Genomic DNA, 124,098 nt, shown 5'->3' on the forward strand with positions numbered 1-124,098 from the left:
TGAAATTTAATTCATCTTTTAATCATGCTCTTATTATGTTTATTATGGTTTTATGTTGGGAATCATGTTATTTGAATGGTCGACCTTCATTCACTTGCATATAATCAAAGATGTTCACATTTGTTATTTTTGTTATTTGTACTATCATTGTTCATCAAAAAAGGGGGGAAGTCTCAAGTATGAGTAAAGCAAAAGAAAAGACCCAGACTTCCAAAGGAAAAAAAACAAAAAAAACCCAAAACATTTATCCACCATTGTCTGTTGGTTTTTTTTTGTTTCCTTTTGTTTATATCATTTACATCATGTGTTCCAGTTCTATATGGTTTGATGGTTAATTTTGTGACCAATGTCTGCGTTTCGGGTTTTACTAGTAAGAAACCAAGTAAGAAATTGGTTCAGCACCCATCATGTCAGCAATTAAAAGTACAATTCAGGAAATCTTTTGCGAAAATGCAAAAACCCACAACTTAAAATCAAAAAGAATTTACCCTGACAGAGCTCTGGGTCAACAACTACGCCTGACTTTGCCTTATTTCAAGTGGTTCAGTGAGACAAAGACTATCTCTGGCCCTGACCCTGTATATACACGTTCAGTCCATCTTGGGGTGTTGTCTCCGGTGATTGATGGTTGCTTCACGGCCTCACAGTAAACTCTCTCGACCCTCACTCCGCTCGTGTTTCCATACATCTAAATTCTGTACGTGCTTGACGTCTTTTCTCAGCCGCCTCCTTAGTTTCTCTCGTTCCTTTGTTTTCATTCATTGCTGTTTGTTGCTGTAAGCGTGTTGTGACGGAGCAGCTTTGTCAGTCCATCACCGAGACCTCCTGCGTGCTCTCTATTTTCCCCTCCTGCTCAGTGGCTGCAGGCAGACGCACGCTCAAATGCACACACACACACACACACACACGCACACACACACACACACACTTTGACAACTAGTCCGGTTAGTCCACACTGTTCTGCTGGCATAACTGAGGGTGCATACTCGGTTGTCTGACTTTTCCCCGTGCATACATATGAGAATCACACCCAACACATGAAACTCACCGCAGCCAGCAAGACGCGTCTAGCAGCTGGCCAAGCAGAACGCGCATGTTCCAAACAGGGGCAGTTTATTTATGCATATGCTTTCACGTGGTTTGTGTCAGACGTTTGGAAATTATATTTACGATAATTTTTTTTTCTAGGAGAAATGGCCTCACAAAAAACAAATGTATGGAAATAGTACACTTTCATAATAAATGAAAAGATTGAAATTGTGTTTAATTCTAAAATGGAATGTGATACCCTGTGATTTGTTCAAGGGAGGGGAAAAGGGAAATTTAAGGGAAGCCATATTGTATTATTTGAGAGTGTGTGTGATGGTGGCAGACAACTGAAAACCGTGAGTTGGAGAACTAATTTGTGAGCTATTTGTTTTTCTGTTTTTTGAAAGCTGACCCAGTTGTTTTTGTGGAACATCCAGTTTTCTCTGTACATTTTGTAAATGACCTCTTTGCTACAATTTTTCAGTTTTTGTAAATAGCCACTGAGATCACTGCACTTTTTGGGAGAAGTTTATAGAGGGTTTTCACGGCGCGTCATCAGAACCGGAAGCCGCCATGTTGGAGATACTCACTGCTCAGCAGAGAGCGGTACCGAAGGCGATTCTGCAGCGTTTCCTTGAAAAATTGTGAATTACAGTCGTGTTTTGGATTGTACGAATCGTTCCGATCAACCCACACAGAACGTTCAGAACGTTCCCTTAAGAAGCTATTTCTCTCTCGCTCACACACACACACGTACACTCATCAAAATGTTTAAATACGTCACATTCTCATAAAAGGTGCAAATGTCGCCGATTACTTGGTATAACAGTTCCCTGACCCATCCGCACACCATCTGGTTATACGCCTTCGAACTCCGGTGACAGTTCAGATCCTCTGTGGTGGATGGAATAGGCAAAAAAACAGGTAATTGACGATATCAGGATACGTCACCGACGGCAGACTGTCCGCGTTGTTGTACACCCACGACGACGGAGCCAACTCGTACAGGTCTGCACCACCAATAAAGGTCAACTTTTCCAAGTGTCGCGCATTTTCGTGTTCATTAAGTCCCTCTCTGTATGTCCTATCTCTCCCAACTCGTTTCGACGAGCCTTTCTGTGTTTTTTAGCAATTTTCCATTGCACTCCATTCACAGTCTATGGGGAGAGTATCTCCAACATGGTGGCCTCCGGGTTTGATGACGCGGTGATGACGTGCCGTGAAAACCCTCTATAGTTCCTGTCCATCTTTGTGTTTATATTATTGAATTAATAAATTGATAAATTATTCTCGTTCTCTCTAGTCTTTTGTAAACCTGCATCAATTCGGCTTTCTGGGTTCCACATCGTTGACGAGCCATGACAGACATGTCTCTTAGGAGCATGTGCCAGGGCGCGATAAATGCAATCGTTGCCAAATTGATCAGAGCAGATTAGAGAAGTAACCGTACATTGTTTTTGTTTCATTATTCAAAAAATAAAACTCTCAGCTCCAATGCATACAAAATGTGTCCATTACTGTAATTCAGCGTTTGCATTGTTCGTCGGATCGTGAAGTGACAGCTGATACAGAAACCATCGTTCCTCCCATCCTTCATTGATTTGGATAAGAGGAAGAATGTCTTTTAATCCTGGGTGGCTTACCCCCATGTGCGACTGGTCCAGTGATCATCCTGGGATCCCACTTCTGACACCAAGTTTGTAATGGATTTTTCTGACTACAATAAATACCAAAAAAAGTGAATTGTCTTTTACGAATATTTGTTGAAAAAAAAATTGCAAAGTGAGTGAGAATGCAAGTTATGAGTTGACAGTATGAAGTTGACTGTTCTCTCTCTCTCTCTCCGGGGAATTCTCAGTGAGCATACACTTTAATCCACTGGATAGGAGGGTTAGAAACAACATTGAAGATAACAAACAAGAATATTGCAACAACCTTGAGCATCTGTGGGACGCTTGTTCCGCACTCAGAGTGCCCGAGACTGTATGGTACAACCAAAAACAAATCTGTACGTTTTGCTACTTGCTGCTTTGTACTTTCCATGAGCGTGTGCTGACAGACGTGTGATCAGAATTAACATGCTTAGGTTCTTCTCTGCTCGGTTCCAAGCACCACCAGTCCAGGCCTGCTGCCACTCAGCGAGCATTAATAAAGAAGCAATTCAATACATTTTGAAATACATTTATAAACAATTACCAACAGAATGTTTCCCTTCTCTCTGGGTGGGGAATGAATTCCTGCCTCAAGTTGACTGGTTTGAAATCTTGTCTCCAGTCCACACTGTTGTGTGTAAGAGAGAGCTGAGCCAAAGGCAAAGCTCTCTATTGACCGATCAATCTTCATCCCGACCTTCACTTCTGGATATGAACTTGATGAAAGGGCGAGATCCCAGATGAAAGCTGAAATTAGTTTTCTCTGACAGGTGACGGGCATCTCAGTTAGAGATAAGGTCAGGAGCTCTGTCACTCAGGAGAGACGTGTTTAAAGTGACCAGTTGAGGTGATCTGGGCATCTCATGAGGATGCCCCCTGGGCGCCTCCCTTTGAAGGTGTTTCAGGCATGGCCAGCTGGAAGGAGAACGAGGGGTGTCGGGATCCCCTAGTCAGTGCTGCAGGATGTTGCCTGGGAGAAGTGTGTTTGGAGCAACCTTTTGAATATGCTGCCCCTGCCACCCGGCTGCAGATAAGTGATGATGGATGGATGGATGTTTCCCTTACAGCTAAATTGAAACCATGCAACAGCATTTGTTCACTTGTAGTTCATTATGCGCTTGGTCAACCTTTCTTATTTGTTCATTTATTCATTTTTTTAAATCCAAAGTGGCGCGCAGACACCTTTTAAGCTCAAAGTGATCCAAAATTACTGACACACTTTCCATGAGTGACCCTGCCCTGAAACTCTTTGTAATCATATCTAAAATATATGATAAGATAGTTGAAGTGTGATTGTAAAATTATTAAACAAAAGAAAAAATCAAAAAATCTAAATTCAAATATCTTTCAAATGTCTACTCATTTTACTATCATTTATAAATCAATGTAATTCTACATTTGTGCCTGTGCACGTATACTTATGGGTGTGTGCTTGACAGCGTATCATGTGGGACTCACACTTCAAGCATGTACAAAGGTGAACACGCCCTTAAACAGATAACTGAGTAGAAACCGACCTGCCTGACAAAAGAGCACTCCAAGCCCAAAGGTGAGGCGTGACCACAGCTTCTGTTATGGATATTCACGCCACAACTGGGAAAGTTTACCTGCAATCCCACAAAGATAAGAATGTGAGTGTTTTTCCTCTTTCTTGTCATTGACAGTTAGCCTTGTTTAAGTGCTGATCATGAATTCAGTATTAACTCTGGCTTACTATTGAACATTTTGTGATATTTAGAACATCATGAAGCTGCAGGGCTTTAGTTTCGCTTATTGTTTCATGATCCAGGAAACATGTTTTTGGTTACAAGGGAAAAAACATAGACAGAAAATGCTGAGACTCGAAGCCAACAAGTTGGAACAGATCTCATTCCAGAGACAATTACACACTTGGACTTCCAATGCTGTCTCTCTCTGTCTCACACACACATGCACACAACTGCTCTTTTTTCAACTCTATGTTGAAAAGAACAAGAGGAAAAAGAATAGACAAAAAATATGTTCAGGAGAAAAAAGGCAAGAGGATCTTTGTTTAATTGTGTTGTTTTAAACAGTTCTGTGGTTGTCTCTGGAAGTAGTCTCACATTCCTGCCACAGTTTCAGAGTTATCTTCAGTTTTCTGGGACTGCTCTATGACGCTCGCCAATTTCCCAGTTATCAATTAAATCAAATACCAATTATCAACACCATGGTTATGATCCTGCCATGCATATGTGTGTATTATTACATTTAAGATGGCAGTAAATGGCAGCACACACCACTTTAAGATCATGCAACTGTAGTTACTCGATATTATTTCCCTCTTGACACAGCATGATCAGAAAAACAAGACAAAGATATCAACGTAGATCTTAGCCCCTCACATTCTAACCCATCTGCAGCTCAATAAATGAAGTCATTATTAGTAATGTATATCTGTTTATACTTTGTTTTAAATATATGAAAATTGTGTGCATAAATTCTATTGGTGGGCATACAAGCCATTGTAACTATACTGTATGTAAACTAGTCCATAAACATTTGAATATTTGAATGAGCTTTGATTATATGACTCTCAGCTTTTGGTAACTTCAAATCAAGGAGTATTTTGTGTACTAACCTGGTGTCATCAAGTGTCAAAGCTATGATATGACTATGACAAATGCATTTCCAGTTTTATGCAAGTATAGAAACTAAAATACATTAGCTAAGCATATTTTTTATTAGTATATATATATATATATATATATATATATATATATATATATATATATATATATATATATATATTTTAAAGTCAGTCATCTGTTTGCTCAAGAATTGTTATTTCAGACTGTCATAAGATACATGTAAGATGTTAGTTTTTTTTCATTGGAATAGTCACTTTGGCTTGTAATGACTGTCTTGTATTACAAAAAAAAAAAAAAAAAAAAAAAAAACATCCGTGACCTTTGACAGCGATTGTTCCACCACTCAAAAAAAATTTTTTTTTTTCCACAAAAACTGACAATCAAATCTGAATATTTTTTTAAAGCCCTGGTGACATGAGACTGACTTCTTGTAGTTTAGCAAATAATTGGTCATTATGATTAATACAGTACATGCTTTGATGTAGCTCAGAGGTGGGCAATCCGGTCCTCAAAGGGCCGGGGTGGTGCAGGTTTTTGTTCCAACCAAACAAGCTCACACAGTTTAACCAATCAAGGGGCAGCTAAAAAAAATGGGCTTGAGGGTTGTAATCAAACTAACCAGAATTGTATTCGACAGTAGAACATTCTCTGAGGTACAGATTTGCTCACAATATGTCAAAACTTTCCCATCTCAATTTAAGATTTCAAACGAGACTAAACGTGACCATGATAACACACAAGGGAGAGTTATCACAACATGACAATGAACCACTCACTTCAACTTTCAGAATCACATGTAAAAACAGGCCACAGGTCAGGCCTGCGAGGTCAGACTTGGGTTCATCACCTTATCTCCTGGAACGGTCTTCCTATTAGGTTCTCCAAACAATCGGTACCTTTTGGCCACTCTGGCAAATTCCCAGCTGAAGGTGGATACTGGGATTGTAAAGCCAGAGGGGCTGTCATGCATTTTGAAGTACAACTCTATCCCGCTCCATTTGTATCAGGAAGTGAAAAAGCACAGCCAAAACCTACTCAAGAGAAGTTTATCTTCAGTTATCTGAGAAAATTTTGTTATATCTCATGTTGGACTCGGTCAGGTTAATGACAACAGCCTGTAGTGAACTGTAAACCACTTCGCTTCATTCTTTCTGGCTGCTGTGGACATCCCACCAAGCGCGGATGTTCACAAAGCACAGCATGTGCTCATGGACCAGGTTCTGCATGTGGAGCGAACTTTCCCGGACCCCCCAGCTTTCACCAGTTGTTAAGTCATAACTCCTTTTATTGACTTCTTCGTGCACCTCCAATAATGACTCAATCATACTCAATAGAACAGTGCACTCACATGGTACATACAGCTTATACATTCCACTACATTGTCCCGTCAGACTTGATGATGGTGAAGTTGTCCAGGTTGACTCGTCAAGCTAGGTCTCAGATAGAGCGATTATGCAGATTTCTGAAAGCTCTTTCCAATCGGCACCCGGCATGTAACTAGTCTGTTTTGTGACGGAGCGAGCAGATGTTTGACCGGACGGTGAAAGGGAGATTTGGATGACAGGGATGCTTCCTCATTCTGCAGCGAATATTTTCAAAATGAATAAAATTATCTCTGTTATTCAGGTATGCTTCAAAATATTACATATGTTGACTTTTTGCTTTACAAAACATACTAATAAAATGTCAAAAATCCATCAATTTAATTTTTTATTATTTTTAATACATTTATGATTTTTTAAATTTAATTTAATTTAATTATTTTGTTAAATATTGATGTTACATAATTGCTGCAATTATTTGATCTTTATTAATGTACGCATAACGGCATTTATGAGTGTCATTTTGAGAATCATTTTGTTCATTGTACATGAGATAATGGGACTTAGTTGTAAAACAAGCTACAGTGTTGTGTGTGTTATTGGCATGGAGAGCCAAGAAGGTGTGAAAGCCCAGGACGCAGGAGAGATTGGAGCCAGAAGTGAGACAATCACCTTCATACAATATACATCATCATATAAATTTGTCACTGAAGACCAAATGTGTGCAGTGCCACCTTTGTGCTGATTACTACATTGGTTGTGCTGGAAATACACCTCCCATGTATCTCCGCGCGTCCGTCTGACCTTGGACCCGCCAACAAGTTAGTGTCTGCTCAGGCCTCCAGTGTCTGCTTCACTCCCGCCATTTTGCTGTACCTGCAACTTCACCTTCTTACGCACACTCAACCACACACTCTTCACTCAGCATTCCTCCATCTGTAAATAACTTCTTTATACAAGCAATTCCAACAATATTAATATTGTATAATAAATGCACAATTCCTAATCGTTGTCGTCAAGCGCTTTGAAGCTTGCATCACCACTCACAATATTTCAAGTGGTCCTCGCTGCAGAACCAATGGGTGGTGTCCCACCAGATCCAAACCCACCCCTTAGGTACAACCCTGCCTCCAGTTTCAATCTCACTGAGCTGTGCCACTTACAATTTTCACAGAGAGCGTAACTGCAGAGTAGTTTACAATTTCCATCAGAAGCTGAGTGGAGCTGTTTGTTCACCATTCGGTCATGCGAGAATGGCCAGACCATGAGATAAGTAGTGCATTTAGACAGACCAGCAACTATACTATATAGCACCTGTTGAATGAGACAGATTCATATTCAGCCACACCATTGGGGGCAGAGTGATATGTTGTGATATGAGTTCATGTAAAGCACTGGTTAAATGCTGATGCTGCATTGTTGTAGTAAATAAAATAAATATAACTGAGCAAAGCTTGTGGACAAACATCACGTTGTATTTCTTGTGAATGTGCAAAGGGAAGTACGTCATTGACGTTCACGGCAATCGATTATGAATAATAAAAATGTATGGGCACAAGACAGACACACAGGTGGCTCTAATAAAAACGGTTGGTCCTTGTGTTAAAAGTACAATTATAACTGTGATCATGAACTACAGTGTAATATTCCTGCTGCTCTCACAGAAAAATGTGAATAACATCTACACCTAATGTGTTAATGTGAAAATTTCCCAGACTCACATCACTTTCCACAGACTGATGTCCTGTCTAAACAATCCTCTCCACTCAAACTTGAAGTGGGGTCAAATGGAATAATTGCCAATTTGATGAAGTGCAGTAGCGGGGCAATTACCCTCAGAAGACGAAGTGGAGCTGCTTTGTGGGGTTGAACCTGGGAGCGGGGTTGGATCGGGGGCGGGGTAGGACCTGGTGGTTCTGCTGTACCTAGAATCAGTGGTTGATCTGAACAGCATTAATGCTTGATATTACAGATCTGCCTCTGCCAACAAGTAGGGCCTGAGTCAAGTCTGTTCTTCATTGTTTCTTCATTTTTTTTTTTTTTTTGGTAGGACTTTTGATTGAATGAATGTCTGATGATGATGATGACAGTGATGAAGTTATTCTATTATGTTTAAGTCCATTTTTTGTGTTGCCTCATGATGAATCTGTATTGCTTGTATTTAATCAGTTGACATTAATGCGTTTCTCTGTTTCCTCAGAAATGGAAACCAATGTCCTTGTCTCTATTTTCTAGCAGCAGTGGAGCAGGCCGGTTGGAGATCCAGGACATGGGAGGTAGTGCCCACCTATTTATATTGTTTTTCAAGATTAGACTCCTTAATTTTCATGGTCGTTGTTCATACTAAACAAGCAGTAAGAATTGCATGCAATTCAAACATGCTGTTATTATGAGAATTTAGAGGAGTGAATGAGTGCCATGGCCCATCATCATTTTTCTATCCATGGGACAGATCGAGACAGACTTTAAAGGTTGTCAGTGAAATCGTAGTCGATTCTATGTCATACATGCTCTGCCCTCATATTGGCTTTGCTATTGGTTTAACCACTCCGAGGATCCGCCTCGTGCCTGAGAATTGATTGGCTTAACTCTCCGCCCAGATAGGCTCCACCTCTCCCAATAAATCCCCCTGTTCGGCACCATTTGTCTCCTTTTGTCACTCTGTTGAATTGTTTATATTTCGTGTTGGATTATCACCATCAGGTGCTATGGAAGCTACTTGTGTAACATGCCAAGCTTTTTTGGAGGAGAGAGACACCCACGACAGCTACTTCAGTTGTTTGGGGGCGCAGCATGTTTTGGAGTTTAACTCGTGTGCTGCGTGTGTCAACCTCCCCGTGGAAGAAGAAGAAGCGAAAGTGGGAGGCGCTCCGCTCTTGGTTCGGCGGCCTGGTCGATCAGGCCCAGCCGTTGGAACCTGAGCCCAAGGGCAAAAGCAACGGCATGTAGCCCAAGATGAAGCCCTGGGATACATACGACGAATGCAATGATCGCCAGGTCTTCGTGGAAAAAGACCCCAAGCTTCTTTTGCTGATGTCTCCGGGCCAGCTCAGGGGCTTATCCGAGAGGACGAGGCAAGTGGGGGTGAGGATGAGGACAAGGCTGATCCTCCGTTGAGACGCTTCCGCTGGATAATATGCCGGAGTGCTTTGCGTTGCCGTTAGAGCGTTTGGGACTGGCCCCTTTGCAGAACTTCCAACCCCCCGAAGAGGACGACATATCTTGCTCAGTGCACGAGATTAAGACAAGGCCGAAGAGGAGGCCTTCAACCACGTGCCCCAAAATGGCGTTAACATCAAGACTAAGGTCCTGCTAAGGTGGAGGGAGTCGATTGGAGGAAGGATCTTCCTCCATAAGGCAACTCGCTGGCTCTGTGTCTGGCGCCAACTACTTCCCTTTGGGTAACGGGGAAGCAGGTTCTGCCAGACGAGCACTGCGCGATCCAAGTGACAGCTTCTTCCGCTTCTTCTCTTCTCTCCTGTCGCAGGCCTTCATTAAATATGGCGGTCGGGGGCGTGCGCTGTCACATATGTCAGCACGGAATATGTGGCTTGGCTTGTCGGGGTTGGGGAATAAGCCCAGCATGCAGATCCAGTATCTGGGGATCTAGCGCATTGCAAGATTGCTTGATCAGATATCGAATGTCAGAGACACCCCTCGATTGAGAGCCGGCGATGTCATGTCACTGCTGGGGCTCATGTCAGCAGCGCATCCAGTAATGAAATTGGGTCTACTGAATATGAGAAGGATGCAGCTGTCTCCTCGAATTATAACAGCTTGGAACCGGTTGCAGATCTGTTCGCTATAGAAGCGAATGCAAAGCTTGCCCTCTGGTTCTCCTTGAGGGCGTCGGACTGGGGGTGGATGCTCTGGCACATCCTTGCTGGCCAAGGGGGCTCCTATGCGCTTTTCCCCCGTTGCGTCTAATGATCTCGCTGCTGCAGCGAATAAGGGACCAGTGCTCGTGATTTGAGATGGTGAGTTTTTGACAACTGGTGCAGAGACAAAGGACTGGTTGCAGTGTCTTGTCCCTTGTCTGGGGTTCAGCGTCTACACTCGGAGTGTTGGCGGCTACTATCACTGTGGGCCATGAGGATTTTGGTAGATTTTCAGCCAGGACTCACCCATTTGTGAAACATTTTTTACATGGAGCTTGCAGCATCAGACCAGTCGCGAGGGCTGTGGTTCTGCGCTGGAGTCTGCAAGTGGTCCTGGAAGGACTGTGTGGGTCATCTTTTGAGCCTTTGGACTCGACTCGCATTGACATGCTGTCATATAAAACGGCACTTCTTTTGGCCTTGGTGTATGCCAAAAGAGTTGGGGACTTGGCGGCTTTGTCAATCAACCTGGCATGTTTGTCGTTTGGGGATGATGGAGATTCTGTCACGCTCCGTCCGAACCCGTCTGATATCCTGTCTTTTAGGTCACGAGTAATCTCTTTGAGAGCTTTTTCCTCGCCTCCACATCAGGATGCGCAGGTGGCTCATTTGCACCTGCTCTGGCTGGTGAGGGAGACTATTCGTGTGTTTTGGTGGTCAGTCGCCTGGGAGGGCGGTGACCACACAGCACTTGGCGCATTGCATCTGTGCAGCCATCTCTGCAGCATAAGAGACCACAGCCAATCAATTCTCAGGCACAAGGCAGAGCCTCGGAGTGGTTAAACCAATAGTGAAGCCTGTTAGAGCGCAGAGCACGTATTCATAGAACGGAATTATTTCTTCAGTGAACTCAAATCTGCAGACAGTAATGACATACTGTATTACATTAACGTCACTTACATTTATTTGCAGGAAATATTTGGTAGAAGTTAGTAGAAGTTCCCTCTTCTCCTCTGCTCCTCATCAGGAGTAAGTTTAGAAAAGTCTTCAGTAGCAGCTGTGTTTGTCCGTTGACTCTGTCATATAATTTCATTATTCATGTTTTTGTTAAGAGTTTATTCATACATCCGTACGTTCTCCCTCCACACATCCTCCTCCGCCATAGAGTCGGTGTGAAAGTATCAGAGTACTGTACAGCGATGTTGCTAGTCAGTTGTACTAAAAACACCACGCACACAATTAAAAGCTGCTTTAATTAATGAGTACAATGGAGGCTAATTACATTTTATTCTATGAAGTGACTGATGTGGACAGGCAGAACAACACCACACTTGCTTGTAATTCAGTTATATCAGCGTCAATATGTTTCAAACTTCTTTTTGGTTTCACATCTTTTGTTTGTTTGTTGGTGGCAATCAAACACTTGGGTGAGGTGAAACAGTTTTTTCTTTCATTGACATTAACATTGGCTCTGTGTGTGTTCCCTTGACATGGTGAATCGTGTAATCTGGCTTCCATTCATGTAAGCAAGCTGTTTGCGGATCAACTTTGACTCTTTGACCTGAAAGCGAAAACTCTTGCAGATCAGACTTTTGCAGATCAGAGTTTCATAACCTGCGCGTCTAGTTTTCTCACAGGTTTTTGTGTAACAGGCACCATGACATCGCCATTGAGTTCACTTACCTGCCGTAAATGAGTAAGTTGACCTCATGAGTGGCTGTGCCGTCGCTCAGAAGACTGAGCCCACTGCTGTCGGGTCGCACATCTAGAGCAGTGACCCTCAAGCTTTTTGCTCCAAGGACGGGTTTATTGTCAGACAATATTCTGACGGACTAGCTTTTTAAGGTGCGTTGTGGATAAAAGAACAAATAACCTATGACATCATTGACATAGAAATAATAATACACAAGGACAGTGGAATCGCACCATGACTCTTTTATACCGCTATGAAGAGTCACCCTCCAAGCATAGTATAACTGAATTGGCACATGAGGTGGCTGAGCTGAACACCAGAGAAAAAGTGGGAACACACATGGATGAAAACAGCACATTTGAGCTCTTAAAGTTCAATAAAATGTCTGTAGTTTATGGGTCTGACAATGACGAGGCACAATCTTGGCGAAAGCTTGTTTGTCTAATCAGAACTACGCTTGGTTGCTAAATGACCCACAGACCAGAACCGGTTCGCGGCCTGGTGGTTGGGGACCTCTGGTCTTAATGCTTGTCATATGAAGAACTACACAGCCAGATTCTGTGATTTATTGCTGTTCAATATGAAACCTAACGTAATCGCAGAGAAAATGAAAATATATTTGTGTCAAAATCCGGTTTACTGCTGCTTTAACTCCATTACTGTCCCAAACAGTCATTTTGTCATTGCTTTCTGAACTCTGAAAGGTGTTGCATTTGTGTTTCAGGTGTTACAGGTTGGAGTGCAGGAGCAGATCGTCTAGGAGGTTTAAGGAAGCATCACCTGGCCACTTCAGATAGGAAGCTGAAAGTCATCCTACTGTCTGACATACTCAATGTTGTGAAACTCCCTCGGAATGCAGAGGCTTGTCCAATGGTTAGATTTACTTTTTTCTTGCTCTCCTAGCTGGTGGAGGTTATGTTCATGTGCAATGGTCTTTAACTCCCCTGATAAGTGTGCATTTTTTCAGATAAATAGTGGTGGTGCAGCCCATCCTACAATCTTTATAACTTCTAGTCTGCGTGCTTTTATCAATGCACTTTGAAAAAAAATGAAATAAGAGCAAAGAAAGGACTTGTTGAAAATGTGTGCATTTATTTATTTACTTATTTTAACTGTAATTGTTAACTTTGAAAAAATAGTCATTTTCAGTAGTGCCATTACCGTGTAAACGTAATCTCAGGCTACGTAGGTGTTTTGTCTGATAAAATTTCAGAATAACAAAATACGAAGACAATAAACACATTTTGTGTAGTGCTGCTCTTCAGAATAAGCAATGATGTAATTAAATGATGTAATTAAATTTTGACCATTGATGTTAAATTCATGTAACAGTTCCTCATTCAGCAATACCACTGAATATGATGTTGCAGTTGGAGAAGTGCACCACTAAACAGCCACATTTATCATTTGTAACTATCAATGCATACAGTGTTTGTGTGAATGGTCCATATTGACGAAAGCATGTTTTTAGGACAACATGTATGCGTTCTGTGTTGAGACAAAAGAGAGAACGATGGTGTTTTCCGCTCCAAAGGACAAGTGTGTGCAGTGGGTGAAGCAGCTGTCACAGCACAACTTGGAGGCAAGTATTATGTGGAAGATTTTGTGACAGGAATCCTGACTGTGTGTCTACCTCAGAGAGGTGCCGCTGATCAGATTGTCATTGAGGAGAACCAAATCTACGCCTCAGCTGATGAAGGTAATCTTCCGCTGTCCCACTTTAAATGCTTACTGAGGATTTTCTTCATATCTTGTCATGGCTGGTTGTGCCGTAGCCTTTATAGAATGTGTAGGTTAAAAAAAAAAATTAACATAATACATAAAAAAATGAAAATTGATGATTTAAAATTATAGTTGGAAGATAAGCAGAAATCCAAAGCAGAAGATGAGATACAGCAAGGCGCAGACCCCAGACAGGCTTACAAAAACAATGACAAACTCAACACTTAAATGCTGAATGATAATAGCAGGTGAACCATGGGTCCGTGTCAGACAGCATTTTACTCAAAACTAAACTATAGGTTTTCCTGGAACAAATGGGAAATTTCATTTTTTTACACATCAGTGGCACTCTGCGACCGATCACCTTCTCATCAGAATGCACAATGCTCTGTAGTCTGCCATTGTCCCTGGAGGTGGCACTGCTGTACCATACAGTGATACAGAAAGTGAGGATGGACTCAATGACAGCTGTGTAGAACACCACCAGCATCTTTGTCAGAAGTCGTAGTTTCCGTAGCTGCCGCAAGAAGAACATTCTGTGCAACATTCCCTTCTTGATGAGGGACCTGATGGTCGGCTCCCATTTGACGTCCTTGGTGATGATGGTTCCCAGGAAGCAGAAGGAGTCTGCAACGGAAATGGGTGAACCAGCCATCATGAGAGGGGACGGAGGAGCTGTGACTCTCCTGAAGTCCATGATCATCTCCACTGTCTTCTGGACGTTCAGCTCCAGGTTGTTGTGGTTGCACCAGGACAGCAGACGGTCCACCTCCCTCCTCTAAGCCGACTATCTATGATCCTAGCTTTCTTTGGAACAGGAATAATAATGGAGGATTTAAAGAGGGCTGGAACATGACAGGACTCCATGGATGCATTGAAGATGCCTGTTGCTGACTGAGTCCAGCATGGGTGAACCACAGTTCAAGATTCCATTGGCATTAGGAAACAGATCATACTATAAACTAAACTGTTGCACATCTTTGTAATGAAATATATTCCCCAACACATGCAGCAGGGTGGAAACAGGATTTAATTCAAGGATAAACTGAAGTCGTAACAGCACTAAATCACTCTAGTAGAGGGAGTCCAAGTCCGTCAAAAAAAACAAAAAAAAAAAACAATACTGGAGGGTGAATTAAACAAAGTGTGCAGGGAACAGACAGACAGCAAAAACAAAAGGAGACCAGTCAGAAATGCACAAACTCAAAGTGCTTTGTCATACCAGGACAAAGAAATCTAACGAAATGACGCCGGTTGGCATCTGGCCAGCGTTTAAGAAGAGAGGAAGTGGGATCAGGTGTGAGAGTGGGGAAAATGGGGGACGCCTCAATCCTGGAAGGCAAAGGAGAGAAACAACAAGAGCAGGAGGGCTTGTGACAATATCAATTATTATTTGGACGTCGGAATAAAGCAGGACGCTGGACCTGAGAAACCTGAATGTAACTTCAGTTCTATGTGCTTACAACAGAAAAAAATTACTTGTCTCATCTCTCTGAGTCCACATTGTCTGATGTGACTACAATCTTGTGCTACGTTGTTCTTAGTTTTTCGGAATGTTATCTCTTTCAGCAGTAGCACTAGTTCGGAATGCACTTTGGGGTAGTAATCCTACAATCCAAGTTAAAATGCTTGTGAAGTGCAGGTATATGCGAGACAATACTTTTCTAATTTTAGTCTTTCTCTGTCTTAATGTTTCTCAACAAAATTCTTCCTTTTAGATTTTATTTAATTTTATCTTGTCCGTTATTGAAACATCATATTTTACATATTTTCATGCAATTGTTGCAATTATTATTTTTTTATTTGGCTCTTCAATACTAACTTATGTGATTGCAATACCTTGAGCCTTGTAGCCCATAATTTTGATTTTGGTCAATGCCTGGGATCCCCCTGTTGTAAGGTTTTGACCGTGTGATTGTGTGCAGACCATATCTCACTATATGAACTGTTCCTTAATCGACCCAAAACACTGGAGAAAATTTAATTCAATTGTTGGTCTTTGTTTCAACCCCAGATTTCCGGGTGGTGGTGCAGCAGACAGAAGCAGCGGTGAATTGTGAGCTGAAGGGGTCTTACTGGTTGCAGGTAGGGGAGAAGGAATTGTTGCTGAAAGACCTTCAGAAGAACATCATTTGGGAGTGGCCGTATGAATGGCTGAGAAGATATGGAAAAGACAAGGTAGAGTCCAAATGAAAAGCTTAATGAATTGACACAAATAATGTGAGCTGGAAATGATTTCAGTTATAAGCTTGGCATTATGAAGACTGTATCGCAATCATTTAGAAAGAACTTAACGAATATGTTTTCATGTCTTTCCCCGCAGCTTGCATTAACCATTGAAGCAGGTCGTCGGTGTAACAGCGGTCCAGGAACCTTCAACTTTGAGACCCCAGAGGCAGCTAAGATCTTCTCTTTAATGAAAAACACCATTAAACAGAGGTCTTCATCTGCGATATCAGGAACCCAAAAGACGGAAGATGAAACACAGACAGCCTCGACCAGACATGGTCATTCACCATTACCCAGAACATCAGAAAACACTAGTCTGACTTCATTTCTGGAAAACAAGCTTGGAACTACAGTAAAGCTATCTGATGCTTCAGAGCATAAAACTGACTCGGTCAGTCCTTCCTCAGTGCAGCCCGCACCGATCACCCTCATGCCCCTCCCCAAGGTGCCCACACAGAAGAGCCCTGTTGTGGCTACGGAGCCATCAGATGCAGTTTATGCTGATCCACTTGAGTGTCTTCAACCCACACCCAAAGGCACAGAAGCCCTCTATGTTGATCCTGCCAGTGTTCTTCCTGTTCAACCGCCAGGTTCCAGAATAGCAGCAGTACCCACTTTGCACTCCTCAAATCTCGCTGTCCCAATGAGTCCTGCGGAGTCTGTCTACTCTGAGGTATTTGACAAAATTACTCCTCTGGACTCAACAAATGTGAGGCAATGTCTGAAAAATATCCAAGAAGGAGACCCCATTTATGCAGAGGTCCACAGTGAGAAGGTGAAGGAGTCTGCCACAAAAAAGACAAAACCAGATGAATTTTCTCACCTCTACGCTCGAGTGTGCAAACCCAGCGCAACTTCTGGAGAATCTAGACCAAACGATGATGGGCCCTCTGTGTGTGCTGCAGCCAAATGTGAGTCGGATCAAATCCTTGATGATGTGATATATGAAAATTTGGGGGTTATCTAATAATCTGGATCAAAACTAAATGTTGCTCCATGTATTAAGCAGTGTAAAAGACACAATTATGGTTCCAATAATCTCAATTGTTGTTTTTCAGTGTCTTACTTTTTGTATGCTTTTTTGTCATTTCCCATCAGAGGTTGCCACAGCAACCAAGCTTGCTCCCACTTCATGTATCTTATTAATCCTCGTCTGACCACCCCTGTCCTGATCTTGTCCTCCTAGACCACATCCATGCATGTCCTGAGTTGACTCACTGTACTTTTTTTTCCCCGGTAATTCCATCTCTAACATTCTTCATCTGACACGTTTCCTGTCTCTCCTTTCCACATGTCCCAACCACCAAGTCTGGCACACTGATTTCTAATCCTGTCCTCAGTTTCTCTCTCGCCCTCTCTTTTAGCTACAGATCACATATATCATTCAGCGCCTACATTATACAAGCTCTCATTTAATTATTTTTATCCACATCTGCTGCAGTTACTATACTCTCAATAGAGAACATGCGCAACATGAGTCTATCGGCCTGTATGGGGTGTATGAAAAGTCCCATGGAAAAGCTCCCAAATGACTGCAAGCACATTGTGACACTAGAAAATACATTTTGATAAACATTTCTAAGAAGGAGCTGACAGACAGTCTGGTGGGGTGAAACGCCATGGCCCTTGAGTTAGAAGACTACGGACCACTGAGTGTTAGAGAGATGACTTGTATTTGTGTATCTTTGGAAAACCAGCAGTAGGTGTCTTTGTCCTGAATCATCAACTTGATGTATGGACCTGCTAGCTAAAGACTCTCCTTGTTTTCTGTTAATGAATTTAATACCTTTTTATACATCTTGTTCTTTTTAATTTTGCATGTTAAAGCTGAAATAAAAATAAAACAAACTGGAGGGGACTTGACATTCGTATCAGGAAGCTTGATCTCAGCCAGCTTTGCAGCTAAAACTGTTGGAGAATAAATTCATACATTTCATTAGCAACCTGTGCAACACTTAAGCTAAAGTATGATCTGTTTCCTAACACCAATGGAATGATGAACTGTGGTTCACCCATGCTGGACTCCTGGTCTCCTTTTGAAGAAAACATCTATCATTTGTAACGTCAGGTCATGATGGCCCAGCCAAGCATCCTGGATTCTGGGAAATCATATAGCGTTTCCAATGATCGGACACTAATACGGTCTAGTGTTCGTGTGTAATATTGTGAGTTGGATTCGAGGAACGCCCTCGGTTGTGTATTGGATGTGTATGTGGATGTCCTGTTGTGTAATGGATTTGAGGTATGTATCTGCCCTTCGATTTCTTTGACGCTGACCATTGACAACTAGATGCTGATGTTGATTTGGAATAAACTGTGTATTGCTTCCCACAACGTCTGTGGTTCTTCGTGTTTCCGTTCTCTCCTGCTCAATGCCCTGAGATCAATGGAACCCGCTGGCTGGACAACAAAACCATGCAGAACTAGAAAAGCACTCAAAGAGCAACAAAGTATCCTTCAAGAAAAGAAAAATCCTGGAACCAAATGACCATCAAGTGACAAAGATCTCCCAATGGTTGCAGGTTCTCTCATGTTCAAAAATAGGTATGCGTTTCAACACCTGCTCTGGCTCACGCGGTTTGTCCTGCACATGAACTGTTGTTGCTCCCAGAGTGGACTGCGCTACATTATGATCGCGCCCCTCTGCTTGTCATGATGTTAGTTTGATGCATATCTCTGCTGCAGGTATGTGCTACAGCTCACATGCATCCGCCACCAATTTCCCTTGTAATTTTGACTCAGAAAGTCCCTGAGCATTCATTTGGACCACTGTGAGCAACTGGTTGATGTCGGCTGAGGTGACTGCTGTATCAGTGAATTAAAAACAGATAATTTAGCATTGTGCATTACTCACTTTTAGGAATGGAAAATGTAATAAATTTAAAAATAACAAAAAGTAGAAATACATGCCTTTCGATTGTCTTTGGATTTTTGACTGTAGATTAAGTAAATATGTGTTAAACTGAATGAAAATTTAATATATCCTATACATGTATGTAGAATCGTTACATACAATAAGTAAACTGACTCTGTTACATCTTGTCATTGAAGTGCCATTACAGTATTGAAGGCCCTGCATATCAGAGAACTTTTTGCAATTTCCTTTTTTTTTTTTTTACAAATATTTATTCTTTGTCATATTGATTGGTAATGATCATGAATTCGTTTTTTGTGAGACTGTCCACTTGAGGCCACTGCATTCTGTGACCGCTGGTCATGGAACTTAAATACAAACTGCTTCAGGAAATCACCACCTGTTCAGGGTTCTGCTAGAGGCAGGAATACATCGTGGACAGGTCAATGCAGGGTTGGAACTAAAATGAACACGAAATAAGTTTCTTTCACTTATTACACTGTTACTTTTTTCTCAATTTTCTCAAGTGCACTTGAATGCAACAGTTTTCAGTCAGTTATTTGACACAAAAAACGTATTTCTTCACCTGACTAGCAGCTAGTGCAGGGGCCGGCAAGCCACATACGGGGAAATAAATGATAATGGTCCACCGGATGCATATCTCGTTGGTGTACAAGTTGATCAGCCGCGAGTCAACAAGCTTGTAAATGCAATAAGTTTACTCCATCACACAAGTCGCCACAATGCACATGTCATTCCCACACATAGACAACAAACGTACGGTGACGAGCTAACTACACAACAGAAAGGGGAACGGCAATGTGCTTCAGGAACATCTGAAACAATAATGAGACAGGCAACACACAATCTCCCAATAACCAATCAACCTGACAATTTTCTCACATCAAACTACACTCCCATAATCCTTTGAACCATAGGGAGTCCGGTTCGCCACAGTATTTGTCTCAAAAACAAACATCATGGCTTCTTATTAAGTGAAAATGTTTTACTTCTCTCTTCAGACCTTGTGCAATTTCTGTGATGAATGACGTTTCAGCAGCCAGATTTGACAGCTGGCATGCGCAGAAAGGCCAGCAGCAGCAAAACTGCTGAATTTTTATTTATTTTTTTATTTATATTTTCGTTTGTTTTGTATTGTAATTGTAGATGTAAAGATTATTGTGATCTCGAAGAAAATAAATAAATAAATAAATAACACACACATATATATATATATATATATATATATATATATATATATATATATATATATATATATATATATATATATATATATATATATATATATATATATATATATATATATATATATATATATGCGTCACAGTCTCTGACAGCCCGAGACTTCCAACCCCAGTTAAGCCATATATGGAGAAGTCTAACAAAGAAAAATAGAACATTTAACAATGCCTGGGCAGATTCATGTGCATTTACCTCTGACAAGAGTGGGTTACCAGTATGCCTAATTGGGGTGGTAAAAAAAACTGGCCGTCAATAAAAGGTCAAATGTAAGACATTTCCAAAATAAACTCACAGTCTTAGCTGAAAAATGAGGGAGAAAAAAGCTGTTTTGGAACTGATATGGAAACACTGATCTGAGAAAAAAATCAATTGAAAAAGTGAAGTCTGCAAAGACTGCAAATTCATCTACCAATGCAAGTCTGGAAATAATCAGACATGGGAAGCCGTTCACAGACGGAGAAGATATGAAAGAGGCATTCATTATTTTTTCACAACACCTATTCACAGACTTCAAAAACAAGACAGAAATTATGTAGAAAATCAGAGAGAGATGCCTCTGTCTGCGAAGACTGTCAAAGACAGAACCATAAAAATATCACAAAACAGCAAATTAAAAACATCAATCTAGCTGCAGCATACTGGATGGTCTGTGATGATTCCAAAAGACAAAAGTGACATTGAACAAATGGTGCTTATCTGCCAATATATGAACTCTGACCACAGGAAGAAATGGTGGAGCTGATACGACTAAAAGGCCAGACACGGCAGAGGACATCTGGCTACTGATGGGGCACTGAGTATGAGTGGAGCCCACAGGAGCTTAGTGGCAGTACTGCAGAAGTCCCTGGATAGAAAGCTTCCCCCTGAATTCACAGAGGTAATGAATGTTGTCATTCAGATTGTCAATAAAATAATGGCAAAAGATTCAAATCACTGTCAGTTCCGTTCGTCACTGGATGAGGTAGAGATCACATTACTCTGATCTCCGATTTTGATGATTTTTGATGGCGCCAACGGAGGCTGGCCTGGAATTATCGTGTGTTATTTTGCTTGTTTTTATGTTTTGATGGTGCATCTGCATGTTCTTACACATTGAATAAGTTGATGAATAACAGGGCTATTACTCCATCTCACTTATTACCTGCATTTTTGGTGTTTCATAGTTAGTCCACCTTTTGGCTGGACGGAAGAGCTTGAGGAGGAAAAGGAAATGTGCAGGTGTGCTCACTCTCTTTCATACACGCTACATCCCGGGATATTCCTTTTTAATGTCAGCTCACTCAGTAATAAGATGGATGAACTGCATGGATGAACTGCAAAGACGAACACAGTCACTGACAAGCCATCCCCTCCCCCTCCCTCTCTTGACATCATAGAGCAGGTCGTGTTCACTCAGTTCAGGAAGCTGAATCTTCGGACAAACCTGTGTTTGAAACATAGAATGCCATCCCCAACACCGACAAAAACATGAAGAATATGAAATTGGAGTCCTGTTGATCTTCCGATCAACAAACGCATGTGAACAGCTATTATCCGCCATGAACTATGTTAAAAACAAACACTGCTCACACCTCACAGACGGCAGACCTGCGTTAAGATGAAAGTGACTTCCTACAGACCTGATTTGCAGAAGCTGTTCGCAGAGGTTCAGGAGCAGAAGTCCTATTGGGTTCAGGAGCAGAAGTCCCATTAACCAGGTAAAATATATATTCAGGCAGTTATTTTGCCAATATTTATTTTCATTCTTCAGTGACATATTATTTTTTTTCCATTGAATTTTTAAATTCATTTTTTTAATTCATTTGACCTTCAACTCTGTCATTTAATTTTTTTTGTAACAGTTCAAAATGTGTTTATTTAATAAATAAAATTAGATTTTCTGAAACATGTCAAAAAGTACTCCTAGTGTTTTCTGTGGAAACCGGATCAAAATAGCTCTTTGAGTGTTAAAGGTTGCCCCTGGTCTAGTGTGACACTAGTGTGACAGAATGACACAAAACCGTTTGATCATTGCAAGTATATCTGCATCAAAAACTGTAACCAACCACAGAACTACTTACTTGGCTCATAAGTTCTAGTCCTGCCCAACAGCATGTGTACAGTATGCTAACTTACTTGATGGATGCCACAATATAAGAATGTGAGTATTTGCCAGGACATTCAACTGGCGACTCTGTCTTGGACTATCCAACATGAAGGATCGCGACCATAGCTCTTCCTAGTGCTTCCTTGTCCAATGGTTCTTTGTTTGCACCAACTTTTACCGCTTCATAAACTCCAGACTTTTTTTGTCCTACTGGAGTCATAGTGGTACTGATGTCATCGCTCGGCGCTCCCACCCATTGCCAGAACCGATATTGTAGCATTCCTGGATCCTGTACTGACAGGGTGCAGCTGCCGATTGCGCCCACACTCTCATGATATAGAAACACAGGACGTGTCCTGACACTTCGTTCACTTGTTCTTCCACCTTTTTGCATCATTGTCTCTTCAGCATTGGGTCATTCGGCGAGTGATCTCAACAGTAAATGTCGACAGTAATGTCTATTAAATTGATGTTTATTTTTATCCTGCTGCAGGTCGATAGAAAGCATCAAATAGAATGTTTAATATCACCATCAGGGGGTGATACTGAAGAAATGCAAGTGGTCAGTCTCTGAGGGGAAGGAAGTCTCAAGATAATCACAAGATATATTAATCATACGATCGAATTTACCTATTTCAGGTGCCCAAGACTGCTGAACAGCATTTTCCTAGAACGAACACTTTTATTCATGGTTCATGTGCAGCTGTGTGTAAATCTGTGTTGGCTCTTTTTTGTGTGTGTTTTGTGTTATTGTCAGTCAGCCCATAGCGATCGATCTCCCACTCCTGAACCCAAACTGTTGATCATGCGGTGGATTTTTTTTTTTCTGAAGATGTATCTAGTCCTCGTTAAAGCAGATTTTCACCAACTTTAATCAAAACTGGGACCAGAAGTGAGGATGCTGGTACCAGTTTTTGTGACTCAATGGGGATGTTGTGATTCAGTACTCAGGCAGTGAATTCAGTTTATCTGGACAGACAGGTAGGCCAAATCTCTGGTGCAATGGGTCATCATTTCAAAGAGAATGTGATGCGGTGGTAGAACCACGACAGCAAGAAATGTATGGTTACCAATAATGTAGTTTTATCATTCGCAGGTCTGTCAATCTGTCAAAACAAAGGTTGGCCATCCATTCAAGCCTGTCCACTACAAGTCCAACCATCCCATCCACATCGATTGAAAATAAGAGCTTGTGTCAGCACAAGGATCTCAAAGAGGGACTGATTGCATGGTTGGCTGGCTCCTTTCCTCCGTATGTTGATGGGACAAGGATTGTGCTTGCTCAACAGGGCAACCTGTGATTCAAGTAACGCAAGAATAGGTAGCATTTTCTCTGAGTTTTTTGCAGTACAGGGGTTGATTTTAAAGATGTTTTCATGGTAAAATATTAATTTATACAATAGCTGGAGGAGTCATTTTTGTAATTTGTGGCACAACTCTGAATTTATAGAAGGTGACACACTACCCTCAGTTCAGAGAGCTGATTCAAGTCTGATAAACAAAAAAGAACACACAATGGTCATTATTAACATGTACACAAGTGTAGTTCATTTTATTTATATATGCAAGCAAGTTAATGTTTTTACAAATAAAAAGCCACTGTATGTCCAATCTGTTGGGACACATATGTACAAAACGGTGTCAAGATTAAAACCTGATACTTGATAGAAAATGTCAATAACACTACAGGGTAACAAAAGAGCCAAAAGTCCTTCTAAAGTCCAAACTGGCTGACCAGATGGAATGTCCAGGTCTGAGACATGCCATGTTTTGCTTTTTGGAAACCTGCTCTTATATTGCAGTTCTATTCTGGCACATATTGTCTTTAAGTAACATGCCAAATGACCAGATGGCAAGATTCTGCATCATCCAAACTCCGTCTTTTTTACTAACTTAGTACAGATCTGTAATGAGTGATGACATGTTGCAAGAGTTGTGGAGTCATGTTCAGCCTTGGTCAGCAAGTGGACAAACAAGCAGGACTCAGTAGATTCACAGGGAGTGTTACTTGAAACAAAGAAACCAGCAGTTACAGAAGTAAGTAACTCAGATCCTCTTCCTGTATAATCTTGATCTCCACATCCTCTCTCAGGATAATTATATGTGCCCCACTCTAATGTGGTGAATGATGTTCAAATACCATGGCAAATAGCCTCACCTCACTGAAACATTACCAAGCTCAATTGGTCAGACCAGGTCTCACAAGTCAGACATTTGTCGCCCAGTACAATGTATTTGTATCATCCTTCGTTTTGTGAAACTTTGGGCTTAACTTGGTGAACTCAGAGAGGGCACATGGAAGAGGATGTGAGCAGTGATGGGTGCAGGAGTAGGGGAGGCGAAAGTAATACACCATATCTGCAAATCTGTTTTATTAGGATAAACAATAAAGAACACTTTGATCAAATCATTTTAGATTCATGCACTTGTATGCCAAAGATGGTTAATCAGATTTCTTACTTGTGAATTTGTCAAACTGGTGGTAGACAACTGAGCAAACATGCCAGCGTAGCAACATTATAAGCAACAGGAAGAGCAATACTGCACACAAAAGTGATGAACAAAACATAAACAGCAGAACAGTGCCAGTGGAAAATATATATTTTTTTGTGTTTTTTTCATCTTTTGAAGGATGAGCATTGAATGCATAACCATGCCACAAACAACAACTAGTCTTTTTTTTAAGTTCTAGTACGAGATTTCATTTTCTTAATATGAATTCAGTAATTTTCATCAATGTTGTTTCAGTTTATAATCAATGTTGCGAGATTATACACAGATTCAGCCACCATGGAGATCAATGCACTTACACACCAAAAATAAGAGAAAGAGAGAGCTCACAATTGTCATTGAGTGCACAAACTGTTTTTCTTTCTTTTTTATCAGAGGTTTAAACACTGACGTGACATCCATTGTCAGGCAATGAAATGATAGAATACTGTCATTACTTAATAACTAGAACCTTAAAATACTGACTATAGACAGCCAAGCCCCTCAACCAGAGTCTGGAAGAATTCACGTCCATGTTTCAGAGCCACTGAGATGACACTACAGTGTTTTAGGAGCTTATTGAAGAGCTGTCCAGCGACCATGGTCATTTCATGGTCAGTGTTGTCCGTCTGATATTTCTGCAACAGAGCATGAGACGTGTGGTTCCACCGGACTCTGGTTCACATTAACCATGGGCTGCTCTCCTCACCCATTTAACATACAGTATATGTATATCTTTGTACAGAGCAGATATAGGTACAGTGTTCACTGGCCACAAAATAAGAAAAGAAAACCTGTTTTTTTTTTCTTTATATTAATGATTTCACATTTAAAAGTTTCATAGATTAAAAGTTAATAAAATAGTGGAATGTAATTGGTGAAAGGAAGTATGGCTCAGAGTGATGATACTGGGTATGTTTATGATGTGTGTGTACTTGTGTGTGTGTGTGAAAGAGAGAGCGAGAGAGAATTTGTGAGCTAACAAGTCCTCAGCATTCTTCATTTGTACCTGATTTTCCAAAATGATCATCAACATCATCATCTCTTCATGATCTCTACTGGCTGATAGAGAGTGACTTTGCTCTAGAGCAACACAGCAGGCCCCTGTCAGTTTCTGCGGTCAAGCCAAAAAGAGATGTTCAACACCTGTGACAGTTTGAGTCCCAGATTTCTTCATTAACAGCTTTATTGAGCTAGCGTTCTTAGAATATGTTAAAAATAGAGTATTGTTTTTTCCTCACAGTATCATGTTTATTGCAATGATGACATTTATATGCCTTTATATATCAAAGCTGAGGCCAATTGATCAACCATCTAAAAGGTTTAGTAAAAGTTTACTGCAGTATATAAAAGCATTTGAAAAAAATTAAAAAAAAAAAAAAACAACACTGATCATCTACATGAAATGTTTAAACTGGCCTATTATAGTGGAAGGTTGTGCTGATTTGACAGCATTGCACCATCACTCCACAAGAAAGACAACCAAAAGATGTAAACATTTTTGTGGCCCTTCAAAGTAACTTTCAGGATTCACCAACTCTGCAGCTTTCACCATTCACAGTTCCCCAACCATCACGTACGATCACTTCACAATTCAATCTGGTCACATGAGGTAAATAACTAATAGATGAAAAGTATGTGCAAGTGTATGCTTGTGTGTTTCCAAAAGTGATAACCCCCCATCCCATCATACAAGAGACCGCTGATGCTAAAATTATACATGAACAATACAATGAGAAAAAAACATTTTTAAAAGACTGCAGTATCTGAGGGAAATCCATACAGTCCAACAAATGAGTAGGGTGAAGAGAAAGATACTCCGCAGCCTTGTTTCATTAGCTTCCATCACAGCCAGTTGAAAAAAACACCAATGAATTATTCAGAATGTCGAAAGACTCACATATGCCAGTGTACACGATGGACGATTTCACATGGCAATATTTTGCTCGTCCAATTACTGTAATTTAATGGTATTTGGACTCCCATATCCTGCCAGAGTGGCATGCACAGTTGATGTCACAGTTATTCCAACTAGGCACCAAACTGAGGAGGACAGAAGGACGGGTGGAGAGGAGAAGTTAGCAAAGCTACACGTTTGCACCCATTTGTATGTACGAACTTCCTCTGGGACCATAATTCTTCACAGTACCAACCATCACAAAGTGGTGAAACAACACGACACAGCATGACACCACCATACAACACTGCCTGCACAACACTGACCATTCAGTCACATCGATGCGGGTGGATTGCAGTGTGAAGAAGTGTTTTTGTTTTTTTGTGTGTTTTTTCATTGTTATTATTATTGTTGTTAGGATGTGTGTGTGTGTGTGTGTGTGTGATGTGTGTAAACTTAACAGGGTGGAACGAGGTATGGGAACGAGGGATAGTGAAGGCAGTGACTCCTGTGGGAAACAAAGACACTGCTATTGCCTGCTAAAGATGGTTAGCTCTTGTTTGCCTAGCTAACGGTTTATGCAAACAATTGTTCAATAGTGCAAGCTGGTTGCACGATAACAAATGTCCTTTGTGATCATCATCAGAGTTTTTGGTTGACCTTTGGTTGTCCTGGTTCCGTCATGCACATGATTACCATTAACTTTCCTTGGAGCTTTAACATCTGCCATTAAAATAAAGTGATCTGTGATAAATATCGAAACCTCCGAAAAGAGGGTCATTACACCAATGAGTCAATTTTTTCAACAGATAAAAATAACTGTTAGCCTGGCACACCTGAGTGAACGCTCCTTAGCTGACAACTGTGCGATATCGGTATCGGTTTTCCTCATTTCTGTCTCTGCCCGCTTATGTCTATGGTATAGATGTCAGTGAGTATGCCTCGGCTATCCTTGTGCTTATGTCAGGCGGTGTATGTAAGTTTGTGTGTTTGTGTCTTCTGTGTGTCCGACAAGTGAAGTGTGTGTTGTTTCGTGTGAAGAGTGTTTATGTGTAAGCATTGAGGCGTTCTTTGGAGCGAGTGGAGTGGATGTCATGCAGCTCCTGCTCCTCCTTTGACTTTATGTCTTCGTATTTTTGCATCCGGCTGGCGTCCTTCAGGTAGCCCCAGTTAGCAGCCAGAGCCATCAGAAAGTGAACCTGAAAGGAGAGTTGGCAGTTATAGGTTACAAGTTAGTTTACAGTTACAATATATATATATAATGGTATAAGAATAGTTGCCACAAGAAGTCACATTTTTCAAATTGAACAAATTTGGTATATTACTGAATCAAATGATAGAACCATACATACATTTTTGTGTGAAATCACAAAGGTGGCTACATTCAAGTTTTTAATATAAACTTACATACAAACGGATTACGTGATCATGAGGTCGAGTGAGATGTGAGCTAAGAGAAACTCAGGTCCTGAAGCACTAAGCATTGCTGTCCATTTGATTGACTGATTGATTGTGAGATCAATATTTAGAAAACAGCTTTTCTAAATATTTAACAACAACCTACAATGTGTGGGTTCATTTATCATGTGCCTCTAAAATAATGTGCCTCTAAAATATAAATATTAATATTAAATGTGTCAGCCCACACATCACAGATGCGTTGGACTCTGCAGAAGACGTCTGTGGCGGTGGACAGTCTCGGATCAAACCAGCTCTTTTTGTCATAAAACCACCTCAGATATGTGACTGCTTCATATGCTGAAGTGAAATGAATGGACCGAACACTTGCAATTTACATCCATTTTTAAGGCCCATTTCCTCCTCTGGTCTACATACTACAAGTCAGCCTAAATGCCTTTCCAGTTGTAATTTTGCACCATATATATATATATATATATATATATATATATATATATATATATATATATATATATATATATATATATATATATATATATATATAGTATGGAAAAGTTTAATGAAGTTTAACGTTTAATTATTGGAACACAAAATTTCTTTGGTGAGCTCAGTGACCCTTGACCTACATACGCAGGTGAAGCCAATCATGAGAAAGGGTATTTAAGGTGGCCAGTTGCAAGTTGTTCTCCTCTTTGCATCTTCTCTGAAGAGTGGCAACATGGGAGCCTCAAAACAACTGTCAAATGACCTGAAAACAAAGATTGTTCAACATCATGGTTTAGGGGAAGGATACAAAAAGCTATCTCAGAGATTTCAGCTGTCAGTTTCCACTGTGAGAAACATAGTGAGGAAATGGAAGAGCACAGGCACAGTTCTAGTTAAGGCCTGGAGTGGCAGGCCAAGAAAGATCTCAGATAAGCAGAGGCGAAGGATGGTGAGAACAGTCAAACTCAACCCACAGACCAGCTCCAAAGACCTACAACATGATCTTGCTGAAGATGGTGTCACTGTGTGGCCAGTGCAGGTCCTGGCAATCTTAAAGTTGAAGGTCTCATGGATTCCGGTCAGTATCAGCAGATACTTACGAACAATGTTCAAGAATCAGTGACAAAGTTGAAGTTGCTGGATACTTCTACAAGACAACGACTCTAAACACAGCTCCAATTCTACTAAGGCATTCATGCAGAGGAACAAGTACAACGTTCTGGAATTGTTTCGATAAGCTTCTGCAATGTCACAAGATTTATTTCAATCCAGTGTTGCATTAATTTTTCACCAAGATCTTGCATTGATGATGGTAGAGTCTGACAGCTGCGCAAAGCCTTCTCCAGCACATCCCAAAGATTCTCAATGGGGTTCAGGTCTGGACTCTGTGGTGGCCAACCCATGTGTGAAAATGATGGCTCAATCTCCCCGAACCAGTCTTTCACAATTTGAGCCCAATGTATCCTGGCATTGTCATCTTGGAATATGCCCATGCCATCAGGGAAGAAAAAATCCATTGATGGAATAACCTGGTCATTCAGTATATTCAGGTAGTCAGCTGACCTCATTCTTTGAGCACATAATGTTGCTGAACCTAGACCTGACCAACTGCAGCAAAATATACAGTATATGTTGTTTCTACTGACTTGTTTCTACTATAAAAGATTTTTTTTGTCATTAACCCATTTTAACAATGAGGCTGACTCTTATTTTTGGCAGTGATGCAATGCATCTCACCATGGCGATCACAGCTGCTCCGGCTCCAGCTAGAGCGCACACAAACAGATGGAAGGTCAGGTCCAACTGCAACACACAAAAAAACATCACATGACCATGTGGCTCTTTTTTGGAGAGAAAAAAATAGCTGACATATAATGATAAACCTGCTGAGACTCACCTCATTGGATTCACACATCTTGAAGAACTTCTCGGATCCTGTACACACCTTTTTCTCCTCAGTGAAGGTCACAGCGCCTGGAGAGAGTCACGCAAGGAGCAGGTGAAGCAGGAGCCAAAATCAAATGGTACAATTATTATTATTCCATTGCACACCTTTAATGGATTTTACAGACACATTTGTTGGTCATAACATCGTCCAAGAGTTGACACATTCAGCATGTGTTTTGTGACACTTTCCTGTGTTCTCCTCTGCTTATCTTTGATTAGGAGTCAGGATGGCAGTTGCCTCTGAAATCAGGTCTCATTGTAAAGCACCTTGGTCAGCACACTGCTGTGGAAATGTGCCATATATGCAGACAGCACCTCAACCTTCTAACATAACTTCTTTTTTGCCTCCCAGGCAGTTCTCAGGACCACCAGACTTGACTGAATTGTGCGTTCACGTGTGGGACCCTTCTAAAAAGACCAGTGGAATCCTTCTAAATCAGAGCCTTGATGAATCCGATGAGTCAAAGTGAAAAGACATTGAACACAAAATTCGCACAACACAAAATGTTCCACGTCAGCAGTTTGGATTGACATAACAAGAATGCACTTTGTTGTGGGTGTGAAAGATAGGTTGTTCCTGGACCCAACAGGTCAGATTCAAGAGAGTGTGTTTCAGTTGCTTTTCATTTTATCACACACTTTCCATGTAAGATCATCAATCTTGAGTATGTTGTAACTTCAGCAATAATAAAATAAAATATTTCAGACAGTTAGAATGCAACAGTTTGTATCAAAATTATCAACTTTCAGAGTTTCTGTATGCATCTGATATATTGATCATTTTCATCCAAAAACACACCAAAATACTAACCAGTGATTAAAGCAGCAGTTTTTGTGACTAATATCCCAAATGTATTAAAATGGATTTTGTTCTGTTTTTTTTTTTTTTTTTTTTGTTCTTATTCTTCAAACTGTTAAATCGTCTGACTTATGACCTGCTTGACTTACGTCTGCAGGCACCGCAGCACATAGCAGCATTTTACTCTCACACATCAATCTACCACTGCAGTAGTACCTATAACCTTTGCGTCGGCTATTTTGAATCGTATTCGACTTACGTCAAATCTGACTTATGACTGGTTAGTCGGAACCGATCCATGTCATAAGTCGGATGTTACTTGTAGATACTTCTGGACTGATGGTGGTCCGCACAGCACGATGAAAACCTGCTCAATCACAATCTGGGTGTTGGTTTTAAGAGGAAATTAAATGAATTCAACTGAAAAACAAATCATGTGACTGGTGTGAATCTCCATGATATCACAGACTATGCCAAGGATGGCATAAGCTCACACAGCACGCCGTCAGCGCTAGAGTCACCTGACGTGCTGTCCTGCAGGATTAATCTGCTCTCAAGTCACAATGACGCCAGCATGTGCATATTTTCCAAACTGAATGATAGAGCACAATTGTGATTAGGGCCTATTGAAGGAAGTTATAAATATAAGTAACCAAAAGGGTCAAAAAAGCATAATCGTGAATGGTGGCTTTCAATTTACAGCAGAAATGTCTTGTTCATGCACATTGATCATGTTCTGAAAGACTGTGCCATAAGCCATCAGTGGCAGGAAATCCCGCAGAGATGTCTGGCTCCTGTTTTGAGGTAGATGTTACCGGAGCACAGCGCATGATTTATATATCATCAAGAGAGCTCTAGCAGCTGTTCTCATGCAGTTGATTTTGCTTGTAAATCATCATAATAATGATTCTACGTCATATGTGCTTTGCCCTCTAACAGCATAATCCACATCGAGGCACTGACCCCGGCCTGAGACTTCGACGCCTACTTCCACATCCCCATCCTCCCGTGTCACAGAGGTTCGCGGTACGGGGAGACCACTTCCAGTTCAACCAGTTACCGTTTAGAGCTGTTTTGCACGCCATTGTCGCCACCTGGTCTGGGAGAGGAACAAATGACTATGCCAAGCTCGCCAGGACGTGAGTTTCTGGGATTCCAGAGCGCACCTTAGGGCCGGGGGCCCTATGGCTTGCGCCCAGTGATACGTGCATGTATTTATGGATACATGCCTCCTGGGCTGGGCCGGTGCCCTAGACGAGGACCGCATGGGAGGACTGTGGTCCAGTCCCACACTTCACATCAATCTGCTGGTGTTGTTGGTGGTGGAGAATGTACTTCTTCACTTTGCACCATGGCTAAACGGACATCATGTGATGGTGAGGTCAAACAACACTACAGCTGTAGCGTCTCCTGTCCATGAGAGCGGACAGAATATCTAGAGGGGGCGCTCTCGTGGATGAATGGGGGCCTCGCACCAGAGGTAACAGACGCGATCTGGCAGTGATTCGGGACTCCGGTGGTGGACATGTTCGTGTCCAAGGACAATACCAATGCTACCAGGCGCATCTTCGCAGATTGGTGTGGATCTAGAGATCTCACACCATCCAGTTGTCCTGCCTCTGGTGTGCTTTCCTGCCTCTAGGAGTTGCTGGCTAAAGGACGGCTACACTGAATGTGTTCGCAGCCATCTCGGTGGGACACTAGATCGTTTCTTACCCGATCATCAAGAGTTTTCTGCTGGATCAGGCCTCCTGTAAGGAACCAAGATGGCGTATGAGGCCAAAGGAGCTGAAGTTCCAGAGGGCCTCAGAGCACACTCCCCAAGGGCTAGCTCCTCTTCAGTGGCGCTGTTTGGTGGAGCTTCCATGGAGGACATATGCCGTGCAGCGTCCTGGTCATCGGCATCGATCTTCACTCAAGCCTAGTTGAGGTACATGGTGGCCACCTTGGTTGCTCATACTGTCCTTTCCAGAGGTGCATCTTCGACCTCGGCCGAGCCGGTAGGACGTCAATCACCTGATTCCTAAGGTTCCTGGTCCTTAGGCCGTGCTTGGAGGAAACTAATCCCTACGGCCTTAACTGTGTTTTTTTACTAATAGCGAAACACATATGACATAGAAATCCTGGTTACCTATAGTAACTGCAGTTCTATGAATATGTGCAGAACCCTCTAACTGGCAGCCCAGCAGGCCTGTCATTAGTGGCTGAGTTCCAAAAGGGGTCAAGCAGGGTAAGACGAGGAGTGTTATACACAGCAGGCGGTGCCTTCCTGAACGGGGCCAATCAATGGAAGTCTCAGGCCGAGGCCATTGCCTTGATGTGGATTAGCCAATAGCGAAGGCCGATTTACTCCACATCCCTGATCAGTGTGACACCTCTCAGCTCATGGACAGACGCATGGCTCTACCAAATGAAACTAAATCTAAACTAAAACATAATGAAATAAAATTGTGCTTTCTGATTTGTATTTCTCTCACTGTCTCTCTAAATGATTAATTGTTCTGACAGCTCACATCACCTGAAACAAAAGTCATCTTTCTGTACACTTAGAAAGTGTCTGTATGTCTGGAAGATGTGAAATATACTGAATTATGCACTGGTCCATTTGGTCATCATCACTTAATTATGCAATTTTCATAAACAAAGTGAAGTCCGTGAAGTGGTTTGCTTGTACTATTTTTATTGTATTATAAATACAAGTTTGGGATCTAATGCCTTTTATTTTAGTTTAAAATCTGATTCATAGATTAACTGAATGAATACTTGAATGAATAATCGTTGGTTGCAGTCCTAATTGTGTGATGTTGTGTCATTGTGTATTTATCTCCCAAACGTTATGTAAGTGAAGTGTGGCTTCATTTTCGTCAAGCATCCTCACTCATATGAATAAATTGTCATATTGCTACAGGCAGGTCAAGTGAATAGGCTGCTTCTCTGTGAAGAAGTAACTCAAGATTTAGGATCTTTCGAGACATTGACATGAAAGTTCTCCTCCACCTGAAAATGAGTTAAGTCGACACCTCCTGAAACTGTGTTTTCCTGCGTTGTCGCTACCAGCGACAGACACTGGTCATATTTGTTGTAAAGAGTAATTTAACATAGAATAATTTGAAGGTGTTGTCCTGCCCTCTATGTGTGTCTTTTTTAACTCAAAAATAAATAAAACAACAGGTTATGGGCCTAAAGCGTCACTGAAGAAAAAAGTTGATTTACTTGTTTTTTTTATTTACACAATACGGTGTGGTACTAGCAGCAGATGCTAAGCCTCACGCACGAACAGAATTTGACTGACGGAGAGAAAAAGCGTTTTTTGTCTTGTTGCTGAATGTCAGTGCTCCCCAGTAGTACCTGATAACATGCAGTCAGACCCCAAGAGAGGCGTGGAACACGATGAAGGGACATTTTGAGAGAGATACTGCAAATAAACTGTTCCTGAAGAAAAAAATACTTCAGATGTGAAATAAAGGAAGGTGGAAATTTAAATGATCATTTGAAGTGAAGGAAGGAACTGACTGACCAGTTTGGAGCTATAGGTGATGTTATTGAGGAGTAACATCAGATTATAACACTCCTGGGAGGTTTACTATCAACCGATGCTCCATTTGTCACTGTATTATAGGCAAAGATGGACAGTTTAACACTAGGTTGTTCAGCGAGCATTGATAAAGGAACAAGCTGATGATGGTGCTGCATCTGGTGGGGCATCAGCAATGTCAACGCAGGTCCATAGAGATGTGCAATCTCATTTAAAAGCACTTGGAACTGACAGACCCAGCTCATTCAGATGTTACAAATGTGGGAAAGAAGGCCATATAAAACGTGAAAGAAAATGAAAACCCACAAGGCCAAAAGCATGATGTGTGAAGATGATGACTCATCTGAGAGCACTTTTGTAGCTCAAGAGACAAACTTGGAGGAGATGTCACAACAGACAGAGTGGTTGATTGACTCTGGAGCATCTAAGCATATGACTTGTCACAAAGGACATCTTGAAGTATATCAGTTTCACCCTCAGTGAAAGCTAGTGGGACACATTCGATCCAAACGTAAGCTACAGCTGGTTTATACTGATGTCTGTGGTCCCATGCAGACAGAAGGCATAGGTGGTGCAAAATATTTTGTGACTTCAATTGATGACTGTTAAAGATGCTGCAAGGTATACTTCCTGAAACAGAAGAGTGAAGTTCCGTGCAAATTCAAAGAGTTTGAGAAGACCTTCTCAAATGAGTGTGGCCAGAGAGTCACAAGATTGAGAACAGATAATGGAGGGGAATACACATCGAGGGAATTTCAAGAATACTTGAAGGCTCATGATATCCACCTTGAGATGACTGTACCCCACATACTTTGGATGGAAACAGGAAAGTCAGGATGGAAATTGTTCAGAGAATCAAGTCACCATCCACACAGATGAAAGAACATCGGCTGACGAAATCACTGTCAGCACACCTGCCAGAGAAACAGGCAGAGTCAGAAAGCCTCCAAAGCGATATGCTTATGATGAGTTTGCTGACCTGGTCACCGCTGATCATTATGCTAATATGTGTTGTGTCACAGAGCCAACACATTGAAAGAAGCATTGGTGACTCCTAATGCTGAGAGGTGGTAGGAAGCAGCTGACTTGGAATGAGTCATTGCTGGAAAACATGACATGGGACTTGGTGGATTTACCGAAGGATCGAAAGGCAGTAGGATCAAGGTGGGTCTTCAAAAACTAGCATTACAATGATGTACGAGTTGATAGACATAAGTGCAGGCTTGTTGCTAAAGGCTACTCGCAGATGTATGGTACTGACGATAATGAAACTTTTCCACCTGTGGTACGGTTCGACACAGTTCATACATTGTTGACATTTGCTGTCCAAAACAGCCTACATGTACATCCGATGGATGTTGTAACTGTATTCCTAAATGGGCACCTGGGAGAGGAAATATACATGGAGCAACCACAGGCGTACGTTAAACAAAGACAAGAACGTCTAGCGGCAACTATGGCCTCCACATTTGGTCCGGCGGTCTGGCAACCCCCAGAAATAAAAAATCCTAAACCTGCCCCTCTCAAAGAGAGAACGGAATAATGGCAAAAAGATTAGGTAAGAGAAAAATGGATTCAGAATGCAGGGCATTTAACCTTCAGTGGACAAACGATTATTTTTTTTGTTCAACGCAAAGAAAAGGCTGTCTGTCTCATCTGTCAAGAGGCGGTGGCGGTATTCAAAGACTACAATCTGCGGCGACACTATGAATCTCGTCACAAAGACAGGTATAATAGCTTGCAAGGGCAAATGTGAGCAGACAAACTCTCAAAGCTAAAAAGTGGACTGTTAGCTCAGCTGAACCAGTCATCTGTTCGGGCCAGCTTCCGGTTTGCTCAACTGATAGCAAGCAGCAGTAAACCTTTCACTGATGGAGAGTTTGTCAAGAAATGCATGAACGCTGTCGCGGGGGAAGGTGTGTCCTAAGACAATAATGCCATGGGTCTATCAGCGAGTACAATCACCAGGTGCATTGAAGAAATCTGGGGTAATTTATATGCCCAGCTGCAGCAGAAGACGAAAGAATTTGAGAGATTTTTTTTTTCATTTGCACTGGATGAGAGCATGGACGTGCAGGACACCGCGCAGCTAGTTTGTGCAAACCTTAAGATGTGCGAGGAGCTGGCAGATGTCCAAAGTCTCAAAGGGACTACGACGGGGGAGGATGTTTTTGGCAAAGTGTACCAAACCATAGAAGAGTTGGACCTGAACTGGTCAAAGCTGGCCAGCATCACAACTGGCACCTAGCATGGTGGGCATGTCTCGGGGTCAAATAGGATGCACGGACCGGGAGATACCAGCAAGCACTGGTGAATTAGGCAGATTCTGTCATAAAGGTTGCGGTGTCATGCATAAACTTCATCAGAGCAAAGGGACTTAAACACAGGTCCCACGAATTCCTGTCTGAACTGAAATCTGCAGACAGATGCACAGTTTTGAGGTGTTTTTTTACGAGCTGCTACCTGAAATTAACGCATTTCTTCATTTACAAAACGGTGCCAGAGCTGATCGACCCAGAATGGCAACATGTATATCTGCGAGCAAACCTTTTCACGCATGAAACTGCTGAAAACTCAAATGAGATCAAGATTGGCAGATGAACATCTGTATCAGTATTTGAGACTGGCAGTGACGAGAATGGAACTTGACATTCAACTTCTCACCAGCCAGATGCAGGCCCACAGTTCACACTGATGCACATACAAAGGTAAGTTCACATTTCTGACTTAAATGAGTCATTCTGGGTATAAACAAATATAGTCATAATAATAGTTTTAAAACTTTGCACTGTTGTTTTTATATTGCTGTTTTATGAATTGTATTTATTATTATAGTGTGCATTTTGTGTGCACATTTCTTTTTTTTATTGGATGCAGGGACTTAAAAAATTTCACCATGCGTTGTACTCCATATAACTGTATGTGTGACGAATAAACCTCTTGAATCTTGAATCTTGAATAAAATCTACTGGGATAAAATCCCTCTCCACAACCATACTGGTGGTGGTACTGGTTGTACTGTGTAGGTGCTGTACAGTTCAGTTGCTTTGTGGTTTTCACTGGGAAGTTGATGAGAGAGAGAGAGAACTGCAAACAGCAATGTTTACAAGCCTACTGGAACCAACAAAAGGATTATAAGGAAGGAAGATAAGAACTTTGACTGCTCATATGAGTTATTCAAGTAAGAGATTCTGCTCTGGCCTATTAAGATTATGCACGGCACAACAGAAAGTGTATGTTCCATGGACTGTTTTTCTGTGAAGAACCCAGAGAGGGTTATTTTTTATTAATAATGTTATTATTTATTTACTTGTTCTGTGAAAAATCCAGAAAGGATTATTTGATTGTGCTTTCTGGAAAACAATAATTTTTTACATTTAGGCACTTAGTGCAATCGTCACACTTTTTCTGTTACAAACTGATCCCGGCCCCCGATCACAGAAGGGAAAAGTTATGTGGCCCTCTCAGGAAAAAGTTTGGGGACACCTGATCTAGTGTGTAAACTGAATAAGTCAATATATGGACTGAAGCAATCTCTTCGCCGCTGGAGCGAGGCTTTCACAGCATTCATGAAGGACATTGGCTTTACACAGCACACTTCAGTTCCATATGTGTTTGAAGATCTTGACAGCAGCTGGAGATACTAGCGGTGTTGATGATCTAATTTTGATCACAGAATCGAAGGAAAGCATGGATGAGCTGAAAGAAGTACTAAAGAAGCAATACAAGATGTCAGAATGTCCTATATTCTGGACATCTCTATTGTACAACTCAAAGTAAACAACAGTATACTTCTTCATCAGAAGCATTAAATTGAAACTATTTTCCAGTGTGGAATGAACAATGCAAATCCCATTTTGACACCTGCAGATGCAAATGTGAAGTTGAAAAAAAGATGGTGACGTCAGTAAATCAGTGAATCCGAGTACTTATCAGTCTATTGTAGGCAGTCTGCTGTGTGCTGCCAGACCCACGCGACCAGACATAGCACAAGCAGTGAGTGCGGTATCATAGTACAACGCAAATCCAAATGCTGCACATTTGACGGCTGTGAAAAGGATTCTTCGATACTTAGGGTACTGTGAATCTCGCCCTCAAGCATGAGAGGTCAGGGTCAGGAACTTTGATTGGATTTTCAGATGCCGATTGGGCTGGAGATCTGGACGACGGTCGTTCAACAACAGGGAACGATATTGGCTTCATCTGTGAATGTGTGCAGAATGGACAAATACAAGTCCAGTATTGTCCAGCAGTGGATATGACAGCAGATATCTTCACAAAGCCACTAACACGACACAGGTTTGAATATCTTCAAAGAACGATCGGACTTTGTAATGTTTAAGCATCTTTTAAGGTGCTTAATTCTGTTAATTTGTCGATGTGTAATTGACACAAGTTGGAGGTATATTACTGATTGCTAAAATTCCTCAAATGTTTTTTTTTGTTGTCAAGAATTTGAAGGTATTGTAGTGCCCTCTACTAGTGTCTCTCTCTCTCTCTCTATATATATATATATATGTGTGTGTGTGTGTGTGTGTGTGTGTATGCGGTGGCGGCCATCCTTACTGACAGTGCTGTCAATGTCACAAATCGCTCTGTAACAAATCACAAATCATTTTGCAGCACTGTGTGTTTTACACACACGTATGACACGTTTATTAAGATCACCAGATGTGAGAGAGTGAACTAACTAACTCACATCATGTGTTGATCACTGATCTGATCCAATGCAGACATGTGCTCCTTTGTCCACCTATGTTTCCACAGAGCTCCACAGAAGTCCAAGGTCTAGTCCCAGCACACTCTTTTTCATTGCCCACTGAATTTCAGTTCAACACCTGTCAGCAACTGACCCACATTTCACACAGCAGCAGCAGAAATTTTACATGCAGACAGGCCATCGTGCAGTACAACCAAGCTGACATCCAGATCCATGAGACGAAGGGGTAATTTTGTGTTTTATGTCTTTTCATGTTAATATTTGCTTGCTGTTGCTTTAAATTTAATCTGTATAACAAATTTGAATGTAATGTCAGTGTCTTTGTTAAATTGTCTCATGCCATCAAATACTGGTCACAGTACATAAGAATCAAAAATTGTTATAGCCAGTGATGTAAAGCAAAACAGGAAATGTTTGTATTGGCAAGAGATAGTCTAAAATGTAATTAAATAAAATAAGCAAAAATGAAGGTGCGAAGTTGAAAATCAACTTAGATTTACATCAAATATACCTTTTTTTAACTTGTGATGGTTGTTGTTGGATGCTGCATTCAAAATGCAGTGAATATTAGTCATAAAATTGGAAGGACTAAAACATCATCATAGGATGATCCAGGTATTTTGTCAGGAGTCTTTGGATTATCTAGTTTCTCCTCATCCACTGGCTGTTTCTCCAGAGCTGAACTCTTTAGAACCCACATTTATTAGGGAATTTGCAAATTAGCATGCACCATGAATACTCCCAAGCCATCCTTTGTCCACGTCTATGAATATATGTTTCAAGTCACATAGTGTGTCTTTGTTGGTGGATCTCTTCACTCTTGCAGTTGATGCAGTCGAATGACTTTACAGACAGCTGTTTAGTCTCCATGCGTATCCCGCCGATTGCTTGCAGTACTCCATGATTCTGTTTGTGAGTTGGCTCTTGTCACCAAAGTCAAAGTCAGCTTGATTGTCAAAAAACCACATAGAGGTTGTACATGGGATTTGAAACACTTTCTCTGTCCGTAGTGTGCATAGTGTGAATAGAGAATCTTTGAACGTGAATAAAACAATTAGTGCAATTATAAATACCAGAAAATGAGCAGCAGTGTCCTTATTGTGGCAACAGTGTCCTCAATCTATCAGAAGTATCCTTGTTTTACAGGGAGGGCAGGGTAGGGAGAGAGTTCAGCATCCTCACAGCTTGATGAATGAAGCTGTCCTTCAGTCAACTGGTCCTGGTCCGGAGGCTTCTCTGTCACTTCCCCGATGCCAGCAGATTGAAATAGAAGTTGGATGAGTGAGTGGGGTCACCTGCAATGCTAACAGCTTTCCGCGTGATACGAGTGTGGCAAATGTCCTGGAGGGAGGGGAGAGAGACACCTGTGATCCTCCCAGCTGCTCTTATTACTCGCTGTAACCCTTTGTGGCAGGACACGGTGCAGGCGCATGCAACGCAGAACGCTGCTCACTTTCTCTACAGTAGCACCATTGATGTTAAGGGGGTCGAGCCGTTGTGCCAGTCAACAATAATCTCCTTTGTACTTCTTGACGTTCAGGGTCGGGTTGTTGTCACTGCACCACTTATCCAGGCTGGTCAATTGACAATTGTTTCTGATGTGACCCAGCACAGTTATATCATCCACAAACTTGATGAAGAGAAGCAGTGATGCAGCTGAATGATAGTGTGCAATCATGGGTGAGCAGAGTGAAGAGGAGGGGGCTCAGAACACATCCTTGCGGGTCCCTGGTGTTCAGGGATCCTGGAGGTTCGCCAACCCGTACAGTTGCTAGCTGCCAGTTGCACATAGAGGTGTTGATGGTCTAATTTGAGTTGCTGAGGGTGATTGTACTGCTGAAACCGAACGTGCGATAGTCATGAAGGCAGGAGGGAGACGACTTCCTTTGAACAGGGATGATGGTGGAGGTCTTGAGGCATGTCTTGAAGATGTGAGGACATCTGTGAGTTCTGTAGCACAGTCCCTCAGGACTTGGCTAGGGATGTTACCAGGGCCAGGAGCTTTGCGTCTGTTAATTTTCCTGTGGAACCTCCTCACATTGTCTGGGGAAAGTTTGAGTGGTCATCTGGAGAGGGACGAGTCTTCAGTGCAGGCCTGGTGCTGTTATGTGCCTCAAAGCACCTCCATGCTATTGTTCCCCCTTTTGGGGAAATAGATGTGTTTATGTCCTTTGGGAAACAGTCTGTGGGTCTCCGTGGTTGAAATTGCCGGCTAGAAAAAGAAAGATGTGCAGTTTGCTGACATGCTGATATAATTGGTTTAGTGCCTCACTCCTGTTGTTGTTGCTGGAGCTGGGAGGGATGTTATCAGTGACTACTAGTACAGTGGTAAATTCCCTCGGCAGGTTGAACGGTCAGCACTGGATGATCATTGTCTCTAGCAGTGGTGAGCAGTTTCACAATAGCGTCCCAACACCAGATACTGTTGGTGTCAACAAAGAGACCTTTGTCGCAAGTCATACCTCCTTTGATGAGGGTTCTGTCAGCCTGATAGTGTGTTAGCTGGTCGAGTTTCACAGCACCGTCAGGTATGCTGTTGTTGAGCCATGTTTTCAGAACACTCTCTTGCTGGCTTCAAAGTAGTATGGAGTATATAATAATATGTGGTCCAGCTGGTCGTCCAGCAAGTGTACGTTAGACAGACTGATGGAAGGGATGGCAGGCTTGTGTGGGCGCCAAAGAATGCGTGAGAACAAGGGTGACGAGTCAGTGATGGGAAGGCAAAAGGGACCGGCGCATCTTGTCTGTAAAACTTCCAGGAGAGTTGTGCGACCTTGGGAGGCCAGTCGTATCTGGGAGCCGATGAGGATAACTTGTTATGGGTCAGGCTGATGCTGCAATTTTCCATCTGCCCTTGGAGCAGGTCAACGAGGATTCTGACCACGTGATCCACCAATCTCTACGCTATTTCCAACCAGTCCAAGTCATTTCAACACTCTTATGCTATATTCCCAGTTGCAGTTTTAATTTGCTGCATTCATGATCCGCTGAACAACTCCAGTCTCCCACACACAAAGATTTGCCATCTTTACCTATCAGACTCCACTTGAAGCCCCATTGCAACACAATGAGCACACACTATCTGTTGTCACCCCGGGATCTACTCACAGAGCATCATAAAAAAATAAAAACATATTGCTTTATATCTCTCTTTTAGTTGCTGACAAGGAATCTTGAACTCATTTATTTTGTCCACCCTATTAACGGAGTGCTTGGCATGCACTTTTTGAGAGTCACGTGTGTTACATGTAGGGCCGCCAAGACAATGTCGACAATCAAAATGTTGTCGTCATTTATTTATTGTAATTTTTTTTAAAAACATTTCCCAAAACTGCGATCCAAATGCCTTTTCTGCTTCTCAGTCCTTGACACACACTGCTCACACATAACATTGATTAATTACACACTCGTTAATTTTAAGCAGAAGTTAAATGTGTTCTTTATTGGCTGCAGATTACAGTAATGCAGCAATATAATTATGTTTGTGTCTGTGATCCGGCAATGCCTCCGGGTAAACAATCCGTGGACTCGACTTGCACTCATCTCTCTTGTACCACTGAAATCATGAGGACATTTAAACTTGAAGTCCTCAGAAATCTGACTCTAACATGCAGGGGATATTTTGTGTATGCCGTTTGCACATCATACAGGAGAGTATATGCGGCTTGTCTCCCACCCTGTCCGATGAACAGTGCAACCCCAAATGAAAATTGATGCGCTTATAACGTGACCATACACCTTCACCTGCATGGGAGGTTGGAGTGCTTTCTTTATCAATCTTTATTCAAACTCGTAGGCCATCAAGGTTTAGCCAATTTGCAAATAAATGTTGAGTTAAAGTATCTACAAAAGGAGATAATGCCACAAACCTGTGTTCCACGTTCACAATTATCACCCTAAAGATTTTGCGACAGCAGAGCAAGTTAGTTGCATGAGTAGGGGAATAACTGTTGCTGTTGCCGTTAATAGTGTTTCATAGTGTTTTGCCCACAATATTGGTTAAGAGAAAGTTTGATATTATGACAGCCCTACCAGCGTTCAACATTTAAGTTGCACCTACCAAACTGGCGCAGATCCAGACAGATGTTCGCTCCCTCCACCACGCTGGTGTTCTGGCACATGGTCCACACATTGAAGTAGATGAAAACAGGCAGGCTAGTGAAGGCTGTCACTCCAAGCCAGACTAAGAAGAACAGGTAAGCCAGGAACATCAGCTGCAAAAACACACAGCCACGAGGTCAACATCATATATTGCTTTCAATGACACAACACAATTCCCCGCACTTATAATAGGGTTAGGATGAGAATTGGGACTGGGCCAAAGACTTAAAAAAAGTAAAATACCAACGTGTGTGAGCACATGGATGTTTGCTCATGCAAACAGTGCTTTTACTGCGCTGTCTGACTCATATTCAAAGTACTGGTTTGACTACTCAGACAGCACCATTTCCAATTAACTAGTTTAAATGCTTTAAAAATGCCTCACAACTTGATGTGTACAACACAATTTCAATCAAATTCCAGTAAACAGTAAACTGAATGGTATTTTTATTAAGTCGTGTGCCTGTGTGTGTGTGCCTGCGTGTAGGAGAGAGAGCATAAGTGGGTCGGCAGTCGGAAGCTGGGTTTGTCTATGCGAGGATGTGAGAGAGAGAGAGAGATGGTATGCACATCTGTGAGTGAGTTTGTAAGCATATAAGCACCTTTCTGTGTATCGTTTTTGCTGTGTTAGCACGGAGAGTGATAGACAGGTTCAAGGTGTCACATTTTTGAAAGTAAATAGTGTTAAGATTAGTGCCATTGGTACAAATGTGTGATCAATGCAGTTGAATTTATCAATAATGTTTCAACACATCAAAAATAGTAATACTTAACAATGGACTTTATGGCTCCTGTGGAATTCCCTCACAGATTGTCAAGACAGTGTAATTTCAACCGCTGGTACCATAAAGAAAGAGACCCCATCTGACAACTATTATATTTGGTTTTGTTTTTCTTTGAAAATGAAGGCAGTGATAAAGGAGCTCGTGGAAATGAACGTTAAGGCATATACACTCTTTCCAGTGAAGCTGTGAGTTCCGTTCCAGGCAGCTCAATAGGCCCACTGGCACGTAACCAATGGATGATGAACAAGAGTGAGGAGGATTGATTGTTTGTCACATGATCTCAAACCGATTGAAGATGACAAATAATGGACAGTGAAGTGTAATGACAGTGAAGTGTTGCATGTCCAGGGCATGTTATCCTGCGAATGGTGGAAGTAATGTTGATGTTGGGTAATCAAATCCAGAGCGCCGTGCACGTCGGCCACTGCCAACTCTGGCTCACATATTCCTCATAAAATGGTCCTGCTACGGGCCCCCCTGACAGACTGCCTCTGCAATCCTTCAGTAGAAGAGTTTGCTGCGTGCCAGCCGACGCGAGCAAAGAGGTCTCAAGCAGCATTGGAGAAACCAATATGGAAGCCGAGGAGCCTGGACAAGTACATGACAAGCCAGAGCGTCGTGTGAGAAGGTTGGACAATTGGAGATGTCTAGGACAAGATGACAGAGGAGGAAGAAGGAAAGGAGGTTTTTTTGTGACAAGATTTAAAACAATGCAAAACTTTTTTTTAATCCAATTCTGGGTTGGCTGCTGGTTGGATGCAGACAGCAAATAATGCCAATTCACCCATAACACCCACGGAGAAACTAATTAAAGTAATAGGCCAGAAAAAAAGGAGGTTCTTAACAGCTCCAGTCAAAATCAACATTCTGCTTCAAAAGGTTGTATGCGAAGTTGGATTGTGTGATTCTGAGCAGAACCCGCTGACACTCGCTCGAAGGGTCGCTTTGGGAGGTCTTCTGGGCACTCTGATGAGCCAGCATGTGCAAAGTCAGACAATATATAAAATATAATAAGATTCTGACAAGGTTCTCCATAGTGGGGAGGAGGGAGCAACTAGACAACAGAGACGGACAACAATGGCAATTCTGAACTTTAATGTAAATGCTTTTTTAAACTGAAGAAGGGTATAATTTGTTTGTGTGAACAGTGGGATTGACTAAGTCTTTCACTGGCAAGTCAGCACTTGCAAGTCCATATGCCTCCTCACCACTGATTTGATCGGTTCTTCACACGGATAGTGTTGGTATCATTGCTTAGTGTTTATTTACGCTTGAATCCTGCCAGCAGCGAAACACAAATGGTTGCCACTCATCCCACATTTTTCAAACTTGCTTCACTTATTTTTGCTGACGCCCTTCATATCATCAGAATAAGAACAGGCTTACATGGTCCATGTCACGATTAGCACATAAGAATCAGCTGTATTGCCAATGTCAGTCAAATAGGAAAGTGCTTTGTTTCATCGAGCAATAATGAACAAAAATAAAATAAACAACAAGGGGCTGAGGGCAAAAAAACATTCTTGTGGTTCTGGTCTTGTCTGGAACTGATCTGGATTGACTGTAGCCTCCTGCTTGAGGGAAGAGGGACAAACAGTCCATGACCAGGGTGAGAAGGGTCGGCTCTGATCCCACCTGCACATCTCTGGATCCTGGAGACATACATGAAGAGGAACCGATCACCTTCTCAGGAGAATGCACAATGCGCTGTAGTCTGCCCTTGTCCCTGGAGGTGGCACTGCTGTACCACATAGTCATAGAGAGGGTGAGCATCGACTCAATGATGGCTGTGTAGGACTGCACCAGTATCTTAGTTGGAGTTAGCAGTTGGAGTTACCTCATCTGCCGCAAGAAAATATTTCTCCTGCTGGGCCTTTTTGATGCGGGAACTGATGGTCGGCTCCGGTTTCAGGTCCTTGTTGATGGTGGCTCCCAGGAAGAGGAAGAAGTCCACATTGGAAACGGGTGACTCAGCCATCATGAGGGGGGATGGAGGATCTCTTCTGAGGTCCCCGATCATCTTCACTGTCTTCTTGGCGTTCAGCTCCAGTTGTATTGGCTGCACCAGGACACCAGCCGATCCATCTCCCTCCTGTAAACCGTCTCATCTCCATCTGAGGTGCGCCCAATGATGGTGGTGTCATTCACAAACTTGTGACTGGAGGTGCAGCAGTTGGTGTACTGGGGGAAGAGCCATTGAGAAAGTACACAGCCCTGAGGAAACCCGATGTTGAGGGTCTGTGTGTCCAAGACAGTCGCATGCACTGGCTCCGGCTGGTCAGGAAGTACGTAATCCACCCCCACAGGGAATCAGGCATGTCGAGCTGACGGAGCTTGTCTTGAAGCGGAGGTTGGAGAATCATATTAAAACAGAGCTGATGTCATCCATGAACAGGATCCTGGCATATGTTCTTTGGGAGTGAAGAGCCTGGTTTACTGCAGATGTACAGATCTGCTGGCTCTGTAGGCAAACTGCATTGAGTCCAGGAGGGGAGCAGTGATAGATGTCAGGTGGGATAGAACCTCAAAGGACTTTATGACCTTAGACATCAGTGCCACTGGTCTGTAGTCATTCAGTCCTGCGATACTTGGTTTCTGAGGAACAGCAACAATCGTGGAGGCTTTAGAGAAGGCTGCAAATATGACAGGACACCAAGGATGCATTGAAGATGTCTGTGAACACTGGAGCCAGCTCAGTGGTGTAATGCTTCAGGATGGCAGGGGAAACTGTCCGGATCCACCGCTTTTCGAAGATTCAAGCTACCTGAACTGAGGCCTGAACACGGCCTGCGGATGGGGAGGACTGCGGGTGGCTCATCAGTGGCTGTGTTCTTCTTTGTTGCATCACTATAGCCCTTTGCTGTAAAGTGGAAGGTGATCCTTGAGAGTCCACACAGAGGTGTTGGGGCAAAATGGCACCTCGAAAAGACAGTAATTGTCGTTCAACAATTACAAAATGGCTGCTCGAGAAGACAGTAATTGTTGTTCAAGTCCTGTGCAAGAAAGAGGTTGTTCAGAGTGGGGGATGCACGTGGCCTGTAGTTTGTGACCACCTTGAGCCCTCTTCAGACTGCAGCCGAGTCACTGGTCAAGAACTGCTGCCTAAGTTGATCTGAATATACGGCCTTAGCTTTCTTCAGCTCCCTCTGAAACCATTGCTTCATCTCTTTGTAGCAGTTGCTATCCCTGCTCTTTCGAGCGGCCTTTTTTTCCCCATGAAGTCAATGCGTGCTGTACTTGGGCCAATCTGAAGGCCACATTAAGTTTGGAGGTCGACGACCTCTTTGCACTATACGCCTCAGCATACCATCTCCGTCAGTTTACCTGGCCCACCCACTTCATGGCTATGTTGCTGTTGTTCCCAAACTCTTCCTTTTTCTTATAATAAAGCTGAGAGTGTACCGCGGAATATTTAGGAGCAAGGAAATTTCACTACTGGATTTGTTGCACAGGTAGCATCCTATGAGTGTTCGCCTTTGGAATTCACTGAGCTCCTGAGAGCGGCCCATTCTTTCACAAATGTTTGTCAAAACAGTCTACAGGCCTAGGTGCTTGATTTTATACACCTGTGGCCAGGTGTTGATTAGGACACCTGATTCTGAACTTTTGGATGGGTGAGCAAATACTTACATGTATTGTCCCCGAAACATGGTGACACGTTAAAGGTCTGTGCTAACTTATGGATAATGGTTTGCTCATCATTTAAAGAAAATTGCTGTATGCTGCATCATTTTTTAAGAACCAAAAACTAAGCACTCTGTAGTTTTCTTAGTATTCTTAGTTGCATTAGAAATACTAGAAACTCATCCTTTTTAACAGGTCTATAGTTTTTTCTCAGTTTGGGGGTCTGTCTCTCTTTGTCTGTCTCACTGTTTCCCTGTTCTACTCATTGGTTCCAACCATGCAATGCTGTGGAAAAAAATCGAAACACACCCACAAATGTTGCTTAGATTGACGTAGTAGTGGAAAACAGTAACAACATCCCAAATTTTGAAACTTGGGTGACAAAAAGGTAAATATCCATTATCTCACTCCAGAATGAAAATAACTCTGATTGTCAGTGACATTTTTGGAGCGCATTTATTTAGCAGTGGTTCGTTTCAAGCCAACTATTGAACTGTGCTGTGATGCAAAGTTTGCTGAATCACTCTGTTTGTGTGTGAGAGGACAACATGCACCTGATGCATGAACCCCAAGTTTTGGCACATTTGCCAGTGAAAGTTGACTTCTGAGGACTGAAGCACAGAATTAACATTGGAATGTCCGGATGATTTCAATCGAACAAAAGAGAGGAGTGCATGTTGAGTCCGCAGAGTACATGTACATGTTTACACTGATGGAAGAGTCAACTTTACTGACGCAAAACCTCAGATAAACACAAAAGCCAACTATATTAGTACTGTGTCACTGTAATGGGCATATGTGTACATATACTGGTTAAATTAGGTATTGGGACAGTTTTGATTGCGAATGTAATGACAACCATTCTGTGTAGCCCCAAATCCACAGCCTGTGAGAGACTGTTCAATGCTTTTATTGACCGCTTAAATTAATCTCAGGCAGACATTTGGTAGATATTGACACCTCTGTAAATTCAGGCTACCTTTACCATGTTTATTTGCCTAATGCCTACATGCTGTGCCCACTATTATATTTACAGATGTGAATGACCTGTTATGGTTCTTGATGAAATAATGAAGCTGCACTTTGTCTAGTAAAAATATGACAAATTTTGCCTTAACTTGAGTGATATTATAATGAAGTATCAATACTCCACCATATTACAGAGTTGGACTGCATGTTCAAGTGACAGTCTAAATATCGGGAAAAATACTGAAGAGCAGTGACTCATTGAGTAAGCAGAAATGACTTTTAACTGAGAAAGATGGCAAGGTGGTGCTTGGAGGTCTAATGTGTTGCCACAGTGGGAGCAGGTCAAATTTCCATGAATACAAGTCAGCATAGATGACTGAACACAAGGTGGGTGATTGAAATGAAGCAGGTGAAGAATGATGCCTTGAATCCAGTCCAAGGGCCTGGCATACTAGATTCAAATGGGTGGTCTGTCTGGCAAGATAGTGCTAACATGTAGGTGAGGATAAGGTGACATATCTTAAAGGTGAAGCTTGAGCTCTAGGAAGGACTGACTTTGAATGAGGCTTAAAAAGAGAGTTGATTGCAGAAGAGACAGGTATGTCCAAAACTTTTGAGGGAAGACCATCCTCAATTAATACTATCTAAATCTCTTGAAAATTCTCAATGGGACCTTAATGAGAACAGTTGAAAATCAGTGAAATATGATGTGCTGCTATGAACTGCAGGCATGTGGTTTGTCTCCAACATTAAAGTCTAAAGACAACAGCAGTCATGGATTGCCAAGAAGTTGACCAGTGTACCACCAAAAAGAAAGAAACAAAACTTACAAAAGCAGTTAGGCAGCGTCCACAAGCAGAGATCTTAAACTCTCCGTATAGGTCTCGGATAGCACCAGTGGTGAAGAATCCCTCCACAAGCAACAGCACTCCAAACACAAAGAATCCAGCAGCCAGACCATAGATGATGTACTTCAGAATGTCAATGCTGTAGAGACAGATTACATTTTCCATTAGTGATAATAAGGGAATGAATGCTGTGTGAAAGGCAGACGGGTCAACCTCATTCTTTGTGATTTTCACATGTTTTAGAAATGGTTTTCTGAAAGTTTAACCAATCAGATATCTGAAGATTGTAATGAGTTGATCGACAGTCTGGTTCTGCGTGGTTAAGCAGACACAAGACTTGTATAACTGTGTGTGCTTGATTGGTTGGTACAAAAGCATGCCATGCGGGTGAACTGAAAATAGTGCCTATTTGATGCATTTGGAGAGAGACATGGACATCCAGCAACTTCTCCCCTCCAGAGTTCATTTGCGTCTTCCCATCCAGACACAGTTTTGGTTACTCTTTCAAGGTGAATTAATTCATCATGAATAATTACTTGTGCTATTGTGGGCTGAAGTATTTACATATACAGAAATCTGTTGCTGAACTACTTGGATTATATTTATTTGTTCAATCGAAATGTATGACTCTTAATGAACTATTAAAACTTAATGAATATCTGTTGTTGTTTTCTTACATTTTACTGATTGCCCACTAACAAGTCAATGTGATGTCCTTTTATCCAGTCCTCACATGTTTGAAGGATGACAAGGATGAAGAATTCATAATAACTAAGTTGCAATTGGGTTTGGTCGAAGTCATCGTTAGGTTTGGTCATTTGTTTTGAATGGTTAGGTTTAGGGCTCAGTGTCCTCACAGAGATTGAGGGACAAACGCGTGTGCGTGGCTGTTTTATTGTTGTTGTTTGTTTTGTTTTTTAATGGTGGTGAATAAACTAATACATCATAACTATAATTATTTCTCATATTGGCATAGTAACTGTGGATTCCATAGAATAAATCAATCTTTGCTCGTCCAGTCCATGGCACTTTTCACACATTTCCCAAATTGTCTTTCCAGTATACTATCTCACTTGAGTGTATATGAGGCAAGACATCTTGTCTTGGTCTTTAAAGTTGTACAATATGGGATGTAATCTCATTTCCAAGCATCAATCATGACTGTAGAGAAGGCAAAAGACAATTTGTGGAAGAGTCCCAGCACTACTCACATGGTGAAAACGTCCAAGGTGTCTCCTGGGGCTTTGATGATCTCAAAGTAGTTCTGCATAATGGTGACGGTTCCACTCAAGGCCTCATGGCCACAGCCACAGAACAGAGCCACACCCATGTACAGAAGGATGGTGGCGATGAGGGAGGCCCAGGGCAGACTGCCCACACATCTATCACAGCACTCCTTGCACCCTGGACAGACATGAAAATACATTTATTTCTGTTTTTTATGAGTAGCAATGACATTAATATCGCTAGTTATGTCACTTCAAGTTATAAATTGGTTGAAGGCTAGAGGCATCAACTGTTTCTTCCTCCACAGCATCTCAACCCCCCTACAGTATGTATCTTTTCGTGCAGCAATGTTATCAACAGTTTCTGTGGCAGAACCCTCCATTTTGTTTTTTGTGAAGTCGTATCAGTTGTCATAACATGCTCACTTTCCCTCCATGTTGCTTGAAAAATGGTTTATGAGCTTTTCTCTGTGTGACTCATCGTGCTGCTCAGGTTTAATTGACCAGCCTTGTTGCTACGACAACAGGGGTGTGGCATGGGCCTGCTGACCCACTTTGCCAGTAGCGTCGTCATGGCAACAGTGCAGCTCTGTAAGTGTTACAGGCACAGCAATGCACATTTTCACACACACATGCACATACACGCCAACGCACACACACATTTGCTTGTATGCTCTCATTTTGCCTACTCGAGATGACTGAAGTGTTTCACGACACAAAATGAGTCAGCGACGGAAGCAAAAGGAAAAACAAATGGCTGCTTTGCCCTGTAGAAAGGTACTGTTTTCCCTGGTGGACTGTACTTAATATTTTCCGCTCACTGTAGCTGCATACCACTTTGGCTTGTGTGTACTCAACGCTGGCTAAAATTAGTCTATTTTACACATAAAGAATTGAAGCAGCCTCAGCAAGGCAGCCTGCAGGCAGATGGGGCTGCAAGCTTTCAAATGTCTTATGGGCTGTGTGAAGGTGTTTTATAGAGGCCGTCATCCAACTTTGCATTCATACATGAGTATGGACATTTGTGGGGGTGGGCCATGTGTTTGGCATTGCTGTTCTGCATCCCTTGTCATTTATAATCCTCGTCATATTTCTGTATTTGGATGGCATGTGCAGGAAAGCCCCAGTGACCTGGTAAAAAGTAGGACAGAGTCCACATGAGGGTGTTTGCTTTGTTCACAGACCAAATGTTCACTCACGTGATTTGACAATGAATACTCATTTGAATTTATAACTCCATCATTGTCAACAAACAGGATTCTTGTCCTGAGTTGTGCTGCGCTGGATTAATCTAAATGCAGTGTGTATTTTAAAAGTGCCATAACGATCGTTGTAGAAAATGCATGTGTTATTGCACCTCCTTCGACTGACGTTTCATTTGTTCGGGATTTAAGAATTTGGGATGTATATAGAGCAAGCAGACTGACCTACTTTGGTGGGTTCTTCACATTTGACACAAATTTAGTACAAAGCAATTCAGCGTTTTCATATTTGATACTGAGCCTAAACTCATGTGTTCCATTATCTAACGACCAGATCACAGCAATGAGATCACTTAACTGAGGTTCAAGTTCTAAGAGATTGTTCGAGTCGAGTACACCAGATGGCGCTGCTAAGCAGCTATGGCGTGACTTAACTGTCCTACTGGGTGTTACGGTGCATTCTAATCTCAAAATACCAGGCACTGCAAAACCACATATTCTAAAATTCACATGTATATAATGATCAACATGTTGCTAAATGCTGAAGCGGTGATGAACACACACACACAGGCACCAAGACTCAGAGGTCTGTTTTAGAATAGAAAATGACAAGTGGAACCCACTGCAGCATTTAGAGTTGCAGTTGAGAATAACCTAGATTAATGCCTGCAGAACACATCATTGAACCAATGTAGGGGGATGGGAGGAACTCTCTCATCTGTTTCTTTTTTTCAAACATGGTGATGCTGATGGCAGTGACGCTGCGATCAAATAAAGAATACGAAAGAGGGAGAGACAGAGAGAGCACGGGCTGATGTTTTCAACAATTTCTAAAATGAGACAGTCTATCATGCTTCTATCAAGTTAAATGTACCTTTCCATATGAGAGCGAATGTGGCAAAATGAAACCATACACTGCCTTTCATCCAATCTACACTCACACATTGCCTCAAATAAACAGCATGCATATCCTCAATCACATTTGAGTAGTATACAGGAGTGACATTATGAAAATATATACTTTACATACATCCAAAAGCCTGAATTGATTAGCCAGTTTTTAAAGTGATTTCATTTTTTGGAAATAACAACGCACATCTATACAGGGCTGAGTGAGAGTGGAAAAGACCAGAAGAGTCAGTTTAAATTCCATTTGTTGGTAAAGTGACATGAAATTATTGAAACAGAATAAAGAGATATCCCATAAGTGCCCATTCTCTGATATCGGTTTCATGTCCCACACCTCTCCATCCTCTGCTGTGGACTTGCTAAGTCAACTTGTATTGATCTCCACTTCTCTCCTATAAGTTGCTATCTATTAGTGGTCAAAATAAGGAATTCTATCTGCCGTGACTCCATACAGTGCACTTGCAATAATTTTGGTGTGGGTTCTCATGGCTACCATTTGAGACTCTCGCAAATATACATACAGCTAGGACTTCTTTTCCTTTGTGTGCTAATGATGGCCATGTCCAAGTTTCACTTCAGGTCTCTTTTGTTTTGTGGGATCTGCTGGCATCTATCCCAGCGGTCATTGAGCAAGAGGCAGGAATACACCCTGGACAGGTCGCCAGTCCATCACAGGGCACACACACCATTCACATACATGCACAATTTTAAGGTCTCCAATTAACCGGGCGAGCCTAGCGTCTTTGGGTTGTGGAAGGAAACCAGAGTACAGTAAAACAGTAGTTTTTATAGACTGCCAAAATAGTCTCAAGATACTGCTTCACATGTAAATGACGGAATTTGTTAAATTCGTGCTTGGATAAATGAATAACAGATTAGGATAGCTTTTCTGACAGTCATACTCAAAAGTTTCAAATTATGTTGACGTCTGCCGACAGTTATACCTCAGTGAATCTTTAATATAATCCTCCGTAATCAATCTTACTAATACCTTTAATGTAACATCTTTCTCATTTTCATGACATAGTTCCAATAATTCCCAGGAGGAACTTCCCTGGCAGAGAAGTTTGCCATACCCTTTAAATCAACACCAGTGAACAAAAACACACTAACATACACTGAAATCAATCAATTTGTGAACTGTAAGTATTTATTTTTTAATAAATCCAGATGATTAAACAGATTCAATGACAGAAGTTAAGAAAGGACTCGGCAGGTTTGTAACATACAATTTTTTTAATGAAATGTGTCACTTTTTAGGTGTTTTGTGCTGATGTGTTTCTCTTGATGATTTGTGCTACAAGTAAAAACAATCAATATTTCATTCTCTGTAACTTCTCATGCCCTTGTAAATGTTTTACGTTATGAACATTATTAGTATTCATGTAGTATATATGTACATATTATTATTATTATTATTATTATTATTATTTATTAGAAATAATAATAATAATGGAGTGATCTGTAGGCAAAGGATAATGAATGGGAGTGCCGTATAAAGGGAGGCTTAAAAACAAAAGAACCTTGAGATATAAAAGAAGGGTCTCCATTTAAATCAGTGGATTCTCACTCAATTTAATGATGAAAATACAAGATGTGGCGGCAGTGTGATGTCGAGAAAATGGAGGGAAAAGCAGGCAAGAGTGACACAGATAGCTGAAGAAAGGGGGAGAAGCTTGTCCGAATACCTCATTCAGACAAGCGTAAAGCACCAACAATGGAAGCTAACAAAGAAAATCCCAATGGAGCCATCGATCCTTGCTTCATTATTCTCCTCTCTTTTGATTTTTTGGACTCTTTTAAATGTTTCTCCTAGCTCTGACTCAGTGTAATAACCCTTCGCCTTCCCTCTGCCACTCCCACCTTCTCCCTCCATCTATCTTTTTTCACTTGCATCTGTCCTTCCATCTGTCCATCTAACCTCCAAAACAACATCCTTCCCTCCCTCCTCAGTGCAAACATATAATTCTCGACCATCCATCAAGATTAGCTGAATAATCTGCAAAAAAGGCGATGCATATTCTAAATCACGGCCTTGTTTTTTTTGTTCATCTAGACCCATTGCTACATAATAAAAAAACAATTTTCTGCAGAAATCATGTTTTGAATAGCTACAGCTCATGGATGATGTGTTTTCTGTCCCCGCCAGAGGACACAAAGAACAGTCTAAATACTCAGAGATAGGCATGCACAGACGGACAGCACCACGACAGAATGGCATAGAGACTGAAGGGAGTGAATTTACCTTTCTGGCTTTGCGATTCATCCATGTTTTCCTCCATTGTGGCAGGTTACAGTCCCTTTGTCTTGAAGCCGTTTAAAGCCCCTCACCCGCTTTCCGCACAGCAAGTGAGTGTGTATGTGGGAGGCAGTGTGTGTGTGTGTGTGTGTGTGAGTGTGTTTTCTTCCCTCCCTGCAGATGATGGAGGCTTAGGGAAGTCCCTGTTTCAATGCTCTCTCTCCTTACACATAGCTTCTATGGCACCCCGATCCTCTTAAATTTGATCCATCTGAGTGAAATGATAGATAGATAGCTAGATAGCTAGATAGCTAGCTAGATAGCTAGATAGATAGACAGATAGATGGATAGACGGATAGATAGATAGATCATCTCATCTCTCCCAAGCCATTGGCTGAATTTGATAACATCTGTTGCTGTGATAAATGCTGTTTAAAGATTAATGAACCAGTCAATACCACTGTAATGTTCCTTTGTCAAACAGACACTGCAATTCATTACTGTTGTTAATTTCATTCTCAGAAGAAAAAGGCAACATACTGACCATATACATCATAATACATTTACTTTAATCTTTGATTTGCGATAATTCAAATCATATTACCTCATAAATTATTTCTGCAATCAACGAGCCATTTGCTAGCATTGCCACAACCTCAACAAATAAGGATAGAAGTATTCACTTCCAAAGGTTGCTAGTTAAAAATACGTGCCATACACCATTAATGGACTTGTTAAGGAGCATGTAATGTAGCAGTGTCTTGTCACATTACATAGTGCCCTACTGAACACATCAGTGTATGTCTATATAATAGACATAACTCTATGATCTGAAATATTTATATAGGAAATTGTGCAGAAGCCCTGCTTACACGGGAGTTGATTTCTTTTTCTACCTAACCACGCCCATACTGTTGTGATTGGTCAGGGGGATGCCTTCTGCCTGTGTCTGATGACAGCTGCCGTCAGGAACGCCTCCATTAAACTCCATCGAACAGCACTTTTCTAAGTTAATATCTTGAACAGCCAGAGCACAAGTTCGTCATCAGTCCAAACGACCAGGGGCGCACGGACCTGTCCATGTGTTTGGTGGTCTGGAGATGAACATACAGCTCTCTCTCTCTCTCCGTTTCTGTCTCTCACATACGTCTGCCTGTGATGACAGACACATCACTCAGGGGTTAATAAGACAGTGTGTTGTTCATACAGACAAGAAAACAAATTTCAATTAAATCATCATGTGAAAAAACTCACAATCATAGCCAATCACACTGGGTTTCACTCTACCTCATAACCTGTTGTTTGCCTTCGATATTGAGCATCAATATGATTCAATTCAAAATATATGCATGAGTCATTAAAATGGGATTTGGGGTTTAGTTACTCTTTATCTGTCCACAAACTAAGTTGAACATTTACGATTAATGTTAGACCTTCGATGTGGGCCCATGGCACCTGCAAAATGGACAAGCAAAACATTGCTGGATGAACCAGTTTTCGCCTCCTGGTCGCACACTTTGTGACAAAACTCAATAGGCAACAAAAAGAACGACTGCTTTTTCGTTTTCAATCGCTATAATGGTCCAGAACCCAATTTCACTGGCAATTCCACTCTCATTGTCATGATTCGCTTTTATTTTGCACCACTTCCTTTTTTGCCTCCTTCTCCTTCTCTGATTTGTTGGAGTTTCACCTTGGAATTGGCACACAGCTGCAACTGATCTACACATCATCATCCCACCCCTTCTTAAGCACCTTGGTTCCAGCAGTGAGTGCCAGATCGAATCAACTCGTATCTAGGTAATTGGCTTCCGCGTATACTTCTCTTTGTCCGCTCGCTCACTGTGTTTTCTGATCTCTTGGTTTATTCTCCCTGGTGCCTGAGTTAGTGTTGTTCTATTCCTTGGTTGCTTCCGATCTCCGCGTGTTTCATGTTTGCTCTGATTTTAGTTTAGTTATCTCGTGTGCTCGTTTGGACGACCACGTTTCTGAGATTGTTTTATCCCTGATCATCGTGTCTTGTACTTTCAGATTCCTCATTCGTGATCTCCCGGTTCGGTGACGCTTTTAGTTGGACTTATTTCCGTTTGTGTTCATCTTCCGGTTCGGTGACAACTTCTGTTTTTCGATCTCTTGTTTTGATTATTGTGAACTCTTTAAGATATCTTTTTTTGCTACTCTGTGAGTCTTCATTAAGGCATTTGGGTCCCGCTCCGCAAATCATATTTACTCATCGCTCGCCTGCTGGCACCTAGCTTGGGAGGCCGGCCATCGATTTGCCTTTCGATATGATCGAATTCTACTTGTTGCCTGGTCTTTTTTACGTTTTTCACATTTAAGCCCCACATTTATACAACGATGCAGTATTTGTAGTATTTAGATTTTTACGGGCAAACTTCCTACCTCGCCACAACAGCGCTACGAGTCTCACGTTTTATTTATTTTGTATGACCAGCACATGAATAGATATACCAGGGTGAACATAACATGTCAAAAGTCACATCTCTTGCAGTGGAACGTACTGGAAAAAAAAAAAAAAAGCCAATGTTATGGCTTCATTAAGTACTAGTATTGGTACCTAGTATCGGTACTCATGCATGTAGTTCATCGATGAGGTTTAACATATGTTGATATTATTCAATTGTTGTAATAACAAGAGTAAGCGCCTCCTTGAGAAGAGGGGGTCCTGTTGGGAGTGAAGTGCGTGCTATGGCCAATCGTACACGAAGACGGAGGCAATAGTGAGTTTCTGCACCCAACACATTCAAATTCAGTTGAATACTGAAATCAACCTGACTGTCATCTATTGTACCCTTAATAGTTTTTTTTTTTGTTTTTTTTCACAATGACAAAATACATAATGTATTTAAGGATTTTAAGTAGCTCTTTTTTTGTTATATTTACTCATGATGTCATATTCATTGGAACTGTTTCTATTTTCAGAGCCATGATCGAACATTTTTATGCTTGACTTTTGCATTTCTATTAACTGATCATTTTATCATCTTTTATTTTTGCCCCTGTTTTTCCTTTCCACTTTGACTGAACTTTATTGGAGAGATGTCAACATCCATGTCAATTGCATGTTCTTTTCTGCAACCTGGAGAGAAAGGGCCTTTTGAATCCTAATGATGAGATTCTCCACTCACACATTTGCTGTCTACTGGGCTTTTCTGCCTCAACTACAAAGGCAACTTGCCTTCATTTATGAACGTCTCCATTCTAACTTTGGACATCATTCAGAGGACTTGGTGATCCAGACTAGGTATGACCAAACAAATCAAGTATGAGCACATCACATCATGAGCCGTAATTTAAATCATGTTTAAAAAGGCAGAAATTGATTTGGGTATATGTTATGTATTCATAAAAATACCATATGATTTTTATTTCATTAGGAAGCCCTACTTTTTGTTATACATGAATACAGCAGCATTGATATGCGTGATTCAACCCGTGTATTCATTTGTGTTGTTGTAGTACTCTTGTTCATCGGAATAAAAGAGATGCAAAAGAGTATCTGGAAGTGGAGTTTGATTGTTCCCGTATTTAAGATAGAAACATAACAGGATTGGTGACGAGGTTACAAGAGTCCAAAGAGGGCTGAATGATGGAGAGTAGGGATTTAATGGACTTTATAAGTTGTCTTTTTCTTTGTTACTGCACCTGAAAGAAATGCGTGCATCAGAGACAAAGTTATCCTTCCACTGGTACTTGCGAGATGACGGTCATATGGATGTTTTTCATGGCACTCTGAAAGATTGGACGACACATTAGGAAAGAGTGGAACATTAATGTCTGGCAAACACAGTACATGAGAAAAGTTGCAGTCCTGCTCAGCGTCATGGGTGCAAAGATGTGTAACTTGTTGCGCAGCTTAATTGCTCCCATTAAACCAGCAGATAAAACGTTGTGCTGAGATAACTGAACCTCTGAGACGACATTTAAATCGACACCACCCCGTGATTTTTGATCAAACCTTTAGGGAGATATTATTTCAGTCATTCCATTTCCTTTTGGAATCACTTCCATTTGGGATCACAAGTGCTCCGGAAAATTTTCAACACTAAATGATAGAGCTGCTGAAGGATTTGGATGGAGTTGCTGTATACATGGATGACATCCTTGTATATTCTGAATCGGAGCACCAACATGAGGAGTTACTTCAGAAGACTCTCGACACTCTGAAGAGAGCAGGCCTAAAGCTGAACCACGAGAAAATTTCTACTTCGACAGCGAAAGCTTAACTACCTGGGACACTCCATTGACAAGGATGGAATGCATCTGGATAATGCAAAAGTACAAGATCAACTGAATGGGCAGGTATCTTGGGCAGGTATCTCCCTACCTGTCCGACATCACCAAACCCCAGAATGACTTGTTGACTGAGGTAACATGGACATGGGGCACTGCACAGACTGAAGCTTTCAAAAGGGTAAAACGGCTAATAATAAATTCTCCTGTCTTATCTTATTATTATGTAAACAAGCAAACGGTTGTAAGTGCTGACTCAAGTAGCTATGGGCTAGGGGGCGTCTTAATGCAAGAACACGACGGGCAGCTAAGACCTGTAGCTTATTGTTCTAGACCATTAACGGATGCTGAGAAGCGCTACGCTCAGTGTCTTGCTACAGTTTGGACATGTGAAAAGTTAAGCAGGTATCTATGACACACTCAGACTACAGACTGACTTCAAGCCACTTGTACCACTCAACTGCAAAGACTTGGACTGCGTGCCTATGAAGTGTCAGAGACTGCTAATACGTATGATGAGATACAATCCTGTGGCAGAGTTTATGGCAGTAATGCAAATGGTTGTTGCAAATACGCTCTCACAACATCCACAGACAGATCCGTAGCAGGAAATATCGGAGCTGACCAGTGAGTTGGAGGTGTATGAGAAAAACTACTTAGTAGTGTTTGACTATTTCTCCAGATACATTGAAATATTGCATCTGGGAAAAAAACATTTCCAACTTAAAGAACGTCTTTGCCAGATGGGGATGTCCAAATATATTAATAACTGACAATTTACAGGCCAATTGTTTGCAGCCTTTTTGAAAGCTTATGATTTTGACCACGTAACAACAAGCCCACATAATGCACAGGCTAATAGTGAGGCAAAGAGGGCTATGGAAACAGATGAACATATGAGACAGAGAGATCCATCACTAGTATTCTTGTCTTTGCAGGTAACTGGGGTGATGTTGGAAGATAAATCCGCACAACACTGTTGAAGCTAGACTGCAGCCAGCGTGGCCTGATCTTACGATGGTGAAGCAAAAGATGCACAAGCGAAGGAAAGGCAGAGCAGCATTCAGGAACGTTGCCATGAAATTAGATCATGAAAAGGGCTGGGTTAACCCTGCAACTCTCATTAAACAGCAGACAAAGGTGAACTCAGACGAAACCAATGTCACTTAAGACGATGATCAACCCACCAGACCAACCAGCAGAAGGACGAGACAGAAACTGTGACTGAGCAATCTATTGCAACAATGGAACATTGTACTTCAGCCAAATCAGAAAGTCCTAAGGTGTTGAGAAGCAGTGGAGAAATAAAACCTCCCGATAGATATGGGGAATATGTGTGAATAAATGTTGGTTAAAACTTAGTTAAATATGAAAGGGGAGACGTGTATTTTATTTGAAATGTTGGCAGACAAATGCTTGCAATACTGTATGCACCCATATTTTGTTTACATTTGAAGAAACACTGTTATCCTTCAAGGGAAGGGCAAAGGTACTATTTTCCCTGTAATAATTGGCGTAGGGATACGGTGACTAATGCAGAGTGAGATACGAGTGGAGGCACTTGTTCAATGTTGTTGAGCAGATGACAAGACTAAGCGTGTCATGTTTACTGAACTTGCCTGACCCAAATGCAGAATGGCTGAAAACTCACAGAGGACTCCTCGGACAAGCGAGGCTAACGGTTAATCAAGTTTTAATACAAATAAAACACAAACAAGGAGAACAGTCGCTGAGTAGAGGAAAGAGCAAGAGAGAGATAAAGGTGACAGAACGAGGAGATGAATGCAGAGCAAACAGAGAGATAAACAGGGTCACAAGTGAACGGAGCAGAGAGGAGCAGGAACACAAAGCGATCATCTGGCAGCACATGCTGGTTCTCCAGGGTAGAAATCTCTGCAGTAGCAATCAGTGGGATGAGGATGCCATGAGGCTGGAGGGAGTGAGAGAGCAAACAGGAAAACAAGGAACCGGAACACAGGAAGTGACAAAGTAAAAGCGGATCATCACAAAGAGGTCTGAGACCAATAAATCTCTGCTACTGATAAAACAAGGCATCTTCATTGTGCCTGCCAGTCACAACTGACTGGACCCTTATATTGCCAAGGTCCTGTGGGTTCCGACATGATCTGGATGCTTCATGTTTACGAGTATACGCATGATGAAGACTCCGGATCTTTTGCTGAAGTTTTCAATGCCTTGGATGATGCTGACAATACCAACGTTACAAGAAAGTAATAACATAGACAAAATGATGCATGGCTAGGTTACCTGACCCCAACGTTCCTTTTCTGGATGCACTGGACATCTACAACGGCACAGTACCAGTACCAGTACATGTTTTCAATGTTTTCAATTCACTGCACACAGTGTGTACATCAGGATTCAATAATTAAGCATAATTTAAATGTAATTAAAGTCATCTTTCCTCTGTAACCTTAACACACACACATAATATTATATCTAATACAAATGTTCTACAAATTTCAAGATTTTTTTGCTTCAGATTTCGAACGAAAATCCACGACGCGCTTTGTTATTGTGTATAACACAGCCTCTGTATGCAGACGTGTCCCGTTAGCTACATTTACTGACAGTTTTTTCTTCATATTGAGGTGTAAAACCTTTCCTGTCTCCGCACTGGACCGTGGTGTCACAGTGGAGGTGCTCGCTCTTGACACCTCCGAGGCTGGAACGCGCATTCCAGGGTTTGATGTCCTGTTGTCGGCTGGAGCTGGGACAGGGATGAGGCGAGTCTCGGAAAGAGCGTTTACTTGGTTCATGACTTAGTCACAGCCAAACTGCACAGAAGCGCACATTCAGAGCTGGACACGCACCGGGCACCTCTTCACTTCTGGAGAGACGTCACTCACTCGGCAACCCCTCCCACATGCAGTGGCCACACACATAGACGAACAGCACACCTGCAGCAGACACTCTACATTCATGCCTACAAAAGACTATTTTAAGGCTTGGAACGCATTATTTCTATTTCCATTAATTGTAATGGGAAAAAATCGATTCAGATTTCAAACAAATTGCTACTCGCACAGCCTTCTGGAACAGATTGTGGTCGAGAACCGAGGTACCACTGTATATTCCAACCTGTCCAAAATTTCAGCCGTTGGTTTTGTTTCCAGTTTGGTTTAGGACCCTACAAAGACACAGTAATAAGTATTTAATATCCTGTGAATGAGTTACTGTACATCATAAGTTTACCAAAACATAATTTCTTGACCCTGGTAAAATGAAACGTTTTTGAAAATAATAAAAAAGTTGATTTTTCATTTTATGGAGGAACATGAAATAGGTAAGAGATAATACTTGATCAGAACTAAGTTTTAGAGACAATTTTTTCAATGTACGTTCTCAAAAACCCTGTGACGAGACATGTCTCTTCAATGCAACTATGGTCATCCTCATCCTCACTATCAGGCACTGGCCAGATGACCCTTCCCAAGATAGTCTACAAGAAACAAAAACAGTCTTAAAGATAATAAATGTAAATTGTATATTGTAAATGTAAATTGTGTGAAGCCAATTATCTGTGAGTCCATTGTCTGCTCTGCAGATCATGGTATAAGGACCACAGTGAGGGCAGGATATTCTTTGATCATGTTGAGGACGCCACCATCTTTCAATCCCTTTTTTTGTTGTTTCATTTGGGTTCTGTGCCATTCAATGACCTAGAAAACATAATCAAAATATCATAACTACATTATACCTTTATATAGTTGTTGAAAATGAAATTAGACCAGTGAAACTATTTGTTTTACTCATACATGTAAATGTTTTCACACATTTTATTTTATTTTGAATTATTCACACCGCGTGCTGTAGGAGTTTCTCTGCCAGCCACCTCCGGTTTTCATCATTACTGGGAGGAAGGTCCAAGCTGCAGGTTGTTCACAGCACATCGTTCCTGTGAAATCTATCCCTTCTGACTATCAAGCTATAATTATAAGTAAATCAAAGTGACATCACTTTTACAGTCAATTCTTCTGTTTCAAACCCAGTAAACAGTACAGTACATAATGTTGACAAGTAACACTTATATAATATAATGTTGACAAGTAACACTTCAAGTAACACTTTCTGAAATACAGTCAATTACTGTTGCCTCGCAGGTAATGTGTCACGCTAGATTACCATATACTGTATATTTTGTGCTTTATTGCCGGCTCAGCTGCAGGCAATCTGTAAAGTCTGGACACGTGGGTAAGAATAGAATTTCAAACCTCAAATCTTCAATATGATTTCCATCATTTGCAAAGAAAATGTGGATGTGTTTTGCAATTGTTTTGTGAACTCCATGAAATAAAAATATCCAATCATCCTGTGTGTCCAGAATAGTTGTAAAACTTGGTATAAGGTTTATTAAAAGCTTGAATGTGGTGGGACCCAACTTTGTTTTGAAAGAATAATAAACTGTAAAATACACTGAATAAAAGGCACCAACCTGCCAGTGTAACAGCAAATGGACTGGCCCTGTCAACTCTTGACTTTTAGTAGAAACTTAACAGTAGCTCAAGTCCTCCAGCCGACTCTGGCTTGAGGTCAGCTTTCTTAAGTAATTGACTTGTCGGCTGCCTTGTGAACATCAGGCTCTGTTGTCCACTCTATGAAAATAAAGTTATCATGATGAACAATAGACAAAAGTTATAACTATCAATGTGAAATAAGAGCCCAAATATCAGTACATTTATGCATGAACTGTATACAGTTTTTGGCTGCTTGATGAACTATCACTGGTTGAGGTTCCAGCTCAGGCTCGTTCCTGGTGGGGTGCTCTCAGAACTTTCTCCAGCATTTGAATCTGAATCTGAAGCCTGTGGTGCTTTGTAGAGACATACTGATGTTACAGTTTTTGGCAGCAAATTTGTGTGCTAGAACCCTCATCATAGAAAGCCAATGCTGAAAAATAAGAAGCTCCTCAACAAATTATTACCAACATGTCAATTCACAGCTGGGCCCACTCCAAGTTCTGTGTTACACAAGAGTTCAGGAGGATATCTCCTGTGAACATGGAATCATGTCCAAGAACCTGGATAGAACCACTGTGCTGCCTATGTGCTTTAGTTGTGGAAAGTTCAACTGGTGGTGATAAGAGAACTCAGTTGCACTACAGTATCTATCTGAGAGGAGAGGAAAAAACATATTATGATCTATTTGAGGGTACATTTTAAACATGCCTGGATATATAGGACACTACAGCAGAGTTCTATTTATTTTTAGATATTTATAGCTTTTATAGCTGGGACTGACTTCAAGGATGCATTGAAGATGTCCGTGAACAATGGAGTCACTAAGCACAATAACATCCTATTCTCTTCTGTGTTACTACTATTGGTGACACCCATGGAGAGCAGCCTATTGAGTTCCTCTGACACAGCAGCTCGCACAGAGAAGGGAAGTTGCCTTGACTTTTGACGCACAGGAACAGCTGTTGGTACCACTTTAACTTTATGCATGAACCCTTTGGCGCATCCTAAGGTTGTAGAAGAGGCTGGCTGTGTGGTGAGAGAAGCCACTGCAGCTGTAGAGGGCTGCAAAGAAGGTGAAGCCGTTGGTGTGTGCACTGTGTTGTCCTCAATGCGCAGGCGAAGAGCTGATATTATGTCACGTCCCATAAGTGCAGTTCCTGAGTCCACTAAATAGAACTTTGCCACACCTTTACTGCCATCTAGGTGTACAGTTGCTCCCATGCATCCTAGCACGTTGACAGGGGTCTCTGAATATGTCACCAGTCAGACAGATGATGGTTGAAGAGGAGATGCTCTGAAATGTTCCTCATAAATGCATCTTGGCAGAACAGAAACAGTAGCACCCGTATCCACTGTCAGTTTCAAAGACGGAATTTTCTTGTCCGTTTCAATGTCCATTTTGCACTGTATTCTGTCAGGGGTATCTGTTCCGTCAACAAACAGCAATGTATATTCTGGCATGTCCACCTCTTTAACTGCCTGAGTTTGCTGTGACTGGCACACACGCGCAAAGTGTCCTTTTTTATTGCAACTTCTGCATGTTACTTTGACCGCTGGACAGTCCCGTGAATTGGCCATGTGTTTTTGAGAACCACAACGAAAGCATGCACGTGCTGATGAAGCGGAGGCAGGCTTATTTGCAGTTTTTGAAGTATAGTTCTGATGCAACTGTCTTGGCTTGCAAGTTGTATTTTGGGCCTTCACAACGTTGACAGTCACTTGGTGATCACCTGCCATAGTTTTAGCTTGCTCACTGGCAGACTCAACTTGAGTGGCTATTGTAATAGCATCATTCAATGTCAGTTTTTCTTTCAGTAACAGTTTCACTCTAATGTAAGGGTTAGCCACATGCTCCACCAGCTGATCTCTGATCATATCATCAGCATTGGAAAATTCACATGTTGCAGCCAGCTCTCTTAATGAAGCAATGTACTGGACTATTGACTCCTGCGGTCTCTGCACTCTCTTCCGTGTGACGTTCCATACGCTGTCCTTCAGAACCCAGACAAAGAAGTAGTGCTCGTTTCCTCTCCTCCGGCCACGCATCTCCTTGTGCACGGATAACCAGAAGGTAATTTTGGAACATCCTCACCCACGTCTTGAAAGGAATGGCTGGCTCCCCTGGGCACGGCAGGAAAAAATCCGGGAACGGCGCATTCACAGCCATCTTTCGTCACCAAAAATTATGCAGGTTCAACTCGTCAGCCAATTTGTTATGTGGATGAGTTCCAAGAAGAAGCAAACGAACGATGGTAACGTCCTTTATTAACTTTGCTAGCGTTACAATTCACCTGTTGCAATAACTTCTGATCAACTGCTTCTGCCAGTCTTTTTTTTTTCTACCACAGTGCCTCCTTGTGGCTACCATATAGCGTGTCATTATTGTGAACACAACAGGGGCCAAGTAGGAGTGGTCAGCGGCAACTAGGGAAGTGGCTGTCCTCTCTCTTGTGAACAGTTTTGGGCAAGTTACTATAAATTAGTGGCGTAGTTACAGTTACTCGTTACCTCGTTCAAAAGTAACTTTGTTACTTTGAGTTACTCATTACTATCAAAGTAACTAGTTACAAGCAAAAGTAACTTTTTCTAAAACTGTATATTATAGCGGCGCTCAAACATAATCATCTTGGAACAGTAGCAGCCATCGGGCTGTATCATTATTTGGGTGACCTGCTAAACTAGATAGTCAGGTAATGGGCCATCTATTGATCTATAAGCTCTAACCCACTTCAAGTGTAATAAGATTACAAAGTCTCCACTTAGTGACCTGAAGGTGGAATGGCAGGGGAACGAATGACAATATTGAAACTTTTGATGGACATATTTATTGTGATAATTTAGATTACAAACTATACTTTTAGCAGTGCAAAATAATCAACACTTTTTTTCAGATCACTCAGTAGTAGCAGGAACAAACAATAGTGCCAAATGCTGATGATCATCTCAACAGCAATACAACTGTACCGACTGGAAACATGAACTGCCGTGACAACAGCACACCAGTGAGAGGCAGCAAGTCAAGCTTCTGCTGTTTAGCTGCAGTGGCTTCTCCTGTGGCGTCAGACGAGTGAAACTTTGCAGCATCTGCTTCGAGCTCTTTTTCCACGAGCTTGGTCGACGCATATGCTTTCAGAAGATGTTTCGCCAGATTGAATATGCTCATTTTGGACGTGTTATCGAGCCTCCACATAGCTTGCCGCCAGTACAATATTCATCTGGTCTTTTACAGCTAAAATGGAAACATAATGAGAATATATCCACAATGGGAATCCCACACCTTTCATGCCCATTATGGACCATGCTATTTAAAGAGTTGTGAATGTGAAGTAACAAGTAACGAGCATGGTTAAATCACAGTAACGATAGAAGCGTTGCTAATTTTGGCAATTTCTCCAAGAGAGACATTGAGGAACATGACTGTAGAAGCAGCAGCAACACCAGATGAGTCTGGTTTGTTCATTGGTGACAATCTGAATGCTAGCTAAATATTAAAAAAAAACAAAACTCACAGTTTTCTATACAACTTCAGAGGAAGTTCAGTAATGTAACCACGCTATGTTGTCATAAACAAGGAGGAGGATGGAACTTCCTCCTGCCCCACCTGTTGCGGCTGCCTCATCTCCTCCACTCAAACATCTTCTAATGAAGTGCAGAAGAAGAGCAGACTGCAGCACATTGTGCGTTCTGCTGAGAAGGTGATCGGTTGCAGCCTGCCACCTCTCCAGGACCCAGAGACGTGCAGGACGGATCAGAGCCGACCCTTCTCACCCTGCTCACGGACTGTTTGTTCCTCTTCCCTCTGGCAGGAGGCTACGGTCCATCCAGACCAGAACCTCCCGTCATAGCAAAAGCTTCTTCCCCACAGCCGTCAGACTGTTGAATTTGTGATCAGCCTATTTATTATTTTACATAACGCACATTATTCCAAAGCACTTTCCTAGTTGGTGGGATCCCCACTGACCATGGCAATAAAGTTGATTCTGATTCTCCTCCCACAAATCCAGCTCAGTGTCGACACAAATAAAAGTCCACATAAATTTAAAATGTGCAAGTTATTTTATCAGGCAGCAACAGCTGACTGAAATTAAGACAACTTGGACCCATCATTTATTGCCTTTGTAGTCAAAGTCTCATTAAAGAAGTCGCACGCCGTCACCATTCCTCCCCCTCTCTTGACCCTCATCCCTCCAGGAAAGGTCCTTCCAAACATTGTACATAGTTCGCTTCAAGTGTGATTATGATTCTGGGTGCATTGAATGAGTATAAATAATAATAACCAATAATAAAACGACTTTTGCTCTGTTGATATAGGTGGGTGGCTCTTGAACAAGCACTTGTGGTGCAGTGATAAGTGTTTTTCCACAAAGGGTAAGCATCATCTGCGACAAAACATATGTGGTCTGTGGCTGTGGTCCGCTGGTGAGCTGCTGGAAGTAGACAATCAATTGGTGATAAATGAGTCTCCTGCAACAGAATATCTGCAAAATATAAAATATACATAGATATGTAAACATACATACATAAGTGATGATTTATACTATATATGATCCATACAACAGTATATTTATCTCACAAGAATAGTTTGCCCATAATGTATTTCACTGTTGGATACATTTTCTCCCCATGTGGCGCTCATTGACAAGACTCAGCGAAAAGCTATTGTTGTAAATCCATTCGTTTTCATGTACAAATTATTGACAATGACACTTATGTATCTCTAAAAATTACTGCATGCATACCACAAATGCGGCGGAGTTCAAGAATCGATGACTGTTCAGAAAGACTGAACAGACATCAAGACAGCATACTATGGAAATAATGATAATTTACTTATCATCATATTAATCAAGTTAACTTGAGCTATTGAATAAACTGCTTTGTAATGCTAACAGATTATAATAATAGATTGAATCCAACAGACAGGATTCATCAGCATCGCGGCAAACCAAGGGGAGTTGACACAAGACCTGGAATCTGGCACCATGGCAACCCAGACCTCAAGAAACCAGAAACAATCAGGGGAGACTACACCCCATGATGAACTTAAATGTGTTATTATGGGTCAGGGCCAGAGATAGTCTTTGTCAGTCTACACCACTTGAGCTAATGCTAAAGTCTGGTGTAGCTGTGGACCCAGAGATCTGCATACGTATTCAACTCCTCTGTCAGGGAATAAATAGTTTTTGATTTTAACTTGTTGGTCGTCATTCTCACAAGTAAACGGACGCACGGATGATACTTTGGAGGTGAGTCGTCCAACGGTACATAATTACACAATGACTTGTTTACTAATGCAATGATTCCTTCCTCAAAGATACAAGACTGGAGACCTGTGAATGGTTAACGTCAAAACTTACTATCCAGCTGGGGGTTTGCCTGAGTGGCCATGTACCAAAATCATTGCCGGAGACTAGTTGATGAACCCAAGGCTGACCTCGCAGGCCTGACTTGTGAGTCACCCCCAGTGTCACATGTTTCAGAAGGAACTAGAGTGAGATCTGTATGTGAAATTTTAAATGTGTTTAAATGTATACTTCTCCAACTTCTGCCAAGAACCCATCCCATTAGACAGTCAGGCATGCAAGATGTCATTTTTACATGTGATTCTGAACATTTAAGTGAACAGTTGTTGCCACACTGTGATTACTCTCCCTGGTCTGTTAGCATGGTCATGTTCAGTCTTGTTTGAAATCTTAAATTGAGATGAGCAGGTTTTGACAGATTGTGAACAATGAGAGGGAGCCAAGTGGACAGGTGAACTTACAGGATGTAGAGATAAAAATGGTAGAGGATTTTAAGTACTTACACTCAACTGTCCAGGGCGATGGAGGGTTCAACAAAGCGGTGAAGAAGCGGGTGCAGGCAGGATGGAATAATTGGAGTGTCAGGTGTGATGTGTGACAAAAGGTTGTCGGCAAGGATGAAAGGGAAGGTGTACAAAACAGGCCAGCAATGTTGTATGGTTTGGAATCAGTGGCACTGAGGAAAAGACAGGAGGTAGAGCTGAGATGAAGCAGAGATGAAGATGCTGAGGTTCTCTCTAGGAGTGAGCAGGATAGATAGGATCAAGAAGCAGTATATCAGAGGGACAGCACATGTCAGGTGTTTAGGAGAGAAAGTCAGAGAGGCTAGATGGAGATGGTTTGGACATGTACAGAGGAGAGATAGCCCATACATTGGTAGGAAGATGTTGAGGTTGGAACTGCCAGGCAAAAGGTGGACAGGAAGGCCAAAGAGGAGAATTATGGATGTGTTGAAGAAGGACATGAGGTTTGTAGGTTTGAGAGAAGAGGAAGCAGAGGACAGGGTGAGATGGAGGAAGATGATCCACTGTGGCGACCCCTGAGGGGTTGCCGGTGTTTCCATTATTTTGTCCAATCCCTGTATGTATCTATCAGAGTCTAGACTACAACCAATGATAATATGAACACAATTATCTTCGGAAAGACAAGGTAAATGCGACATCCTTGGGTGCAAGTTTGATATGTTTCCAGTCTGGGTTGGTCTCCACCAGGGTTGTGCTTTGTCTCCCATCCTGCTTTTGGTTTCCATGGACAGGATTTCGAGGTGCAGTACTGGTGGGGAGGATTTGCACTTTGGTGGCCTGAGGATCCAAACACTGCTATTTGCAGATAACTGGCTTCTCATGGCTTCATCACAATGTGACCTTCTAGTCTCGGAGGTTTTCATCTGAGTGTGAAGCAGCTGGGGTTAGCACCTCAAATTCCAAGGCCATAGTTCTCAACCAGAAAAGGATTGATAACTCTCTCCGGGTGAGGAATGAGTTCCTGCCTCAAGTGGAGAAGTTTAAGTATTTTTTGGTCTTGTTCTCAGGTGGGGGATTAAGTGAGTTGGAGATTAAAAAGCACACGATGGCCAAGAAGCAGAAAGCACTCGATGGTGAAATAGAAAACAGAAAATTGGAGTATAAAAACACTCACCTGAGGAAAGACCGAATAACCTGTAGAAAAGGAAATGTACAGTGGAGAACAACAAAGGAAGCGGTGGAATATAACACACATGCGTCAAACCTGAATATATAAAAACACCAAGAAAAATCATGACAGAGAACTTTACCAAGGAATGTAATGCAACCATCTGGCACAGCAGTCTGAAACCAGGTGGTTGAAGTAGGAATGTGGATTGGGGGATTAGTCCAAGCTGCGTGCCTGAAACAGTGCGACAAAACACAAGATAGGAAACTAGAACAAACCAGGTAACAATCAAAATCAAAATCAATCAAAAAAAGCACAGGCGCAGAATATGACACAAATAGCTGGGCTGCATGCAAGCTCAGAGGAGATAGCATGGAAATTTTTTTTTGAGATCTGTATAACGTTATTTCATGATACTGAAGTTTTTTTTCATGATAGTATCACACTATTCCGTGATATTGGGTGCGCTCCAGTACCACCTGAATAATTGGCTCAATATTGGGACCACCTGGCCACTGTAAAGTGATTTGTTACACACCAAGTGACGTCTTCTGCACTCGCCTGTAAGTAACATCTATTTTCCTGATGTTCATGAAGATGTCTTCCAACTTACAGCAGAAGGTTTATACATATAGATAGTTTTGTTAAGCATTCCAGAGAGATGTTCACTCTCGCTTAGTTGAAAATGAGTAATGAGTAAAAGAGTATATTGTGACCATAAGTGGCGGTCTTTGAACAGAATACTTCCAAAATAGAATAAAATAAGTGAAATGAGGCCAGAGTCAATTTTGACTACCGTAATGTTTGGGATGTTCATTGATGCAATAGTACAGTAGACTTACATCACGCTTGTCATTTGTGTATATAAGCTCTGTAAACAAATACATTGGTCACATGCATCTGATCATGAATCTTAAAATGTAGAAGACATTGAATTAGGTCATATGTAAATAAACCTTGACAAGTTAGAAACTAGACCTTGACCAACTGCCAATCATTATAAATTTATTGCCCTTAATGTGTGACTTCTAAAGTTGTCACTGTTGTCAGATTATTTTATATAGATATATAGATGCACCCAAGTATCGTAAAATAACATAATGACATGAAATAATGTGATAAGTATCACAAAATAACTTGATAAGTATCACGAAATTATGTGGTGCTGATGCAAAAATATTTTTCCTTGATGGCAGCTCTGAACTTCCGTAGGGTTGTAAGGAGCCCTGGATATATTTGCTATCATTAGAGCTTTATTCCAGTGATTATTTATTATGAGAAAAAAAAAAACTCTTTAACTGTCAAGAAAAGATCCATGTGTGGGTCAAACTTATAAAGGGAGTCATTCATTCACAAATCAGATACTTGCAAACCATTTGCTACAATAATAACTACATGCAATGGCCTTTCTTGTCTCTATGTTTTTACGACAACACAGACTGTACGACTCTCATAGTCATAAAATCGAAACGTCTGAAATGCTCTAAAAACTGGCCAACAGTGACATCTAGTGGTATTTCTGTACTTAATTCACATTTACTTAAAAAAATACTTTTCTTATTTCGATGTTCGAAATATGGTATAATAAAAAAATGCATTATTCCAGCAATATTCCCCACCGAATGATATTCTCATTTAACACCGTTTAATATTAATTCAAATGATAATTATAATATTGATTTAACATTGTTATTTTCGAAAAAAAAAAGGTCCGTTAATAATTATCTATCAATGGCAATTATTAATGTATTGAAATAGTCGAACTGTGGTATATATATATATATATATATATATATATATATATATATATATATATATATATATATATATATATATATATATATATATGCGTTTTGTCCCTTTTCAGTTGCCATATGAACTTGGACAACGGAGATTGATTATGCGCATGCCCGGGCATGCGTGCTGATGTGTGGCTGGAGTTGTGACGTACTCGTATATGGTTGACGTGTTGTTGCGGATAGCAGCGGACTATTTGTTGATACTGCCCGACAGTGCACACGGGAAGCTGTACTTTGACGCTACTCCCTGCGCTTGCTTTTTCACGTCCATTCGAACATGTCTGAAGAGTGGGAGGAAATTAGGCGGCTGGCCGCTGACTTCCAGAAAGCACAGTTTGCTGACACAGCACAGAGGTAAGTGTGACTAGAAGTGAACGTTGTGAGTTGCTTAATGATCGATGGCAACACTAGCTGTCATGGAACTGTCACTATTAATCAAAGATACCGGCGGTTGAATGTGTGATACCCGGAGTCAATCCCGCACCCAGCCGGAGTGCTAGAATTTAATCTTGCTTTTACGGTAGCAGTCTCCAGCAGGTTCCTCGAAAACTTATAAAGACTGCATTGTGGATTTTAAAGCAACCAGACCCATGTGGCATTCTATCTTGTACTTTCAGAATGATAAGAAAATGTCACATGGCTCATAATTTATATTATACAGTATTATCATGCATTTCGTGGGCAGAGTTTTAGCTTGGCTGCAATCGAACCCATATGGACACACAGGAAGTTTCATGGCGTTCTATTGTGTACTCTCAGAATAAAAACCCTTTGTAAATGACCATATGAATCACAATTTGTATAGTGTACATCCTCTGTTTACTGCAGATACAATACACGATACAATGCCATGAAACCTTCCGTGTGTGTTCGTCAGGTAGTCTACTGTAAGTATGGCCTATCTGTTTAATTTGCAATTTAAAAATCCATAATGGTGCCTTTATTTTGAAGTTGACCCTGCTAAGGATGGCTTTACCATAAGTAGCAGCTTATAGGCACAAGATTGAATTGTGGCACTCCGGCTGGGTACGGGATTGACTGCACTCTTCTGAGGCACTTCCGTGTACTATTCTCTTGTCATTTTTACAGTTAATTCTGTATTGCTATTATTATCATTGCATTGTGACTTTCCTTAGATTTTGGTTGTAATCATGTGTCATTTCATTAGAGGGAGATCCTAATAAAATTTCAGATATGGTATAGGTTGACTGGTCTGCAGCAATGGCATCACTGGTGTATAATGGTTGGTTTGCATGCCAATTTTTGATGGAAGCAGCTGGTGAGAAAACAAAATCTGAAAAACCGGAAAGGCATGACTACGGTGAAGTTGGTTGGATTCTTGAAATTAGAATCGATACCCAGCCCTAATGTCAAGAGTCATGTGTTTCCACCTGGAGATTGTGAAGACTGATCAATCCATTCTGTATCATGAGTCATACATGCACACAGACAGACTCTGTCCTAATGCAGATACCCACATCTTATCTGATTATTATGGAAAGTTATCACCTGCTAGTTGTTATTTGTGATGCTGTTTCTTTAAATTTATTTGCAATATTAGAAATATTGCATACCTTTCTCCTTCTCATTACCTTTTGGTATTTTCAAGTGTTATAGACATCCTGTTTATTGATTGTTGATACATTCACTATGGAGGAACACTATTTAGGGTTCTAGACTTTTTTGTTTTCTAAATTTTTCTCAGTGTGGACTAGTACTATCCAAGCTAAGGTGAACATTTTGAAAGGTGTTCGCGAGCTGCACATCACAACATGCAGCCATTAGTTATAGTGTGTGCTATTTTTTGTTCCATGTTATCCCTGATCCCTCAGTTCTTCAGGTTGTTTGTGTGTTAAAAATTCATCAGCACTTTCTTTGTACATGTTTATTTCCAGCTACTTCATTTTAACATCTACCAACATTTTAAACCACTCTAATACACCCTTAAATGTTAATAGATGTTCATATGTATCATTGCACCCTTATAAAGCTCAACATGTGGAAATATGGGTATAGTTAAAGTTGTGAGTTACAATGTAACTCTTTGTTGAGCCCGTTCACATTGTGTAAAGAGGAAAAACTGAAAAACTCCTGGGTGAACAAAATATACTACTCTTCTTATCACGGTGGAAAGAAGATAGGAGTCTGTGTTCTGATGCATATACTGTATGTATAAAGACAATGAAGGGAGATTTGTTGTGGCACACGGTTTAATCGGTGGAACGCTTTCCTTCATGAGTGTATACGTGCCAAATGAGGATGCACCTGACTTAATTTATCTGGTCTTTTCTGTCATGGTTAAGCACAGCACTGGTATCTTACTAGTTGATGGGGACCTGAACTGTGTAATGTTGCAAATAGACAGACAACCGGTCTCCAGAATTGCAGTAGTATATATACTATATACTATATGTATATAGAGACAATATCTTACCAGAAACATCTCCTATAATGCACTGGGATTGTGCTAAAGCATATATCAGAGGTCGTTTTATTGCCTGGTCTAGTGCTAAAAAAATGCAAAAAACAAGCGCGACAAAGTTTTATGAATCACTCTACAACAACACGAACACTTGCACAAATGATAAATTACTGAAAGACTATTTAGAAAATATCAAATTAAACTAACTAACCAAGGAGATGGCAAACAAATTGGATGAGCCAATAAAAGAACAAGAAATACTGCAGGCAATTTCTTCATTAAAAAATAATTGCCCTGGTCCAGAGGGATTTATCAATGAGTTCAATAAAATATTTAAAGAGACATTAGTACCACTGCTTTTGGAGGCCTATCACTACGCATTACAATCTGGCACTATGGCCCCTTCATGGAACGAGGCAACCATAGTAGTCATCCATAATAAATTTATCAACAAAGTCATTCACCCAGACCAAACAGGTTTTATTACTGGGAGATTTTATGGTGACAGTATTATAAGACTACTAAACCTAAGGACTCATCCTACAGCAACAGAAAATCCAACTATGATACTGTCTCTTGATGACCCGAAAGCATTTGACCGAGTATCCTGGCAATACTTATTTCAAACTTTAAGAAAATTCAAATTTGGTCCCAAGTCCATTAAATGTATTGAAATTTTATATTCAAACCCACAGGCTGCCGTTCGAATAAATGGGACTCTGTCGGATCGATTTCCTCTCAAGCGAGGATGCAGGTGGAGGTGTCCACTTTCTCGGCTCCTCTTTGATATCTGTATTGGGCCATTGCCCCAGCAAATACGACAAGATGAAAATATAAGGGGGATGAAAATTAATCAAGAAGAACCTAAGCTATATGTGGATGATATTGTAATGTACATTGTGGAGCCAACTTTGACAGTTCCACACTTAAAAAAAATCTCATACATACAGTTGGCCTTTTCTCAGGTTATAAAGTCAGCAAAGATAAAACAATGGCAATGGATATAAGTGGAAAAATTCCACAAAACCTCAAAACTGAGTGAATTAAGATGGCCCCAAGATGGAATTAAGAATCTAGGGATACAGATCCCACCAACATTGGAAAAAAATAACAAACAAATCATAACAAATCAGTGGAGTACAGAATATCTCCAGAGACTTTGAACGATGGACATAACTTTCACTACCGTTAGTAGGTAGAATAGAAAGTATTCGTATGAGCGTACTTCCTAAACTCTTGTATCTTTTCAGATGCTTCCTGTCGATGTACCGAGATCCACTTTTGATAAGCTAAACAGATTGATTTCCAAATTCATATGGCAGGGGAGAAGACCACGAATAACACTTAAAACCCTACAGCTACCAAAAGCAAGAGGCGGCCTCAAAGTTCTAAACTTAAAATTTTACTTGGGCTGCTCAACTCAAACCTCTCACCACTTGGATCATGAATGACATGAGAACAAGATGGTTAGATATTGAACAAGACCAATGTAATCTACCATTGCAGGCCCTCCCTTTTTTGAATGTAGCTGCGAGGGAGACAACTCACATACCACTCTGAATATTTGGAAAAAAAAAGTAAAATTAAACTTTGGAATGGCAAAAATAATATCATCCATTACTAACATCGGATTAATTGGAAGTTCAACCATCACAAACTGACTCAAATTTTAGAAAATGGGCTGAGCAGGGACTGATGTACGTACACCAGGTTCATAAGCAGGGGAACTTTCATACCTTCAAACAGTTAAGTAATAAGCGTTCCGTCTTCCCAACACATATTTTTTTCGGTATTTACAACTGAGAAGCTTTATCTCAAATCATAAAGAATGGCCCAAAATTAGGGAACTCAACGTGGTGGAACGATTTATGGAAGATAAGGCCATTGGAAAACAAAATTAAATGGTCGAATTTACCAAATATTTTTGAACTTGGACTGCAACAATACCTCAAAGATTGAAGCAAGATGGGAGGTATAATTTTTTAAGATTTTTTCTGACACCAGATGTGGTTGCTAAAAAGACCTGTCGTAACACTTGCTGGAGAAATTGTGGAGCACACATCGGTAATCACACCCACATGTTTTGGACATGCCGGAAACTGTGCTCATTTTGGGAAAATGTTTTCAAGTTCCTGAATAGGTTGTTCGGTGAAGCTGTTGCAAAAGATTTTAAAACAGCAGTATTGAGAGTGATTCCTGTGGGAATTGAGGGAAGGGGAAACATCTACCTCTTGCAGACACTACTAACAGCTGCTGTGAAACGTATTACAATTAAGTGGCAGTCTTAAGTCTGCAATTTTTCACTGATGCCAAATCCCACTTTAAGAGGCTCTATCGGGTCGATACCCGATACCAGTATCTGCAACAGTGCATCCCTCATTTTAGCCACCCTAACCAGTGCATCTTGGTGTTTCTTCCATTTTCTAATTATTGCACACAATAGTTGACTCCTTCTCACCAAGCTGCTTGCCAATGGTCTTGTAGCCCATACCAGCCTTTTGCAGGTCTACAATCTTGTCACTGACATCCTTAGACAGCTCTTTGGTCTTGTCCATTGTGGAGTGGTTGGAATCACATTCATTGAGTCTGTGGACAGGTGTCTTTATAAGGGAACTGAGTACTTAATTAGGAGTGCTAATTAGGTAATAGGACTAATCTCTGTGGCTCCTGGCCACATGACTGGTCTGTGGAAGCCAGAATTGTTGCTGGTGGGTAGGGAGTGAAATTTATGCTGTACCTGACCATGACACTGCAATGCTGTCTCTGTTTCAAGTTCCTCTTCAACCCATGACAGATGCTTCTAGACCCTGTACTATTTTATTTTCATGTGACATGACTGCTGTCTATGATTTTGTTGTTTTATTGTCCTCAGTGTTGCAATTGTACTTTTACATGGTGTCTTTACTTCAGTGTGACAAACATTCAGTCACAATTGTGTTTTTGCAGTATTTATTTAAATGTGATCTTTACACTTGTTTACAGGTTGTCAGAGAGGAATTGCATTGAGATCATTACAATGCTTGTGAAAGACAAGAGGTTGAATGTGGTACACACTTTGGATGGAAAGGAATACATCACCACAGCCCAGATCGAGAGGGAGATCCGAGATGAGCTTTATGTCCATGGAGGTAAATTTCAATTGTATCACACTAGGGCTGTGCATCATCGTCATTATCCTGCCTGTGATTCGATTTACATCCTTATCGAATTTATCGTGAGATGCAGAATTGTCATTGTGGAGAGAATGGTGATAAAATCAAGCGCTCCTTGTCATTCATCATGCTGCTGAGACGCAGGAAGAGCGCTCAAATATGTATGTTTTATAATCTAAGGAGTGACTTCTTCTATTACGGAAAAATGACGAGAAAACTTGGAATATGACATCACAGCTTACAAATCAGAACCTCAGAAACATCTGAGTGTCCCAGCCAAGTGCCAGCTCAGCTCCAAATATTATCTCCTGACTCCACTGTTCTCTAAAGCCTGACCATACAGATTGGTGTTTCTAGTAAGAAACATTTAACCTACATAAAGAAGGTTAAATATAACTGTTAAATGATTATTTAAATGTTACACATTGTTTCATTGTAGTTCATCGTTCAATAAAGTTTGAAAGTGTAATGACAGGTAAATCTTAAGTCATTCAATAGTTGTTTGAATAATCGTGATTATGATACGAATCAAAATAATTTGCCATAATCGACCAGCCCTACATGATAATTTTCATTTGACATTACACTGTATGGCGCCCTGGTAGCACGTTATTGAAATAGTATTGCCTTTTTTTTTTACTTAAAACAGTAAATGTTAAAAGGCACATGGTGCTTTTTAATTAAAATTAAAAGCTACAAATACAACGGCACAACACCATTTACAAAATGTATGAATGGGAATAGCATGAAGAAGTCGACGTAACCTATTCCTGAGACTTGGGACTCTTTACTGAGTGGAGGGATAATGTGTGGAGCCCTAATCACACTCATGAAGAGAAAGCGTCACCTTCAGTTCACGTCTCTTGCGCGATGAGTAGGTGGGATTTACATTATTCAAAGACACTCCCTCAAGAAGAGGACCATATCCGACCTGCTGTCCTTCAGTTACCCTCCTCTGCCATGGACCCTTAGAAGGGTTAGACCTCGCTACCCGTTGAGTGGGTGGGGTTGTATGAAAATAGACACACCCACAAGAAGTAGAGGTTTCATTCTAGCGGCTGGAACATGGCTGAAACCTGGCTGCAAACATGCTGGGAGCCTGCTGGAGAGCTTTCCAACAGCTTGCTGTCAGCCAGCTCCGACTAGCTTGCCATTTGAAGTGGCTGCCACTATATTGTCAACTACAGAAGGAAATAGATTTTGTAAAGAATAATAATGCTATTTTCTTCACAGGTCGGATCAACCTGGCACAGCTCCAGCAGGTGTGTGTGTGCATGTGTACGCGTGTGCATGTGTGCGTGCTCAAGTCTGATCTCAATTGGGTTCTTCTAATGCATTGTTGTCTTGCCTACAGGTAATCAATGTGGACTGGGTCCATGTTGAGAGTCAAGCTGCTGAAATTGTCAAGACTGATAAAGTTCAGCTTGTGCTGGGGCAGCTAATTGACGAGTGAGTATCATTAATGATTTTGCTTTTACCTATGACAAATAAATAGAGAACTTCTGACTTCTTGTCAGAGTATCTCTACACACAGAAGAAGTGAAGGAAATTGGGCCTTTGAAAGAAGTTGGTGATGCCATTTCATCAAGCACATGTGATCAGTTACTGCTCGACAATGACATGCCTAGCTGTTCACAAGTGCTCAGGTCATTGAGATCCTGGGGTGCAGTATTGTGAGACTCTCCATGGCTGCTCTGATGAATTCCTTATTCCTATTTTTTTTTGTATTTAGTTCTTTATTTTTTCTTCTTTATCTTTATTTTTAGATTTTTTTAATGCCCTTCAGGTTTGGAGAAAACACCTGGCCCTTTATTTTGTTCTATGTGATGCATGCTCCATCCTCTGACGGGCTTTCTATTTGGTTTTGCTACTCATCTCATGCATGTGAACTGTTTCCATTGGCTGTCTGCCTAAGCATTGTCATCTTATGACTTTAATGACACATTGGATTCTGTCTACAAGTCTTGCAAGACTATACTCAAGCCTTTGACTACCATGACTCTAGCCATGTATGTATTAGGTGCAGTACATATGTTGAAACATGATTGTCATGCTCGCTTAGAGGAGGTTGCATGCGGTTCTATGGGGTTAGCTGTGATGGCTTTGACCCTGCAAAGTTTAGGAGCCACCATTCTCAATTGGGTGGACAGTTGAATGTTGTCTCTAAGAACTCGACCTCGATGAAGTAGAGGGGTTGTGTCTTGCTTTCAAGACAGAAAGAAAAGTGAAGACATTGAAGTTTAGCATATATTAAGCTTTGAAACTGTATCCATGCTTGGATGGAATTGTGGCAACATATTGTCAATATCTCAGCGTGTGTACTGACTTGACGTACCTGCATACATAATAGTTGCTTTCGTAGTGTAGGAACCTTTCAAATCTGGGTACCATTCGCGGATTAAACGGTTACAATACCCATTCGTTCAGCAGGAATCACGAACCAAATGGAATAGTTCTTGGATCCTTTTTTGCGCAGAGGCAGCAGAGAGAAAGTAATGTTTGCACTTTTTGTGCACTATTTGGTGTCGAGAGCTTTGAAAATGTGTCAGACTGATTTACTATGTATTGTCATCAGGTGCATGATCTGAAGACAATATATTTGAGATAAATTAATTTGAGACAATTTGAGACAATTAGATATCTAATCTGACATGATTTAAAGTTACGTCTACACAAACTAAACTAAACTTGCCATGTATTTCGTGTTTAATCCTTCACCGATCACCTTGAAATCTCTTTTGATTATAGCAGAGACAATCCGGCGATGAAGACAACAAAACACTGTGGCCTCATTGCTCACTATTAAAACATTTGCTGTGCATGTCTCAGTGATCCTGTAATGCGGCAGGGACGCCACTGGCTACCACATCCTCTATCTTATGCAAATTGCCACGCTGTGCAAAGACCGGTTCCTGGAATGAAATGGTCAAATTATTCCCTACAGTGCGAAAGCGTCTTATAAACAAATCTACCTGTGAAGTCTATTGATGTGTGTCTTTGTACCAGTGTCACAGTATGGCTTTTTCGTTGTGGCACCAGACCAAGTAATTTAGTCGTAAACATTTTATCAGCCACAGACCTGTATTTCATGTCTTTTAATTGTACCCAGCTCATATATGGATCGTCTTGCTGAGGAGGTGAATGACAGACTTCAGGAGGCTGGCTTGATCAGTGTCTCGGACCTATGCAAAATCCACGACTTACCGGGTGACTTCCTAACTCCGGTGATTTCCACTAGCCTTCTTATAATGTTTCTTTTGCATTTTGGCTGGACTAACTAAGTTTTTTAGGAGCTGGCTAAACGTCTTGGCCGTTTGATACAAGGAGAGCTGGACCAGTACAATAGAGGAATCATTTTCACACTTGCTTTTGTTGCTCGTCATACAGCCAGAATACTGGGACTCTTCTCTGCCATAACACGGTAATCACATTTAAATTGTGCTGTACCAGTTTTTACTCTTCTTATTATTCTTCCTACTATTAAATGATCTCCTCCACATATTGTGTTTATCTCCTTCTTCAGGCCAACACCCATCAGTGGCATCATCGCAGCATTTGGTTTCCAGGAACATCTCCTGTATTGTGAGACAATATATTTCTGTTCTTTATACACTGAATGTGTGACTCAATGACCAATATGATTGTGTATGGCAGCGGTCCTTGAGGAGTTAGTGAACACGGGACGCCTGAAAGGAACTGTGGTTGGAGGGCGCCAGGACAAAGCCATTTACGTTCCAGACATCTACTCTAAAACTCAAAGTGCTTGGATCGACTCTTTCCTCTTGCAGAATGGGTACTTGGGTAAGTGTTTTTTTGTAAGGAAATAATTGATTATTTAACTGATATAGAAAATGATGAAGACCCACCAACTTTTAAACAACTTTTAATATGCACACTATTGGACTAATTACCCAGTGTCACCACGTGTTTTTCCACTGCTGTGCGGATGATACTCAGATTTACTTACCCATGAAGAACTCTCAAGGCATGGCTAATGACCTGATGTCTTGATGATGTCAGTCATTCAGCTTAACCACTTACAGAAATATCAGTCTTTCCTTTGCCAAACTCTCCTATCTTCCGTGGTAGCGTCAGCCCCTGGTCCGAAAGCTTAACTCCCACTGCCCAAAGTGTCCTATTTGACTCCTCACCTTATTTTTTTAAATAAATCCTATTCAACTATGCAGTGAGGCTTCTAACCAACTCTTGACAGAGTAATCAGCACATCAATCCAGTGTTCACTTCTCGGCACTAGGTCCCTGTCTACTTAAGAATTGACATTAACATTTTATTGATAACTGTTAAAGCCTGTCTTAGCCTGGCCCAACTACATGTTAGAACTGCTCAACCCCAACAAGCCTGCCAGGACCCTCAGATCCTCAACCTTGAGTAAACAGTAATGATTTCAGGTACGATTTAACTCCATTGACATTAGAGTAAACAAACGTTTTTGTTTACAGTGCCAAGAGTGCACAATTTCTGCATTCTGGTTTACTTTGAGCATTTCTGGTCTCTGGTCTCGTCTGTAAAAGCCATCCTGGATAACTTGGGAGTTCAATGCCATGTCTAGAGAAGGTTGAGTCACGAATGCGTCACATAAACATGTTGAAAATGATGCCGGTGGAGAAGGTGCTTTGCACACTAGTTGACGAACTATCATGTCATGGTCAGAGCAGACAACTTTACTGCAGTAGCATATCTGAACCACCAGGGCTGGGTGAGGTCCCCAGCCTTTCACCGCGGGACAGCCCGCATTCTCCACTGGGCAGACAGGCATCTGCAGTCTCTGAGAGCCCGGCATGTTCCAGGCAGCTCGAATGTCAGGGCAGACAGGATGTCGAGAGGGGGAGCTCTCATGGACGTGTGGGAGCTCTCACAGGATATTATGGTGAAGATCTGGAGATCTTCACAGTGTGAGCGAATGTGAAATATCTCCTCTGGTTCTGGCGGGGCCTCGGAGTGAAGGCAACCAATAGTGAAGCCCATTAGAGGGCAGAGCATGTATGACATAGAACATTTAGGTAACTTAACATTTTGGCTTTCTCATTCACAACCTAAATAAATTAGGTTTTTATCTTCCTTGATTATACCTGGAATAGTTATCTGATCTCTACGATCTTTACATCTTACTTTAACTTTTGTGTTATGGCTAATAGTTAGGACTCCCACAGCAAAAGTTGCTTTGTTCATTTTATTTTTCTTTTTTTATTTCATTTTTCTCCACCAAACACGATGAGAATGACAATATGGTTGCTTCTACAGAGTTTGACGCCTTACTCCGGCTTGGCATTCCGGACCCCAGCAATTATATCAAAAAGCGGTTTAAGTCCAACAAGTTGCTATTTCTGCAATCTGCCTGTGTGGGCCAAACTCTGATGGACCAAGTTGAAGCATCAGTGGAGGAGGCAGTGAATTCGTCATTGTGGTCCGACATACAGGTGCCAATTTTGATTTGCGCAAAGTTCCATTGTTTAATACTCACTGTTGCTTCTGTTAGGCCATTCTACCCACTTGTATGTCTGTGGAGGACATGGAGATGCTTATCCAACAGGCCATGAGGAACGCTAATGTGCTGTCATCTGCCAGAATCCTGGGTGGCACTGTGGTTGTCAGTGAGAAGTTCATCCGCAGCCAGTGTCTGTCTTTGTTTGATGAGGCTATGCTGCAGAAAGCCAAGAAGGTATCGCTATTACTTCAGTTTGGTATTCTTTTTCAATATTTGTAACTGTCTTTGTTTATACAAGCTATTTTCTTTCTATATCCAGGATGTGAGTAAGCCAGTGTGTCTCATCACAGAGGACAACAATACACTGGTGCCCACACTTTCAGAATGTCAAACTGTGTCAACCAAAAAGAGAGACGTCGAGCGGAAGAAGAAAGCTACAGGTGTGATTGACGGGGGAGCCACAAGTGCACCTGACTTTTTTTTTTGCTCTTTCAGCAGAGTGTTTTATTCAAATGTACTACACTCTTTGAAGCAAACAGGTTTGCAGAACTACGCAAAAAAAATATCTCTGACCCTTTTAGTCAACAGTCATCAGGACGAGAGAACAAATGACCACATCAGAACACCTGCCCTTTTCACTACAGTCGCTGCCTGTTAAACTACCAACCAAAGTATTTTACTGACTCAGCTATACAACAGTCTTTGTTAATCACTCACTCTCTGAAGGTACATTTGCATCAGCCTTTTTTCGCTCATCTGTAGGAAACCAACAACCTCCTCTATGTAGCTCACAGCAGACTAAGCTCCATTTTTAAAGACAAGCCTTTAGACCAACACCATAATTGATGAGTATGAACCGTTATTAAGCGAGTCATTTGTTTATTAATAGTTAATATGTGTTCCCCAATCTAAAGTGTTACCATACTAACCATGTGTTGGGTTTCTATGCTTGAATGGCAAACCAATAAATGTAGTAGCTCTACACGTGCTGGATGTCCGTACGTCCAGTTTTTGATGAACAGGTGTGGAAATAATAATGACCTTGGTATTTGAATGAAAATGTGCTTCTTTTCAATTTAACAAAGTGTTCTCCTCTGAATTGACTATTTGACGCAGAGGCTAGCAGCAGTGTGAAAGCAGGAGGTGGAGGAAATGCCAGAGAGATCCGCATCCGTAAAACCAAGAAGAAGGGAAGGAAAGATGAGAACAGTGGTGACGATAAAGATTCTTCACAACAAAGTACATACCCAGACGAGCATTCTTGTTCTCTCCACATTGAAGTAAAAAACCTCTGTGTACTTGTGAAATTCACCCTAGTTCTCCTCTTCAGGTCATGCTACTGACTTCATGAGTATAGATGAGATCATCAATGTCCTGCAGGAGGGGGTGCCTGACTTCCCAGAAGAAATTCTTCATGAGCTGGCCGACTCTCTTGTGCAGTAATGTTGATCATTTCCAACTCAAGTCTACCTCTTGGTGAGTCAATTCTCAGAAAGGGGACTGTTTTACTCTTTGTGCAGGCCGTTGGCTAAAGTGTACCAAGAGGTTCTTCGGAGCGTGTTTGTGTCCTCAAGCAGCTCTCCATCTGGAACCAACAAAAAGACTATCAAGGAGATCCAGGAAGATATTGGAAACCTCCACATCAACATTAAGCTATTTGAGAAAGCAATCAAGTTCTTTCAAGGTACTGCACGATGTTGTGTGAGTGTGCGCGCGCGTCCAAGTTAGAGTAGGACTGCTCATCAAGGGATTTACCCCACAGACGACACCCAGGTACTCATCAGCAAGCACATCCTGAAAAGCGTGTGCACGGATGTCACAAACATCCTTGTCAACTTCCTGGCTGCTGACATGATGTTGTCAATGGAGAATACTGGTTCTATAACATCAGATGTAAGTACATCTCCTCTTGTGCTACAGCTTTTAATTCAATCCAATGCAACAGCCCTTCTGTAACTGAAACTTTGCAGGTCAGGATCAAGATTTTGGGGAAACTCCCAGAAGAGATCAAGGAGCCTCTTATCAAGCTACACAACAGTCTAAATGGAAAAGTAAGCATAAAGGTTTTCTTGTCTGGTATTGAACATAAATTCATATTTTAAAATGTACCTTGTTGTTTACAGGCTGTTGAAGAGTTTTTAACCAACCTAGAGGTTAGTGCAGAGGCATGTGGCTTCATGGTCAAGAAGGGAGACAAAAAAAAAGAGAGGTAGGGAAAATGTGGCGTCACAAAGTCATGGCACTTGCGCATGGCACCCTTCCACACCAGGGACTTCTCCAGTTCACATTGCATGAAGAAGGGTGTGTTCATTATCTAATGTCCTCTATGCGTGTTTGTTGCACCAAATAATGAAATAATTTATAATAGAACATTAAGTAAACTGTCTGACCCATGTCTCACATGCTTGCTCTTGATTTGATCACTTTCCTTGTTGTTTATGGTGGCAAGTATCAAGTGAGATCGTCCTGCAGCCTCCACCGTCATGTCACGTCAGAGTTCAAAAAGATTGAAAGTCTGCATTTAGATGACGTTTATACTGCAGGGCTTAATGGTCAATTCAAATTAGATTTTTTTGCGGGTTGTTCACATTTCCATTCAAATCTGACACTACAGCGTCTCACACAGCGAGTATGCTCGGTGTTTGTAAACTCGGCCACTCGTGGTGGAGCGTATCTTGCGATTTTAAAGCTGCTGCCCCTCCTGGTCCAGCACATCCTTAGTAAGAATAAGTTTATTTAAGTGTTGTACGAGTATACTTATATTAAAACTGAGAAAGTTTATGTTTGCTTTTGACGTACTACAAAATACTTAAATGTAGCTCGCTGAAGTACACTTACTTAATACTATACTAGTATTCTAGTTTTTGCTAAGGGCATGCGCAACCTATTTGTTTTGAAGGAGAATACATAGACACTTTTTCACCAAGGATGTACACTTCAAAGCTTGTATTTTCTCTGCGGACTGCATAAGCTCTGCCACTAACTGGACTACATTGGATTGTTCAGCCTGGAAGTCAATGAAAAACAAAGTTTATCCAGTAAAATTGCAATGTAAAAAGCTTCATGGAGGCTTAAATAAGTGGACCTTGCACTGAAGATTCACCATGACAACGGAACTGCCGGACTGGCACATGGACATGATGACACTTTTGCTTCAGACTTGACACCTCAGACCACCAGGAACATGATCAAATAGTGAATGTATGAGAGATGGGTCAGAATATCCAAATAAAAAAAGAGAATGTGCTGCTGTTTTGACACACATACTCATACAAGCACAATGCTTCCAGAGGACAATCTGTCAAAAGCTGCATCAACTGCAGCACTGTTGTATTTATGCCAGATAAGAGGGTTTAAGTACTCCAGTCCGAAGCGATAGTGGTAGATCTGTTTCATTGGCACACTGGCGCAGAGTTCATTCATAATGTCCATATGACGAGAGCTTTTATGCGTGTTTGTGAGCACCTACCCTTTTACAACTCTCTCACTTGTTGATGACGTGTAGGTCGGATGAATGCGAACCTGGTCGTTCATACTGCATACTGCTGTCATGTCAGATACATATCCATTTAATTTACACAAATGAAAGAGTCCGGGGTCAGATTTGAAGAAATCTGAGTTGCACTGTTCAACTTGGAATGGAAAAAATCAGGTACATTTTACGTGTGGGCAAATAAAAAAAAATGCTAATTGACTTGCAATGTGTAAATAGCCTTAGTGTGTTTGCTTTGAAAATTTACCTCATCCACTCTGCTGCTTATTGATTGACTCCTTGCATACACAATCCGCTGTACTCCAGATTGGCACGATATGCAGCGCCATAACATGGCTAGAAACACTGTCATTGACAACAATGGAAGTACACCAGCCACAATGTTGTAGCACTTGCTGGTGAGCGCAGTCTGTTCGTAACAGTCCCAGTTTTGAGTCTTGACCAGCTTTGGTTACAGGGAGTTAAAATAAATCCTAAGAAATATGTCCATGTTTGGGAAAACTAATGATGAGTTCCTATTAGGGATTCTCCGATCAGGATTTTTGCTGCAGATAGCAATCACCAGTACCAGTCACATGGATTGACAATGAATTTGTAATACAATGATGTGTACATGTGAATGAACCATAAAATCTTTTTTTTTTTTAATATCTTTTCAAGGAGGCAAAAAATAGAAAAACCTTGCAGCATGCAGCAACTAGTCTGTCAAAAGGACGACTCAAAAAGATTTAATTTGACGTGAGACGTCGCACTTTGGTGAATCTCTTGAGACTTTTCTGTGTCTGTGAAATATTTAGATACTGGCCGCTTGTGGTGGGTCTCTGAGACAGAGAGCACTGCATTAATGAAAGTTTCCGTGTTTTCAAACATTTCAGATTCCGGTGGTGAACGAACGCTGCACCCGACTCCAAAATGGAAACTGATTCTGTTGTTTCCGACCGACCTGGTCGTCTAGCTCAGTGAAATTAATCATTGTTTCTAGGGCAAATTGCTTAGCGTTGCAAATGTCACATTCGGCCCGGCGAGTGTTGCTAAGCGGTAGCCGCTCTACCAGCCTGCTGCTGAGGAACCAGCGCTGTCACTTGCACAAGCCTCTAACTCTGCGTTCTCTGTCAAGTGCTGGCGCTTTAAATAGTGTATATAATTTTGATGCGCTTCCCTGCACAGCATCTTCCCGTGCATGTGCTGCAGGATGCAAACTTAACATAACAGATTAAAAGAAGCTCCACGGCAGACATGCTGCCAAGTGAACAGCAGGGAGGGAGGAGGACACATCACAACCAGCGGGGCTTCATCAGAGCGCTGGCTGTCACACGTGATTGGTTGTTATGATCGGCAATGAAGGTAGTGATCGCCGTTCACCGATGACACTGCAATCGGTGAACGGTCAATTGGAGCATCCCTAGTTCCTTTTTTTAGTTTCAGCAAGGTATGTATGTTGAGTTGTCCAATGCAGCAGCAATACGTTGCGTTCGGATGGGAAAAGAAGGAGCGACATTGATCCTTCGGGTCCAAAGATGATCTTATTTATTAGCGAGACACACGCATCATTCTCACGGTGTGACCGCAGCTTGCCATAGCAGGTGACAACAAGAAAGGTTATTTTAGTTGACCATGACACAGTGGCGCTACACAGTGGTATGTTCATGTACAGCACCAAAACACTTTTCACATACAGAAACGGGGAACATTGTTGTTTAACTTAACACTCCCACTTGTTCACAGCTTCCTGCTTTCACACATGAACAGATAAACAAAAACTAATATGGACATCATTCAGTCTCCAAGAACAGCATGCTCAAAATTCTTCAACTTTAATTTACTCGTTGGTTTGGTCAGAATATCTGCAACCATCTCATTAGTTGGACAGTAAATTAAACTTACTTTCCCGTCATTTACAGTTGACCTGAAACGGTACTTTATATCTAGATGTTCAGCTCTCTGCCTGCTCACTGGGTTCTTTGCAAGAGCTATTGTTCCCTGGTTGTCTTCGTACACAACAGGCTCTTTGTACTTGAAGCTGTCCATCCAGCCATCCAGTTGGTTCTTCAAGTAGATACATTCCTGTATGGTTGAAGCCAATGCCACATACTCTGCCACATAGGGAGAGAGATCAACAGTAGGTTGCTTTTTGGTTTTCCATGAGACCAATGCACTACTACAACTGAGACTTACACAGTATCCTGTGGTACTTCGCCTGTCGCTGGTATCAGATGCCCAGTCAGTGTCACTGTCGGCCTGTATACACAAGTCTTCTGTTTGGGTCCTTTTGAAACAAAGACCTTTCTCAGATGTGCCATTGAGATATCTGAGAACATGTTTCACCGTAACCCACTCTTCCTCTGTCGGTTCGGCAAAGTGCTGAGATAGCCTGCTTACCACAAAACTTAAATCTGGTCTGGTAGCAGTTGATAGGTATATAAGGCTTCCAACAGCATCTTCAGTATATTCAAGCTTCTGCTCACATGGTCTCTCTCGGGTTCTACAGGTTACCATCTTGAAACGTTGCAAAAGCTTGTGAGTGTACTTTTCCTGAGTCATTTTTACACGTCCATTCAATTGGTCAAACTCAATACCCAAAAAATGCTTCAGTCTTCCTAGATTTTTCATTGTAAACTTCCCCGTAAGCATCTCTTTCACCTCTCTTAAAACCTTGTCATTACTGGCTGCCATGATCAAGTCATCAACCCATATGATAATGTTCATCTTCTTGCCTTCTGACTCTTTTGTATAAACACAATGATCAGCAGGTTTTTGTTTGAATCCATTCTCAGCCAAACAATCGTGCAACTCTGCAATTCTGGCCAGATTGTTTGAGACCATATAGTGACTTTTCTAGTTTGTTGTCATTTAATGACTGGACTTCTTCATCCATGGCTCTTCTCATTCTTTACTGTTAGCAGAGCTAATAGCCTCCTCATAGGTCTGTCGAACACCACATACAGCCCGGTAACAGTAGTCTACCATGTTACGTGCTGTATTGCAGTCTATTTCTTCACATACATAGTCCTTTAGGTGACTTGGTTTCTTCCTATCTCGAGTTGGATACCTCCTGTTCTCAGTTTCATCATTTCATTTTCATTCGGTCTCTGAACCGATCTTGAGCAACCACTCTGTTCACTTTGCTCATGAGCATCCTCTCTGCTCCTTTTAAGCTCTTGTGTGATCTCCCCTTTCTGAGTTTGTCTCATTTCCTGACAACACACATTTGTCTCTCTTACCTTTCTGTGTCTGCTTCTCAGCAGCTGCTTTGTTCACAGACTTAACCAGTCTGTGTTTTAGCACCTTGATTGTATCTTCATGATACACCAAATATGCTGGACTGTTTTTATCAAAACCCACAAAACATCCCTGATCACATCAGGAATCTAATTTTCCTTTTTCCTGCTTGTACGTATTGCAAACTGACCCAAACTTCTGCATCTTTGATAAGTCAGCCTTCTCTCCTGTCAGCAACTGGTAGGGGGCCTGTCCTGTTCTTCTGTTGAAACATCTGTTACGTATGACCGCTGCCATCTGTACAGCATAATGCCATTGTCCTTTTGAGAGCTTGCTTTCAACTAGCATGCATCTAGCCATCTCAAAGAGGGTGCGCCATCCCCTCTCCGCAGTCCCGTTCTGATGAGGGCAATATGGATAATTTCATTTGCCACCGCTTCTCTCCGCCTCCCGACTGTGACGCAAACAAGTTTTTCTTTTTCATTTTGGCGTCATCCCATATGTGTCTCTTCTATTTGATCTGAGACAAACTGAGACAAATGGGTAAATCTCATAATACTGTATAATGTTTGGTTATATTAATACATATAACTAACAACTTGCAAAATGTGTTTGATTCTACAAATTCAGGTTTGACACTACGATAGATTTGATTTCATAAGTTTAATGCAGTTCATCTTTGCTTTTCTTTTTGGGAGTGTTGCTTTTGCATTGCCTGTCTATCCTCCAAATAAGGAGACAGTGATTAAGATTTGGTGCTGTACATGATCTCAGAGGCAGGTGCGGAGACATCATGGGGCTGGTGCTCAGGCCAGAAATAAAGAGCACCCGACACAAATGAATAATAATGATTACTATTATTATTATTATCGTTGTTAGTAGAGTCTCTGAAATAATAATCATTTCATGTGGTTAATGTAACAAAATGTCCACATCTTTTCATCATCTGTTTTTGAAAACCTGAGGTGTATTTGTGCTGTGCTGCTGTACTGTATCATCGTCATCAAAGCACTTTGCCAAGGTTGGTAAGGTTACTCTCTTTTAAATGAAAAACATTTTACATTAAGTTCATTGGAAATATCAAACCAATAAGAAGGTTACTTAGTGTGCCTTTTAACAACCAAATAATATATTTGACAGTTCAAAGAGATCATAATGAAATGTATCAATACTTAGGTTGAAGGACTTGCACAAATCCCATGTAAACCTGTCTGGTGACTGACGTCGTAAGATCTCTGAGTGGCAAGAGGAGGTGTGTGAGGGGCAGCGCCCCAGCCTTGTGAGCACTGCAGCACATGTCCCTGTGAGCTTGTCATCATAAAAATAACTATAGTTTCTAAATAGAAATATTTTATGTCTATCGCAGCCCTCCGTATGTTACAGCGTGTGGTGGGGAAGCAAGGGTCATTTGCGGATGGGCCGCTCTGTCAGTAATCATCCAGGGCAATTTATCTAGGCATTGAAATCATTTCCAAATTGTTTCTTTGAGGTAATTCCAGAGAGTATTTTGTTAGCATTGACATGTACTTCGCCTTCCAGGCAGGCTCTGTTCTTGCACCGTCAAGCCCTCACTGAGCAGATGAAGGACACAGAGGATCCTGCTCTGGTGTTGCATCTGACCTGCGTCCTGCTGTTCCAGACCTATACACAATGCATGCTCCATGCTCCGGGTCGCTGTGTGCCACAGATCATCAGTGTGCTTGCTGGGCACATACCTCCAGTACGTTACTATTTTGGAAACTCAAGAAATAATACCATGTTTTTATGTGCGATTAATACACAGAGAACTATGCCACTGGAATTTTCACAGCTGACATTTTCTATATAAGTATTCCTATGACCTGTATCTCTTTTTGTTTGATTCTTGTTTTCATTTCTCTTCAAGCAGACACCTTTCTATTTGTTTTTGTGCAGGAAAGTCAACAACTACTAAGTACCTACCAGAGTCTGGTTGTGAAGCAGCTGGTCAGTAAGAAAAAGGAGGAAAGCAGAGCTGACGTCTCTTCTGCAGAACCAGATGAGGAGTCATCCAACGTGCGGATGCAGCTCCTGTGTCTTATGCCACAAATCAAAGACCTGGTTTTGTCTCCGAGGAAGACATCCAAAAGCGAGGGCTAAAATGTCCGACCTGACATATGCGAATACGGGAACCACTTCCACTCGCACCTAAACTCATAGTACTACTTGATGGTTCCTTTTATGTTGGCCTATCTCTAAGTCTTAGAAGAATGGTCAAAATGTGTCTTGATTTAAATGGACTGACAGCCTTATCAGGTCTCATCAGCCAGTTAGCAGCAGTCTAACATGAGCACATGGTTCACATAGAAAAACATAAAAACATTAAACAACCAGAGTCAGGAAAACCTGAAATGTCTTCTCAGTTGTAGTCATCCAGTGTTGTGATACAAGACCATAGAGGTATTCCATTTTAACGGTGGCATCCCCCTGGACCAGTTCGAATGTTGAAGATGTGCACTATTCTTTCAATAAATCTATTTTGCAAAGCAGCCCTTATTTGTCCTCATTGTAAATGTTTGACTACTGTACATTACTGGACAGGTTACAAGGCTTCACAGAATACTTTTCATCTGCATACTTTACACTAACAATTGCATGATGTACTTGCATACATACATATTAGCATAATAGACAAATCAAAGTTCTTTATTTCTGTGACAGCCAACCCAACAATAGTAGCAACATTTTTTGTTTTGTGATGGGCGCCCTTTTTTTCCTTGCTTGAGCAAGGGCGCCCCAAAATGTGTGCATGTGCTGTAATGGAACAACTCTGTTTTCCTTGACGTGCTGTTACACAGTACAGTTCAGCATGCCGTCTTCAGATCACAGTAGCCAAATTGATCTTTTTTTTGTTTTGTTTTTTTCCCTTTAAGTCACCTAAGAGTGTCTGCTTTAAAATGTCTGCTTTTGTGTCAGTTGTACTTATTATAGGAACACTTCTTCACTCTCCCTTTCAATCTCCACAAAATGTAAGAAGAAATATTGACTGAACTGTATGTGTAATGTAATTGAATGTTACAACGACATGGCCATGTTATTTAATGGGCATACAATGTGTCATGAAGGGTATTTAGAATGTGTTAGATTGAAATAAACAAACTTAAAACTAACTAGATATAATACTACACACTCAAGCGAATGGGGGGAAAGAAATTGGGTTATTAAAATTTGGATATCCTATTATTCCTCTTAAAGGATTATGAAAACTATTGGACACTGGATGTAGAATGAATTAATATGAATATTCATTTACCTATGTCAAGAATCTTGAATGGAGTACAACAAACGTCACATTTTTATGCATTAAGAAGACAATGTCTCAATGTTTACAAGTAAATATGCAAAAAGGTATAAACACACCAGTTTTTAGTTGTTGTTTCAAACAACGTCAGTTAAAAACTCAACTTAGCTACCTGCTCCCATTAATGCAAACCTACAAACATGATATTTGTGCAAACATTTTAATAACGCTCCAGGAATTCCAAAGGCCATGTTACAGAGGGGCAAAAAATAGTCAACAGCCTGATAGCAGCAGATAAATAGGAGAGCGATGAAAGATAAAAGTTGAAGCCCTTTAAATTTAACATGACATCCTGCCAAAAAGTACATTTTGACCCTTATCAATCATAAAGCAATGAAATGAAACAAATTAAAAACTAACTATAAAACCTTATTCCAGTAGTAAAATTGACTCAGGGAATCTGCAGGATATCCACAACTTCTGAGAGAGAGAAAAAGTAACAAGTCTTAAATGATGAATCTTGAGTTCCCTGGTGATGACGAAGAGGACAGGAGGGAAGACAGACTTTGATATTTTCTCTGCAGCAGCTCAAGCAGGTTGAGGGATTGGGACTTAACTTGTTCCAGCCTGGTTAATTGAATTGAAATCAATCACAATCTTAGCTCTCCTGGGTGTGAATTGCCTGCAACGAAAGAGCAAAATGACAACAGAATGGTGATTCGTGAGACGCACAGTGGAGACCAGGGGTCTCCGAAACCAAAGCTTCCCGCGATGTGACGTATCAAGCAGTGTCAGAGCAGTTACATAGTCAGGATCGTGGAAGAGGAGACTCTTCCAAACACTGCTTTCTCGAGCCATGTGCAAACAAAATACTTAAAATAAATAAATAGATAGATAGGTAATTAAATAATCAGCTTAGATCATTTCATTTAATTTCAATTAAAGCACTGACATGTCACATTTTCAATTCACGTAAATACAGCCAAGGCCACATTTAGTTTCATGGGTGAGCTCGTGAAAACAAGAATTGTAATCTTGGAAAATGCAGGTGTCACTGTGGAAGGACAAATCTGTGTATTCAGATAGATAAATGGCCTCATTCTTGGGGGATCTGACTAATAATATTTTCTTTTACATATTTATTTTTGCCATCTGATTTTAGAACATTAAAAATACTGCAGCACCAAAATAAAAAAGATGATTCCTGTTGGTATTATTACTAACGCACCTGTACTCAATTCCAGCCAGGTTAAGCAGTCTTCTTGAGGCAGTCATCTCTGGTGTGTCATGGTACTTATCCGACAAGTAAACCACCTCCTTTAGACCTTGATGGACGTAAACAGAGAATGAATAAAATGTATGATCATTTCTTTCACCCAAAGGTGGTTACGTTCTATGTTCAAATGATAGTGATATTATGTGATATTATAGTATGATAGATAGCAGTGGTCTGACACAATTACTTAAAAACAAAAAAGAAAAGTGACATGAGGAAAAGGTCAGGACTGCAAGAGAGAGAACTGCTTCTATGAGCCAGTTGCTGTCAAACATCCTGTAGACCAGTTGCTCGCCAAGGCAGCATTGGTAAATTACAGAGCAGCAATTGTTGAAGAACGGATTGATTTGTCTGTTTCAGCATTTTCAAAAAAATAAATGTTCGAAAATATCCAGAAATCAATTCAGCACACAGCAAGTACTATCAAGCTCAAACAATAAACTCAGACAAAATAAGGTGACTTGACTTGGACTGGCCATAACCTATGACTTGACTTGGTTTGGCTTGACTTGCTCCAGAAAAAAACTTGAGCCCTGAGACTAGCACGTGTGTGTCGATCCAGTGTCTGCTAAATTACCTGTTTCTCTTCCTTTTCTTTCCATTGAGAATCAACGTGAGAATCACGAAGCAACTGAATGGTTGAGCAGTATTGACAATCGAACCGGAATTATTAAAATCTTACACATGTCTGGTGTAGGAGTACAACAGTGTCACTTTCACAGGTGAGATGATTTAAGCAACTAACGGTTACACAGAAATCTAAAAAAGGTGCTAACAAAGATAATTGTGATTAGTTGACTCATTAAAAAGATAATGAATATATTAGTCTACAACAAAAATAATTGCTAGTTGGTAGCCCAAGTCGTCAATTAGTTGTCAATTCTCTAGTTAGCTCTTTGGGGCAGGCAGTCTTTGGCGTCGTGGGTCAGGCTCGGAACACTCATCCGGAAGGTGTGTGGTCAAGTTAGAGGTACATATGGTTAACAAAAAAAACCCCAGAAAAACTAATGTCATCATACGGCACACCTTGTTATATTGCTCTCTAATTTTTCTTGTTGTAATATTTTTATTTCTATGCCAGAGCTAGAATAAAAAAATAAAAAAAACTTTGACAATTGCACGTGTTTACAATTTTGTCCAGCACATTGAAGTCATGAACACACTCACCAGCCTGGATGATAAGTTTGGCACACTCGTTGCAGGGGAACAGTGCCACATACATGGTGCAGCCCTTCACATCAGCGCTGTTCTTGTTCATGATTGCATTGAGTTCTGCATGGCACACTGTGGAGAAAGCAAACCATTGTTTGTTTGGTCCCCTCCGCACATTTTTGGGGTTTGTCACTTGATAGTAAATTTATGTACCACCCTACACACTTCACTGACTTCTCTGCCACTGCTATCACCTTGTCTGTTTCTTCAGTTTCTGTTGTCAGCAGGCGACCACTGCCTCCCTTTGTCTCAGTTGAAAATTTCAAGTTCAATGGAATGTTTCATTCTCTGCACCTGGTTTCATGTCACAATTTTCACTTGGTGGAGTAGAGTGCTCCTATTCACTCAATCCAGCGAAAACTGCCACATGGCACGGCGGTACTTGGTGCATTTAAAGAGACCAATAAACCTGTTTGAGGAAGCAATAGCTCACGTATAAGTTATTTCATCAACATATATTTATTATTTGGCAACAGTTTACTCACTGAACAACTGAGTCACAGTAACTACTAGTGTCAGTGTCACTGCATAAATTTGGGCACCCCAATGGGAAACAAAACAATATTTAGTAGGGATGGGCAATATGGACATAAAAAAGTTTTAATTTCTGCGAAAACAATAATTACCAGGATAAATACATTATCATTATAATTTCACCCTCTATTCCATGTGTTGGACACAGAACAGTTTCTCTTGGAACCGTTTCATGATGAAATTTGTGGACTTATCTCCAACGTCACTATTTGTTAATGTTTATAATAGTTAACTAAGCGTAGAATGAGAAATTCAATGTTTCAGTCTGTCAGACACGAGCCTTTCATTTAAGGGTTAATTTGAGCCATCTGTCTGCTGTATCTCACATCGCTTAACAATTTACTTTAACTATGGACCCATCTGGACACATTTCCTAAATACTATTGAAGAAATATTAGAAATAATGTGAATAAATTATCATTTAGTCATATTCTATTATAAAAATCATTATACAAACTGTCAGTCCTTTTCACAATTCTTTCTCCAAAAATGGTTGTTTTCCATTGCCTTACTGAAGATTTCACTAGTACTTTGACAAAAATCAGAATTTGTTGACGGTCCCTAACTGATGCTGGGTAGTAGCATTAGCTCTGCGTATGAGAACGTGTTTGCAATCAGTGAACTCTCTTCCGGGACGCGCAGGAGGACACCGCTGACAATACCGGAGTGGATGTCCGTCCAACTATTTTCACCATGGTGTTTCGCGAGGCGCCAGCATGTGTTGATATAAACCAAGGCAGACACCCGCATCAGGAAACCGACTGGGACCACTCCATCTAATAAAATAAACACGGATCCAGAGACTCAAGAGTCGACCAGTGTCATTATCAAAGGTTCCCTGTATTAAAAATAAGTTGACTTGATCATTTATTCAGGTCCAAATGCTGCGAGTGTGCTGCGTATTTAGCGAATTTATCATGAGATGCAAAATTGTCATTGTGGAGGCAACAGAAAATAATCGAGAAGCACTGACATTAGTGTGAGATTTGGGACATGAGTAACTCATTAGGCTGTGTCTTGCTATACGATACATATCCCTATCCAGGAGTGGTGACATGAAACATTGTGACATATTGCCATAATGTAAGTTCAGCAATATATTTTAATAAGAACCATGGGGCAAGGGGGGAACTCAGGTAATGCTGGACCATATTATGTGCACGAAAACAACTTTATACTTATGACATCAGTCCACTTAGATTTCCTGTTGAATTTTGCACGGATTAACACGTCGCAAATGCAGCAGCATATCCAAGTATTTATGTGTTAATATTGATCTAGCCAGCTTAAAATGCCAAGACAGTATCACACAGTCACACGGTAAAGTAGCAGCAAAAAGTCTGATCCAATAGTGCGCAATCAAGTATAACAATATCTGAGAGTATCAATATATTCTTAGACCCCTATACAGTGTTGTATCCATAGTGGAGACTCGTAGAGTGCCTATGTGGAGAATGAAATTAACAGTGACACCGCTATACAGCACAGTGCCAGGTACATTATCAGTTAGATATCAGTTAGGAAGATGAACAAAGACCTTGGTCAAAACCCATGACAAACCTAGTTGTGTAACAAGGGATGCACCGATCTGATCCTGGTATCGGGTATCAACCCCGATACTGCCACTTAAGGTAGTATTGGGCATGGGTGAAAAATTGCCGATCCGGAGCCAATCATGGCAGTCCTCGCGGACTTGAATGAACGAATGGATGTCCGCAGCAACTGCGTGCGCGTGTGTGTGCAATCGATTATGAAAAAGATATTCAATATCTTTCTTCTGATCCTGGTATCGACCCGATCCAGCCCCACAAAGTAGGATCGGGTCAGCACAAGCTCAGTGGAGTGGAAGTATTTCAATTTATGCAAAGATAATGTTTCGAGGGGAGGGAGTGACGCCACGAAATTTAATACCACCGACTTAATACCGGAGTCAAGCCTGCACCAAAACGAAACTCCGCAATTCCACAATGCGCGTGTAATGCGAGTATTACGGTAATGCCAAAACAAAGCTGATGTGAAAGTAAAAGGCAAGGAAATATTACTTATTGTTTTTGAGAATCCAACTAATTGGTCCCGTGAAAGACACCCAGGAAGTTAGAACTCAATTTCATGTCTCATTTCAAAGTAAAAGCCTTTTGAAAATCCTGCTAATTTAATATGGATGTGTACATATTTATAATGATATTTTGGAGAATTCCTTAGGTTGACCAATATTCCACTGGTCTAGCTCTGGAACTAGAGCATTTCTGGAAGCCACCCAGGAAGTTTGAAGTCAATCCCATGTGTCATTTCAAAATGAAGGCCTTTTGAAAATGATGCATTTTGGATGTGGGTGTGTGTCCATAGATATTGATATTGTGAAAAATCCCTTAGGTTGACCACTATTCCACTGGTCGAGACTTGAACTTGAGCATCTCTCGAAGCCACCCAGGAAGTTTGAGGAAATCAATGCATTTCAGTGAGCATTCACTGTTCAGCTAATTGATTTTTGTTCAATGCAGGGAAATCTTAACTTTTCCCCAAATTGTCAATTTTATTTTTTGTGATGACATACAGAGCTTGAGATTCTCAGGGTTGTTTGCACTATGGTTCCTTATTTATTTATTTTGAAGCGTTTTCAAGGGTTGTTTGTTTTAACCAAAATTCTGGTAAATGTTTGAAAAATTAATTGTTTAAATAAATACCAACGTTGGATTTCTATGCATTGTCATTTTTGCCTTTAACTCGAAGCATGACCAGTCCCATTATAAGGCACAAGGTTAATATTTGGTATCAGATCGGTATTGGTCGATTCTCAAAGCCCAAGTATCGGTATCGTAGCGGGACCATAAAAGTGGGATCGGTGCATCCCTATGTATAACAATATAAATTCAAACATACAGTTGTTTCCACTGTGGTTTGAGAGCCACGATATCAAGCGTGACTGTAAAAAGAAAGAGAATCTTACCATAAGGGTATTTCGTGTCCAGCCTGTCACTGGCTCTTCGTGCCCATGGCAGTTCATCATCATCACAGCCATTAGGCATGCCATTGTAGCCAATGCCCACTATCTTATTGTCTTGGTTCACAATACATGCTCCAACCTAGAGGAAAAAGTGACATACAAACTTATGAAGTTTAGCATTGCAGGGGCAGAAGAGACTCCCCCCACCTCCATTCCATGTAATCATTTCAATAACATTTTATAAATACACATTTTTTTTTGTACATTGCCAACACCATTTTTTTTCACCTTTCCTTTCTCTCAGCCTTCTCTAAATAATATTATCATGTTCTAATATAAAACAATATTTTCTTTTTCCATTTAATTGTCAAACCTTTCATAATTTAGTCTATTATTCTTCCCACTGCTACCGGTTTTAATTCTTCCCCGATTCTTCTCACCTCATCAACCATCCATAAAACCCAGTGTAAATTCATACACGATATCTCACTTTCGTGATTCTGGCTTTCTATAGTTAAATATCAGGACATCATAAAGCTATTATTAAATATGGGTGGAGGCAAAATTTGATTTGGTGAATGGCATTAATACTTTTCAAACTTTGTTGCACCTTCTAAAATTCCCTCTCTTTAATATCATAAAACATCCAGTTTTTTCACAACCTGTTACTTTTCTTAAGTTGTCTTTTAAAATGACTTTCCACATTCGATGTTTTTGGATTTTCAAAGTGTTTTGTCATTTTATTTTCCTTAAAATCCTCACAATCATGATCTAAGGTTTATTTTGTAATTCCAAAACTTTTCTGTCCTACATAAAGTCTCTTATTATCTATCTGTCAGAGTTGAAGATGGTTTTCATTGGAAGTGACTGGGAAGGAGAAGTCTCAAAATGAGTATATCACAGGGACAGTTCAGACACACAGACAAGTTTGGATACCAAAAATTTAGTGGTAGATAAAAAAAATAGAAAATGTTTTGATAGCTCTGATTCCATGACTTAGAAAAAAAAACTAATTTCAATTGAAACACAAAACGTTTGTAAACAATAAAAGCAAAAATCTATTACTACTATTTTACATTTAAAGAGCAACTTTCAAGTATAATATCAAACAGCTCTCTGTCAACTGTTCTTGGTTCAGGCATCACAGGATTAATTTCTGTTCCAGATCAGACAGCAAGACTCATTGCCGTTTCTCAGATGCTAAATCCACAGAGCTTTTTGAACTCTAAATGAGGGTTACTCAAGTTCCCTTGTCATTTGTGCAACACCGTAAACCGATCAAGAAGTCTTTGATTTGACTTCTTTAAAAAGTGAACTGCTCTAATTTAGCAACAAACAACTGACTTAACTTGCTTTGTAAAAAAACAAGCTGAAAACATCTCTTTGTACAACAATAACAGTTTATTAAGACAAGTAATAGCTAACACAGATGAACTCACTCAGCTGTTGCCACAGCAACACTTTCAGATGCAGGGGTCTCCTGGGCATTTATTTTACTAAACTGACCATGACTCATAAAGAAGGAAAAAAAACAGATAAACATACAGTCGGATCAGCTATGTATCTGTTATGTACGTGAACCACGAGAATTTTGATCCCTGTTAAGCTATTTCGCTCACATTCGGCAAGAGCAGTGTGCCGTGCAGCGAACTGAACCCATCCCAGCGCAGCTTGCTGCAAGGCACTAGGGAGCGTCCCCCCGACAACCAGACGCTCTACTAGATAAAAGCCTGCTATTGATACTAATTGACCATTGACCACCAAAAAAATCGAGTGCTCATAGACCAGGGGTGTCTAACTGAATCACAACAGGGCCACAGTTGGTGCGGGGTTTTGTTCCAACCCTGCAGGCACATATAGGTTAGGCAATCAGGTGTCAGTAGACACAAACAGCACCAGGACTGGTTTGATACCCGTGTCATCGACACCAGAGAAAGAGAAAGAGAGGGACGGAGGGAGAGAGAGAGGAAAGAGAGAAACGCACCTGTGAGCTTGGGTCTTTGCTCCTTTGTGCCGAAAGAAACGCCACTGCCATAAAGTATTCAGGCCACTGAAGATAATCTTCTCGTTTTTTGGTGGTGAAACTAAAGAGAGACAGTAATTAATATCATCAAACATAAATGTAACAAGTCTGGAACAATGGCCAGTCATGTTCTGTGAGGTGACACTGTGCAAGGAGCTTACAAGAGCTAAAAGGCGATCTAAACAGGCTGGAAAAGGTGTTAAATTAAACTCCAACAACAAAGCCACCAATGAATAATAGGTGAAACACATGCCATATGTATAATTTAGGGAGTGAAACGGGGAACTAATGTAAATCGCGTTGATTGTGGATCTGACGACAGTCCAAATATATCGGCATTGAAGCCAGTTTGGCGGCTCATTTGATGAAGAGCCGCATGAAAGTGGGTAAAGAGCCACATGTGGCTCCAGGCCTGCTCTAGACCGACCAGGTAAATCCAAACTAGTAGCGAAGGTGAACTAGGAACATCAGGAGGACAAAACTGTCAGAGGGGTTTTCAACTCACACCTCCAGGAAGCTTTCTCCTGCATCCCTGTGGAGGTTGGGGACATGGAGCACGAGTGGTCAGTGTTCAAAGCCGCCATGGCTAAAGCTTCAGTGGTGATCTGCGGCATGAAGATCATCGGTGCCTCAAGGGGCGGTAACCCAAGGACATCTTGGTTGGACACCAGACGTCAGGGAAACCAGCCAACTGAAGAAGGAGTCTTATCGAGACCTTGTGTGTAGGGGCACTCCTGAAGCAGTGGCATGGTACTGGTTTGCCCGAAGGGCTGCTGCTTCAACTGTTGCTAAGGCTAAACAGTGGGTGTGGGAGGAGTTTGGAGATTCCATGGAGGAAGACTTTTGGACAGCACCAAGGCGCTTCTGGAGAACAGTCTCGCATCTCAGAAGGGGGAGACAGCAAAATATCCAAGCTGTTTATAATAAGGATGGAACGCTGTTGACTTCAAATGAGAATGGAATTATTACATGTACGTTTTATTATTATTTTGACGAGGGGAGCGAGGCACCTGTTGTCGCTGAAAGCGCGGCCAGGTGTGCCTGGCGGCAGACAAGCAAGGGTGGATGCACTGGCCCATGAACCACAATGAGACAATTGAACACTGCAATAGCGGGAGGGAAAATGTGGAACTCTAACAAAGGAAATCTGCACAACATGAAAGTTCTCATTGGAAATGGATCTGACTCAGATGTTGCTAGATTACTCAGGGGCCCTTAAAGATTAAAAGTAACTGAAGGTTAGAAACACAAAAATGACTATAACAAATAAAATAAATAAAATCACACACACAAGTTTGTTTTCCTATCTTCTTCTACCGTCATTGACATACATTGATAATGCTTTCCCCAGCCTCTCCCCCTAAATGGCTAAACTTAACCTTTACTCTTAACCAAACTAAAACCCAATTATAATAACCTAGGTATATATGTAGTTTTAACCCTCGGAATGAGACTTGACGAAGTGAGGACCAACCAAAATGTCCTCACTTTGCAAAAATGTCCTCACTCTGTGGGTTAAAATGCATACAGTGGGGACTTCCGGTGACGCCATGTTGGAATAAGTCGATTGAAAGTTGTGCTCTGACTCAATAAACAAACAAACTCCCAACAAATAGCGAAATAAGAAGAAACTCATACTGGAACAATGGCATCCTCAGTGAGAGGTAAGAAAGGTGACAATGTAAAGGAAAAGCAACCATATACTACAGAGGGCGAAGCTCATGTCAACACGACGGAGCTAAAAAGACTAGCAGAGTTAACTAGTCTCTGTAAAGAAAATGCCGAAGGACACAGCCAAACCAAACAAACACTGACCACATTGGAAGCGAGCTTACAAGAGCTAAAAGGCAATCTAAACAGGCTGTAAAAAAGAGCCATGGAGACGGACTGACGAGTCAGCGAGTTGGAGGACACGGAAAAAATAGATGAAGGGCTTTAAGGTACCTGTTGCGGAGAGAAGCGGACCTGACCGCACAATGTGAGGACTTCCAGAACAGGTCGAGACGCAACAACTTACGCATATATCAGGTACCCGAAGGGTAAGGAACTGATCACATCAACGATCCAAAACTTGAAAGGAATTCATATACAAATAGAAAGAGCCCACAGATCGCTGACGTCCAAACCGAGGGGACCGGACGCAACTCCAAGATCTATCATCGTTAAGTTCCTGGACTGCTCTGTTAAAGGCGTAATAATCAAACAAGCATGGAGCCAAACAAGAATCCTCTTTCAAAACAACATAATATATATGGATCATGATTATTCACCAGAAATACAGGCGAAGCGAGAGGAAGTGTGGAACGTCATCAGACAGCTGAAAGAGAAAAATATCTCTGCTCGGTGCATCTTCCCTGCTCAGCTGAAAATGAAAACAGACACTGGAGAAAAAAACTTTCCTGACACTTGTGGATGCCCTACCAACCCTTCGTGAACTCAACATTCGGGTTTCGAGTGGATGAAAGGGAACGGATGAAGAGAGAACTGCCTGGTGGAAGAAGGAGTGGGGCCGGACCCCGGAGGGGAAATGACCCAGCGGCATTGGCAAGCGCGGACATGAAGGCGTGGTTTTACAGAGACATTGAAATGTGAACTGATGTGAGTTTCATTATTTTTGTTGAATGCTCATATGCGAATACATAACAATTGGGAGGATATTTGAGTTACATGTTGGTCAGATCACTTACAATAAGCAGTGAGAGCAATACTCGCACGACTAGCAGTGAAGCTCCTGCACACAGGACTGCGGCTACACACTAAGTGTGATTCCCACATCTGCCCTAGTTTCATCGGGAAACTGGTTTGTGAGAGTTTATTATCAAACGGTGAACCCTTACAGCCAGTCGGGTTTCTTGAAATGTTATATGTACATAGTTTAGCTGTTTGTTTTTCCCATGGGATGTGTTTGTAACCACAACTGTTAAACTGGCTCCTTGTAGATCATCATTACCGGTTATTATACAACCTAGGAAATAAAGTTAATGGTTGAATTAAAATTTGTGAGTTATAATGTAAAGGGATTAAACAGTCCCATCAAACGGAAGAAAATTCTGAATCAGCTTAAATGCATGCAGTGCTCTGTTGCAATGATTCAGGAAACACACATGAATAAAACAGAACATTTTAAATTATATATACAAGAAATTAAGGATAATAAAAAAGAAGAACACAAAATATCGTTATTTGCAGATGATGTATTGCTATTTGTAGAGAACCCAAGTGCATCAATCCCAGCAATACTCCAGAATTTAAAGGAATACAGTGTGGTCTCAGGTTATAAGGTAAACACAAATACATCAGAGGCCATGATGATAACTGGAAAATGGCCATCTCATTTGAATGAGATGGTGGATTTCAGAAGGACAAATATAGGTTCTGGGTTTGGCAGAAGAAGAGACTACAATTAGATTTAAAATCTTAATGTACAACAAAGATAAAGGTGGTCTTGGTTTACCCAATCTTAGATTATATTATTGGGCAGCACAGCTATGTGCATTGGTAATATGGGTGAATAGAGATCTAGAGACAAGGTGGTTGTCTATTGAAGAAAATTCACTACCAAATTATGAACTACGTATTCTACCATTTTTGAGCAAATGATGTCAAAAGAAAATAAAAATACAGAATCAATGGGTGAAACACACAGTGAAAATATGGAACCTAATTCTAAAACAAATAAGGGGAACAACGTCAATGTCACGAGTCATGTCCATATCAGGAAATAGTGAATTTATACCATCAATGCAAGACCAGGCATTTAAAAAGAATGGACACAGCGAAATCTAAAAATCATTGACCAGTTATTTAATGGAAATGTATTGAAATCATTTCAACAACTTCAAAATAAGTACACTCTCCCTCAGGCGGACTTTGACAAATATCTACAGATTAAGCATTACATCACAAAACACAAAGATTGGGAAAACATAAGTAAAGAACCACCTAATTTTGAGAAATACATTATTAACATAATAGAAAATCAATCAGTTTCAATCAGAAAATTGTATCAAACTTATATAAAGGACTAATAATGGATACCACTGATAACATATCTATCTACATATCAAACAACTGTGGGAACTCGAGCTTAATATTATAATCAATGATGAAACATGGGAATATGTGTGCTCAGGGTGTCACAGGGGGATTGGTAGCCAGTTATGGAAGGAGTTCGACTGGAAGACAAAGTTACGGTTCTTTAAATCACCACTTGCCACCACGGGTTAAAATCAAGAAAAATTGGAGAAATTGTGATATGCCTGGAGACCACACTCATATTTTCTGGGAATGTCCAGTGGTGAAACCATTTTGGGAAGACATTAAAACTGAAATGGTGAAAATTATAGATCAAGATATTCCTATGAACGCATCATTAGTTATATTGGAAGTAATACCTCAAAACTTGTTTAGAAAAAAATCAAAGATATCTATTACATATTTTTTAATGACAGCAAAAAAGTTAATCACTTTAAACTGGAAGAAACCCGGACCACCATCTATTAAAAATTGGAAAAAGAAATTGAGAGATGTATACTGTGTGGAAAAATTAACAGCATACCTGTACTTCAAAGAGCCCTTGACTTCACTGTTATTTCGTTTGCATTGGTTAATGGGGTGATTTAATGAATGTGAATGTGTGGACATTTGTCACAAGGTTCAATGTTCTGTGTCTCAAGGGAATCTGTTTTGTATTTATTTTTATTTTTGTTCTCTTTATATAGCTATTTCTATATATACATTTTTTATTAGGCAATTAAAATGTATAATTGATTGGTATGTGTAATGGTCAATGTAATTTCCTGTCAAATACTACGAATGGCAATAAAGTTTTAAAAAAAAAAGCATACAGTGTCTCACAACGATAGAAGTACAAGAACACACACACATGCTCGCGCGCACACATGTTCTTCTGTCTTCCTATCTTGTCATTGACATACATTAACATAATGCTTTCCCAAACCTCTCACTCTAAACCTAACCATCTAAAAGAAATGGCTTAACTTAACCTTTACGCTTAACCAAACTAAAACCCAATTATAATAACCAAGCTATTTTGTAGTTTTAACACTCAAACTGAGGCTTGACAAAGTGAGGACTGGCCAAAATGTCCTCACTTTGCAAAAATGCCCTCACTCCGTTGGTTAAAAACTCAAAGAACTCATAGGTTTTCACAATGATAAAAGTACAAGAACACACGCGCACACACACACACTTGACTGTAACACTGAACTGATTAACAGAAAGAAAGAAAAGAAAAAGGACCTGACAGTAACACACGACTCAAGATAAGGACACAAGTTCACACACAACCACATTTCTTCTTCCAGCCTCAGTCTGTTTAATGTAACAAGAAATAACTGACTGAATTGTAAGTCATATAACAATATGCGTGTTCTTTGAGTAAAGCTGTTGTTGGTCCGGAAATGTGAGATTTTTCTAACGACTGTTTGAAATGCAAATGTAGTTGGACTGCAAGCTAGACTCACACAGATGTAAAATCGTGATCACATCGGAATCACGATCTTACAAAAAAAAAAACGTGATGATGATACTTTTGCCATCATCGCCCACCCTGACTTGGAGGGTATACGTTGATCTGTAACTGATTTTTTTTTCCTAACATTGAGCTCATCAGAATATCTGGTACGGTGACCTTCAAACGATATTGTAGACGCACATAGATGCGAAATGAAGGCCCACTTATGCATAGATGACCACGGAAGATGTACATCTCGAAAGCGCACGGCGGTAGGCGTTTCTGGTCAGTCTGACCGCGACCTGTGAGCTCAGGTAAAACACTCACCCCGAGAGCTGCAGAATCGAACATTCGTCGGGTAACTAATATCAAATGTCCATTGAGCCATCGTAGAAACATGACATTATCACTGTATTAGTTTACACGAGTCACTGTCACGATGCTCATACATACAAGCACGGTGGAGGCAACCAGGAGACACAGACTTAAAATTCTCGCTTGGTTTCACGACTCGATTCCTACCTCTTATCAGCATCTGCCATCCTGAATCCCACTCGCTGTTGTGGTGTTGTATTTGGAAACTCAATTCACTGAACTGGGAAGAATTTGGCGCCAATAACAGAAGTCATAATCGCACGTCACAAGTTGCGAAGATTCGTTGGATCAATTTTCCCCGGCGTAAAGCCTGACAGGCTACGACATCAATTTCTAGTTAATACAGGAAGGATGAAACAAGCCGTTCTGCCCATAATAATCAAGTTACATGATTAGAATGCAACCTTTCAAGACATTGTTTGATTATATGTTTTTGTTTGTCTCAAATTTGAGGAAAACAACAATGACAGCTAGATAACTGATTTAAATGTTTGAAATACTTTTAAAAAAGGGAGCTACAATAAAAACAAGGTAATTCTAGTGTTTTATTTATTGATAAAAGTCATACCAACTACTAACTCTACCAACTGTCTGATTTTCAGAACGTTTAAAACTGCCAACTAGCTTCTGATTATTATGCTAAAATACAATAACGTACTACGGGGTAAAATATGGGTAAATTAACCAACATAAAGCTGTAAATGCGTGTAAAAATAAAATATGAGTGACTTTGGTTGTTCTATGTTTCAAGCGTTCGTGTGTGTAACGCAGCAACACGCTCATGCGCAGATTACAATGTCCGGACCAAGATGGCGTCGCTGTAAGCACGGCCCTCCAAACATCAACGGAGAGTTCCTGTGTTTGCGTGCCTTTAAAAACGAGAATGAATCAAACTATCCTCACACCTCAGCATACTTTTAATAAAGACTTATGGACTTCAGTGGGTCCAGCAACGCGCAAGACATTAACTAGACTGGTGAAAAGAAAATGAAGGAATGAAGCCGCCTATGCTACCGGTTAAGCGTATACATGTATGTGGGCGTGAGTACCCTGTAGAGCACAGTTTTCCCAGATTATTTACTGACAGGTGTCGCCACCAGATACATGTCTAACATCGCCACCTCATGTGCCATCTCGGTCACTGCTCTCCGGTTTAGTGCTTAAACGAGCCTATTCTATTGGCAGTAGAAATCACGTGCTCTTTACGTAATAGGACACGTCACGGTATTGCTTGGTGGGAAGTCGTCTGACGACAGGAGGGTGAAAAACATGACAATGCGCATAAGACTTCAATAATATGACATTAATCGGTCTACCTTGGTATTAGTTTGCTCACAGGTGACATGATGATTGTTTTCTACGGCTGTCGATAGCGATCGTCGTGTGCCGTCCAGGTTTTCTGAGGATTTATAAAACTCAGGTAAGTTACTCGATTATACAACCTCGTTAACTTAGTACAATATAACACAGTGGTGCTTTAAATACTGAGCAAAACCCATATATGTCATTCGTAGTAATTCACCAAGCAAAAACTAGGTGTATTAATCGACGGTTGTTTGGCTCAAATGCGAGATTACAGGTCCATCTACCTTGCTGAAAAATGTCAACATCGACGTGACAGAATTTCTTCTACAATAAACAATTCCATTGAAAAAATCTATACTCTCCGAGTAGAAACGATTTAAACCACTAGGACATGATGTTTGACGTGCATAAAAGCCCTGGTCAGAGCATGTTTACGATCAAAAGTGCAGAAATTTCATGGTTACCTCTAGAAAGATATCGTCTATCTATGGTCTAATATCGTCTATTTATTTTTTTTTTAACGTGTAAGTTATGGTGAGTAGGATTACCATTGTAATTCCTTGTAATTTATTGCTTCTTTAACCACCACTTATTAAAACGTTCATGTTTCAAAAACGCCTAAGAGTATTTAAGTGTCAGCACCACACCTCAGGAACTATGCATAAATATGCTGTATGAAAAAAAACAAAAGTCATGGTCTACAAACTTGGTTCCGTTGAATTACTAACCTAGTTCTAAGTGAATCCAGTTTAGAGTGGTTTCAAGTTGGCCTGCAACTGCCGACTATTCTGATAGTTGACTACTCACCTATTACCTGACCCACTAGTTGTCAAATGACGTGTAACATTCTGACACGTCTGATTGCTGTGTTAAATATTTGAAATTTAATTGCATAAAACCTGGATGTTCACGCTCAAATCAAGCTGTTGATTTTCAGTGTGTGCGTGATTTAATGTCGAAATTAAAAATGAACCACAACGCAGAAAGTTTTGAGGTTAAATTTGTGTGAGTGAGTGACAGCACTCTGCAGTGTCAGTAAGCAGCCATGCTCCGCTCTGGACAAAGGAAGACACAGTTGTTGGATTTAATGTACATTCTATAACAGTGGTTCAACCAAGTGTGGAACTTAGCTCAACCCTCGGCTGCATCTGTGACATTATTACAGTGTTCCTAGAGGTCTATGATTTTGAATAGCTGCTTTGTTAGTCCATGCTATCAGTAAACATACAGGATTTACAGCCCAGACATTGAAGGATTATTCCTATTGGAAGGTGATGCTTTTTTAAGAAATCAGGTAACATCTCTACTGAAATATTTTGGCATCGTCCAATTATTATGGATCTTGGACCATGATAAAAGTAGAGCATTGTTGGGTTGTTGATGGTTGGTGTGTGTACATATAATTAAAGAAATGTGTATCCGTATTGTGGTTCTCTTTCCTTTTCCGCCCCCAAGACCACTTGACCAAGAAGACAAATAGAAACTGGCAAACACACTCTAAATTAAAACAATCAAAACAATTTGAAAGACAAAAAGTCAAAAAGAAGTAAAAATTAAAACTATTGAAAAATCCCTAACTATTATCATCTCAAGGCCAGATTTATTTTGTTACATTTAATTTAGTTTTGTTTCATTTTATTTTATAAACTGTCCTGTCCTGTCCAGTGACTGTCCTGTCACTGCCAAGTATAATAACTTTGGTATTAGGTTTAATAGCTCTCTCTAGTGGATATAATTAATCACTACTATAATTATTACAACTACTACTATTAATGATAATTACAAAAACGAACAAAAAACACATTTTTTTTACATGTAGGAACTCATGGGAACGTTGTCTTGATTAGGTTAACCAATGTGATATTTGTTCGATGTTAGGGAAGCAATGTTCCTGATTATTTAGTTATTCTTTTTTGCACTTTTGATGCACATGGTTCTCCTATAATTACCTTTTTTTCAAACAGATGGGTCAAGCTCTGTGGAGATTGCCTCCCAGACAGCAGCAGCACCTTCAAGAAGAGCTGGTAGACTGTTTGGCTGAGAGTGGACAACCAAAGCAAGGTTTGCCTTGTATAATTTGTATCATTTGAATTATAGGATTACATGCCTTGGGTGACCAGCTCCTGTACTGTACCTACTAGCTGACATTTGGCCATTCTGCTACAGAGAGTGAACAAAAAGAAAGCAGATGCCGGTTGTTAGATGACATAGATTGTCTCATCGCAATATCAAGAATTTTTAAGAGGAAAATTTCAGTCCAGAATGTATTCAGGCTTGGTGCCCTTGTCTTTCATTTGTCATGAAGTGGACTGATGTCAGCATATATTCAACATGTATGTGCACATGTGGGATCTATGTACTATACACATTAGCTGGATCAAACTGTGGCGTGCATAAAAAGATGTTTTGCTCATCCAACATTTTCCTTTCTTTCACAGTTTGAGCCGAGATTTGAAATAGGAGTGTCCTGATTGGAAGTATTTAGAGAAGTGTGTTCTGGCATGATAAGATGTTTTGCTGAGCGTTTCTGAGGAAAAAACAATGTTATCTTTGATAATGTCTTTGAAATAGACAATAATACCCTTCTCATACCCTTCTCATGTCGCTGCCATGTTATGGCAAAGCTGAGCCCAACAGTACTGGAAGTTATATGTTGTTTTATGTTTGATCTTTATAACTCTGTATATAAGTCCTTATATTTCCTTCTACCCTTTTAGATAGATTTTTATTGTCTATCTTAAAGGTCAGTTTAGGTAAATCAATGTCATTGTCATTAAAAAGGAACAGCTTGCTTAATTGTTCAGTAAATTTATAGCCAGAGTTCACCAAGTGTACTAAATAAGGACAAAGCTGGAGGAGGATAAGTAATGGGTCAGAGATATACAGTATAATCACAGGTTGTCAGCATACGGCAACACAGGTTCTATACCAATGTTGAAGACCATAGGGCTCAGAGAGCATCCCTTAGGGGTTCCTATGCCAAGCACAAGCTGTGTGGATTGCTGCGGTAGTGCAAATGCAGGCTGTCTGTCGCAAACACAATGGTTTAATCATCAATATAAAATCATGTTCAAAACAGAATCGTTCTCAAGATGCAAATAACTGCACCCCACGTGGGCAGAGGCCTTTTCAGCGTCTAAAGAGACGACATCTTCTGGGGCCGCTCCAGGGCTTCAGTATAAAATATTCAACAACCTTCTGATGTTGAAGTAAGAGTTCTTGCCTCTACTGAACCCAGTCTGATCAGTAGATATTATAGGAAGACCATTTTCTAGTGGACTTTAGCTAGTACTTGAGCATCTATGTAGGACTGCAATAACAAACCAATATGATCGATAAAAATCAATCATTGAAAGTGCTGGCAACAAATTTTGTTACCATTTTGTTGTATTGTGCAATTATGATGCTGAAAAGTCGGGTTCTGCGGTGTGCGCAGTGTGGAGGCTGAGGAAAAAAATGCTGCAGATACATATATATATATATATATATATATATATATATATATATATATATATATTCAGTGTCTCTCCCTTGAGACTTTTCTATGTCCATGAAATATTTGCATACTGGCCACTTGTAGCAGCACTGCATTTTCCCCTGCGTGTGCTGCAGGATGCAAACTTGATCGATTGGCGCAACCCTAGTCAGGATTTTTTTTTTAGATAAATGACTCTACTTTTAGGCATGTCCATGTGGGAACACGGACACTGGTACACTGGTTGATTCATATCAGTTATTGTGTTATTTTGTTTCAGGGTGCGATGGATGCTCTCGCAGAAGAACTCATCAGCACTGTTATAGCACTGATGTCTACCATTTGCTGAAAACACGTGGTGCAGGTAAAGAAAAAGGCACACAGGTTTTATATATATATATATATATATATATATATATATATATATATACTCTATGTGGAGACATTATTCTCATTTTATTGTGAAAGAGCAGTGTAAACATTATGTCATGATATCTATCGTGACATAAACCAGACTCACAAAGCCTTCTCGGGGGACTTGGTTTTCATATGTTTATGATGGTTTATGATCTAAAATAACCACCCCAGTGAATGCGTTACATACAGAATGAAAACAACAATAAACACAAATTTTAAAATATAATGAGGTATTTTAACCAATGTGATATTGTGCAAAGAAAAGGTAAAAAGCAATGAACTGAGAGCTAGCATGTCACACACACGGGTCATACTGGCGAAATTGCGGCAGGGGAGTGGGTTAGGGGGTATCCTCAAATTTATCTCCAAAGACTATTCACGCAGCACGCAGTGGAAGCAGCTGTCTACCGCCTCTGCGTTTATGAAAGTTCCTACTCCAGATGTTCGCAAAAGTTTCAGAATCAGGTGGCTAACAAATGCTGCATCCAACACAAAACTGCAGCTGATTTGAAAGCAACGCTTGGGAAAGGCTTGTCATCTAACTCGGTGAAATTAATGATTATTTCTTTGTGCAATTTGATTAGCTTCCCAAATGACAAGCTACTGTTTATCATCAAGCTTAGACCGGCAGGTGTTGCTAAGCGTTAGCTGTGCTAACAGCCTGCTGCTGAGGAATCAGCGTTCACACTTTCATGAGTCCCTAAACTCTCTGTGCTCTGTCAGGTGCTGGTGTTTTATTTGGTGTATTCAATTTGTGGTGTTGAAGCCTTTAAACTTGATTCCCTGCAGAGTATTTTTCTATGCATGTGCTACAAACTTTACTGACGGAGGTGACAACCGCGTTTTATCTCTGCATTACTAGAATATTTTCCCAAAATCAATAAAGATCACTTAAGTGTTTGATACTGGTTAAATAAATTTAACAACACTAACTTCTGTCTCTCTGCCTGTGATAACACACACGTCAGAGTGTCAGAGATTACTTCTTGACGGACTGTGTTGTTCACTAGTAACAATGTGAACCAATGAACTAGCTAAACTAACTTAAATGAATTTAATTATATCTCTTAGTGCAAAGCGCACTCTGGTTCTGATGTAGTTCGCTAGGATTTCACATTTCAAGCATGTTTAGTCTTTTTTTTGTGAAATCTTTTAGAGTAGAAGTCACTCCTTCCATTTAAAAATTGATGCATTGTTTAGAAGACCGCATTGACGCATAAACGGTAGCCAATACTTGTGTCCCTCACTCCATGGAAACAGGTGGTCTCTTACTGACAGAGGCACAGCTGTGTGCAGCAACCTCTTCACCATGTTTATATTTCTTTAAAATGAGGGGGTTTGGGCTCTATGGCAGTCTCGCTATGCCTTCCAAAGTAGCTTCCCTCCGTGCAGTTTTCCCTGAACCCGCAATTCAGACGTCTCTTACCTTAACTAAGTATGGAGCACATGCACTTAAGTCAATGAGAAACCAACACTGTTGTTTCTTACACTAATAATAATTAGGGGTGGGATTCAATTTGTGTGATTAATTAATCTCAATTAATTGCAGTTTAATGGTATAAGAATACTTGAGACGAAAAGCCACATTTCTCAATTTGAATGAATTTGGTATATTACTGAATCAAATGATGGACCCATACATACATTTAAACAACAAAATATTGTTTATTTTGCATCAGTTTGACAATAGCACAATAAATCAGGATGGTGGCTTTATTCAAGTTTTTATATCATGTTATTTAAACTAAAGCTCTTTCAATGTCAAGAAAATATTTGTATAAGAATTTCAATTTTATAAGAATTTCAAATACATTCAGTGTAGTGGAAATGCCTCATGCTTGTGTGGGTTACTCAGAGTCCAAAAGCATACTGAGTTTGTGCATGTGAGCAGTTATCTGGCTATGAAACAGATAAACATATAGCAGGCAAATTCTGGGATATGCTGGTCTGATAAATGAATTAATCTGATAATTATTAATTGCCCCATGAATCATTGTAGATATGCAATATTGTTGTCAATATTCTTCTGTGGCTTTTGGCTCTATTTATCTTAAATTATTTTTCCCTCCATTTATTTCTGCAACATTGTTATGTGTTGGGCCTCTAGAGTTTCGCTACTGGATGACTGCTCTGACAGTTGTGATCGGATTACTAAAAAATAAAATACATTTTAATGAGTTCATGAAACTTCACATGAAGAATTCTATTCCATTTTCTATCTCACGCAAAGCATTTTTATATACAGAAGTAGAAATCCCTCTCATAGACAATTAAGCACCATGTTTTTGATTTTTTCTTTTCCCGGAAGCACCCCTGTGCATGCAGTCCATTGTCTACCAGGATGTCAAAACCACTGAAATAAAACAATTAATAATAACCCACAGTGGTACAAATAAAGGATATCTAGTCCAATCAAAGGCATTTTAGTGGAGTGTCACTAACTGTATTGTGTCTGCTATTGTTGTTCATGTTGTTAAATTGGTTATGCTGTTAAATTATTATTATCACCAACAGAATAAACAATATTTCTCATTCTGTTTATTACAGGTAAAGAACAACATGGCTTCATAGATCTGCAGATGCTTCCTCCAGAGTTGGGCATCACAATCCTGTCATACCTGAATGCAACTGACCTGTGCCTCGCAGGCTGTGTATGGCAGGACCTCGGAAATGATGAATATCTTTGGCAGGGGTCAGAATCTGTCATTCATGGTGGTGGTGGTGGTTTGGCAAATAATTCTCTAACATCTGTGTCTTATTGTGCCAGTCTTTGTAAGTCTACATGGGGTCACTGCTCCATCTACATGAGGCGACTACCCGTTGGTTTCTCATTTAGAAAACTGTATCTACAACTAGATGAAGGAAGTTTGACATTTAACGCCAACCCACAGGAGGTAAGATGGCTTACCTTCTTCCACAAACTGATTTTGTATAACATACTTTTTTTCTCCAGGGTATCAGTTATTTCATGACAAAAGGGATACTTGTCGACCATCCGGGCGAGGTGGCCAAGTTTATTTTTTACACCAGACGTCTCAATTGGAAGATGCTCAGGATTTACCTGGATGAGAGGTCATATGTACGCACTCACACACTTGGCTATACTTAATACATTAATTGTATGGCTCTCTTTAGACGGGACGTTCTGGACGAGTTGGTGAAGCTGCATAACTTCAGCAACCAGTTTCTACCGAATGCACTTCGGGATTTCTTCAGACACATCCATGCACCAGAAGAGCGTGGAGAGTATCTGGAGACACTAATCACGAAATTCAGCCACAGGTTTATCACCTGCAACCCTGATCTTGTCCGAGAACTTGGTCTCAGCCCTGGTATAAACATATGCAGATACACATTTCATATGCAGATATACATTTCATGAAAGAATGCGCCTTCTTTGTTGCAATAACATGTCAATTATAGAACGTACCTTGGGCACATTGTGTGAGTGTGGGAGTATCAAAACATTCATCACAACTGTCTCCTCATGTCATGAGGGGGCTGAGGTGGCCTGGGGGTGGCTAAGGAGGCACAGGTTAATCAAACTTGGGTGATTGTCGCACTCCTGGAAATGGTGTCCTTCCGTTTCATCCACAGCCAATTGCCACTTCTCACTGCTACAAAGCACCAACATTCTGCAGACCTGTTCCTGACTTAAATCCACTTCCCAATCCCTGGCTGCGTTTAGTGGGCACTCTTGAATTGTTGTTTGTTGTCTCTCACCCTCTCGAACAAAGACTGTAGATTCGGTTTTTAGTGGCATGACATCAGTGGTTATTGCATTCTTGTGTCGCTGCCAGGCATTTCAGTACTTGGGTGTGGCATCAGGGGAGTAAGTGTGTTGGAGGTGACGGGATGTTGCAAGTGGCTCTGATTGTTAAGCTCTGCATATTTGACTCCATGTTCCACAGCTCACTCCGGGTTGTTTTACTACACATCATCCCACTTCATCAAATGCACTGTATTGTAGTGCAGGTCTTTTGTTTCCTTCTGAACTAAATATGTCTGGTGCCAGATGACATTTGTGCATTCTAGGCATCCTGAGAAGCCCCATATCCATGCCTTCTGCACTGTGGTGTCAGTGGTGTTGTTTAACAGGTGGTAGTTTTGGGGCCATATACAGAAGAAAAAGTTACTTTCTGCATTCAGCGTGTTGATTTTCGGAATTGTTTGCCTTCTTTGCTATGAGGCTCTCACCTGCCCATCATTATGCCTTGGGTATGATACTTTTTCCCAAGTCATTCTCATCAGATTCCATAGATACTTCACTATTGGACACTGAGGATGTTCCTATTCCTCTCCTTTCATCATCGTCTCCACTTCCCTCCATGTTGAGGCTTAAATGTCCAACTGGTGTTCAGGCGGATTAATGGTATATGCCTCTAGTTGCTGGAGTAGGTGTTTATGAGATGATCATTTATTTCTTTCAGTGGTCCCAGATCTTTCTTTGACAAAGAGGTCTTTGGTGAACTTGTGTTTCTGTAGAAGATAGTACTGACTCTTTCTTTTCGCTTTTCATTGCTGTCTTAGGCTCTCAGCTCTTCTTTCCAGGCACTGTTTGAGGTTTCCCTCTAACACCTAAATTCTTTTCTTATCCTCTTCTGAGGCCTTCTCCCAGTGCATCATCTTTCTTTCACAAGTATTTCTATACTATCTATCAAGTCTACTGGACTTGACATGGCTTCATGTTTTCTTCAGGGATGTGTGGTTGTTTTTCATCCAGGATATCTCATTCCTGTTGTAAATAATTTTATCTTATCAAATTTTCTTTCTTTGCCCCCTTTTCAACCTTTTAAGAGATGGTTGTGGTCTGTATCAATGTTTTGCCACTTCTTTTTCTGGCAGAATGTGGGCCATCGGAATAGAGGTTTTCAGCCATCTATTTCCCTCTTAGCTGTTGCCTGTAACTGGTTGGGGTCTGGGCTCATTGGCCGAGCTGTGTCTGGCTGGACTTCTGATGACTTTTTGATGGCTGTGGTGAGTTTCCTGCCACTGGGCTTCATTCGACTGATTTGCCCTGTCTCTGTGGAAATATTGGTCAACGTATAGTCACTTGCAATGCTCATTTAGGTAGCTCTTCCTGCCTTAATAGATCTTAGGACTCTTCTCCATTCTTATCTTTTGTCATCCTCAAGTGCAACATTGCAATTTGGTTCCAGCTGGTGTTTCTGCTGCGTCACTAGCTAGGCTAGTAATCTGTGTGCATTAATATGTTTATTGTATCAGATTTTGTGTTATCATACAAGCAGAAAACAAATTTCCCTCAAAAATTGTATGTTAAATAGCAATGGCAATATTTGTCCAAATAAACTGCATTATTATTATTATTATATATTATTATTATTTTCCTAAAATTGCTGACTGTTTGCAAGGATGCGTAGATACACAGTATGACATTAACAATGTGCTAGAGAAGATTGAACTAAACATTCATCTATATTGGATCACACACCAGAATTCAACAACAGTGCCGGATTTATCACCAAGTACGAGCGCTGTTAGTAGTTTCCACAATTGACAGTAAAGGAAGTGAACTTGCCAAGGCCAGAGCAGATGTTTGTTTATTTGTTTGTTATTTCCAAAGACTCCATGTCCTGGATGGTGGGGTGGTGGTTAGCACTAGGTTCCAACCACCACATCCTGACATGGGCTGTAGGTCATAAATTTCACTTGTCTTACCTGGGATTTCTTAAAATTATCTGTGCAGTCATATGTTCTCATCATTTCAGCTTCTTCATGTAGACTCACAACCTTGTATTCATGGCTGTAATGATATCTTATCTGATTGTCTTTCTCACTCATTGTCATGCATACTTTTGCCAAATAGGTGTACAGAATAATTATACTTGGGGAATGCCTCTGCTTCAGGGGCAGTAAGGTGTGGCTTACCCTCTTACCCTCGGCTCTGCTTGTTGACTATTACACTAGTTTGTCGATCTGAAGGCTGTCTTCACACATGACCCAAACTGGTCAATCATGCTTCCAGGAGATCTGATGCAATGCTTTTCTTGGGCCCATAACCTGCCAATCTTTGCAGTGGTGTCCTCACTCTTGTGTCAATCATGTATGTCTCTGTAGCAAATAGAAACGCGTACTTATGTTGAGAGTGTAAGTGAAACAGACTGAATGTGATCGGATCCAAATAACAAATCTTAATAAATAGAAAGCCGCTTTCCACTCTCATGCACCGAGCTAAGTCCCCAACACACCTGTGCACACACACACACACACACACACACACACACACACACACACACACACACACACACACACACACACACACACACACACACACACACACACACACACACAATATTGTTGCAACCCTACTATTCATATGTCATATTTAAAGGTTGTAAGCCTTTTTAATTGTGAACTTTTCTGTCTCTGCAGATGCTGTGTATGTACTGTGCTACAGTCTCATTCTGCTGTCCATTGATCTGTCCAGCCCTCATGTAAAAAATAAAATGTCCAAGAGGGAGTTTATAAGGAACACTCGTAGAGCAGCCCACAATATCTCAGACGATTTTGTTGGCCACCTGTATGACAACATCTACCTGATTGGACATGTGGCTGCATAAATCCATGTACTATCTTTCCACGGTCACTTCACATGCTTACAAAGAAGAAGAAGAAAAACATTTGAGAGATTTTTTTATTTCTTGCTGAATTGCGGCAGATTTTGTCTAAACTTGAATGTATGAAGACAAGCACTGACACTGCACTGACAAAACCTGTCTTGCGTTGTACTAGCTAAAAATGTAGAAGTGATCTGCAGGGGGCGCAATTTCCCTTCACTCTAGAAGTGATCAACTGGAATTGCTTTACGTCTTTTCCCCTTTCAGAATGGACATTTTCTGCTCTATTGGATTCAATGCAATATGTGTGTAAGTTGATCTAGAAATGACAGATGAGCCTGTTTCATTTTGCACTTAAAAAAATACATGTACACGTATGGCACGACTGTTTAGAGCTACTTTCTAATTAAATTAATGTTTCTAATTTAAATCATTGTGTTTTGAAGATGACCTTGGCTGCTTTCTGTAATGTCAGATTAAACCAATTATGTCACAAAAGCTTGATTTTTGACTTGACCAAGCGTGTTTGTGTGGTCCATGTATTTTCTGGGGCGAGAAGAAGACATCCTTCGAACTCTACTCACGATATGAACTACTGGCTGATGGCCCGGAGGAAAGTGAGCTCTGTGTTTGCTCAGGAAGTGTATGTTTGATCAAGAGAGCAAAAGAGTCTAACCTCTCCAGACACAACTTGACCTTTGACTTGACTAGATGTGTGTATGCGTGCATGGTTCGGAGGCGAAGTGGTCATGTTTTATGTAGGAAGAGAAAAGGGCCGTCATAACATAGATCAAGACAATTATTTTGAATTGGAAGCATGACTGAGGACTGAGTTTTACCCATTACATTGGCCATTGGTGTTTTGCCCATGAGTTTTTTTTGTTTTCCCGGTTACAGTTGGCTTCTTCTTTAAGCTGAAAGAAAGTAATTCCTCAGAATTCTGTTAAAGTGATGACCAACACAGCGTCTCGCGTGACGATGATGTCACAGTTTATTTTATTGACCTTAGACCGTGGGGCTTGAGTAGTTTCAGTCCTTCAAGCCTCACTTGAGCTTGATGGAAATGATGAATGGCCATCTGAGCTGCTGAGTGTCTGCACTTTCTCAGCCCAGAGGATCATCTACTAACACACTCACACACACCTAGACAAAAAATTTTGCCATGGATTTAAGGTCTTGCTCATCAATTAGGAACAAAATGATTTAAACAAACATGTGGCATACACTTTGTATCTACAAATAAGATTTATTGAGTAGTACTGCCACACTTTGAGTGAATGTCCAGAGCACTGTTGCTTTATTACCTCCCACCTTGTAGGTCAGACTTTTGCCAGTATCTATCAGTTCACAAATATAAAGGAATTTATTATGGGACAAGAAACACATGATTCAGTTTTGGCTGTGTTCTGGATTACCATCTGGATGGTGTTGACGTCACACAGCCACCGCCGTCTTTGCTCCCTGCATCACCATGTCAACTAGTGCTTCCTCTCTATTAAATGGGCTGCGTAAGTGAGTTCCAGAGCACTGCTGGCACATTACACAAATTGAATAACTGAATGACCATAATAATGGGCCAAAATCATGTAATTGTTCACACAGTTGTGGTCTAGTATTATATTTTCAGTCAGTCAGTCAGTTTTTTGTTAGTATTTGAAAATTATATTAATTGTTATTATTATTATTATTATTATTATTATTATTATTATTATTATTATTATTGTTATGGAGTGTGAGATGAGTGGCTATAAAGCCGAACTACTATATGTTTTGCATATGAAACATATAGGATACAATGATACACGATCAATATTTAGTATTTTGGGTGCTTAAAGGGTTGACAATATAAATAATCCATAGTAGTTATGATTCACTTATTGTACATATATCATCTATTAATGGAGGAAAAGTCAATTAACTGTGACAGTCGTGGAAAAATGACCCAATACATGAAAATTTGATAGGAGGATGTGAGGGGGTAACTTTGTTAAACAAGCCACAATACATACTGTACATACATCGTTAGTTAAAACAGACTAACCATAGCACTCACAGTGTGAGTTGTGTGTGTGTGTATATATATATATATATATATATATATATATATATATATATATATAAGGCTGAAATTTCTGCTTCAGTCTGTAATATCTACGTGATTCCGTCTGCTGGTGTATTTACTGCTAGGGCAGTAGATGTCGTGATCTCATCACTGGCAGGATGTAGGAGGAAATTGAATGAGGTGATCATTGAGAAACGAAAATCACGTTACGTCAGGGTTGAAATCAAGGAAAATAAGACGATTTTTGAGTAATAAAGAGAATATGCATCGGTTTGATGGGATTATTTGATTTATTTGAAGAGCAGTCATTGTGTAAATTTCATTTATTTCATGTCTGATCGCGATTCTTCTTCTTCTTATTATTATTATTATTATTGTTGTTGTTGTTATATTGTCATCAATATTCAAACCTTTATTACTTACAAACAGTTTGGGAGAAAGAACTCTTTATGAGGCTCTTAAAAAGTGCTTGTATTTATGTCGCCTCTTAATAAACGAAGAATTGAACAAAAGCGCTCTACAAACGCCCAGCTTCTGAAACTAATTATTGTGACTATCTACAAGTCACCTCACGTAGCACCAACTCATCGTTATAAAATGCTTTTTTTGTCGTTATGGTAGTTCATGCGCGTTCATGAAAAGCGGAAATAATAATCAATGATAGAATAATTTAATGAGGTGCCTCAAATCTTAAAAAGGAAATTGCGAGTAAATATCTCCAATCGTAGCAGACAGTGCTCTATTTTTCCCAAATAAATTTGTGAAGCGTCAAGAAATCATAAACGTTACAGTTTAAGTGACCTATGATATAGTTTTATTTGGGGGCATATTTATAATAACCAAAACAGTAATAGAATCAATAAAATACTCCTAGAGATAATGCTTGATGGAATTGTGTGGGTGCGTGATATTGAGACAGATTCTAAAAAAAAAATAATTTACACCATTTTGTAGAGTGCACATATATAAACTTGCTTTCTGTAAAGCAACGTCAGTCTCAGAAAAAGAAACGTGACTGAGTATCGCTCTCCATGAGATTTTCCGTTCTACAGTGGCTCCCCATCGTTTAGGGTGTGGGCACATGAGGGCCAGTTCATCACTGGCGTGCTGTGGCGTGAGAAGCGCGATTGCTAAAACCCCTCAGCCCTTCCACCCCCCTCCATCCCACAGCTCCCACGGGCCTGCGGTCACACACAGACTTTGGATCATCATCCGTTAGTTAGTAGTAAAGTTAAGTCAACGTATCATTGTATTGTTAGGACCTGAACTAAACCTGGTAATCACGTAATGTTATTATTATTTTTTTTTTATGTGTGGCCTTAATCCTCCGTCGTATTTAGCACTGATCGCCGTGAAGTGATTTTTACTCGCGCTGCTGAGACGCTCCGGTCCGTTGCGCCGCTCACACATACCTGTCACACTCCGAGATATGAGCGAGCCCATAGTGTGTCGTTGGCAACGTCTAGAAACGTATTGTGGGTTCGTGGGAAATAATTTTCTCCGGCGTGATCAGCCCGCTGACGTTACACACAGCGTACTGCGCGGTCACTTTCTTTAGTAACCAGTATTGGACATAAAATCACTCTTTCATTCTCATCATTCTAACATGCAAGACATCATAAGCACTGCTCCATCATAGCTCACTCCTTATATTATTATTATGTCTCAGCGAGTAGCGCCCCCGAGTAGTAGTTCCTCCAAATCATTCCTTGAACTTAAAAAGGTCCCTGGAGTGCAAAAGCAGCCGGCGGTGAGTGTGTGGGGGGAATCAAACCACCTAAATCCTAAATCTGCTCGGCTCTCTCATCCCAGTGCCAAAGAAACCTGGACGACTTCAGACCGGTGGCTCTGACATCATGAAGACCATGGCTGCTGCATCATCTGAGGCCGCAGACACACCATTAACCCCCAGAAGTTTGACTACCAGACAAAGGTGGGAGTGGAGGATGCCATCATCATCTTCCTGCAACAGCGATCACTCTCTCACCTGGACTGTGGCTCTGGTGCTGTGAGGATTACATCCCTGGACTTCTCCAGCGCTCCGCTATGTGCGACTAGTGAGCTGCTTGTCCGACAGCAGGTCAGCAGTACAGGAGCATCGCAGGGAACTATACACTCCCCAGTTCTTGTCTCCCTGTACACATCCGACACAGCTATTGTGGGCTGCATCAGGAAAGTACAGCAGGAAGAGTGCAGAAAAATGATCCAGGACTTGGTTGAGTGGTGCAACCACAATCACCTGCTCCTGATCGTGGTGGACCTCCAAAGATTCAGGACGCTTCCAGAACCAGTTGTCATCAAAGGAGACTGTGTGGGAGTTCATCAAGCTGGACAAGCTGGACTGGGCCACACAAACAGATGCCTTGTGCAGGAAAAGGTTTTATTGGTGCAAAAGAAAATACAAAACAATTGGGGAGGAAAACAACATACAGGCAAAAGCATATCAGCCTAGTCATCATCACAATCCTACTCTGCAACAGTTGCAGGTTTCATTTTCAGTCCTGGTCTGTGTGCAGGGACACAAGTGCATCGACGTGAGCAGGGAGAGACAGGTCACTCAGGTGGCTCTTTTACTCTCCTGTATGAACTGAAGATTCTTGAATCGGGCATGAAGCATACTGATCCACAGATCAGTTGTTAGTGATACACTCTGGCCTTTCATGTGGGCGTTTGGTGAAATAATTCATTGACTGCTGTCGAGGGAATTTAAGTGCTGGTTGTTCACTGAGTATTAGCGGGTGCCTTTTTAGATGCGTGTGCATTGCACTTGTGCGCTTGTTGTATTTGAGGACAGACTTGCATATCTTGCAAGTGACCAAGTCACAGTTCTTAATTTTGGTAAAATAATTCCACAAGACTGATGTACCACAGCTTATTTGCTGACCTGAGGCATTCATCCCCTCACCTGTATGCTTCTGCAGGGTGTCCATTTTGTTAGCGTCAAAAACACGAGGTCAGTGGTTATTGGACATCACGTTCTAAATGTCTT

The 124,098-nt window shown here is 40.9% G+C and overlaps 5 protein-coding genes across 6 annotated transcripts; 3 read left to right on the plus strand and 2 right to left on the minus strand.

Moving 5' to 3' along the window:
• Positions 1-4,206: 4,206 nt before the first annotated feature.
• On the plus strand, positions 4,207-18,395 carry LOC128754460 (docking protein 2-like). Its single transcript, XM_053857089.1, has 7 exons — positions 4,207-4,312; positions 8,813-8,888; positions 12,848-12,996; positions 13,595-13,716; positions 13,764-13,822; positions 15,860-16,023; positions 16,169-18,395. The coding sequence occupies exons 1-7, from the start codon at positions 4,256-4,258 to the stop codon at positions 17,039-17,041; spliced, it is 1,500 nt and encodes a 499-aa protein (XP_053713064.1). The 5' UTR covers positions 4,207-4,255; the 3' UTR covers positions 17,042-18,395.
• A 6,237-nt stretch (positions 18,396-24,632) lies between these two features.
• On the minus strand, positions 24,633-55,179 carry LOC128753748 (neuronal membrane glycoprotein M6-a-like). Its single transcript, XM_053855798.1, has 7 exons — positions 54,979-55,179; positions 50,608-50,800; positions 49,379-49,535; positions 43,130-43,283; positions 29,966-30,042; positions 29,806-29,871; positions 24,633-27,863 (listed from the first exon to the last, which is right to left on the minus strand). Exons 1-7 carry the CDS (start codon positions 55,013-55,015, stop codon positions 27,711-27,713), a joined length of 837 nt encoding a protein of 278 aa, XP_053711773.1. The 5' UTR covers positions 55,016-55,179; the 3' UTR covers positions 24,633-27,710.
• Positions 55,180-72,573: 17,394 nt separating this feature from the next.
• Positions 72,574-93,266, plus strand: LOC128754104 (E3 UFM1-protein ligase 1-like). Of its 2 annotated transcripts, XM_053856456.1 has the most exons (19): positions 72,574-72,795; positions 77,846-77,991; positions 79,249-79,277; positions 79,370-79,464; positions 81,125-81,239; positions 81,306-81,436; positions 81,539-81,597; positions 81,670-81,816; positions 83,278-83,453; positions 83,513-83,695; positions 83,781-83,901; positions 84,578-84,700; positions 84,792-84,900; positions 84,982-85,145; positions 85,224-85,354; positions 85,432-85,512; positions 85,585-85,670; positions 91,713-91,893; positions 92,088-93,266. In XM_053856456.1, the coding sequence occupies exons 1-19, from the start codon at positions 72,719-72,721 to the stop codon at positions 92,289-92,291; spliced, it is 2,358 nt and encodes a 785-aa protein (XP_053712431.1). In that variant the 5' UTR covers positions 72,574-72,718; the 3' UTR covers positions 92,292-93,266. The 2 variants fall into 2 exon arrangements, 1 of the variants encoding a protein (XP_053712431.1); XR_008413900.1 differs by lacking the exon at positions 92,088-93,266 and having other exon boundaries at positions 85,585-85,762; positions 91,713-91,731.
• Positions 93,267-93,449: 183 nt separating this feature from the next.
• On the minus strand, positions 93,450-107,526 carry LOC128754105 (deoxycytidylate deaminase-like). The gene is made up of 6 exons (XM_053856457.1): positions 107,420-107,526; positions 101,383-101,482; positions 99,402-99,537; positions 95,876-95,992; positions 94,661-94,757; positions 93,450-94,114 (listed from the first exon to the last, which is right to left on the minus strand). The coding sequence occupies exons 1-6, from the start codon at positions 107,437-107,439 to the stop codon at positions 94,045-94,047; spliced, it is 540 nt and encodes a 179-aa protein (XP_053712432.1). The 5' UTR covers positions 107,440-107,526; the 3' UTR covers positions 93,450-94,044.
• Positions 107,527-108,490: 964 nt separating this feature from the next.
• LOC128754957 (F-box only protein 8-like) lies at positions 108,491-119,534 on the plus strand. Its single transcript, XM_053857981.1, has 8 exons — positions 108,491-108,692; positions 110,542-110,638; positions 112,333-112,416; positions 115,017-115,161; positions 115,237-115,363; positions 115,423-115,541; positions 115,605-115,801; positions 118,863-119,534. Exons 2-8 carry the CDS (start codon positions 110,542-110,544, stop codon positions 119,048-119,050), a joined length of 957 nt encoding a protein of 318 aa, XP_053713956.1. The 5' UTR covers positions 108,491-108,692; the 3' UTR covers positions 119,051-119,534.
• Positions 119,535-124,098: the final 4,564 nt, after the last annotated feature.

Source organism: Synchiropus splendidus, chromosome 2 (genome assembly GCF_027744825.2).
Source record: "Synchiropus splendidus isolate RoL2022-P1 chromosome 2, RoL_Sspl_1.0, whole genome shotgun sequence".
NCBI lineage: Eukaryota > Metazoa > Chordata > Actinopteri > Syngnathiformes > Callionymidae > Synchiropus > Synchiropus splendidus.

What these genes read in the sequence shown, in the direction of transcription:
- LOC128754460 (XM_053857089.1), top strand. Translation starts at nt 4,256, where the DNA reads ATGGATATTCACGCCACAACTGGGAAAGTTTACCTGCAATCCCACAAA. An exon ending in GGAGATCCAGGACATGGGAG is followed by an intron (nt 8,889 to 12,847) that starts GTAGTGCCCACC and finishes TTTGTGTTTCAG; the next exon opens with GTGTTACAGGTTGGAGTGCA. An exon ending in GAAGATATGGAAAAGACAAG is followed by an intron (nt 16,024 to 16,168) that starts GTAGAGTCCAAA and finishes CTTTCCCCGCAG; the next exon opens with CTTGCATTAACCATTGAAGC.
- LOC128753748 (XM_053855798.1), bottom strand. Translation starts at nt 55,015, where the DNA reads ATGGAGGAAAACATGGATGAATCGCAAAGCCAGAAAG. An exon ending in AGATGTGTGAATCCAATGAG is followed by an intron (nt 29,872 to 29,965) that starts GTGAGTCTCAGC and finishes TGTGTGTTGCAG; the next exon opens with TTGGACCTGACCTTCCATCT. An exon ending in GAGCAGCTGTGATCGCCATG is followed by an intron (nt 27,864 to 29,805) that starts GTGAGATGCATT and finishes CTCTCCTTTCAG; the next exon opens with GTTCACTTTCTGATGGCTCT.
- LOC128754104 (XM_053856456.1), top strand. Translation starts at nt 72,719, where the DNA reads ATGTCTGAAGAGTGGGAGGAAATTAGGCGGCTGGCCGCTGACTTCCAG. An exon ending in CCAGGAACATCTCCTGTATT is followed by an intron (nt 81,598 to 81,669) that starts GTGAGACAATAT and finishes TGTGTATGGCAG; the next exon opens with CGGTCCTTGAGGAGTTAGTG. An exon ending in CTGGCCGACTCTCTTGTGCA is followed by an intron (nt 84,901 to 84,981) that starts GTAATGTTGATC and finishes CTCTTTGTGCAG; the next exon opens with GCCGTTGGCTAAAGTGTACC.
- LOC128754105 (XM_053856457.1), bottom strand. Translation starts at nt 107,439, where the DNA reads ATGGCAGATGCTGATAAGAG. An exon ending in GGACACGAAATACCCTTATG is followed by an intron (nt 95,993 to 99,401) that starts GTAAGATTCTCT and finishes CTTTCTCCACAG; the next exon opens with TGTGCCATGCAGAACTCAAT. An exon ending in CTGGCTGGAATTGAGTACAG is followed by an intron (nt 94,115 to 94,660) that starts GTGCGTTAGTAA and finishes CTTTCGTTGCAG; the next exon opens with GCAATTCACACCCAGGAGAG.
- LOC128754957 (XM_053857981.1), top strand. Translation starts at nt 110,542, where the DNA reads ATGGGTCAAGCTCTGTGGAGATTGCCTCCCAGACAGCAGCAGCACCTT. An exon ending in GCTGAAAACACGTGGTGCAG is followed by an intron (nt 112,417 to 115,016) that starts GTAAAGAAAAAG and finishes TGTTTATTACAG; the next exon opens with GTAAAGAACAACATGGCTTC. An exon ending in GATGAATATCTTTGGCAGGG is followed by an intron (nt 115,162 to 115,236) that starts GTCAGAATCTGT and finishes TTATTGTGCCAG; the next exon opens with TCTTTGTAAGTCTACATGGG.